Below are 144,179 nucleotides of genomic sequence, written 5' to 3'. Positions count from 1 at the left end.
AATAACATACAAGGTATCCCCATAAGGTTAAGAGCTAAATTTTCAGCAGAAATTCTGCAAGCCAGAAGTGGCAGGACATTTTTAAGGGATAAAAGGGAAAAACCTACAACCAAGATTACTCTACCGAGCAAGGATCTCATTCAGATTGGATGGAGAAATTAAAACCTTTACAGACAAGCAAAAGCTAAGATAATTCAGCACCACCAAATCACCTTTACAACAAATGCTAAAGGAACTTCTCTGGGCAGGAGACACAAGAAAAGGAAAAGACCTACAATAACAAACTCCAAACAGTTAGGAAAATGATAATAGGAACATATATATTGATAACTACCTTAAATGTAAATGGATTAAATGATCCAAACAAAAGACATAGACTGGCTGAATGGATAAAAAACAAGACCCATATATATGCTGTCTACAAGAGACCCACTTCACCCCTCAGGACACATACAGACAAAGTGAGGGGATGGAAAGAGATATTACATGCAAATGGAAATCAAAAGAAAGCTGGAGTACCAATTCTCATATTAGACAAAATAGACTTTAAAATGAAGACTATTACAAGAGACAAAGAAGGACACTACATAATGATCAAGGGATCACTCCAAGAAGAAGATATAACAATTGTAAATATTTATGCACTCAACAGAGGAACACCTCAATACATAAGGCAAATGCTAACAGCCATAAAAGGGGAAATAGACAGTAACACAATCATAGTAGGGGATTTTAACATCCCACTTTCACCAATGGACAGATGATCCAAAATGAAAATAAATAAGGAAAAACAAGATTTAAATGACACATTAAACAAAATGGACTTAATTTATATTTATAGGATATTCTTTCCAAACACAATAGAATACACTTTCTTCTCAAGTGCTCATGGAATATTTTCCAGGATAGACCATACCTTGGGTCACAAAACAAGCCTTGGTAAATTTAAGAAAATTGAAAACATATCAAGTATCTTTTCTGACCACAATGTTATGAGACTAGATATCAATTACAGGAAAAAAAAATCTGTAAAAAATACAAACACATGGAGGCTAAACAATACACTACTAAATAATCAAGAGATCACTGAAGAAATCAAAGAGGAAATCAAAAAATACTTAGAAACAAATGACGATGAAAACATGATGATCCAAAACCTACAGGATGCAGCAAAAGCAGTTCTAAGAGGGAAGTTTATAGCAATACAAGCCTACCTCAAGAAACAAGAAACAACTCAAATAAACAACATAACCTTACACCAAAAGCAATTACAGAAAGAAGAACAAAAAAACCAGTTAGCAGAAGGAAAGAAATCATAAAGAATACATCAGAAATAAATGAAATAGACATGAAGGAAACAATAACAAAGATCAATAAAACTAAAAGCTGGTTATTTGAGAAGATAAACAAAAGTGATAAACCATTAGCCAGACTCATCAAGAAAAAAAGGGAGAAAACTCAAGTCAAAAGAATTAGAAATGAAAAAGGAGAGATAACAACTGACACTGCAGAAATACAAAGGATCATGAGAGATTATGACAAGCAGCTATATGCCAATAAAATGGACAACCTGGAAGAAATGGACAAATTCTTAGGAAAGCACAACATCCCAAAACTGAACAAGGAAGAAATAGAAAATATAAACAGACCAATCACAGGCACTGAAACTGAAACTGTGATTAAAAATCTTCCAACAAACAAAAGTCCAGGACCAGATGGCTTCACAGGCAAATTCTATCAAACATTTACAGAAGAGCTAACACTTATCCTTCTCAAACTGGTCCAAAATATAGCAGAGGGACGAACACTCCCAAACTCACTCTACGAGGCCACCATCACCCTGATACCAAAACCAGACAAAGATGTCACAAAATAAGAAAACTACAGGCCAATATCACTGATGAACATACATGCAAAAATCCTCAATGTAATACTAGCAAACAGAATACAGTAGCACATTAAAAGGATCATACCCCATGATCAAGTGGGGTTTATCCCAGGAATGCAAGGATTCTTCAATATACGCAAATCAGTCAATGTGATACACCATATTAACAAAATGAAAGATAAAACAACACGATAATCTCAATAGATGCAGGAAAAGCTTTCGACAAAATTCAACACCCATTTATGACAAAAAAAAAAAACCCTCCAGAAAGTAGGCATAGAGGGAACTTACCTCAACATAATAAAGGTCATATATGACAAATCCATAGCCAATATCATTCTCAATCATGAAAAACTGAAACCATTTCCTCTAAGATCAGGAACAAGTCAAGTTTGCCCACTCTCACCACTATTATTCAACATAGTTTTGGAAGTTTTAGCCACAGCAATCAGAGAAGAAAAAGAAATAAAAGGAATCCAAATCGGAAAAGAAGAAGCAAAACTGTCACTATTTGCAGATGAAATGATACTATATTTACAGAATCCTAAAGATGCTACTAGAAAATGACTAGAGCTAATCAATGAATTCGGTAAAGTAGCAGGATACTACTTTAATGCACAGAAATCTTTTGCATTCCTATACACTAATGATGAAAAATCTGGAAGAGAAATTAAGGAAACACTCCCATTTACCATTGCAACAAAAAGAATAAAATACATAGGAATAAACCTACCTAAGGAGACAAAACACCTGTATGCAGAAAACTATAAGACACTGATGAAAGAAATTAAAGATGATACAAACAGATGGAGAGATTTACCATGTTCCTGGATTGGAAGAATCAACATTGTGAAAATAACTCTACTACCCAAAGCAATCTACAGATTCAATGCAATCACTATCAAACCACCAACGGCATTTTTCACAGAACAAGAATAAAAAATTTCACAATTTGTATGAAAACACAAAAGACCTTGAATAGACAAAGCAAACTTGAGAAAGAAAAATGGAGCTGGAGGAATCAGACTCCCTGACTTCAGATTATACTACAAAGTTACAGTAATCAATACAGTATAGTACTGGCACAAAAACAGAAATATAGATCAATGGAACAGGATAGAAAGCCCAGAGATAAACCCACGTACATATGGTCACCTTATCTTTGGTAAAGGAGGCAGGAATATACAGTGGAGAAAGGACAGCCTCTTCAATAAGCGGTGCTGGGAAAATTGGACAGCTACATGTAAAAGAATGAAATTAGAACACTCCCTAACACCATACACAAAAATAAACTCAAAATGGATTAAAGACCTAAATGTAAGGCCAGACACTGTAAAACTCTTGGAGGAAAACATAGGCAGAATACCCTATGACATAAATCACAGCAAGATCCTTTTTGACCCACCTCCTAGAGAAATGGAAATAAAAACAAAAGTAAACAAATGGGTCCTAATGAAACTTCAAAGCTTTTGCATAGCAAAGGAAACTATAAACAAGATGAAAAGACAACCGTCAGAATGCGAGAAAATATTTGCAAATGAAGCAGCTGACAAAGGATTAATCTCCAGAATTTACAAGGAGCTCAAAAAAACAAACAACCTAATCCAAAAATGGGCAGAAGACCTAAATAGACATTTCTCCAAAGAAGATATACAGATTGCCAACAAGCACATGAAAGGATGCTCAACATCACTGATCATCAGAGAAATGAAAATCAAAACTACAATGAGGCCTTACCTCACACGGGTCAGAATGGTCATCATCAAGAAATTTACAAACAATAAATCCTGGAGAGGGTGTGGAGAAAAGGGAGCCCTCTTGCACTGTTGGTGGGAATATAAATTGATACAGCCTCTATGGAGAACAGTATAGAGGGTCCTAAAACACTAAAATAGAACTACCATATGACCCAGCTATCCCACTACTGAGCATATACCCTGAGAAAACCATAATTCAAAAAGAGTCATGTACCACAATGTTCATTGCAGCTCTCTTTACAATAGCCAGGAAAAGGAAGCAACCTAAGTTTCCATCAACAGATGAATGGATAAAGAAGATGTGGCACATATATACCATGGAATATTACTCAGCCATAAAAAGAAATGAAATTGAGTTTTTTGTAGTGAGGTGGATGGACCTAGAGGCTGTCATACAGAGTGAAGTAAGTCAGAAAGTGAAAGATACCGCATGCTGACACATATATATGGAATAAAAAAAAAAAAGGTTCTAAAGAATCTAGGGACAGAACAGGAATAAAGACGCAGACGTAGAGAATGTAATTGAGGACACGGGGAGGGGGAAGGGTAAGCTGGGACGAAGTGAGAGAGAGGCATGGACATATATACACTACCAAATGTAAAACAGATAGCTAGTGGGAAGCAGCTGCATAGCCCAGGGAGATCAGCTCTGTGCTCTGTGACCATCTAGAAGGGTGGGATAGGGAGGGTGCGAGGGAGAGGCACGAGAGGGGGTATGGGGGTATACGTATACGTATAGCTGATTCACCCTGTTATACGGCAGAAACTAACACAACATTGTAACGCCATTATACTCCAATAAAGATGTTTAAAAAAAAAATAGTCTCATTCTGATGTTAAAGACTCATTCCTGTCCAGTTTAAAATCAAACTCATGTATATCAAAGGCTTTCTCTTCCCCCTAAATATAGGGCAAGTTTGTGCCTCCAAAAGCTTGGAGTAGAGAAAGAGGTGTGAGCATGGACTTCACACACACACACACACACACACACACACACATCCCTTTGTGAGATTAGTCTTTCATGTGGTGGCAGAGAGCTTGATGAAAAATGATATATCCTTATATGGCTGCCACGACTCTCTGCTGTTATAACTGCCTTTTTTTACATGAACTAACCCTGGCATGTCAAGGGTGCTTATTAATTTAAGGGATGCTTTCAGGGGAATTTAATCCGAAATAACATTAGCTTAAGGTAAAGTTTTGTTTCTCTATCTCACAAAATAAATGCGGGGGAAGGCAGTCTAGGGATGGTCTGGTGATTCTCTCATTTCAGATAGGACTGCTTCTCCTTCCTGCTTTCTGTTCTGCCACTCATTTTTTTAAAATCTAATATTCATAATTTATTTTTTATTGAAGTATAACTGATACTTTACTTATTTATTTATTTTTATCAAAGTACAGTTTTCTTTTCTGACATTCTTAAATTTATTTCATGATCCAAGACTTCCCTGCTGGAGTACAAAGGAAGGAAGACCAGAAATGGACACAGTCTCTCTTTTTAAGGAGAGTTCCTGGGAAAATTATCATGGCGTCCATCTCATTACTCTTCTCTTATTCACGTGGCCCGGTGGACCTGCAAGGGAGGCTATGAAATGCAGTTCTTTGGCTAGAAGCAAAAGCGTTTTTGAATAAAATTAGAGTTACATGACTGAGGGAGAGAATGAATAACGGAGTAGGAAGCCAACAGACTGTGCCCAGCTGTGATATTTCACTTTTTTTTACTTTGAAATATATATTTTAAACAATGCAGACTGTTCTAAGGCAATTTTCATCTTTAAAACTGTGTGTCCATAATTGTTACTTTTAAATTTTTCTTCTATTTCTTTGCACCAACTTTTTTTTTTCACTTTTAACACTGATTCGCTCCCACATTCCTCTGAGCTACAAGTGAACAAACACTTGTAGGGACACATTAATTTGTTTGTTTATTTATTTATGAGAACACTACAGGGTCTTTTTCTGTAACATTCCACTGATAGAATTCAACCCAAGGATGGCTCTATCTACCCTCCTCAGTATTAACCACAAGTGGTCCACTTTGTATGAGTTTCTTGCAGCTGGGGTCCCCTCACCCAGCAAATGGCCTTTTAAGGGAGTACTTAAAATGTTCCCATTGTCCATTTAACCCAGAGGAAACTTCTATCTTTATCTTTGCAATACCCAACCATGAGAATACAGACTGTCCTCTGGAACTGTCTGAATTTCAGCTCAGTCTTACCTCTCTAGTCCCTTTCTATACTCCTCAGTCCTCTTTTATATGGCATTGAGGATGTTTCTGAGAGTGACTGACCCCACAGCTTAAGTTCTCAGAGAGTGGCCTTTTGTTCTCAGCTATGGGCTTCAGTTCCTGGAAACAATTTTACATACTGGTGCACTGATTGTTAACTCTAAAGTTGACATTAGAGAAGAAACTCATATTTGGAGTAATCAAGGCGTTCTTGTCCTCTCAGCAAGAGAAGGACTATGGCTAACCTTTTGTTAGCAGGACCCATCCATTTACTTAGATTTAGCAAGTTACCCAGGGATTAATTGACTTAAAAGCTCATGTTCTTAACCACAATACAAACACACTTACAAAGCTATATAATTATATATATATATATATATATAAAATTATATATATATAAAATTATATATAAGACTCTTGTATTACAATTAATAAGTGTTAAAAAAGTGTTCAGAGGAGGTACAGGCTACCATCGGCTAGGTCGATCAGGATTAGCTTCAAAATGTAGCCAGGAATTGATCTGGATGCAGACAGGCAGAGAGGAGAGACAATACGACATTGATTGAGTAGGGCTTGGCATGGTAGCAAAGGAACAATAATCTTATTAGTTTAGAAAATTGTCAAATTTTCAGATGATAAAGAGGGATTAAGGAGGATGGAAAAATGATTCTAGAAAGAAAAGTTGATTGGGTCAAAATATGGAAGATTTTGATCATCAGAATTTAATAATTCAGACTTTAATTTGAAGGCAATTGGGAGTAGTACCATGCTTAAAGTGAAATTTTAGAAAGAGGAATCCCAATGCATGCCAGATAAAATGAGAGCCTGAAAGGAGAGAAATTGGGGGAAAGAATAGCTGGGTGGTAAGTTAACATATGAGTTGGCTGCACGCCATCTCTTCTTTTCTAGTCTTCATATATGCTTGCTTTCCTCTCTTGGACAGCCTTTATTCAGAAGATATCTGTGTGCTTGATACTCGCTCCAGTCATCACTTTACTTCAACCGCTTGTAAGTTTTTGGCCGAGAACTGTTTAAACAATCAGCAACTCCATTTTCTACATATTGGTTCATGCCAAGACGGTCCACAGCTAGAATGGGGTCTTGAAAGGACAAAACTTTCATCCAGTAGCACAAAGAAAGAATCCTGTGGCTATGACACCTGCTACGACTGGGAAAAATGTTCAGGTAAGCTCCAGCAGTGACCCATACTGGAAAAGCTCTCACTTAACCTTCATCTCAACTAGTATATCTTACTTGCATTTATACATTCTTTCTTTAAAATAACTTTCCTTAATCAAAAATAATTCTTTTCATTGTAAAAAAAATTTATGAATTGATTGAAATAGAAGGGAAAAGTAGAACCCAGCCCATCCATAATTTTGGTGTAAATCTCTCCAATCTTTTTCTGCACATACATAATCAGTCCCACCCTTAGACCCCAGTAAGAAGAACACCCATCCTGATCTATGCTTTAGGTACTCTTCTTCCCCATCCCCAGCTTTGGAGGGCCTTTATCAAAATTGTCTAAGTTTCTTCTGGCAGTTGGAACCAGCTGGGGCCAGCACAGGTACAGTGCCCTGAGCCTAGACATGGATACCAATTACCAGAAGCATCTGCCTCAAATTTTTTGAAGTCCTCTTGCAGTGCCTGGAATCACCCCAGGTTGGCAGGGTTATATAGGCAGGATGTCTTGAGCCCACACACAGACCCTCATGGGCCAAGGCCCTGTTTCTTCCTTGTGGGACATTCTCCTACCCTCTCCTGCTTTTCTCCCCCACCAGGCATGGGGTCAACCAGATGTTCCAAGGAGCTCTGGGACTCCACCTGTAGAGTCATCCCTCACTCACAGCTAGACCTCATTCCCAGAGAGAAGCCTGGTGAGCCACTGGCCAGCAAGGTAGTCTTTCTCCAAATTGCTTGAGATCAGACAGCTAGGATGGTGCTGACACTAATTTGAAGTGACTTTAATCATTTATATAAAGAGGCACCCCATTAAAAAAATGTCCCTGGGGCCTCACACACCTCAGAGGTGGCATTGATTATATTACAAATTTTTTAAAAAATAGGATCATCTACTACATCTTATTTTATATATTGCTGTTTTTCACTAAATATATCATGAAACTATTTCCATGTCATAATATGTTATTCTGCCACACAATTTTCTTTTTTAAATTTAATTTTAATTATTTTTTTATACAGCAGGTTCTTATTAGACATCCATTTCATACATATTAGTGTATATAAGTCAATCCCAATCTCCAAATTCATCACACCACCACCCCCAACACCGCTTTCCCCCCTTGGTGTCCATATGTTTGTTCTCTACATCTGTGTCTCAATTTCTGCCCTGCAAACCGGTTCATCTGTACCATTTTTCTAGGTTCCACATATATGCGTTAATATACGACATTTGTTTTTCTCTTTCTGACTTACTTCACTCTGTATGACAGTCTCTAGATTCATCCACATCTCTACAAATGACACAATTTCGTTCTTTTTTATGGCTGAGTAATATTCCATTGTATATATGTACCACTTGTCTTTATTGATTCATCTGTCAATGGGCATTTAGGTTGCTTCTATGACCTGGCTCTTGTAAATAGTGCTGCAATGAACATTGGGGTGCATGTGTCTTTTTGAATTATGGTTTTCTCTGGGTATATGCCCAGTAATGGGATTGCTGGGTCATGTGGTAATTCTGTTTTTAGTTTTTTAAGGAACCTCCATACTGTTCTCCATAGTGGCTGTATCAATTTACATTCCCACCAACAATGCAAGAGGGTTCCCTTTTCTCCACACCTTCTCCAGCATTTCTTGTTTGTAGATTTTCTGATGATGGTGTGAGGTGTGAGGTGACACCTCATTGTAGTTTTGATTTGCATTTCTCTACTAATTAGTGATGCTGAGCAGCTTTTCATGTGCTTCTTGGCCATCTGTATGTCTTCTTTGGAGAAATGTCTATTTAGGTCTTCTGCCCATTTTTGGATTGGGTTGTTTGTTGTTTGAATATTGAGCTGCATGAGCAGTTTATATATTTTAGAGATTAATCCTTTGTCCATTGATTCGATGGCAAATATTTTCTCCCATTCTGAGGGTTGTCTTTTCATCTTGTTTGTAGTTTGCTTTGCAAAAGCCTTTAAGTTTCATTACGTCCCATTTGCTTATTTTTGTTTTTATTTCCATTACTCTAGGAGGTGGATCACAAAAGATCGTGCTGTGATTTATGTCAAAGAGTGCTCTGCCTATGTTTTCCTCTAAGAGTTTTATACTGTCCGGTCTTACATACAGGTCTCTAATCCATTTAGTGTTTATTTTTGTGTATGGTGTTAGGGAGTGTTCTAATTTCATTCTTTTACATGTAGCTCTCCAGTCTTCCCAGCACAATTTATTGAAGAGGCTGTCTTTTCTGCATTGTATATCCTTTCCTCTTTTTCATAGATTAGTTGACCATAGGTGAGTGGGTTTATCTCTGGGCTTTCTATCCTGTTCCATTTATCTATATTTCTGTTTTTGTGCCAGTAGCATATTGGCTTGGTTACTTTAGCTTTGTAGTATAGTCTGAAGTCAGGGAGTCTGATTCCTCCAGCTCCATTTGTTTCCCTCAAGACTGCTTTGGTTATTTGGGGTCTTTTTTGTCTCCATACAAATTTTAAGATTTTTTGTTCTAGTTCTGTAAAAAATGCCATTGGTAATTTGATAGGGATTGCATTGAATCTGTAGATTGCTTTGGGTAGTATAGTCATTTTCATAATATTGATTATTCCAATCCAAGAACATGGTATATCTCTCCATCTGTTTGTATCATCTTTGATTTCTTTCATCAGTGTCTTATAGTTTTCTGCATACAGGTCTTTTGTCTCCTTAGGTAGGGTTATTCCTAGATATTTTATTCTTTTTGTTGCAATGGTAAATGGGAGTGTTTCCTTAATTTCTCTTTCAGATTTTTCATCATTAGTGTATAGGAATGCAAGAGATTTCTGTGCATTAATTTTGTATCCCGCTACTTTACCAAATGCATTGATTAGCTCTAGTAGTTTTCTGGTAGCATCTTTATGATTCTCTATGAATAGTATCATGTCATCACCAAACAGTGATAGTTTTATGTCTTTTTTCCAATTTGGATTCATTATATTTCTTTTTATTCTCTGACTGGCGTGGATAGGACTTCCAAAACTATGTTGAATAATAGTGGCAACAGTGGACATCCTTGTCTTGTTCCTGATTTCAGATGAAATGCTTTCAGTTTTTCACCATTGAGAATAACGTTTGTTGTGGGTTTTATTGTATATAGCCTTTAATATGTTGAGGTAGGTTCCCTCTATGCCCACTTTCTGGAGAGTTTTATCATAAATCGGTGTTGAATTTTGTCAAAAGCTTTTCCTGCATCTATTGAGATGATCATATGGTTTTTATTCTTCAATTTGTTAATATGGTGTATCACATTGATTGATTTGCATATATTGAAGAATCCTTACACCCCTGGGATAAATCCCACTTGATCATGGTGTATGATCCTTTTAATGTGTTGTTGTATTCTGTTTGCTAGTATTTTGTTGAGGATTTTTGCATCTATATTCATCAGTTATATTGGTCTGTAATTTTCTTTTTTTCTAGTATACTTGTCTGGTTCTGGTATCAGGGTGATGGTGGCCTCATAGAATGAGTTTGGGAGTGTTCCTTCCTCTGCAACTTTTTGAAAGAGTTTGAGAAGGATGGTGTTAGCTCTTCTCTAAATGGTTGATAGAATTCACCTGTGAAGCCATCTGGTCCTGGACTTTTGTTTGTTGGAAGATTTTTAATCAGAGTTTCAATTTCAGTGCTTGTGATTGGTCTGTTCATATTTTCTATTTCTTCCTGGTTAAGTCTTCGAAAGTATACCTTTCTAAGAATTTGTCCATTTCTGCCAGGTTGTCCATTTTATTGGCATGGAGTTGCTTATAGTAGTCTCTTAGGATGCTTTGTATTTCTGCGGTGTCTGTTAAGACTTCTTTTTCATTTTCTAATTTTATCGATTTCAGTCCTCTCCCTCTTTATCTTGATGACTCTGGCTAATGGTTTATCAATTTTGTTTATCTTCTCAAAGAACCAGCTTTTAGTTTTATTGATCTTTGCTATTGTTTTCTTTGTTTCTATTTCATTTATTTCTGCTCTGGTCTTTATGACTTCTTTCCTTCTGCTAACTTTGGTTTTGTTTGTTCTTCTTTCTCTAGGTATTTTAGGTGTAACGTTAGATTTTTTTATTTGAGATTTTCTTGTTTCTTGAGGTAGGCTTGTATAGCTATAAACTTCCCTCTTAGAACTGCTTTTGCTGCATCCCATAGGTTTTGGATCATCGTATTTTCATTGTCATTTGCCTCTAGGTATTTTTTGATTTCTTCAGTGAACTCTTGGTTATTTAGTAATGTATTGCTTAGACTCCATGTGTTTGTGTTTTTTACGTTCTGTTCTCTGTAATTGATTTCTAATCTCATAGCGTTGTGGTCAGAAAAGATGCCTGATATGATTTCATTTTTCTTAAATTTACTGAGGCTTGATTTGTGACCAAAGATGTGATCTATCCTGGAGAATGTTCCATGTGCACTTGAGAAGAAAGTGTAATCTGCTGTTTTTGGATGGAATTTCTTCTAAATGTCAATTAAATCTACCTGGTCTATTGTATCATTTAAAGCCCTTGCTTTCTTACTAATTTTCTGTTTGGATGATCTGTCCATTGGTGTAAGTGAGGTGTTAAAGTCCCCCACTATTATTGTGTTACTGTCGATTTCCTCTTTTACAGCTGTTAGCAGTTGCCATATGTATTGAGGTTCTCCTGTGTTGGTTGCATATATAATTGTTATATCTTCTTCTTGAATTGATCCCTTGATAATTATGTAGTGTCCTTCCTTGTCTCTTGTAACATTCTTTATTTTAAAGTCTATTTTATCTGATAGGAGTAGCACTACTCCAGCTTTCTTTTGATATCCATTTGCATGGAATATCTTTTTCCATCCCCTCAGTTTCAGTCTGTATGTATCCCTAGGTCTGAAGTGGGTCTGTTGTAGACAGCACATATATGGGTCTTGTGTTTGTATCCATTCAGTGAGCCTCTGTCTTTTGGTTGGAGCATTTAATCCATTCACGTTTAAGGTAATTATCAATACATATGTTGCTATTACCATTTTCTTAATTGTTTTGGGTTTGCTTTTGTAGGTCCTTTTCTTCTCTTTTGTTTCCCACTTAGAGAAGTTCCTTTAGCCTTTGTTCTAGAGCTGGTTTTGTGGTGCTGATTTCCCTTAGCTTTTGCTTGTCTGTAAAGCTTTTGATTTCTCCATCGAATCCTAATGGGATCCTTGCCGCGTAGAGTAATCTTGGTTGTAGGTTCTTCCCTTTCATCACTTTAAATATGTCATGCCACTCCCTTCCGGCTTGTAGAGTTTCTGCTGAGAAATTAGCTCTTAACCTTATGGGAGTTACCTTCTATGTTATTTGTCATTTTTCCCTTGCTGCTTTCAATAATTTTTCTTTGTCTTTAAGTTTTGCCAGTTTGATGAGTATGTGTCTCGGTGTGTTTCCCCTTGGGTTTATCCTGTGTGGGACTCACTGCACTTCCTGGACTTGGGTGGCTATTTCCTTTCCCATGTTAGGGAAGTTTTCAACTATAATCTCTTCAAATATTTTCTCGGGTCCTTTCTCTCTCTCTTCTCCTTCTGGGACCCTATGACGTGAATGTTGTTGTGTTTAATGTTGTCCCACAGGTCTCTTAGGCTGTCTTCATTTCTTTTCATTCTTTTTTTTTATTCTGCTCCACAACTGTGAATTCCACCTTTCTGTCTTCCAGGTCACTTATCCGTTCTTCTGCCTCAGTTATTCTGCTATTCTGATTCCTTCTAGTGTAGTTTTCATTTCAGTTATTGTATTCTTCATCTCTGTTTGTTTGTTCTTTAATTCTTCTAGGTCTTTGTTAAATATTTCTTGCATCTTCCCGTTCTTTGCCTCCATTCTTTTTTGGAGGTCCTGGATCATCTTCACTAACATTATTCTGAATTCTTTTTCTGGAAAGCTGCCTACCTCCACTTCATTTAGTTGTTTTTCTGGGGTGTTATCTTATTCCTTCATCTGGTACATAGCCTTTTCATCTTGTCTATCTTTCTGTGAATGTGGTTTTTGTTCCACAAGCTGCAGGATTGTAGTTCTTCTTGCTTCTGCTGTCTTCCCTCTGGTGGATGAGGCCATCTAAGAGGCTTGTGCAAGTTTCCTGATGGGAGGGACTGGTGGTGGGTAGAGCTGGCTGTTGGTCTGGTGGGCAGAGCTCAGTAAAGCTTTAATTCGCTTGTCTGCTGATGGGTGGGGCTGGATTCCCTCTGTGTTGGTTGTTTGGCCTGAGGCAACTCAACACTGGAGCCTACCCGGGCTCTTTGTTGGTGCCAATGGCGGACTCTGGTAGGGGTCATGCCAAGGAGTATTTCCCTGAATTTCTGCTGCCAGTGTCCTGTCCTTATGGTGAGACACAGCCACCCCCCACCTCTGCAGGAGACCCTCCAACACTAGCAGGTAGATCTGCTTCAGTTTCCTAAGGAGTCACTGCTCCTTCCCCTGGGTCCCGATGTGCACACTACTTTGTGTGTGCCCTCCAAGAGTGGAGTCTCTGTTTCCCCCAGTCCTGTCAAAGTCCTGAAATCAAATCCTGCTAGCCTTCAAAGTCTGATTCTCTAGGAATTTCTCCTCCTTTCCTAGGTTAGGAAGACTGACGTGGGGCTCAGAACCTTCACTCCAGTGGGTTGATTTCTGTGATATAAGTATTCTTCAGTTTGTGAGTCACCCACCCTGCAGTTATGGGATTTGATTTTATTGTGATTGCGCCCCTCCTACCATCTCACTGTGGCTTCTCCTTTTGTCTTTGGATGTGGGGTATCTTTTTTGGTGAGTTGCAGTGTCTTCCTGTTGAAGATTGTTCAGCAGTTAGTTGTGATTCCAGTGCTCTCACAAGAGGGAGTGAGAGCACGTCCTTCTACTTCGCCATCTTGAACAAACCTGTGACTGGCCTCTTTCCACATAATGTTCAATGTCTGCAAAAGCCTATATGGACATTCTGTGATTTACTTAATCAATCTCCTGTTAGTCCTTCAGATTTTTCCCAAGATTTTGCTATTATAAGCAGTGTTGTAATAGACAAATCTATCACAGATAGATCTATACTCTAAGACCATTTCTTTAGGCTATACCTTAGAAAATGGAATTTCTAGATAAATATTATTTTAAAATATAAAGTCTTTCTTGGTACAATGTATCAACTTGCTTTCTAGAAACGTTTTTATCATATTAAATTCATATTGACCATGTGTCATAAAGACTGCCTTCCATACCCTCACCAAAACTTGGAACTGTTACCCCTTTATAGCTCTGCCTATTTGATACTTAAGAGGTAGCATTACCTTTCCATTTTCTGTAAGTGTATTGCCTATAGGCATTTCATTTGTAATTGCTTAAAAACAGAAACTTCACAGCAGTACATCTGTCTAAGATGAAATTGGAACCTGAAATAGTACAATTAAGCTTCATATAATACATAAATATGGGTTGAAGATTAGGATTTAACAGAACTCAAATAAGCAGCTAGATTTCCCTTATGGCACACCTTCAAAAACTCATCTGAAATCAAGGCATAAATTAAGCAATGGAAAATTATTGAATTGCTAACATCCAACTTTTGCCGAAACCACGTTACTTTTCAAAAACAAAGACAAAAACCTTATTATTACCCTTAGCTTCTCTTTCACTTTTCAAACCAATATTCTTCAACTCAGTCCTTGAAAAGGGGAGAGACCTTATAACCCACATCTAGGTTCTTCCTGATCCACTTAAAACTGATTATCAAGACCCAGCTCCCTTGACGGGTGGTGGGATTGAATCCATGACAGAGGGTCACCATGGGTGGCACAGTCAGCAGGCCATCTGATGGTGGCAACTCAGCAGGTCAGTGTCTGGGGGTTCTGACCTTCAACCATATCGAAACAAGGCAATTTCATGTAAGAGACTGCAAACTAGGGCCAGACATGTACAGTGCCCAACTCTAATCATTATTAAATCATCACGTAGGTAAACATTACTACTCATTTTTTTGCTGCCTGACCCACACCATTATCCAACTGACATCTCTCTCAGAGAAAATAATTTGCAGTAGACAAGAGCTGAAAATACTATGCAACTATGTATTTATTTAAATAGTGTATTTAAAATATAACTTTTTCTCTAAAAATTATAATGTACAAACATTATTGTCAAATATACATACAGAAAATAAAAGGGATTTGGACAGCAGGGAGGATAAATGGTTCCTGTCTGTACCACAATAGGTAGTACAGGTATTTGGGGATGTGTTTAGTGTTAGCATCTGTTTTCCTTAATTATCATGGAGAAAGAACTTCATGGAACTCTTCTACTGCAAAGAGTTTCTTTTTTCTTTTTTTCCTTTTCCCACAAATAATTCTTTCCAAGCCTGTCTAACAATAGGTGGCTTATGATTTAGTCAAAATCTACCTTTACCATTAGCCCTTTGCAGGACGTATATCTAAATACCACAATTCCTAGGAGTCTAAGTTTGTCTTTAAAAAAGAACATAAAGAGAGAAACACCCAGCTCTACCCACCGCCAGTCCCTCCCATCAGGAAATTTGCACAAGCCTCTTAGATGGCCTCATCCACCAGAGGGCAGACAGCAGAAGCAAGAAGAACTACAATCCTGCAGCCTGTGAAACAAAAACCACATTCGCAGAAAGATAAGATGAAAAGGCAGAGGGCTATGTACCAGATGAAGGAAGAAAATAAAACCCCAGAAAAACAACTAAATGAAGTGGAGATACACAACCTTCCAGAAAAAGAATTCAGAATAATGATAGTGAAGATGATCCGGGACCTCGAAAAAACAATGGAGGCAAAGATCAAGAAGATGCAAGAAATGATTAACAAAGGCCTAGAAGAATTAAAGAACAAACAAACAGAGATGAACAATACCATAACTGAAATGAAAAATACACTAGAAGGAATCAATAGCAGAATAACTGAGGCAGAAGAAGATAAGTGACCTGAAAGACAGAATGGTGGAATTCACTGCTGTAGAACAGAATAAAGAAAAAAGAATGAAAAGAAATGAAGACAGCCTAAGAGACCTGTGGGACAACATTAAACACAACAACATTCACGTCATAGGGTCCCAGAAGGAGAAGAGAGAGAGAAAGGACTCGAGAAAATATTTGAAGAGATTATAGTTGAAAACTTCCCTAACATGGGAAAGGAAATAGCCACCCAAGTCCAGGAAGTGCAGTGAGTCCCACACAGGATAAACCCAAGGGGAAACACACCGAGACACATACTCATCAAACTGGCAAAACTTAAAGACAAAGAAAAATTATTGAAAGCAGCAAGGGAAAAATGACAAATAACATAGAAGGTAACTCCCATAAGGTTAAGAGCTGATTTCTCAGCAGAAACTCTACAAGCCGGAAGGGAGTGGCATGACATATTTAAAGTGATGAAAGGGAAGAACCTACAACCAAGATTACTCTACGCGGCAAGGATCCCATTAGGATTCGATGGAGAAATCAAAAGCTTTACAGACAAGCAAAAGCTAAGGGAAATCAGCACCACAAAACCAGCTCTAGAACAAAGGCTAAAGGAACTTCTCTAAGTGGGAAACAAAAGAGAAGAAAAGGAACTACAAAAGCAAACCCAAAACAATTAAGAAAATGGTCATAGGTACATACATATCAATAATTACCTTAAACGTGAATGGATTAAATGCTCCAACCAAAAGACACAGGCTTGCGGAATGGATGCAAAAAGAAGACCCATATATATGCTGTCTACAACAGACCCACTTCAGACCTAGGGACACATACAGACTGAAACTGAGGGGATGGAAAAAGATATTCCATGCAAATGGATATCAAAAAAAAAGCTGGAGTAGCACTACTCCTATCGGATAAAATAGACTATAAAATAAAGAATGTTACAAGAGACATGGTAGAGCACTACATAATGATCAAGGGATCAATTCAAGAAGAAGATATAACAATTATATATGCAACCAACACAGGAGCATCTCAATACATAAGGCAACTGCTAACAGCTGTAAAAGAGGAAATCGACAGTAACACATAATAGTGAGGGATTTTAACACCTCATTTTCACCAGTGGACAGATCATCCTAAATGAAAATAAAAAAGGAAACAGAAGCTTTAAATGACACAATAGACCAGATAGATTTAATTGATATTTATAGGACATTCCATCCAAAAACAGCAGATTACACTTTCTTCTCAAGTGCGCACGGAACGTTCTCCAGGATAGATGACATCTTGGGTCACAAATCAAGCCTCAGTAAATTTAAGAAAACTGAAATCATATCAGGCATCTTTTCTGACCCCGACGCTATGAGATTAGAAATTAATTTCAGGGGAAAAAACGTAAAAAAGACAAACACATGGAGAAGTTACCTAATAAACAAGAGATCACTGAAGAAATCAAAGAGGAAATCAAAAACTACCTAGAGGCAAATGACAATGAAAACACGATGATCCAAAACCTATGGGATGCAGCAAAAGCAGTTCTAAGAGGGAAGTTTATAGCTATACAAGCCTACCTCAAGAAACAAGAAAAATCTCAAATAAAAAATCTAACCTTACACCTAAAGGAACAAGAGAAGGAAGAACAAACAAAACCCAAAGTTAGCAGAAGGAAAGAAATCATAAACATCAGAGCAGAAATAAATGAAATAGAAACAAAGAAAACAATAGCAAAGATCAATAAAACTAAAAGCTGGTTCTTTGAGAAGATAAACAAAATTGATAAACCATTAGCCAGACTCATCAAGATAAAGAGGGAGAGGACTCAAATCAGTAAAATTAGAAATGACAAAGGAGAGTTACAAAAGACACCACAGAAATACAAAGCATCCTAAGAGACTACTAAAAGCAACTCTTTGCCAATAAAATGGACAACCTGGAAGAAATGGAAAAATTCTTAGAAAGCAATAACCTTCGAAGACTTAACCAGGAAGAAATAGAAAATATGAACAGACCAATCACAAGTAATGAAATTGAAACTGTGATTAAAAATCTTCCAACAAACAAAAGTCCAGGACCAGATGGCTTCACAGGTGAATTCTATCAAACATTTAGAGAAGAGGTAACACCCATCCTTCTCAAACTCTTCCAAAAAATTGAGGAGGAAGGAACACTCCCAAACTCATTCTATGAGGCCACCATCACCCTGATACCAAAACCAGACAAAGATACTACAAAAAAAGAAAATTACAGACCAATGTCACTGATGAATATAGATGCAAAAATCCTCAACAAAATACTAGCAAACAGAATACAACAACACATTAAAAGGATCATACACCATGATCAAGTAGGATGTATTGCAGGGATGCAAGGATTCTTCAATATATGCAAATCAATCAATGTGATACACCATATTAACAAACTGAAGAATAAAAACCATATGATCATCTCAATAGATGCAGAAAAAGCTTTTGACAAAATTCAACACCGGTTTATGATAAAAACTCTCCAGAAAGTGGGCATAGAGGGAACCTACCTCAACATAATAAAGGCCATATACGACAAACCCACAGCAAACATCATTCTCAATGGTAAAAAACTGAAAGCTTTTCCTCCAAGATCAGGAATAAGACAAGGATGTCCACTCTCACCACTATTATTCAACATATGTTTGGAAGTCCTAGCCTCGTCAGAGAAGAAAAAGAAATAAAAGGAATACAAATTGGAAAAGAAGAAGTAAAACTGTCACTGTTTGCAGATGACATGATACATAGAGAATGCTAAAGATGCCACCAGAAAACTACTAGAGCTAATCAATGAATTTGGTAAAGTAGCAGGATACAAAATTAATGGACAGAAATCTCTTGCATTCCTATACACTAATGATGAAAAATCTTAGAGAGAAATTAAGAAAACACTCCCATTTACCACTGCAACAAAAAGAATAAAATACCTAGGAATAAACCTAGCTAAGGAGACAAAAGACCTGTATGCAGAAAACTATAAGACACTGATGAAAGAAGTTAACAATGATACTAACAGATGGAGAGATATACCATGTTCTTGGATTGGAAGAATCAATATTGTGAAAATGAATCTACTACCCAAAGCAATCTACACATTCAGTTCAATCCCTATCAAATTACCAATGGCACTTTTTACGGAACTAGAACAAAAAATCCTAAAATTTGTATGGACACACAAAAGACCCCGAATAGCCAAAGCAATCTTGAGAACGAAAAACGGAGCTGGAGGAATCAGACTCACTGACTTCAGACTATACTACAAAGCTACAGAAATCAAGACAATATGGTACTGGCACAAAAACAAAAATATAGATCAATGGAAAAGGATAGAAAGCCCAGAGGTAAACCCATGCACCTACGGTCAACTAATCTATGACAAAGGACGCAAGGATATACAGTGGAGAAAAGACAGTCTCTTCCATAAGTGGTTCTGGGAAAACTGGATGGCTACATGTAAAAGAATGAAATTAGAACACTCCCTAACACCATACACAAAAATAAACTCACAATGGATTAGAGGCCTAAATGCAAGACCGAACACTATAAAACTCTTAAAGGAAAACATATGAAGAACACTCTTTGACATAAATCAAAGCAAGATCTTTTTTAATCCACCTTCTAGAGTGATGGAAATAGAAACAAAAATAAACAAATGGGACCTAATGAAACTTAAAAGCTTTTGCACAGCAAAGAAACCATAAACAAGACACAAGGACAATCCTCAGAATGGGAGAAAATATTTGCAAACGAATCAACGGACAAAGGATTAGTCTCCAAAATACATAAACAGCTCATGCAGCTCAATATTAAAAAAAACAAACAACCCAATCAAAAAATGGGCAGAAGACCTAAATAGACAGTTCTCCAAAGAAGACATACAGATGGTCAAGAAGCACATGAAAAGCTGCTCAACATCACTAATTATTAGAGAAATGCAAATCAAAACTACAAAGAGGTATCACATCACACCAGTTAGAATGGGCTTCATCAGAAAATCTACAAACAACAAATGCTGGAGAGGGTGTGGAGAAAAGGGAACCCTCTTGCACTGTTGGTGGGAATGTAAATTGATACATCCACTATGGAGAACAGTATGGAGGTTCCTTAAAAAACTAAAAATAGAATTACCATATGACCCTGCAATCTCACTACTGGGCATATACCCAGAGAAAACCATAATTCAAAAAGACACATGCACCCCAATGTTCATTGCAGCACTGTTTACAATAGCCCTGTCATGGAAACAACCTAAATGCCCATCGACAGACGAATGGATAAAGAAGATGTGGTACATATATACAATGGAATATTACACAGCCATAAAAAGGAAAGAAACTGGGTCATTTGTTGAGACATGGATGGATCTAGAGATTGTCATACAGAGTGAAGTAAGTCAGAACGAGAAAAACAAATATCGTATATTAACGCATATATGTGGAACCTAGAAAAATGGTACAGATGAACCAGTTTGCAGGGCAGAAATTGAGACTCAGATGTAGAGAACAAATGTATGGACACCAAGGGTGGAAAGCCGCGGGGGGGTGGGGGTGTGATGTGATGAGTTGGGTGATTGGGATTGACATGTATACACTGATGTGTATAAAATTGATGACTAATAAGAACCTACTATATAAAAAAAAATAGGGCTTCCCTGGTGGCACAGTGGTTGAGAGTCCGCCTGCCGATGCAGGGGACACGGGTTCGTGCCCCGGTCCGGGAAGATCCCACATGCCGTGAAGGAGCTAGGCCCGTGAGCCATGGCCGCTGAGCCTGCGCGTCCGGAGCCTGTGCTCCGCAATGGGAGAGGCCCCAACAGTGAGAGGCCCGCATACCGCAAAAAAAAAAAAAAAAAAAAAAAGATAAAACCTATTTATTAGGTTTATAGACATGTGTGCAATTAAAAAAAAAAAACTACTGTTACCTTCAGAAAAAAAAATAAAAGAACATAAAAAGTTTGAATACTTACCAATACTGGTCAAGTTAGCAGAATGTCTTGGGGTAATCATACTAAAACATGAACATTTCTTAATGAGAGATTTAAGTCATTTAAAATATCCTTTGGGGCTTCCCTGGTGGCACATTGGTTGAGAGTCCGCCTGCCGATGCAGGGGACACGGGTTCGTGCCCCGGTCCGGGAAGATCCCACATGCCATGGAGCAGCTAGGCCCGTGAGCCATGGCCGCTGAGCCTGCACGTCCGGAGCCTGTGCTCTGCAACGGGAGAGGCCACAACAGTGAGAGGCCCGTGTACCACAAAATAAATAAATGTATAAATAAATAAAATATCCTTTGATCCTACACACAGTTAGAAAACTGAAAGCCTTTTTCCCCCTAAAGTTATGGTCTGCCTGTGCCAGCCTTCTTAGTTGGTGAGCAAAAGTCAGTGTCACAGAGATTTCTGTTCCTGTAGCACTACAGAACAGAGTCAATGTACAAACCACAGCATTTATAAAGAGAGGAAACTAAAAATGTATTTTATACCCAACCCACTCATGGCAAATTGGGATATTACTAATTTGGGTTGAACTGAATGTCACCGTGACTATTTTGTGTTCTTGATTACATTTTGTACTACTTTGTTACTCTTTTCCTTCTCTATCAAGAATGAAATGATAAAAAGTTTAAAATGGAACTCCAAAGTGACATGAAGTTCACTTTGCAAAACTTAGAACACAGAAGCCTCCCCAAGGAGCCTACTTTTATAGCTATGAAATGTTTTATCTAAATTTCAAAAATATCCAGGATCAACCAACAGGAGGGGAAAATGTATTCAGTAAACATCCATTTAGTATCCAATACGCCCAAGTCACTGTACATAGTAAGGTGAGAGGTGTGACGATAAAGGAGCTTTGTACCCTCAAATTGTTCAGTTTGGGGAGTTAATTTTCACAGCTTTTCAAATGATTACATGAATAACTTTAATATAAGACAGTATGTGACAAGAGCGGTAAGAGAGGTAAATACCTTCTGGCCAGGAAGGGTTTCATAAGGATGGAAACAAGAATTAGTGGAGGTGACAGGAAGGGCCTTTTCAGGCTAATAATCTGAAAATCATCTTGCTAAGAGTATTTAAGCTATAACCATACTACAAGAGTGGTGACCATGGCCTTTCCACAAGCCAGGGGAACTGACATCCTCTCTAGAGGTAGAACCGTCTCCTGTCCTTCACCAAACCCTATAGTTTCCAACAACAAACAAGACTCTCCCCAACTAGAATTTCTCTAGCTGGTTGGCAAAGGTGTAAAAGGGAAATTCACGCCTGTTCATGAACTATTTCCTACTGAGGACAGGAAGCTTATACGCTTAATGATCATCTCCCCATTCCCTTTCCCTATTTTCTCCCATCAGTTGAGACACGTGGGAAAGAACTGATACCTGCCCCAAAGAGACTAGAGCCTGATTCTCAGGCTGACTCAGATATTTTGGCAACATAAATTATCACAGATCCACCAAATACATTTCTTTTTGAATACTTATACCTGCACCCTCAAATTCAGAATTGAAATCAATTGATAAAGCAGAATTAATTGAGCACCTTGTTAACAACTGAATGGGATAAACAGATGGAAGAACCACAGTTACTGCTCTCTAACAAAGCACTTATAACTGTCTTGGGAGAAAGACATATGAAAAGCTAACTAACAAGAAAGTATGAAAACATCAGAGGTAGTGCTGACAAATTTACACCATTAAAGTTTATTTAAAGGAAACATCCGTCGGGGTATGTGCCTATAAAATGCTTCATGAAAGAGGTGAGGCTTGTAGACATCAGACATGTGGGGAACTGGAAAGAGCACATCAGTCCGGCAAAGGAAGGGGCTAGTGTGGGCAAAGGACACAACCTGGAACACCTTCGGGGTCTTGTTTGGGAAAGAGAGAGGGAGTCACTCTACCTGGGACAGAGAAAGCAGAAAAGATAATGTTGTGCAGGGATGTTGAGACCATCTGTGGAGGACCTTGAACTTTGACTAAAACATGTGTATGTATAAATGAGCCTATATCCATTTACTTAAAACTGGTTTAATATGCTTGGCTTTGGTAACTTTACCCCTAAATGATCATTTTAAAACTCTTTCATGAACACAAGATTTATATGAATTATGAAGTGTTGGGGTGGTTTTGAAACCAGGCCTTATAAAAGTATCACCCAATTTAACTGCTTATTAAAAATCCAGATCCCTAGTCATAACCCAGGAATATTCTAGAAAGAAATTTAAAATGTGACACAGAGTTATGTTAAAAGAGTTCAGGCTTGAGAGTCATTCACGATTTAAAATATGCCTCTACCACTTACTAATTGTGGGACCATAGGCATATCACTTAGCCTCTCTGAGCTGAGTTTCTTCATCTGTAGAATTAGTATAATGCCATATAGTTCATATGTTTATTGTGAGAATTAAGTGAAATAAATCACACAAAGCACTTGGCCTAGTGTGTGGTTTCATGGTGCAGGCTCAATAAATGATACCTTATATAACTGTTCCCAGGTGGTGCCCATGAGAAAAGAACATGAAGGACAGACTGAAGACATTGTGTAAATGGATTGATTGGATATGGGCAGTGAGTGAGAGGGAGGGGTCAGAGGTAGCCCAGCTCTTGCACCTTACTGACTTACCAGTGCCCTCTCCTCTCTTATACCCAGATCACTCCATTCAGCCACAGTTGGGTCATTGCCTTTGTTCCAGCATTCTCACTCATTGCCACCAAAGTGCTCACTGCTCTGGGGACAAGTTAGGTAAATTCAAACCTTAAAGCACTGTGGTGAGTCACACTGTCTCTCTCATTGCAGCTGCCACCTCCAAGTGTGTCTGCCTATTGCCCTCCCAGTGCTTCAAGAGTAGAAACCAGCTCTTCTGCGTCAAAATGGGATCATCAATGAGCCAGAGAACAGTGAACATCTGTGAAGTAGGAGCTGTCAGGTGTGCCAACAGGAAAGTGGAAATACTGCATCCCGGGAGGTGTTAGACCTAACACAGTTACTGATAAACAGATTTACTGCCCCAAAATAATCCCTACAAAAGGACACTCTTGAACCAACAGCAGACTGTCATACCCAGGAGTTACCAACATAAATCCTTTTGTGTTCATTTCACATTATTGTTCTCCCTGCCTCCCGTGTCTTCTCCCCTGTCCAGTTCCCATCCATGATGCTCTGTAGCATACCCCTAGGTAATAACGTCCACATCAATCTAATAAATTCTTCTGTTCATGTTGCACTAAAATGATGGGACTTCTGAGGACCTTATGAAGCCTGTGGTATTAAGCATCCTGACAAGTAGAAATCAGAACAAAACTGTAATTTTCTTCAATGAATCAATAAGCATAGAAATCTACAACAACTTGTATAACACATTCTTGAAAACCAACCTTCATGCATTCACTCAACAAATAATTGTGAATGTCTACAATGTTCCCAGTACTGTTCAAGGTGCTGGGGAATCAGCAGTGACTAAAACATACAAAAGCCCTTGCCTTCATAAAGCTCACATTCATGTGGAGGAGGACATACAGAACATAAAATAAGCAAATAAAATATATGGTATGTTTGATGGTGATAATTGCCATGGAGAAGATAATGCAAGGAAAGGTGAGTCCCATCCTTAATCCTCGTCTTACACTATTCTATAGTTAATAAGCATCACAGTAAGGATGATTGGACTCAAGTGGAAGTTGCCTTGCTTGAAGTAGTTAATAAACTTCTGGAGTTTTCTCCTTAGGAGACTCTCTTTGCCTCAGCTAAAGTGCATCAGAAAGCTTTTAAGCTAAAGTGTGTGATGGATGGAAAATCATAAGAGAACTTCAAAGGAATAATTTTTAAGGTAAGGCATATCTTTCGTATTAGGCCATACCAAGTAGACACCCACTTCTTAGAGTATCATTTTGAATTGAGGAAGAGAAACATCTTTGGAACAGCAGTTCTCAAACACGAGTGCACATTGGAATCGCTTGGAGCACTTGCTAATATAGATGCCTGCGACCTAGCCCCAGTTTCTGGTTCAGCAGTTCTGGGGTGGGGCCTGAGAATCTGTATTTCTAACAACTTTCCATGTGGGACTGCTCATGATGATCAGGGGTGTCGCATTGTGAGAACACTTAGCCTAGAAATGGAGTCATCAAACAGCTAATACAACTACTGAAATAATGATCTCAAAACTTTAGCCAGCCAAGCTCCAAGCAGGTGAGTGGAAGCAGATTCCCTTCCTCTAAAACTCACTGGGATGCCCAGCTAATGGAAGGGGTCTATGAGTCACAGCCACCTGGCAGCACCCTCTTTAGACCTTATACTTTAAATCTCACTCCTCCATCTCATTAATCATAAGATCTTGGCAAAAATATAAAACATCTTGGAATATCAAAGGCTAAGTATGAGGAAGGGAAAAACCAAGAAAGAGAAAACACATTTTCCTGGTGTAACGGCAATTGAGTGGGAATTGATCTTTGCCCAGGAGTCAGTGACGCATCTTTTCCCCAGTCATGCCACCCTACACCCCTCTCACTACAAAAATGGTGCAGGCCACTCTTGTAAGCTTCGTGCCTTCAGCACTCCCAAGACGCCAAAGTGAGGGCAAAGTTTAGGCATGAAATATTCCCACATTCAAAGGAGAACCACCAACAACTGAGTCAAGACACTTTGCTCAGGACTGACGATTCTCACACCAGCTCCACACCTTTCCGGGCTGTACAGCAAGACTAGGGGTGGGAGGGGAGCCATAGGGAGCTGCAGGCGCAGGAAGGCAGTGCTCATAGTAAGAGTCCTGTTATCTCCCTCAAGTCCTTTTCTTCTCCTTGCTGAGGAGGAGGATGCTGTAAGTATCCACTGAAGCCAGGCAACCAAAGCCTTGAAAGAATCATTTGTTAGGGCACCGACATCCAGGATATACAGTGCTGCCCTCGACGGCTGGAGGCTGTGGAATCAGAGCTGCCACTGGTGAGCAGGTTGCTGGAGGAGTTTCTGGGAGGCATGGATTCACACCGGGAGAGTTCTCTCTTACAGGAGCACAAGACCACTTCCTGCCTAGGGCATGCTGAAGGCAGGATGATGACAGAGTGGTCTGCACTGTTTCCATAGTGACAAGGGAGTGCTGTGGCATGACTGGGAAAAAGATGGATGCAGCCCTTTCTCCATCTCAGTCCCAGGGTGTAAGGAAAGAATGGAGAACTTTGGTGGTTCCCATGGCTCCCTAGGAAGGAGCAGAGAGAAAAGGAAAAGCAGGCGCTCTGAGGCCACCCTGCATCTTGGACATGAACCTACGGGAAGCATCAAATGGAGACTTAGCTGTCTCTCTCACAGGAAGTTCTGGGGGACAGTGTTGGTAGGAGAAAAGCAAACACCACCCCAGGGAGACACAGGGGCCACCAATAACACAGGACCAGATTCATTGAGAACAAGACCAAAGGGGACACCCCATCACTGACTCCTGCCGTCTCTCTGAGTCCACTTCCTTCCAACACCAGATCCAGCAGATGCAGAGGACAAGGTGTCCTAGAATGAGACATGCCTCTCCATCACTTCTATGAGGGGTAGGAAATTTGCGAGAACAATCCTCATCAAGACCCCAAGTCCTCTGACCCAGAAGCCTGGCTGACACTGGAGGTGGGGAAAGAGATGAGATGTAAATTGGATATAAGATTAGAGACTTAAACTGGACTGACTTTTTAAAATAGTGACTGACCAGCAATCCATGTGATCTGTCTCAGACTTAATTGAGGCAAGAGAAGACAGGGATTTGGCAGAACCTAGAGAAAACCATGACTATTATTAGCTTGCTGGGGCTACCATAACAAAGTACCACAACCTGTGTGGCTTAAAATAACAGAAACATATTGTCTCATGGTTCTGGAGGCCAGAAATCTGAAATCAATCTGTCCACCAGGCCACGTTCCTTCTGAAGACTCTAGGAGAGGATTCTTCCCTGCCCCTCTGGCTTTTGGTGTTTGCCAGAAATCCTTGCCATTCCTTTGTTTGTAGATGCATCACTCCAGTCTTTGCCTCCATTACCTCATGGCCACCTTCACTGCCTTCCTTCTGTGCATGTCTGTCTGCCCAAATGTGCATCATCTTATGAGGAGAGCAGCCTTGTTGGATTAGCGTCCACTCTAATGACCTCATCGTAATTAGATTACATCTGCAAAGACCCTATTTCTAAATACGTTTACATTCGCAGGTACCAGGGGTTTGGACTTCAACTTATCTTTTACTGCAGACACAATTCAACTCACAGCACTGTGACTGGGAAAAAAATGTTTCCTGTTTATACCCCATAATATAATCGAAGGTTTATACCAGCTATTGCATTCATATTGTTTGATTAAAATCAGTCAAGCTTGCTTGTTTGCTTTAAAGTATTTTATTCTTTAACTTGTAGCAATCTTCCCTTTTAATGGTCATTGGTTGGTCTTTTTTACCACTTTAGTTACCTTTGTTTCAAAGGATTTTTTTAGTGCAGGAATCCATTAAAGTTTGCATTAGGCTAATTTGTATACCATTTACCCGTTGAATTTTTCACACTTTGACATTAATATTTTTTAACGTTTTTATTGGAGTATAATTGCTTTACAACCTTGTGTTAGTTTTTGTATAACAAAGTGAATCAGCTATATGACATTAATATTAATATAGCTATTTAGTACAGTGTTAAGAGCTAGTGATAAAATTGTCATCATGAAGCAGAGCGCAAAACTGAAACATATTAAATACCTGGAATTTGGACCTAGAATCTCCTGCACTGTCCTAGAAGATTAAACAAATTCTAGATCAAAGGTAAAATCTTCATCCTCTTAGGCTATTAGAGATGAATGCTAAGCTTTGGTGCCTGTAGCTTAAATAACTGGAAACCAACTCAGGTCTTTTTTTTAACATGGATTTTAATTTTTGTTGATTTTGCAAGATATTGACAAAATAAATGAGACCCCAGTTTAAAGAACTTTATAAATAGATGCGCTATATATCTCAGATGTCCTAGAAGCACAGAGTTCTAAGACTGTGCTTTTTTCCAGTCTTCTGGTGGGGTGATATTCAAGTTTAAATGATGATTTCCTCTTTTTGGCGGTCTTCAGTAAAGCTCACTAAATTTTAGACTAAATTGTTACTCTTTCTACAAAAGCCTGCAACTCCCACAACCAACATTCCTTAGAGTTAAAGACTGAGATCTTCTGTTGTTTCCAGAAGAGCACCCACAAGCTAAACAGAACCCACATCCCTTCCTAAATCCTGAGTAACAAGAATCTGACATATCATGATGGCTCTGGTTGGTGTTGGGAACCAAATACCCTGAGGCTTGATTAACTGGATTCTGAATGATTGGCTGTCTCCAAGGTCACCTTCATTCTTTTGGGATATATTGTGTGTGGAATCAATGAGGCATCCAGTTTTTAACCAAATAAATGGCCTGCAAAATTATACTTGTATCCATTTTATTTTATGAGCATGAGACAGGCCACTGCTACACTATTTGTCTTCTTAATAAGTTCTAGCTACACAGCTTCAGCCCCATGTGTCAAATATCAGTTAGCAGAGGTACGTGTCACCAGTCAAGGGACTCCAAAGGACGGATGGTACATTGAAAATCATGCTCACAAAGATTTATATAGAAGATGTTCATCACATTATTTATAATAGCAAAAAAATGACAGAGCCTAAACGTCCAATAATAAATTATGCCCCCTTTATATGATGGAACAGTATGAGACCACTGACAAGCATCTTTTAAAAAAGATTTTAAAGGACATAATAAAGTGAAAAGTCAGGCTGCAATACTATATATACTGAGAGTTGTGTAAACTGTGTGTATACACATGCCTTTAAAAACAATGACTGGGAGAACGAATCTCTGGAATTTGGAGTTATTTTTATTTTCTTATTTATGTTTTTCTGCATTTGCTAGATTTTCTACAGTCAGCATGCATTTTTTTAAAAATCTTTTTTGTTTTTATTCCAGTCATGAAGGTAACACAAGCTTATTGCAAAAACTTTAGAAAATACAGTACAAAATTTATTCTTTAATAAGTTATTTTCATTTTGATTTGTTCTCGCGCTCACACATTTGTTATTTGTTGTTGTTTGTTGTTAAATATATTATTCAGCATGCATTTTTTTAATATAATCAGTCATGAAAATCATTCTTAAATCTTCTCTTCTACTTAGGTAGAAAAAACACATAGCTAATTCTGCTTGTTTAGAAAATTGATAGCAAATAGGCCTTGGAGTTCAAGCCAGCTCAACTGGTCTGGATTGGCATGCGTAAAGCAGGTAGTAGCTTTCAGCCAGACATGTGAACCTCACACGGATGCATTCATTCATTCAAAGCATTGTCTGAATACCTGCTAAGTCACAGGGTTAGACCTATAATTGTGCAAAGATTTTGGACGTACTTACAGTACACTGGGAAGATTTTAAAGATATAATTAAATCAGTATTATACAAAATAGAAAGCTATTTAAAAATTACAGGTACAAATAACATCTTTAGGGAATTAAAAAAAACTGGACAGTTAATAAAATAAAATCAAGCCTAAATTCTCAAAGTTTTGTTACAGTTGGAGACACTGAGTAGCTGTTTGAACTTGGACAAACATCTGAGACTGTTTCCTCATATGAAAACCAGACGATACCAGCCAACTCACTCTATTTGTGCTGAGGATTGGCTAGAGTGTACTATATATTTGTATATATATATACACACACACATACATACACACAGCAACTACTAAAGAGCCTAGAATGAAATGTGCATTCAACTATTCAAATACTATTATTATTATTACTATTATTATTTAACACCAATGGAGAAGAGTGGCTGGACTTCTCCCTTTATTTCCTGTCACATGAGACACTTCCCCTATTGCCATTCTTGCCATTGAAGCTTGATTTATTAAAGAGTCCATGGACTGACTTAGATTGTTCAGGGGCGAGAAATGGCTGGAGTATTCAGACTAAATATTCAGACTAAGTTTTCAGACTAAGTTGATTAAATGTACTTGTTCACTGTGCTTGCACAGGCATGACCACAATTATCAAAATCAGCAATAAAGGTTTTAAGTTCTCTTTAGAATGAATCACCCTTTATACCAAATAAATGGAGATGGCCCAACATTTACAATCAAAAACCTAACAATCTATGATATCAAGCAATGTGGACAGAAGACCCATGATTAGAAAGTGAAGAGGAAATTAGACTGGGCAGCTGGAAATACACTCCAAGGATTACTTGCTTGATACCACCCTTCCAGTATGCAGTGACACACAGATTTGAAAAAGGCTACATTTTTACCTAACATGAGGGAAAAGCCATACCGCAGTTCAAGTCATGAGATGAGATTTTCTGTCCTTGCTGAAGCTGTATTTGTAGTCATACCAGGGTATAGAGCACCACCCTAACTGAAGCATTTCCATTTTGGTTATAACAACTGAGGACTAATTGTTCCTTAGGGCATGTCTCCTCTCCCGTTGAAAGACAGTGATACACACTGGTACATTGTTGCAGTTGTCAAAAATACTGCTCACCAGTGTTGCTGGCTCTCCATCTCCCAGGGACTTGGCAGGAACATACTTCTTGGCCCCCATGGGTTAGGGTGTCATGTAATTGGTTCTGACAAATAAAATGACTAGAAGTACATGTGTAGCTTCTGGACAAAACGTGTAATTGCTGGCGTGAAGTTTCCCCCAAGCCCCCTTTTCCCTGTGGCACATTTGAAATGCTGGCTCCCCCGACAACCTGAGTCCCTGAGTCAGTAGCATGAGCAGAGTCCTCTATACTCCATTCAACTTCTATGGGTATATGGCATGAACAAAATATAAACGTTTCTGAGATTGGGGTTGGGGGGGTATATTTGTTACACTGTTATCTAGCCTACTTGTCTCATATTAACTGTAACAGATGACATGATGACCTGGGAAGCTGATCTCTTTCACTTGTGCAAATTTCGGTTTTCCTATGGGCATTACTGAGTAAATAGGAATTGTACTGCTGTGAACATGGCCTATAATCACTAGTATGCTTGGGACAAAAATACAGAAGAAATTAAAATTAGGAAAAGGGAGTGATTATACTTAGTTCTTAAATACATTCTTTTTTTTTTTTTTTTTTTTTTTGCGGTACACGGGCCTCTCACTGTTGTGCCCTCTCCCGTTGCAGAGCACAGGCTCCAGACGCACAGGCTCAGCGGCCATGGCTCACGGGCCCAGCTGCTCCGCGGCATATGGGATCCTCCCGGACTGGGGCACGAACCCATGTCCCCTAGCATCGACAGGCGGACTCTCAACCACTGCGCCACCAGGGAAGCCCCTTAAATACATTCTTAATTGCATCCATCATTTTATAGAGAAATTGATTAGTGGAAAATTAAAATTGAAAGAAAATAAATCCTTACATAGAGAGTTTACCTGCTAAGACTATAAAGAAACATAAATGCAAAAATGGTGAACACACTTTTAACAAACTCCTTACTATACTTGGGAAGTTTTTTAGACTCTTAGAAACACTTATTATTTTAAAAAGCATTTCAAAGTTAATTATATCTACTTCATCTTTCTTGATTACCAAATCATTACTATTATGTTTCATGTCAATTGCTTATCAAAACTACATTCTAAAGAACTTCAGGCATTTGCTAATGATGCAGATATACAAAAATGGATTTTTCATTCTAATTTCTAATGCTTGGATATAACAAAATCTAACTAGTATACTGTAGCACAGGGGTCCCCAACCTGTCCGCAGCCTGTTAGGAACCAGGCCGCACAGCAGGAGGTAAGCGGCAGGCAAGGGAGCATAGGTAGCTTCATCTGCCGCTCCCCATGGCTCCCCATCGCTCACATTACTGCCTGAACTGTCACTCACATTACCACCTGAACCATTCCCTGCCCGCCAACCCCGTGGAAAAATTGTCTTCCATGAAACCAGTTCCTGGTGTCAAAAAGGTTGGGGACCGCTGCTGTAGCAGGTAGTATTTATTGCCCCTCCTCCCACATTTTTTCAGCTCCCGGCCAATGGCCAGTATTTCAGGAGAGGCTGGTGCCAGTCCCAACACCAGACCCAAGAAGTTAACCACAATTGGTTTAAGTCAGTTAATGGGGGTTCCATTTCCCTTCCACAGGTGGTTTGGACATGGGCAAGTGATGCAAATCTGATGAATGAGCGGTGAGGAGAATCTTCTGGAGGGCTTCTTAGAAGGAGTTCTCACTCTTCAAGAGTTCACAGGAAAAGATGGTCTCTTCTGAATGTTGCCATGTCTGAATGTGATGCTGGAAACTACTGCAGCCATCTTGCCACCATGAGAAGGTTTCCATTTGTGGTCTAGGCCAACCTATGGAAGAGGCTCCAATAGAGGTTTTTGTGGTCTCTTAGACCAAAACTTTTGTGGACCCTTGTGGGATCACTGAGCCATTGAATTACCCAACTCTGGAGCATCCATGCTGCTGGTCTTCCTCTTATAAAATAATACAATTTCTCTATAGCTTAAGCTATTTTTGAGTTGGGTGTTCTACTACTTGTAGCCAAAGGTATCCTGATTCAGAAATTAGGTTTGCTGTACCTTCATGATGCTGGTAGATTGATAATACGTTTTTCTTTTAAATGACTATAATTTGTTTTTAATAAATGGAGAATTCTCTCCTTGGTTGATGATGCTTAACCTGCATCTAACAAAAAGAAGATGAACCTTCAGAAATGGGAACTCATAAGGCAACAATTTAAGTGTATAATAAATTTCTTCATTATTTCTTAGAAAACCAAAGTCGCCTCTAAAGCTTCCCAGCCAACCAGTAATTAATTGTAGGCCTGTTGAGCGCTCAGTGACATGTTTAATTCTCTGAGGTGAAAGGGAGACCTAAAGCTTACTCAGCCACTACTGGGTGCCAGAATCATCGCGTAAGTATTTTATTAGGCCTCACAGCCACCCGAAGACATAGGTATTTAGAGATGAGGAGACTAAAGATCAGAGGCCAGAGCTACTTACCAAAAGTCTATACCTCATAAAAAGCAGAGACAGACTCCAAACTTGGCCAGTCTAACTCAAGAACCAGGGGCCAACGGTACTGTATCAGTGCTAAATGTATTGATTTTATAATTATACTGTGGTTATTGTAGTGGTTATAGAGATTGCTGCAAATCTTCGACACTCTTCCATTAAGATATGGGTTCTACAATTGTCCATCAGCAGATGAGTGGATGAACAAACTGTAGTATATACTACATACAATGGAATATTATTCAGCTTTTTTTTTTTTTTTTTTTTTTTTGCGGTATGCGGGCCTCTCACTGTTGTGGCCTCTCCCGTTGCGGAGCACAGGCTCCGGACGCGCAGGCTCAGCGGCCATGGCTCACGGGCCCAGCCGCTCCACGGCATGTGGGATCTTCCCGGACCGGGGCATGAACCCGTGTCCCCTGCATCGGCAGGCGGACTCTCAACCACTGCACCACCAGGGAAGCCCTTATTCAGCTTTTAAAAGGAAAGAAATTCTGACTATATGCTACAACTTGGATTAACCTTGAAGACATTATGCTAAGTGAAATAAAACAAACATTGTATGATTCTGCTTGTATGAGTTTCTTCTAATAGTCAAATTCATTGAGATAGAAAGTAAAATAGTGGTTGCCAAGGGCTGGGAAGAGGAAGGAATAAGGAGTTATTTGTTTTACAGGTACATAGTTTGAGATGGGAAGACGGAAAATTTCTGGAGATGGATGGTGGTGACGGTTGCACAAAAATGTGAATGTATTTAATGCCACTAAACCATACACTTAAAAATAGTTAAAATGGTAAATCGTATGTTTTGCATATCTTACCCCAAAAATTAATAAATAAACATAAATTAAAAAGATGTGGGTTCTAATCTCCCTACGCTTGAATTTTGGCAGACTTCTGACTACTTTCATTAAGGAAGTAGAGCAAAAGTGACGTTATGTGACTCTGAGGCTGTCCAAAAAAGGCCCTGACGCTTTCACATTGTTCACAGAAACACTCATTCTTAGTGCCCTGAACTGCCATAGCAGACGCCCAACAGCACTGAGGCAACCCAAGTAAGGAAACCCAGTGAGGAAACCAAGACACAAAGAGGCCACATGTAGGGTCCTGGTCAGCAGTCACAACTTAACCCAGATGTTGAGATAACCAGTCCAGACACCAGACATGTGAATGAAGAAAGTTCTAGGTAGTTCCAGATTCCAGTGTTTAAGACATCTCCAGAGGTTTGAGTCTTCCCCCTTGAGGCTCCAGACAGTGTAAAGCAGAGGCAAGCCATCTCCACTGTTCTCACTCCAAATTCCTGACCCACGGAATCCATAAGCAATACAAAATAGCTGTTGTTTTACACCATTAAGTTGGAACTGGTTTGTCATATAGCAGTAGATAACTAGAATAATTATGCACGAGAATGTCTCTGTCTCAGGAAATATACATTGAAGTACATAAGAATAAAGGATATGATGTCCACGTCTTACTTTCAAATGGTTCAGGGGTGCGAAATATATATATGAATATAGAATATATATATTCCCTCACATATATATTAAAGAATTATAAAAGTGGCAAAATGTTAACAATTGGTGAATCTGGTTGGTGAAATGTGTATCGAGTTCTTAGAGATGTTCTGTAAGTTTGAAACTGTTTAAAAATAAATGTAAAAAGAGAGAAGCCATGGGCTTCCCACCATTACACGTATGAGACATCATACCTTATAAAATCATAGTAAAAACCCAAAGCAATATCTAATTTTTTGTTGTCACATGATACAAACCACTTCATTCCATTTCTGCACATCAATCTCATTCTGGAAGGGAGATATTCAGAAGTAAAACAGAGCTTCTTTTTCACCTCAGAGTAAGAGACAACCACGTAAGCAGAACACAGCATTGTGGTCTGATCTGGAACAGAGGACGTATTTTAACATGTACCCATTTTCTATCCAAAATATGGCTTTGTAAAACTGTAACATGCAATTATGGTGTGCTCTCCAAAATGTTTGTTTGAATAAGTGTTTAAAAGATAACAGGCACCTAAGAAACTGAGTAGGGTCTCCCACTCTCCAAAGGAGAGTTGGGTGCTCTTATAAAGCCAAAAACCTAGGTGAAAGCAGATTAAAAAAGCAAACAAAAAGAGCTCGATTCTATTTAACTATAAACAAGAATCAGTTAGTACTCTTTGCCTGGCTGATGGCAGCTAATCATTCCACACTGAGCATTAGCGATCACAGCCCTGATTGCTCACAAGCCTCTCATTATGGGGCCTGAGTAGACAGAGGGAAAGAGCAGAGCTCTGGGGTTGAATTTCACTTTGTGGACGCTGTCTTCTTCATCCGATCAATATGCCCATTTTACTCAAGACCAGAGATCTCATTTTTCAGATTGTTGTGACTTTCTGCTCTTCTGTCTAAACAATGGCTGTAGTCTTTGGAGGACTTTACTGCTTGCCTCCCTTCCCAAAGAGAGTGGCTGGGCAGGAGCAAAGAAGGAGGATCGGGTCCAAGCCCAGTATCTTCTGTCTGTTAATGCAAGGGTACCAGAATCAATGACCATAAGACATGTTTTCGTGGAGCTATGGGCAACTGAACTGAGAGTAACTCAGGAGTGTGGCTTCTGGGTCCTCAGTCACTGGAAGCCATCCCCTTAGCACCACAGGATTGGCCAATAACACTAAGAAAGTCTCAATTGTGCCTTTGTTTTCACCGGGTGCTGCCTCTATAACAAATTAGCATAAACTTGGTGGCTTAAAATGACATACATTTATTATTTTATGGTCTGAGAGTCAGAAGACCAAAATGGATCTCAGCTAAGAGCAAGTCTGCATTCCTTCTTGTGGCTCTAGGGGCAAATCCCTTTCCTTGTCATTTACAGCTTCTAGAGATCATCTGCCTTCCTAGGCATGTGGTTCCCTTCCACCACCTTTAAACCCAGAAATCTCATCACTCCAACCTCTGCTTCTGTCATCACATTCTCCTCCTTATCTCTCTTTTCTCTTCTCACTTTCTCTTATCAGAGCCCTCGTAATTACATTAGTCCCACCCAGATAATCCAGGATCATCTCCCCATTTCAAGATACTTAACCTAATCACATCTGCAAAGTCCCTTTGTACATGTAAGGTAACACAGTCAGAGGTTCTGGAGATCGGGACAGACAGCTTTGGGGAGTCATAGTTCTGTCTGCCACATCTGGTATACCCCACATGTCATTAGCCATAACAGATCAGAGTTCTCCATGAACTTGGAAGTTGTTTTTTTTTTTTTTTAATTAAAAAAATCATTTTACAAAGCAGAAGACCAACATCATTCCTGCAAATAGTAAGGATACCCTGCCCTCTTTGCTCCTGACCCCATAACAAGGGACCACAGTTGCTAGAACCTTCCAAAATACTTGGATTTGAATATTATCAAGACTGTCTCCCTATCTCATATTTAAGTTTCTATAAGCATTCTGCTTTATTCTCTATCTCCACAGATGAGCTCTATCCCATAGTAGAAAACATGATAGCCAGATTTTAAGGAAATAATGAGTAGATAAAACTTGGCTCTCTGAGTCTCAAGTTAAAACCCCAAGAAAGACTCTCATTAATCCTGCTTCAGGGAACTTCCCTGGTAGCGCAGTGGTTAAGACTCCACCCTCCCAATGCAGGGGGCCCAGGTTCGATTACTGGTCAGGGAACTAAATCCCACATGCATGCCATAACTAAGGTGCCTGCCTGCCGTAACTAAGACCTGGCACAACCAAATAATAAATAAATAAATAAATCCTGCTTCAGTAAGATGGCTACCTCTAGACCAATCAACTGTGATCAAAGAGCAAGGTCATGTAGAGCAAAGCAGCTCTGGCACTAGCACTCTGGAAGAGAGAGAGAGAGAGAGAGGTGGGGGGGTAGGGGCGCAATCCCCTTGAGATTGGATACCATAACTAATACAGCAGTGCAATGTCACAACAAGCTTCGAAAACGATACCTCCCTCAGAAAGTGGAGACACTGTTACCACAATAAGAAATCTCCTAGCAGTGGTTCCCCAACCTGGTAATCATCAAAATCATTTGGAGAGCTTTTTAAAAATATTGACTCCCAGGACTTCCCTGGTGGCGCAATGGTTAAGAATCTGCCCGCCAATGCAGGGGCCACCAGTTCGATCCCTGGTCCGGGAAGATCTCACATGCCATGGAGCAACTAAGCCCATGCCCCACAACTACTGAGTCTGTGCTCTAGAGCCTGCAAGCCACAACTACTGAGCCCACGTGCCACAACTACTGACGTCCACGTGCCTAGAGCCCGTGCTCTGCAACAAGAGAAGCCACCGCAATGAGAAGCCCGTGCACTGCAACAAAGAGTAGTCCCCGCTCACCACAACTAGAGAAAGCCCACACACAGCAATGAAGACCCATCCCAACCAACAATAAATAAATTAATTAAAATATATATATATTGACTCCCAAGTCCCACCTCCATCTACTAAAATAGAATCTCCAGAACTTAAATAAAAGCACACATTCAATTAAAAGCCCAATCAGGAAAACTCTTTCAGATCTGGGCTGAGGCAGGCAATTTATAACAGGAATCATATTACCTACCTGTTCTGAGTCCTTGGACACTGGTGCTAATCCAAACTCTATCCCTCACCCACTTTCTTACACCCACTTTAAAGCCTCCACACCTTTCCCAGGTTTGTACCAGTGCAATAAGATCACTTGGCTACCTGAACCTTTCTCTGAAAGTTTGTTCCCTTACAGATTGTGCTCAAGTCCTCCACCTTGGCTGGATGCATTGGCTGACTCTAGCTTTAAGCTCAGGAATCACAGAAATCCACACCCACTGGTTAAGGGAACTATTTCATTCCTACCCATTACCTCTAGAATGTTTACTGCTCTAAAATAGCAAGGAATGGAGGAAAAATGAGGAGAGAAAAATGGTGGAGAGTAAAATGAAAGTACTATGACAGTCTGCGATGAAAGAGAAAAGAATGTGTCATTGTAGGCAATTTAGGCACAAAAACAGAGATACAGATCAACGGAACAGGACAGAAAGTCCTGAGATAAACCCATGCATATATGGTCACCTTATCTTTGGTAAAGGAGGCAAGAATATATAATGGAGAAAAGACAGCCTCTTCAATAAGTGGTGCTGGGAAAACTGGACAGTTACATGTAAAAGAATGAAGTTAGAACACTCCCTAACACCATACATAAAAATAAACTCAAAATGGATTAAAAACCTAAATGTAAGGCCAGACACTATAAAACTCTTAGAGAAAAACATAGGCAGAACACTCTATGACATAAATCACAGCAAGATCCTTTTTGACCTACCTCCTAGAGAAATGGAAATAAAAACAAAAATAAACAAATGGGACCTAATGAAACTTAAAAGCTTTTGCACAGCAAAGGAAACCATAAGTAAGATGAAAAGACGACCATCAGAATCGGAGAAAATATTTGCAAATGAAGAAACTGACGAAGGATTAATCTCCAAAATATATAAGCAGCTCATGTAGCTCAATATCAAAAAAACAAACAGGGTTTCCCTGGTGGCGCAGTGGTTGAGAGTTCGCCTGCCGATGCAAGGGACATGGGTTTGTGCCCCGGTCCGGGAAGATCCCACATGCCACGGAGCGGCCAGGCCCGTGAGCCATGGCCGCTGAGCCTGCGTGTCCAGAGCCTGTGCTCCGCAACGGGAGAGGCCACAACAGTGAGAGGCCCGCGTTCCGCAAAAAAACACAAACAGACAAACAAGCCAATCCAAAAGTGGGCAGAAGGCCTAAACAGACATTTCTCCAAAGAAGATATACAGATTGTCAACAAACACATGAAAGAATGTTCAACAACACTAATCATTAGAGAAATGCAAATCAAAACTACAATAAGGTATCACCTCACACCAGTCAGAATGGCCATAATCAAAAAATCTACAAACAATAAATGCTGGAGAGGGTGTGGAGAAAAGGGAACCCTCTTGCACTGTTGGTGGGAATGTAAATTGATATAGCCACTATGGAGAACAGTATGGAGGTTCCTTAAAAAACTAAAAATAGAGCTACCATATGATCCTGCAATCCCACTACTGGGCATATATGCTGAGAAAACCATAATTCAAAAAGAGTCATGTACCACAATGTTCATTGCAGCTCTATTTACCAATAGCCAAGACATGGAAGCAACCTAATTGTCCATCGACAGATGAATGGATAAAGAAGATGTGGCACATATATACAATGGAAGAAACGAAATTGAGTTATTTGTAGTGAGGTGGATGGACCTAGAGACTGTCATGCAGAGTGAAGTAAGTCAGAAAGAGAAAAACAAATACCATATGCTAACACATATATATGGGATCTTAAAAAAAAAAAAAAAAAAAAAACTGGTTCTGAAGAAGCTAGGGGCAGGACAGGAATAAAGACACAGATGTAGAGAATGGACTTGAGGGCACAGGGAGGGGGAAGGGTAAGCTGGGACGAAGTGAGAGAGTGGCATAGACATATATACACTACCAAATGTAAAATAAATCATGGGAAGAAGCCACATAGCACAGGGAGATCATCCTGGTGTTTTGTGACCACCTAGAGGGGTGGGATAGGGAGGGTGGGAGGGAGACGCAAGGGGGAAGGGATATGGGGATACGTGTATAGTATAGCTGATTCACTTTGTTATAAAGCAGAAACTAACACACCATTGTAAAGCAATTATACTCCAATAAAGATGTTAAATAAGAAAAAAGAGCAGCCACAAAAAAGGCATTGCTAACTTCCACACTATCAGTAATAAGAAAGACTAGTAACCAAGTGTGAAGACAGTTGTTTGTCTTTTTAAAATATATTATGGCAAGAAAAATCATAAGTATAATGTAAGTTCTCAAATTAAATAAAATGTTGATTCACGCTGCTACTAAAAAAAAAAAAAATTAATGGTTTTACAGTTAATGGAGATTTAGAATCAAGGAAATACTTTGATCCCCCAGGCCATTCATTCCTCAGCAACAGGAGTTTTAGAAGGCTTAAGGCCTATTCCTGGCCTCCCACTTGGATAGTAAAATTTAGTTTCCCTTAGATCCATTTTGTGAAGTCCTTGCGAAATCGCCAGTTTCTCTCTCTCCTTCCCCCGCTCTTTTGCTCTCTCCAGCCTGTAAAAATCTTTTTGAAAGTCAGGTGTGCTTGTCAGCGTCACTCTAGCTTCTGGCTTTGTAAAAAGATGAAATGTTCCTTTTTTTCACTATTCCCTGGAACTGTCTCAATAGTTTAGGAATATTTAAAACTTAAGATATGAAAAAAATGTACCTTTGAAAACTTTTTTTTTTCAGTGTCTCCTATGCTTACTGAGCTATTTAAACATTTCACTTCTTTCTGCATCATCTTTTTACAACTATGTAGTCCTAGAATTATTTCCTTTTTATCTAAATTTTAAAAGTTATTAACATGGAAGTCTGTAGAATATTTGTATAATTCTTTTCTGTTCCTCTGTATATATAATGCTCCTGGTGTATTCCTAATTTTGTTTGCTGAGTTTCACCTTTTTTTCTTAATTAGACCAGTTAATGGATCATCTATTCTTTCTCATTTTTTAGGAAAACACAATTTTTTTCTGCATTTTCATTTACTAATGTCTTTCTATACTTATGAATGAATTTCTTCTGCTTTCCTTTGGTTTATATTTCTTATTATTTGCTTCTTGAGTTGACTGCTGGATTCATTTATTTCATTTTTTCTTGTCTAGTAAATGGCTGGTAATCTGGGGGAAAAAAAAAAAAAGGTAGGCAATTTCTCCTCTAACTCAAAAGTTGGTGCCAAGATCACCTGTACTGAAATCATCCCAAGTAGTGCTACTCAAAATGCTTGTCTGTGAATTATTTATTGTGGTCTCCAAGAAGATAATGAGCTAGCACCAAATGTAAATCAACAAACTGCTTCCTTTATCCACAAAGTCTTGCTTAAAAAAAATAAAATAAAAAAGTAGGTTAAACTAAGCAGTGTAATTAGCAATAAAGTTCACATGCATTCTGTCGTAGACTCTTTGTCCCATGAAAACCAGCAAAAATCGGTTCTCAGAAGGCACTTCAAGTATACTTGACTTAGGGTACTTGTTTAAATAATAACAGCAACAACAACAATAATAATATACTGAATGTTTACTATATGTTTCAGTGTTATATATATTGTAAGTTTTATGAGTTGTCGACTAAAATTGATAGCACTATATATGAGGAAAGGAGCTATACTAAAATCCTTCGTAGTAAACCTCAAAATAACTGGCACAGAGCTACTGATACAGCAAGTGATCAAAATATACTTAATTGAATAAAGTAAAAGCATAAGAGAAATAAAGAAAATGTTGGACTAGAAATATAAATTTAGAAGTTATCTACCAGTGACACAAAAAAACCATATAAGTAAATAATTTCCCTAAGAGAATAAAGCCCAATTTTCTTTTTTGAATTATTCATCCACTAATTCTTTTTAGTATTTATTCATTCAATTGAGAGCTTACTAGAAGCATTATTAGGGACAAACATGACTCTTACTCATGGAGCATAAATTATTATGGAAAAAACAGAAAATAAATGATTAAGTATTAATAAGTAAGTTATTACAAACTGCAATGAGATCCAAAGAACTGGAAGAAGCCAGACAGCACGTGAAGTCTGAGGGCAAGTGGAGCAGACAATGAGAACAGCCCAGGTAAAGACCCTGAGACGAGAAAGGCACTGGGGCCTTTCCAAGAAGTGAGGCTAATTTAACTATTGCTTTCAAGTAGGTTGGAGGCCAATATGCTGTTGAAAACAAAAGAAAAGCCAGACAAATTTTAAATTATATATTAAGGCGTAAGAAAGCTGTAGAAGCAACAAGGACCAAACGGGATAACATTTCAGAGAAGGAACTTTCAAGAGGTGAGCTGAGGATTTGCTTCTGTCCCCGGGGACACATGCTGATCCTGACATTGGCTACATGCCAAAAATCAGGGCGAGGACAGGCAGGGGGCCAATGCTGGGAGACAGAGAAACCAGTGGGATCTTTTGGTTGTGCAGGATGGAGTGATAAAACTGGAGAAGTGAACGGCCTCAGGCACATGGCCACTTTCTCCCTCAAAACACTGACATTCCAAAGATACAGAACAGGAGGCTAAAACATTAAACTGAGACCTTAGAAAAGCAGAGGGATTTCTTGCAGTCTCCCAGTGCTTAGGAGCAAAAGACCTGGGAGGAAAAGAACAAGTAAGAGTCAGGAGCCCTTGAGGGAATGATGAGATGACCCTGGCAATATCTTACCACATTTTACATGAGGGCATGTGCCAATACGGAAACATCAGCACTTCTAGAAACTGAAAATCCAGGCTGGTTCCTGGCAGTGTCACAGGTGGGGTATGGAAAAGCCAGCAGAACTTTCAGCAGTCCTGTAGGCTAGGAGAGTGACAAAAATGGAGATTTACGGGCTTCAGCACAGAGTAAGTCTCTCCCTCAAGACATCTGTCAATTCTGAAGCTTCATGGGGTAGGAGGCTAAAGAGCTAAGCCCAAAACCTCTCAAAATAGCCTCAAATTAGATTGCAGTGATGGCTGCACAACTCTGTAAATATACTGAATTCCACTGTACACTTAATGTGGGTGAATTTTACAGCTCAAAAAAAGCTATTAAATAAAAAACTCTCAAAATCAGAGTAGAAATTCCACACCATATCTCTCCACTGAGAAGATGCAGTTCCACAAGACACTCATTAAGAAGCCCCAGAAGACCAAGTCCTAAGAACAGGGGTGACCTGGGATAAACTGTAATCCAACCTCAACCAAGCTCAGTCAATGAGTAGACTAAGGTCATCAGTGCTGCCCTCTATCTCCCTAGCAAAGAAAAGAGTGAAAGTTCCTTGATGAGTTATAGCATTAACTGGAGCCTCTACATTTTTTAAAATATATATATACTGGGCTTCCCTGGTGGCGCAGTGGTTGGGAGTCCACCTGCCAATGCAAGGAACACAGGTTCGTGCCCCGGTCCGGGAGGATCCCACATGCCATGGAGCGGCTGGGCCCGTGAGCCATGGCCACTGAGCCTGCGTGTCCGGAGCCTGTGCTCCGCGAGAGGCCACAACAGTGACAGGCCCGTGTACTGCCAAAAAAAAAAAAAAATATATATATATATATATATATATATATATATATATATATATATATAGTCTAATATTTAACTAAAAATTACTAGACAGGATCGTATAATGGTTATAAAACCAATAACCAAGAGAAAAAAGTAGACAATAAATACAGACTGTCATGTGACCCAGATATTGAAGTTAGGACATAGGACATTTAAATAAGTATGATCATTATAAGTATCATTATTATGATAAGATCATAATTTTATTTTATTATTATTTACATTATTATAAATAATGTATATATTATGTATATATAAATTATATATTATATATTATAAATAATGTATATATAAATTATATATTATTTACATTATTATTATAAGATCATTATAAGTATTATAATAAGTATCAACAAAATACTTTTAAAATAGAGAAATAAGGCCAATGTGGCTGGACCATACAAGAGAATGAAATATAAGATTGAAGATACAAGCAGGGGCTGATCATTCAGGGTCTTTTAAGCCATGGTAGAAAGTCTTAATTTTATTCTAAGTCATAGTTTTAAGTAAGAAAGCAAAACAACCCAATTTGCATTTAAAAAAGAAGAATCAAGGTAATCATCTAAAAAGCTATAGCTCTAACCCAGCTAAGAGATGATGGTAGCTTCGACTGGGATTGCTGTAGAAGATCTGGAGAGAAGGAGCGAGATTCAAGATATATTTTGGAGGTAGAAGCTACAGGACTTGCTCATGGTTTGAATGTAATGGATCAAAGAAAGAAAGATAGCAAAGATCTCTCAGGTTTCTGACTTGAGCAAGATGGAGTAGAATGATAGTAGAAAAGGTTAGGGAGCGGAGGGAAGTTCCATAGAAGCTGGGAGGCTTTCCTAAGACTACCAACTAGTCAGTAGCAAAACAAGGACTAGAATCCAAGTCTCTTGATTCTTACTCCAGTACTTTCTACCATAGTGAACTTACTTTCCTCTAGGAATTCTTTTCAGTACTATGATGTCTGTCTGTTTTACATAGACAGTGAAGAGTGTGTTTAGAAGTCTAGTGTCCAAGAGTAGTCAAATATTAATTTTGAAGCTTTAAACATGGGTGGAAAATGCCAGTGCTTTCAGAGCCAGGACATAAGATGGGTAAAGACTGCGTTTTGTGCTAATAGAGAATGGGGGGAGGGCTCTTTTGATGAACCTGCAGCATATACACCACCTACAGCCATTCAAATTCAATTTTTAAAACATTTTTAATTACTCTCATGCCAATGAAACATATTTATATGCAGTTTACCAACTCCCGCTAATTAGATGCAAATATTTTTGGTAACACCTTATTTTGCCTTTGAACATGAGCAAAAGATAGGAGAGTTCCGTTCAAGGACTTTACTCTTGTCTAGCCACTTATTGGAAATGACAACGTGTTTCTAATTGCATGAATATTTATATGTAAAATAGAAGTCTAAGGTTTATTCCATAAACAAACAAAGAACTAAAAGAAGGCCATGCCTAAACCAGTGATGATAATGTATTGTGATCCAGCGACCATGATTAATCCAACCTTTTACAACCAAAATCCAAAAATCAGTTAACTGGATTATCTTGCCTGATGCACTTATTGTTCTCCTGAGATATGATACCGGGAACCCTCAACCTCATCACTTAGGAACAGACAACAGAAAGAGGAAGAAAAGCATGATTACAAAACGGAAGCTGCCAGTGATGTACTAACATACGGGTATTCAATAAGAAAGCAATGGGAAAAAATTGTGACATAAAAAAACCTAGTTTGCACCTATTTCATGAAATTGTTTAATGCCTCAAGAAAATGTTTAATTTTTGTATGTTTCAATTGGGAAGACATTCAGCTTAAATGTTTCTAGCCAGTTTTATAATTTCTAAACTCATTCATATAGAACCAAATTTGGCAGGATATCAGTGTAGTGTGTTTTTCACAAAATTCCTGAATGTCTTTTATATGTTTAATTTTTGAAAATGTATTTAATGAAAGGACAAAAATTCAATTCATTATATAATCCACAAAGCAAAATAATTAAATAAAAATGAAACATCTTGAAAGCATATGACCCACAGGATTGTCATTATCAAGTTAATATTTTAGAATTTTTATTATCACTTTTGCATCTGTTTTTTCATAACATTTTATCTTTTGGGGGGGAGCTCTCAATATATCTGTTGTGACTTGATGAATTTATTTCCTTCCACTCATTAATAAAAGTGAGCAATTTGATTGATCTATTTCTTCTGCTGTTTTGTTATAAACAGTAACTTTAGTGTGATTATATAAACATGACTGTTTCCCTTCATCTGCTTCCAAAAATATACGAATGAACATCAAAAGTATGGTTGTGCATGTAGAAAATCAAAAGCTGTCTTGCCGACAGTTTGTATGAAAATAATCTAAGAATTTTAGGTGATGACAATCTTAATGGGAGCCTACACAGCACTAATTACTAGTATTATTTCTACTGTTACTATTACTACCACTGATAATAACAGCAATACTTTACCCTAGTCAAGGTAGTATATAAGATTTTCCATTAAATAAACAACTTTAAAATAAACACATAACAATGATAAATAAAATATTTGCATATGTTTTAAAAGTTGTATTTGTGCTTAAAATGATATTAACCAGGTATTCATGAACCAGAAAGAGAATTACACTGGGTTAGGACCCCAGACCTACTAAACTTGAGGATGGAACCAAACCAAACATCTACATCAATTTCTGGCTGATTAGAAATTATAACGTCACATACATTTTAGACAACCAGGGTTAGTTTTGTGGCATGAATTCAAAGACCAGCAGAGGCTTCTTGTCTCAACAAAGTCTTTTTTTTTTTTTTTTTTTTAAAGCCCATCCTATCTGGAGAGAGTAGTAGCATTTGAGACCCCAAACTTGGGTCAAGCTAGCCTGTTGGCTTACAAAATGGGTCTTTGATATTCTCCCAGCATAGTGGATCCATGTTACCAAAGTAAGGTCTGGTTCCACAATGAGGATCCAGCATACGGGGTAAAGCCAACTGGGAAATATTAATATAGAGACATGCGTGAGGCAAGGAAGAAAGAAAACACATACAAGTGCACACACACATACACATACATCCTATACAAGTTAAACTTGCAAGTAAAAATGTCAAAGCACATGAGAATAATAAACATCATAAAGCTCAACAAAACAAGAAATTACTCTAAAATAATAGCAAATACTAAAACATTCTTCTAAGGACTTTAAAATCTCCATAAAGAGGAGGGGAGTGGGGAGAGGAGAATAATAATAAAGTCAACAACAAAATAATAGCAGCTAAAATGAACTGAGTACCTCTGCCACAATTCTCAAGTGGACTGATTCATTTACTGTAACAAATCAATGAGGAGAATAAAGGAAAAAATACAATTTTTACCTGGACCCCATTCTTCCACTAAAAGTAATGCTTAACTTCTCAACTTCTTGACTTTGGAATCAGCAAACACCTCAAGGAAAACAAAAATGTTGCCAAATACTGAACACTCCTTTGTGAACTTTCTCCCCTGAATCTCACTCTCACCTCTATAAGACAAAATCAGTCATCATGAAACAATGACCAGAAGACAGGAATCAAGATTTAGTAGAGCAAGAGGAAAACAAATCACAAAAATGAAAAATACAATCACTGAAATAAGAAAAGACAGAATAAGGATCTAACTGACGGGATAACTGGGGAATTGGAGGATAACAGTCAAGAATTTTCCTGGAATGAAATGTAGAGCATAAATAAAGATAAAAACTTAGAAGATGTGAGAGAAGGAGAATAGATGAGAAGCTCCAACATATACCTGACCATTTTCCAAAATTAAAGACTAGAGAATATGGCTAATAATTTTCCTGAATTAAAGGAAGACAGAAATTATCAGAAAGAAAACTCTTGGTGCACAACAGAACAAATCATAACAAGCCTATGCCTATGAGTTTGATTATAATAAGAGTGACATTTCTATAGCACTGCACTGTCTGACATAGGAGTTCTGCTTCTAGCAATGGCAATGAGGACAGCTGGGAAATCTGGATAGTTTGTTAACAAGATTTATATGAAAGCATCAGAGAGCTACCAAGGGGATGAGGATCTGTGGTATCAAGATCCATGCAAAGAGCAGAGGCACAGAAGCCAGCGCCTCCCGTTAAGATAACTGCCAACTCTGAAAATGGCAGCTGAGGGGTTGAGAAGCTGAGCAAAACTTTGGAGCAATTTGTGATGTTACTGCAGTTGAGTTCAGGGATCACAAAAAAAGAGAGCACTGCTAAATATGCCAGGCTTTTGATTGAGCCTGTGAAGAGCTACACCCTAAGAACAATGCTGAATTAGACCACATGTAGTTCCTCATGGTCCAACTGCTAAAAACTAAAGACAGAAAAAATCTTTAATGTCATTATGAAAGAAAAAAAGACCCTCCAAGTAGTAACAATTAACCTTACGGCTTAATTCTAAACAGAAATAATGGAAGTCAAAGACAAGAGAATTATGAAAGGACAGAAAGAAAACATCTATTAATATAGAATTCTACATACAAAAAATACCTTTTGAAAATAAAATGATGTAATTATATTTTCTAAGAAACAAACTGAGATAATTCATCATTAGCAGACTACACTAAAAGAAATAACAAAAGCTGTTCTTTAGATAGAAGGAAAATGATTGAGGTGGAAAAGCTAATATGTGGGTAAGTGAATATAGACTACATAACATGTGTGAGGATTGAATAAAACATGAAGAAAAATAAAGAGAAAATATATGAAAACAACACTACATAATTGGAGAAAAGGGTAAATAAGGTTAAAATGTTCTAAGGTCCTTGTACTGTCTAGAAAGTGGTAAAAGTATTCATTTATAATATAATTTAATAACTTGAAGATGCAGATTGTAATCTCTAAATCCATATTTACTAAATAATAGTAAAAACATATATAACTAACAAGGTAATAAGTGGTATCATGATTAAAACTACAATTTTAAAAAAGTCAAAAGGAGCAAAAGGAATTAAGAATAGTTAAGACAAGGAGAAAGATAATAACACAATAAATTTAAAAGTATATCAGTAATTACATTAAATTTCAAACAACTATATTGTGTCAGTTTGAGTCTTCCTGGAAGCAGGCACCAAGATGGAATGAGAGGTACAAAGATTCATTGACAAAAATAAAAGAGGAGAGGAAACAGTATGCAGAGAGAATCTCAGATCACAATGCAGATCTGACACCTGTGAAAATAGTAGGGGGAAGGACGGATTGCAGAAGAAGCTCCTCAGACTGCAGTGCAGCTCGGCGAGAGTCTCAGCCAGGCTGACGTGGAGCCCACAGCAAAGACTGCCCGTTATATGGACAGAAAGTGTTGGCTCCTTTACCCTTGCCATGCTTACTCATTGCTGGGAGCCGCCCAAGTAAGGATGACTTTGGGCTGAAGGCAGGGAATTGGATCTACCCAAAGTAGCTGGAGGCTGTCAGCTAATTACACTCCTTGTGGCAGCTTCTCTTTTAAAGACAGATCCGACAACAGTCCCCCATCTGTCCTGTGCAGATCCACTTCCACACTTATTCAAAGACCACCTTCTCGTGGGCCTTTCGTCCTGAGGTAAACGCGGAAGAAGACGAACGACAGCCCCTGTCATTACTTTTGATCTGGGGGTGACAACTTGCACTCATTTTCTCTCTGCTCTGCTTTGCATTTTCAATTCCCCTCACCCTCAGCCATCACCTGCAGGTTTTAGTGCTATGTGGTAATATTACCCAAAGCCTCATTCTGGAAAGGTCTGAGACCCTGGTAATCATCACCTTTCCTGTTCAGGATTGCTGCTTTTGTCAATTCACAATTACAGTTGGGTAAGGGAGTAACAAAATGGACCCAATTGGATCACTTGGATTCTATACATACCCTTTCCTGCCCCCACTGTGTATAAGCAGCCCTACCTAATGGATCCCAGCTGTATCATTTTGATCCCTACAGTCTCGATCCTGGATGTATCATTCCCATCTTATGATGGACTGCTTCTGGGTCTCTCTGGCTTTAGATCTGACAGAACCTAGATCATAACAGCAAATAAGGGATGGTCACCCGGTACCCATGGTCAAGTGTTCTACCAGGACTCATTAACACTCCAGGAGCTGTTTCTCAAAAAGTGTAATTCTCCACCACACATGACTTTGTCTTTCTCTAGAACACCAGAGTCCTGGATTGTAATTCTTCCAGTGGGGCTTGTCATAAACTCCATAATGAATCGTTTTTACCTTAGACTCTTCAATACCATAGTGTTGACCAGATCATATGGCCCAATGGACAAAGGTGTTTGTGTCAAGGCTGTCAGCCTTCCATGTTACTGTATGTGAGCTAGAGCACAATTCCTAGGTACTGAATGTGCACCTCCAGAGCCTAAAAATGACCATCAGGTAGTGTCCAGCAACTTGTCTTTTACTTTGGATATTCTGACACATCTCTGACTACATCCTCTAAAAACGTCACTGAAGTGTCAAGTCCCTGAATCTCTATAAGATTTATCTCTCATCCTCTGAAGTACCAAGGCTTCAAGCATGCTAGTTACCTCTTGCTCATCTTGCTCAATCAGCGTGGCATCATCAGTGTGGTGTTCTGTGGGATATTCAGATGATACAGGTGGTCCAGATCTCTTTGAAGGATGTTGTGACAGAAGATGAGAGAATTACATAGCCCTGAGGCAAAACTTTAAATGAATTGTCTACATGGATGCAAATTGTTTCTATTCCATTGAAAATGGAAAAGAACACATTCACCCAATAAAAGGCCACATAGTATGTACCTGAGACTTTATTATTCTGGTCTACAAATGATGTCATGTCTGGCATGGCAGATGCAATTGGGACTCCTACAAGGATAAGAGTGCAGGAGTCTATACTCACCAGCATCCGTCAGATTTCTTCAGGGGCTGGACTGGCTAATTAGAGGGATAGGTTAGGTACAACCACCCAGGCATCTTTTAGATCTTTATGTCCAACATGAATATCCATCCCCCCTTCCAGGATTTTATATTTAACATCTTGTTCAAGGTTTAACACAATTCAGAGTCTTAAACTTGCCCTTCCCCATCATAGTAGCTGTCAACCCACAGGCCAAAAACACAATGTGAGGATTACTCTAACTGCCAAGTGTGTCGATTCCAATCAGTGACAAGGAATGGACCTGTTGTAAGGCAGGCTTTGGCCAAGACTCCATTTATTACTTAGCTCCCGCGTGTCTCCACTCTAACAAGAAAGATTCAATGATGCTTTGAGTCTCTGTATCAACTCAGACCCTGTGTCCTACGGTCCTCAAAATATTTGACATCCCTATTTTCACAGTGTATAGTGACCTGAATAAATGGCTGTAAGTCCTTTGGAGAAGGACTAGAGGTACTTTTATAGTATGCATTTGCCATGGCTTTGTAAGTTCCTTCCTTTTGACCTGACCACCCCTTGATTCATTGAGTTCCAGATCTGAAAATGGGCTCATCAAGGAAAAGTTGGCTGAGCAAGGGATCATGACATTTTATTGGGCAACTGTCCCCACCCTCTTGCTCCTCTATTGTTTTTTAGTTTTTTATGTGCATCTCAAACTTCTTTAAACATAGGATTACTTCATGAAGGAATAAAGCAAACTCAAAACCCATTGATAAAACCTGAAGTAAATAAAGAAGGGAGGATTTTTTTTTTCTCTTGAGACAACAGATTACAGGTCAAAAAAAGTTCATGCTCCAGAAGATTCAGAGAAAGAAGAGAGGTGAGGACACATATCAGCTTTTACTTGCTGCATGAGAAGCCATTCCAAAACTTAGTGACTTCAAACAATAATCACTTGTATTTTTCCCACAAAGATATAGTTTGGCTTGATGGTTTCTACATTGGTCTTGCCTGGGCTCACACATGTGGCTACATTCATCATGTGAGCATATTCCACATCGATCAAATTTCCCCTCCTTTGCTAGAAGTACTCCTCTGTTCTTGCCTTCTTCTGATAGTAGAATGAAGCAGCACCCTCACTGGCTGCCCCTCTTGGGCAGATGGTCTTAATGAGTGGAGTGTTCTCTGGGTCCACCTATGCAATGCAGTCTTCTGGTGGATCTGCTGACCTCACATAATACATCTCCTCCAGCAGGCATAACTCCCTCAGCCTTTTTGCTTCCTCTACAATCTGCCTCAGCAACTCAAGCATTTCAGTTTCACTCAGCGTGAGCTACTACTTTCTCCAGGCTTTTAATAACCAATCCAGCAGTTAACTTGCCCCCATTTTCTGGGGTCCTTGGCGGGGTGTTAAATCCCATGTTTGAGAAAGTGCTCCTAAAACACTGAATTCTTGCTTATGTTGTCTTACATTCCAACAACTAGTTCAAAAACCCTAAGGGATAACACTTTAAAACCTTTAAAAATATATCAGCTACAAAATAAAGTACTTACAACTGAAATGGTTTGACACCTGTGAATTTTTTTAAAACACTCAATAGAAAAGTAACGGAAATAAAATGCGCGTGTGGAAAGTGATAGATGAAATTAGAATACCAAAATGTTGATAAGTACTGAAGCTGGTTGATAGACTTATGAAGGCCTATGTGTGGTCCTTATTACATGTTTTCTTTTTTTGTGAGTATGTTTGAAATTTTCCAAAATAAAAAGATAAACAGCAACAAGGAATTTGAGAGCTTCAGATTTTTTATTTTCCTATGGAGTTTCAAGATGAAAACATTTTTGGATATTTTTATAGAAGGCAGGAAGGAAGGTTTAAATATAATGGAAGTGGGCAACATGAGAGAGAAGGAGAAAGCCAAGGAAGAGAAGGGGAGAAGGAAGAGACAGAGAGGGAGGAAGGGAAATCTGACATATAATAGGGGATGGAGATCCAAAACTTAAATGTAACTTAAACACTGCCCATTGGACATTCCTTTTTCACAGAGCTGCGGTCTCTGGGAATTATATGCCTTGAGAAGATGCTGTGTGTGAGGGCTCTTCTCAGTCTCATAGGTGACCACACGGCCTTTGGAAGATGAGAAACTGGTGTTCTGAAATCTCCAAGAGCCTCAGACATGCTACCTTGAGGTACTATGTCTATGTTTAACGTGTGAAATAACTCGCTTTGCATAAGGGATTCTAATTTGGAGTCAGGTTGAGAACCACTGGATTAAGGGATAAAGGTGTAGGCACTGCCCTTCACTGGGAGGCTATGTCGAATTATGATTAGGAGCATTATTTTGGAGTCAGACAGGCTTGTGTTTGGATATAATCTTGCTATTCTTAGCAAGTCATGTAACTTCTCTGGGCCTCACTTTTCTTGGTTGTCAGGTATAAATAGCGATACCTACTTCATAAAGTTGTGAGCAGTGAATATAATACGATGTGCTATTGTTTGAAAAACATCTAACTCTACTTCCTAGATAAGTGTTCAATGAAGGGTAGCATTGCTACTTTACAAAAGGTTCGTGAAGCCAGAAAAGCCTTCAAATTTCCAGAGGAAAATGTCTCTAATTATGAAAGAGCATTACAGATGAGTAGGGGAGATTTGGGTTGTTGTTTTTTTTTTTAAATAAATCTATTTATTTATTTATTTTTGGCTGAGTTGGGTCTTCGTTGCTGCACGCGGGTTTTCTCTAGTTGTGGCGAGCGGGGGTTACTCCTCGATGCTGTGCAAGGGCTTCTCATTGCAGTGGCTTCTCTTGTTGTGGATCATGAGCTCTAGGTTCGTGGGCTTCAGTATTTGTGGCTCACAGGCTCTAGAGCGCAGGCTCAGTAGTTGTGGCGCACCGGCTTAGTTGCTCCGTGGCATCTGGGATCTTCTCAGACCAGGGCTCGAATCCATTGGCAGGCAGATTCTTAACCACTGCGCCAGCAGGGAAGTCCTTTGAGGGGTTTTCATAGGAACCCTCAAATTACACAGGAGGCGGCATTAATCCCCATGGTTCTAAGTCTGACATCCTCCTCTTTCCACACATGCCTATATAAGGTTACAGAAAGGGGCATTTCAAAAATGTATGAGAGGGACTTCCCTGGTGGTGCAGTGGTTAAGAATCCGCCTGTCAATCCTGGGGACATGGGTTCAAGCCCTAGTCCGGGAAGATCCCACATGCCTTGGGGCAACTATGCCTTGGGGCAACTAAGCCCTGCGCGCCACAACTACTGAGCCTGCGCTCTAGAGCCCGCGAGCCAAAACTACTGAGCCCGCATGCCACAACTACTGAAGCCTGCGCGCCTAGAGCCCGTGCTCCGCAACAAGAGAAGCCACCGTAATGAGAAGCCCGTGCACCACAACGAAGAGTAGCCCCCGCTCGCCGCAACTAGAGAAAGCCTGCATGCAGCAACGAAGACCCAACGCAGCCAAAAATAATTTTTTTTAAAAAAAATGTATGAGAAAATGCAAATCAAGAGCACAATGATAAACAAATGTACCTCATATTGTTAGGAAAAATTACTCTGACAATACTGAATGTGAAAGAATAGCTATATCATTGGGATTGTTTATCTACTGCTGATGCGGTATAATTGTGACACTTGGGAAAATACATTGGTATTATATTGGGTAGCTGAGCAGCCATATACCTTACTATCTAGCAATTCCACTCCTAGGGTTGTAACCAGGAGAAATTCCTGCACGTTTTACCTAAAGACATGAAAAAAGTTCATATCATTTCTAGGTTGTAATTAAAAACAACAACAACAAAAAACCTGGAAATAGCCAGGGTGCTAAAAAAAAAATTGTAAAAGATTTAGAAAATATGGGCAAAAATAAAGAAAAATCATAATTACATTGTCTTCAGTATTTTTCCTATGTATAAATACAATTTAATGGGATAATACTACACATAGTTTTAGGTCCTGTCCTTCTGAGTTCACATATGAGTTGATATTAAGCTGGAATGCACAGTACAAACATTTCAGTTACTAAAATATTGAAATATTTCCATAGTGGTTGGAAATAGTTGCTACCCCGAGGCTTCCATATGCCCCTCTTGAATTTGGTGTGGCTCCACCCGAGAACTTACTCAGACTCCCTCACATTTCAGAAACTAGAGGAATGTGTCTGACACTGCCAGAGGGTTCCAGAACTCTACTGCAGCACAAATACATTAGTACTTGTGCCGTACCAGTAGCATTTGTGCCACACTATACTTCTACCATGCCATGTAGGATTTTAAAATTTTAAAAATGTTTATAATGTCCATGCTGTGGTCATGCCATAATTTATTCAATTTTTCCCTTATTTTTTAACAATTTTTAAATATTTTTATTTTGTAAATATTACCGTGATAAACATCTTTGTTTCATTGCTTCTTTGGGAGATTGTGACTAGGTCACACAAGGACGAACAATGCTGAAGCCCTTGGTATATGCTTTCTAACCTTGGTGATGCTATTTGAATATGGCACTGGGTTGACTTGAAAAGAAACTTATATAACAAAGGAACCTCAAAGGCTAAAAGATCCTGAAAATGTGAGACTCCCGAATGAGGGTTTTCCTGACATAGATACAGCACTTTAACCTTTAAAAAGAACTTTCTCATTATATATTGTTTCATTTCATACTCAAAACAATTCTGTAGAAGATATTACCATTGGTAATGTGTTCCAAACGTATCAGTTAATAATCTATATAGCTGAGATCAAAACAGGCCTTGTGAATGAATGCATGTGCACTCTCCTTATTCCACAGCTTTCAACTTGATATAATATTGTATATATATGTGGATCAATACTAACCCTTTTTAAATGAATGTTGCTGAAGTTTTACTCTCATACTTGTGCTTAAGTTTGATATTACCGAAAAAAGCCACTAAGAACAAGTTCTGACTTTAACCAGATAATGGCCTTACCATCCTTAAAGTCAGATGACTTTTCTTCCATACACATAAATAATTTCCAAGTGCTGATGAGTTTAGACAAAATGTCATGGATAATTTTCACCTCTAATATAATAAAAGTGATTGTATTACTCCTGCTCAGCACTGGAATAAAAATTGCAGTGCTCCAGGAAAGGAAAGTATGATAACAGATCTAACGATTCTAGTAGAGAGGATGTATGTCCCCAGAGTTATTTTTTCACTTTGAGCAGAACTTTCATTTGGGCTCATCCTTCTATTCTGCCTCAACTGTACAAACTGGCATCCTTTCATAGCCAAAGCCCATTTTCCTAGCACTGAAAATATTCCTGCTAGAAACTAATATATTTTTTTGTTTGTTTCTTTGATGGGAATTTGATACGGCCCGTGACAATTCTGCCATGACAACAAATTTGATTCCATCTTGTTCTGTAATGTCAGTTTGGTTGCAAGCATACCACCTCATGCACTCCCAGCATGCAGCATCTCTCTGTTATTTCAGTCTGCTGCAGGATCAGAGAACACTGTGGTGTGTCTGTAATTCATGTTTATTTTTAGAGTTATATGGTTTTCATTAGAAATCACAAATCTATCTTAACCCAGTTTAGACTTGTGTTCTGACAAAAAAATCTTCTTTGTCAGGAGAGTTTTCAGTGAGCAGGCTTTGAAAAATAATTGAAGGAATTATTCTTGGGGAGATATGATGATGGTAGAATATGTTCATCTGCATCCCTCTTGTAAGATTATTAAGAGTCCTTCTAGGTAGTTAATTCATGCCACCAAACAATATCAGGTGAGGGTTTCATTAAAGATAGAGATTATAAAATGAATCTGATAAATAAACCACAGTTCCATAAAGCAAGATGAAGAGATATTTGAAAGAAAGCATGTTTGAAGAGGGAGGAACTAGCACTTATTAAGTGCCTACCAGGTTCCAAGCACTTTCTACAGCATAAGTAGATATTGTTACCATCCCCATTTTAAAGTTAACAAAACTGAGCAAATAAAGAGCAGAGCCAATGTGTGAATCCAAGTCCGTTTAAATTCCAAAACCATTTATTTTTTCAGCCTTGAGAACTGTAGTGCACCTGTTGAATGAGAGTGTGATCTATCTCTTAGTGACAGATTGCCTTAATGCTCCCAAATTTTCACCGCTTCCTGTACAACCACCCTTTGCCATGTAGCTCCCAGTTTCCTGCATATACACCCTCTGCCAGGTAACTTTATAGGGCCCTCTCACTATAGATGGAGAGTAAACTCTACATCTCAAGTCTGGTCTCAGCCATGTGACTTGCTTTGGCCCATGGGATATTACTAGACATAATGCAAGCAGGCACTTTAAAGCATTTGCAAGATTGGGTTTGCCTTCTTGTACCTCTGCTAGAACCATGAGAAAGACTCACTGGTCCAGAGGGAGGATGAGAAAAACATGAAACAAATCCACCCAGCCTGGATCAGCTGAACCCAGCAAACTGCAGACACATGAGTAAATGTAGCCAAGACAAGCAGAACCATCCAGTCATACTCTGCGCCTAACTCAGCCACCCTCAGCCAACCTATAGACCTGTGAAAATAAATCCCGTTGTTTTAAACCACTGAGCTTTGGGATGATTTGTTACACAGCAGTTTTGTGGCAATAGCTGACTAATCTACCCCCAAAACCTGTCCCAACATAGCACAGGAATTGGGTTGTATTTTTCTTTTTAATCCTGCAGGTTGCAAAACCTACAAAACAGTGAATGTTGCTTCTATGCACAATGAAGGAAAATCCTTCAGTCAAACAATTATTCCTAGAAATATTCCCTAAGAGTTCTTAAAATATTAAAATGTTAGCCACACTACACAGTTAAGCAATTATGAAATAATAAGTATCAAGATCAGCAGTCGTTTGACTTCACAGAATATAATCAACATTCCAGGGATAAGGGTGATGTGTTTCTAAGAGACACTGGCCAGCTATGACTCTGAAAGCAGGGGTTATGTAAAAATTTCAACCTATGAAAATCACACTTTAAATACAATAACTGTAGGGAAAGTTTAACTAGTTTTTATCTTTTATTCCTACAGTTTCATAGTCTCTCTTCCTCCAAAGAACTTACTTAATGTAAGTAAGAGAAAAATGACTTTATGTAAGAGAAAAATGACTTTATGTAAGAGAAAAATGACTATGTGAAGATAAACAGATTAGTTATATTTTCTCTTTTTGCTTATTATTGCCCCTTATACTAACATCCAGGGCATGCTTTTATTTTGCATATTCTTTAGTGTCTGAAGGCCACTTATTAGGATAAGACTTTTTACCCATGATTTGAGACTCAACTCCAATTTTTGCTCTTTAATAAAGAGTTCCATAGATTGTTCTCTTTCTAGCCTAATGACTTGCCAACTAGCCAAAAATAATCTCTGTCCCAGAGTTCTCCCCTGGAAATTTATTTGCACTTTTTTTAGTAGTTTTTTGATACTTTCCAGTTGGACTTTGAGGTATTTTTGTGCATTTTGACCCATCTGCAATACAACAGGTCATAAATTGAATTGCCTCCAAACACCAGAAGGGTAATGATGAGTAAAGAGAGTTGACAAATGGCAATTCTGGGTGATGGAGTTCCTGGCTATCTGAAAGAGCACATCTCTTCTGAGGGGTGGAAGCTATACTCGGGTCCACTTAATTTTTGCCAGTAGGGAAATATAGGCTCAGAAGAAAAATCTATCAAATTTAAGATTTGAGAATCCAGATTTTTCTATAAATGTGTCCACTTTTATGTGAAAATCACCGACTTTAAATGTTGTGGTAGAGATTTCATTATGGTTCTGAATTACACACCCACTGCCTTGTGGTGTACTGTAATTCCTATCCCCACTGAGGAAGGGCTTGGCCATGTGGCTTGCTCCAATTAGTGATCATTGTATTCCATGTCTAACCAGAGCTGTAAACATGCCACTGTAGCCCCTGATCTTAAAATGAAAGACACATGGAAGAAACCCCTGACCTGCCACCTAAAGCAGAACCACCCCAGCTGACCTGCAGACTCAGGAGCAGGAAACATAGATGTTTGTGGTTGCACGTCCATGAGATTTCCAGGTTGTATTCTATCCAACATTACTGTACCTGAAATATCACTGAAACATTTGGCCATAAATTTAAAGAAGACAAAAAGCTTCTCCTTTAATACTCAAGCACCAACCCTAGCTCTCTTTGTGTATCTTTTGTTTTGAGGGAAACACTAAGGGATTTCCAAAGAATATGCCACTCGGAAATGTAGCTTATTAGCTTCCTGGCACCACAGTTATGACTTTCAGGCCTGCTCTATTAATATACCAATTAATCTTTACACCAGTCTAGCTCTCTACCAAAAAAGCTGTGTAGTCCATATGAATAGAAAATAGCTCAGGGATGTGTTTGTCCCAAGTCTCTGCTTCTTTCATGGAAGTCTTGTTGAGCTGCCAAAATGATAATAGACCTCCTCAAGAGCATCCCAACAGTCAGTGCTCAGCAGAAATTGAACAGGAGGATGCTGGGAAATTACCACTGCTGTGCCAAGATGCTGGGTGTAAATTAAAAGCAGCAGGTTTTTCCTGAAGGAGAGTAAGGTCCAAAATAAAGTAGCACTTCTGGATTATACATGAGCCAGGATATTTTAGTGAACTATGGTTTCTATTTTTAGGGTTTCCATTCTGAACCCTAATTTTTTTCTTATTTTCTTATTAATACTATTAATATCTTATGGCTATTGCTCTCACAAAACCTCACTCAGTCCCCTGCCTCCTGGGCTAATTGCTCCCTTTCTACACTGCTGCCTCCTCCATGACACCCATAAACATCAATAAGTCCATCTTGTTTAATGTATCATTTAAAGCTTGTGTTTCCTTATTTATTTTCATTTTGGATGATCTCTCCATTGGTGAAAGTGGGATGTTAAAGTCCCCTACTATTATTGTGCTACTGTCAATTTCCCCTTTTATGGCTGTTAGCATTTGCCTTATATATTGAGGTGCTCCTCATGCTGTGTGCATTAATATTTACAATTGTTATATCTTCTTCTTGGATTGATCCCTTGATCATTATGTAGTGTCCTTCTTTGTCTTTTGCAATAGTCTTTATTTTAAAGTCTATTTTTTTCTGATATGAGAATTGCTCCTCCACATTTCTTTTTTTCTTTTTTTTTTAAGCAGAGGTCTTCTTAGAAGCCCATATGATTTAAATTTATTTATTTATTTATTTATGGCTGTGTTGGGTCTTCATTTCTGTGCGAGGGCTTTCACTAGTTGTGGCAAGCAGGGGCCACTCTTCATCGCGGTGTGCGGGCCTCTCACTATCGCGGCCTCTGTTGTTGCAGAGCACAGGCTCCAGACGCGCAGGCTCAGTAATTGTGGCTTACGGGCCCAGCTGCTCCACGGCATGTGGGATCTTCCCAGACCAGGGCTCGAACCCGTGTCCCCTGCATTAGCAGGTAGATTCTCAACAACTGCGCCGCCAGTGAATCCCTCCACCTTTCTTCTGATTTCCATTTGCATGGAGTATCTTTTTCCATCCCCTCACTTTCAATCTGTATGTGTCTCTAGGTCTGAAGTGGGTCTCTTGTAGACAGCAAATATATGGGTCTTGTTTTTGTGTCCATTCAGCCAGTCTATGTCTTTTGGTGGGAACATTTAATCCATTTACATTTAAGGTAATTATCAATATCTATGTTCCTATTACCATTTTCTTAATTGCTTTATGTTTGTTATTGTAAGTCTTCCCTTCTCTTATGTTTCCTGCCTAGAGAAATTCCTTTAGCATTTGTTGTAGAGCTGGTTTGGTGATGCTGAATTCTCTTAACTCTTGTTTCTCTGTAAAGTTTTTAATTTCTCCATCGAATCTGAATGAGATCCTTTCTGGGTAGAGTAATCTTCTTTGTAGGTTTTTCCCTTCCATCACTTTAAATATGTCCTGCCACTCCCTCCTGGCTTGCAAAGTTTCTGCTGAAAGGTCAGTTGTTAACCTTATGGGGATTCCCTTGTATGTTATCTGTTGCTTTTCCCTTGCTGCTTTTAATATTTTTTCTTTGTGCTTACTTTTTGATAGTTTGATTAATGTGTGTCTTGGCATGTTTCTCCTTGAATTTATCCTGTATGGGACTCTCTGTGCTTCCTAGACTTGATTGACTATTTCCTTACCCATATTAGGGAAGTTTTCAACTATAATCTCTTCAAATATTTTCTCAGTCCCCTTTTTTTCTCTTCTTCTTCTGGGACCCCTATAATTCAGATGTTGGTGCGTTTAATGTTGTCCCAGAGGTCTCTGAGATTCTCCTCAGTTCTATTCATTCTTTTCTTTATTCTGCTCTGTGGTAGTTATTTCCACTAGTTTATCTTCCAGGTCATTTATCTGTTCTTCTGTCTCAGTTATTCTGCTATTGATTCCTTCTAGAGAATTTTTAATTTCACTTATTGTGTTGCTCATCATTGTTTGTTTTCTCTTTAGTTCTTCTAGGTCTCTGTTATATGTTTCTTGTATTTTCTCCATTCTATATCCAAAATTTTGGATCATCTCTACTATCATTACTCTGAATTCTTTTTCAGGTAGACTGCCTATTTCCTCTTCATTTGTTTGGTCTGGTGGGGTTTTACCTTGCTCCTTCATCTGCTGCATATTTCTCTGTCTTCTCATTTTGCTTAACTTACTGTGTTTGGGGTCTCCTTTTCACAGGCTGCAGTTTCATAGTTCCCGTTGTTTTTGGTGTCTGCTCCTAGTGGGTAAGATTGGTTCAGTGGATTGTGTAGGCTTCCTTTTGGAGGGGACTGGTGCCTGTTTTTCCTGTAGATGAGGCTGGATCTTGTCTTTCTCGTGTGCAGAACTATGTCTGGTGATGTGTTTTGGGGTGTCTGTAAACTTATTATGATTTTAGGCAGCCTCTCTGCTAATGGGTGGGATTGTGTTCCTGTCTTGCTAGTTATTTGGCATGGGGGTCCAGCACTGTAGCTTGCTGGTCATTGAGTGGAGCTGGGTCTTAGCATTAAGATGAGATCTCTGGGAGAGCTTCACCATTTGATAGTACATGGGGCTGTGTGGTCTCTGGTGGACCAATGTCCCAAACTCCACTCTCCCACCTCAGAGGCTCAGGCCTGACACCTGGCCGGAGCACCAAGACCCTGTCAGCCACACAGCTCAGAAGAAAGGGGAGAAAAAAGAAAGAAAGAAAGAAAGAAAGAAAGAATAAAATAAAGTTATTAAAATGGAAAAAAATTATAAAATTTTTAAAAAGTAATTAAAAAAAGAAAGAGAGAAAGAAAGAAGAGAGCAACCAAACCAAAAAACAAATCCACCAATGATAACAGGCACTAAAAACTATACTAAAAAAAAAAAAAAGGACAGGGCCCTAGGACGAATGGCAAAAGCAAAGCTATACACACAAAATCACACAAAGAAGCATACACATACACACTCACAAAAAGAGAAAAAGGAAAAATATATATAAAAAGGAAGAGAGCAACCAAATCAATAAACAAATCTACCAATGATAATAAGCTCTAAATTCTAAACTCAGATAAACATAAAACCAGAAACAAATTAGATGCAGAAAGCAAACCCCAAGTCTACAGTTGCTCCCAAAGTCCGCCACCTCAGTTTTGGGATGATTCGTTGTCTAGTCATGTATTCCAGAGATGCAGGGTACATCAAGTCGATTGCAGAGATTTAATCCTCTGCTCCTGAGACAGCTGGGAGAAATTTCCCTTTCTCTTCTTTGTTCGCACAGCTCCTGGGGTTCAGCTTTAGATTTTGCCCCGCCTCTGTGTGTAGCTCGCCTGAGGGTGTCTGTTCTTCATTGAGATGGGACAGGGTTAAAGTAGCAGCTGACTGGGGGCTCTGGCTCACTCAGGCCGGGGGGAGGGAGAGGTATGGAATGCAGGACGAGCCGGCAGAGTCCAGCGTGACGTTGCAATAGCCTGAGGCGCATCATGTTTTCTCCTAGGGAAGTTGTCCCTGGATTATGGGACACGGGCAGTGGCAGGCTGCAAAGGTTCTCGGGAGGGGAGGTGTGGACAGTGACCTGTGCTCGCACACAGGCTTCTTGGTGGCTGCAGCCGCAGCCTTAGCATCTCATGCAGTCTCTGGGGTCTGCACTGATAGCCGCAGCTTGCATTCGTCTCTGGAGCTCGTTTAGGCAGTGCTCTGAATCCCCTCTCCTTGCACACCCCAAAACAATGGTCTCTTGCCTCTTAGGCATTTCCAGGCTTTTTCCCGGACTCCCTCCCGGCTAGCTGTGGCGCATTAGCCCCCTTCAAGCTGTGTTCACGCAGCCAACCCCAGTCCTCTCCCTGGGATCTGACCTCCAAAGCTGGAGCCTCAGCTCCCAGCCCCCACCTGCACCAGCAGATGAGCATACAAGCCTCTCAGGCTGGTGAGTGCTGGTCAGCACCCATCCTCTCTGAGGGAATCTGTTTTGCCCTGTGCATCCCTGTTGCAGTGCTCTCCTCCGCGGCTCCGAAGCTTTCCCCCCTCCACCACCTGCAGTTTCCGCCCGCGAAGGGGATTCCTAGTGTGTGGAAACTCTTCCTCCTTCAAAGCTCCCTCCCAGAGGTGCAGGTCCCATCTATATTCTTTTGTCTCTGTTTTTCCTTTTTTCTTTTACCCTACCCAGGTACTTGGGAAGTTTCTTGCCTTTTGGGAAGTCTGAGGTCTTCTGCCAGCATTCAATAGGTGTTCTGTAGGAGTTGTTCCACATGTAGATGTAGTTTTGATGTATTTGTTTGGAGGAAGGTGATCTCCACATCTTACTCCCTGGCCATCTTGAAGGCGCCCAGTCAACAAAATTTTTAAACACTCAATCAATCCATTTTCCAACTCATGTTGAGCACCTGCTGGTTTCACTAAAGAAATTAAGGAAGGGAATTTTTCCTGAAGTCAGGAGATGTGAGCAAGTTGCCATGTCAGTGGAAGCCTTGGCCTCCTCAACAGTAAAATGTAGTTAAAAATAGATGCCCTTCTTTGGGGCTTTGATGAGATGAGGTATGTGTAAGCATTGGAAAGATGACAACGTACACTATATAAGCCAAAGACATGAGAAGCAAGGTATCCCCTGAACACACTGGGCATGGGATGTTTTAAAGACTCTGAAAGTCTTGCTGTCTTCATGACTTTACTCCTGCCTCAAATCTCAGAATAATCCAGCTTATCATGATACCTGAAATTTGCACACTTGTCATTTTCAGGGGTCTCAAGAAGTCCCCCTGAAAATACACAGATCTACCCTGTATCGGTAACATCTGAACCTCGAGGGCAGATGCAGAGAGACATTTATTGGATTATTCCATTCTGATCTTGCCAAGTGGAAGGCATACCTTAGAGAATGGGATATGACATAAGTAAATTTGGACTGAATTCAAGCTTGAACTATTTATGTGCTTGGGTAGGACACAAGGAGGATAGACATTAGAATCGGTCCCAAAAGGAAAATGTGAAGGCAGTACTATAGAGAAACTTCCTGTACTTAACCACTTGACTCAATTCTAGATCATAAAGACCAAGTTTGCCTTTGAAATTTAATTATCTTTCTTTCCAAGTCCCTTTCATTGTATCTTCTGTCAGCCTTGGTTTCCTCATTCGTGAAATAAGAATAGTAATGCCCACTTTATAGTTCTGTTGGAGGATTAGACATTAAAATAATTAAATACACCAAGATATTGTATCTAGCATCTAGTATGTGCTCAATAAACCTACTTTCCTCCCCTTGTACACTCTGTGAAATTTTACTGTCTGATGTTTTGATTAGGGGTGCAGAAGGAAGAATGAGCATAAAGGGGAAAAGAAAAAGTGAAAATGAGAACTAGGCTCATAGAGAATTACTTTGATAGATACGGACAGTCATAAATAAACGTACAATCTTTATAAAACAAAACAAAAGCATTAGGAGTGCCTTAAAGAGCATAGTTTTATTTCAACTGAGCAATTAACAAAAACTCTCACAACCATATAGTCAAGAGAGAAAACTATGTAATGGATACATACAGGGAGAAAAATTCATAGAATTATTGAGAATCAATCCTCAAATAGGTGGTTCATCAATGTCAATAAAGACAGAATAATCTAGGGTCCAGCCTCAAATTTCAATTCCTGCGTGATTTTCCTTGCTCCATCTGTCCCATTTCTAGAAAGTGACTCTCCAAATTCTCCCTATAGGCAGTCCAGAACCAGACCCCTTTCCCGAGCCAATCTTGACAGCAGAACATACACCAGCTTCTTGTTGTAACCTCATGTGGCAGAAAGAGGGCTAGAGACCTCTCTGGGGTCTCTTTTATAAGGGCCCTTATACCATTTATGAGGGCTCCACCCTCATAACCTAATTACCTCCCAAAGGCTCCACTACCTAATACTACCACATTAGGGGTTAGAATTTCAACATATGAATTTTTTTAATTTATTTTACTGAAGTATAGTTGATTTACAATGTTGTGTTAATTTCTGCTGTACAGCAAAGTGATTCAGATATATATATGTATATATATATATATTCTTTTTCATATTCTTTTCTATTATGGTTTACCACAAGATATTGAATATAGTTCCCTGTGCTATATAGTAAGACCTTGTTGTTTATCCATTCTATATATAATAGTTTGCATCTTAATCCCAAACTCCCAATCCATCTTCCTCCCATCCCCCTCCCCCTTGGCAACCACAAGTCTGTTTTCTATTTCTGCTTTGTAAATAAGTTCATTTGTGCCATATTCTAGATTCCACATATAAGTGATATCATACAGTATTTTTCTTTCCCTTCCTGACTTATTTCACTTAGTAAGATAATCTCTAGGTCCATCCTCAACATATGAATTTTGAAGGAACACAAATATTCAGTCCATAACACTGACACTCTTATCCCTCAAGGTCTTCTTCCAATTAGATCCAGATCTCAAGAACTAGGAGTAAATCTTGGGCACCAGGGTAGCAGTCCTCAAAATGCAGTGCTAGACCCACTCCCTTCCCCATGCAGTCCATCTGTAAACCTATATGACCCTGTTTTCCATTAATTATTATTCTGCTCTCTTCCTTCTAGTAGCTGAGTTTTGTCCATTGGGTTGGGGTTGTTGAGGCCTTCAGGCTCCTGCTGTGCTCCTCTCTGGGACAGTCCCTGGTCCTCACAAACTCAATTCTCCTTCCTGCTGACAAGTATGTCTCTCCTCGTGTCATATGTAGCTATGATTTGTTCTATATTTGTATGTCACCTGAAATCCCAGGATCCAGAAGTCGGCTCACCTACCTGGGTAAGTGTAAGCTTATTTTCTTAGTTCTCTAAAAATATTTATCCTTCATCTCAACAAATATGTCTCTGGTCCCTTAATATTCTCTCCCTAGTGGCTGGCCAGTGTTATCAATTCCTAAATATTCCTGTGGGGGAGATACCCAAGTTATAGGCTCTAAAATATTTTTAAATGTTTATTTTAATTTATTCATTCAACAAATATTTATTGAGCACTTATTATATGCCTAGCACTATTTTAGGAACTAGAAACAGAGAAATGAATAAGCAAGTAGAATTCCTTGCCCTCATTTAAGGTAGATATATTTAATTTTTTTCTAAAAACTAGGAGGTATATTCAGTAAGTTAGGAGACAAAATGATCAAAGTAAATTATAATGATAAACCAAAATAAATAAGACTATATTTAACAAAGTAATACATTTGGGGATTGGCTTTTAAAACTCCTTTGCACAAATGTAAGTTGGGGGAGATCTGGTATGCTGGCAGTTCAAGTGAAAAAGCATCTGTGAGTTAATTACAGCATAGAAACCCAATGTAATGGAGCTGCTAACAACTACCAAAAAACAAAACAAAACAAAAAATCCTTAAATCTTATGCTGAAGTAAGAGAAATTCAATGTCCACATCAATATGAAATATTGTTATCAGTTACAGACAGTAAAGAGGGGCTTTTAAACACTAGAAAGTATTCAGAAGAAAATGAGAAGGATGGTAAGAAAGGTGGAAACCATGTTATTGGAAGAACTATTTAAGAGAACATTTAGAGAATTTCCTAGAAAACAGAAAATCTGTGAGGTGTAGAATGGTTCTGCAAACCTTTCCAAATATTTGATGTACTATCATATGGAAGCAAGAACAGAATTTTCCTACTACAAAGGACAGATCTGCAGCAAACATAGGCTTTCCAAAACCAAAGAAATGCACTCATCAGATGGGTTTTCTAATGATTTGGAGTTGTGTCAAAATGGTATAGTCTAGCTGTGTGGAAGCAGTAAAGTTCCTGTCCCTGGACGTTTCCCAGCAGAGGCCAAGTTGCCACCTGGTAAGAACTGAAAGAGTGAGGAGGAGAGTAGGAGTCCTGCAGTAGACGTAGGTGAGCCTGTACAACCACCTAACATCCCTTCCAATTATAAGGTTCTCTCATACATACATGCTATTCCACCATATGCCAAAGGAAGGAGAGATATTCCCAGACAATAGCAAAATACGCAGCGAAGCCTGATGATCCTCCTGCCGTGGAGAAGCTAAATCTAACAACAATGCAGTCAGCACAAATTGAGGCAAAATGGCCCTTGTGAGAATTTCTAGTTCAGTCGCTTAAATAAAACTGTCTAAATTTAGATGTGCATATGGTACTCATTTAATAAATCTTATAAGTGACATTTCTTGACAAGCAAGGGAAATATTTAAGTTCCAACTTCAGAGCTACAAATATGTCTAAATACTGTAACTTGTGAATGAGATACTTTGCCAATTTTTAATGCAAATAAGGTATATACATACACACACAGACACAGACACAAACATGTAGACATACACACATGCTTTTAAAAGTATGCCTTCTTATGTTGTATAGTTTATCTTTATAAAGCAAATGTTTATAGTTTAAATTGTACAGTTTACAGTTGCTGTCTTTAAGCTTATTTTCTCTTCTTTTCCTTAGTATTGTCTTTTCTACTGCACTAATGTTTTGTAAATTGGGAAAAACAATTATTCTGATATAGCCCACATGTTGTTAAGTTACAGTAGGCAGTAGCAGATTTTGATTCATGTTGGCCTTAAAATCATATGCAATATTGTTATATATAAAAATATATATTTTTATCGTTCAGATAACCAAAACATATTTGTCATATATATCTGTTTTCCACCCAGGTTCCTGGCTCAGGGCTTCTAAAACCCTTGGAATTTCCTAAGTATTAAGAGTGATAAAGAAGTTTTTGTTATGTTAATAAGGTGACTTTTGGAAAGCATCAAAGGATGGGACTAGTTGCCAATAGAGCCAGCTTAAGATCGGAACTTTCAGGCCATGACCTCTGCAGATGGGAGAGGGGTTGGAGATTGAATTCAATCACCATTGGTCAACAATTTAATCAATGAAGCGTAAGCAATAAAGCCTCCATAAAAACCCAAGAGGGCAGGGTTCAGTAAGTTTCCGGGTGGGTGAACACTGGGAGATGTGGGCAGAATGATGCACTTGGGGAGGGCATGGAAGTTCCGTGCCCTTTCCCCATACCTTGCCCTATGCATCTGTTTCATATGGCTGTTCCTGAGTTATAGCTTTTTGTAATAAACTGGTGATCCAGTAATAAAATGTTTCACTAAGTTTCCGTGAGCTGCTCTAGTAAATTAGCGGAACCCAAGGAGGGGTTCATGGGAACCTCCCATCTATAGCTCGTAGGTCAGAAGCACAGGTGATAAACTGGGCTTGTGACTGGCATGTAAAGTGGGGAGTGGGGTGTGAGGCAGTCTTTTGGGACTGAACCCTTTACCTGTGGAATCTGATGCTATCTTTGGGTAGGTATTGTTAGAGGTGGATTGAACTCTTGAACAGAGAATCCAGCCAAAGGGGAAAACTTCATAATTCATGGGACTCAGTACTCAGAAAGGCATCACCTCAGTAATGGGGCCAAATTAAACATATATTAAGGTTGCCTGGTCCCCACACCTTATAAAACTTAAAAGCAAGCTCAGAAAGGATCAAATTGTTTCCAAGTGACTTAGCTGTGTCACAGGACAAAGTTCAAAAATATTCAACACTTGACAAGAAAAAAATTAAAAATGCCCATCATCTAATGGGAAAAAAAACACATTCAAAGAAACAGGAAAATATGACCGATAAGAGAAATAAAAATAATCAATAAAGAGAAACAGACTTAGAAATCACATAGTTTAGGTTGTAAAATGATGTGTGTATTTGCTTTTGTTGAATTAATATCCTATCAGGAAGCAGTGAGGATTTAAGGAATATTATTTGACAAAATATAATATAAATGAGAAATGCTTAAGAAGTAACTACTATTGAGTAACAATTAGATTGATTATATCATGAGTGTGATTATTTCATAAAGAGTCCTGGAAAAACACATTTTCTTAAAATCAGAAACCATACTCTTAAAACTTCAATAAGCATAATGCTGCTGGAATAATGTGGCCTGATTAGTCTATTTTCTGTTTACGTTATAAATTCAACAAGAACAAGAACAACACAAACAAAATAACAATAACTTAATGAAAACTTGGTGCCATGCCTTTCCCTTGCATTACCCATTTAATCTTCTCACTTAACCATTTTATAGAAGATAAAAGTGAACCTTGGGTAGATCAAGTAACTTTATTGCTAAACATCTCCCATATTTATTAATGAATATATCTACTTTTCTATTTTAGTCAGCACAAAATGCTGTCATGGGCTCCAGTTTCCTCTACTTAAACTGTGTGTTCATCTCTGTGCACTACAGAAGCAGAGGAAGAATTACATACATCAACACAAGGACCAGCCATGAAAGTTAGGTTTGTTTCTCAATCCTGGATCCAGAGTATGGTCTTGTGATTTGCCTTCTTTCCAGCAAAAATTCCTACTCATATTTGAGTGTGACTTGTAACCAGAAATTTTATTATTTGAAATTTTACCTAACAGTTTACTATCACTTGATTAAAATGTTTTGAACAGTTTTATTTAATAAGTTGTTTTTAAAAAATTAATTGAACAACTGTAGATTTTTTTTTTTTTTTTTTTTTTTAGCGGTACGCGGGCCTCTCACTGTTGTGGCCTCTCCCATTGCAGAGCACAGGCTCCGGACGCACAGGCTCAGCGGCCATGGCTCACGGGCCTAGTCACTCCGAGGCATGTGGGATCCTCCTGCACTGGGGCACGAACCCACATCCCCTGCATCGGCAGGCGGACTCTCAACCACTGCGCCACCAGGGAAGCCCAACTGTAGAATTTTAAAAGTTTCTTAGTCTAATGTGAAGATATCCACATTTTTGAGAGAGTATCATTGACATATATACGCTACCAAATGTAAAATGGATGGCTAGTGGGAAGCTGCTGCATAGAACAGGGAGATCAGCTCGATGCTTTGTGACGACCTAGAGGGGTGGGATAGGGAGGGTGGGAGGGAGGCTCAAGAGGGAGGGGATATGGGGATATATGTATACGTATAGCTGATTCACTTTGTTGTACAGCAGAAGCTAATACAACATTGTAAAGCAATTATACTCCAATAGAGATATTAAAAAAAAAGATATCCACATTTTTCCAGCATACCTAGAAGCCACTGAAACCATCAAAATCATGAATTAGAAATGTTTTTAATCTTATAAAAATAATAAAATTACTTATTACAAAAAACAACAGAAACGTGATTGTTTCTTCAAAAACAAGAGTTTTCTTTCTAAATACAAGATAATCACCCATAGGCAATGGAATTGTCTTTTTTTTTTTTTTTTTTTTTGGGGGGTGGGTACACGGGCCTCTCACTGTTGTGGCCTCTCCTGTTGCGGAGCACAGGCTCCAGACGCGCAGGCTCAGCGGCCATGGCTCACAGGCCTAGCCGCTCCGCGGCATGTGGGATCTTCCCAGACTGGGGCACGAACCCGTGTCCCCTGCATCGGCAGGCAGACTCTCAACCACTGCGCCACCAGGGAAGCCCGAACTGTCTCTTTTTTATAGTATTTTTAATTTATTTTCTCTGAAGTAAAAAATAATCATTACAAAAATTAATAAAGCAAAACTTAGAAATATTTGTTGAAGATATAAGAGCACAATGAATGAAAGAGCTGAAAAGAATATTGTATTTCTAGAACTATTTTTCTACTCCTTAAAAATATACTGATGATTGTTTCTTCTAAGATTTGTATACTTATGCAGTTACAGGACCCAAGTAATTCATTCTGAAATGTTGTGGTAATGAAAGAATCTTATTTTGAATTATCTAGAAACCATTAAAGGTGAACTCCTCAGCCAAAAAGATGATGTTTCATTTCTCACTAATGCAACCTGAGGGTCCAAGAGGTCACTGAGACAGTTAAGACCTAGTCCTTCTAAAATCTCTGACTAGGGTTGAATAAGCTTCAGAAAGCAGAAAACCAACTCTCATGATGCCAGGCCACCAGGCATGGTGTTCAGAGGTACAAAGGTCTCCTGTCTCTTCTCTCACTACTCCAAATTACAAAGTCAGGCTGTGTTCTTCTCCTGACACCTGTTAGTAATGAAGCTAGAAATGCCTAATATGAGAGGCTTTGGGGAAACAATTTGCTAGAAAATTACTTACTCATCTGCAGAGGCTTGAATTATTTATCACTTGAGAGTGAAACCACTTTATAAATCCATCAGCAAGTTCCCTTGTCAAGACTAAATTCTTAAGCTTCTTCTGAATTCCTGAGGGATGACTTTAAAACCATAGCCTCAATTTTAAAATGCAGCATGCTTAATAATATACAGGAGAGTAACTGCTGTTTATACATGTTTCAGATTAGCAATTCATAGCTCATGTCTCTTGAGGATTATTAATCAAGAATCATTAACTGAGGCTCAAGTCATTTTATGAGGCTTTGTGAAAGTACATTCATGTGTCTTCCTTTGCTGTCCACAGTGCTGGTTGCCTTGTATTCAATCCCTAGATGCTCCTCCAACTTCCTCTCCCTACATCACTGTCTGCTGCTATCAGTGCAAGGAAGAAGGAAGTCTCCATGCTGGGTTTATGTGGGGAAGAGTATCAGAAATTCCCTATCCACAAAAGGGCATAGTCCATACAATTCATTTATAAGTTTGTTGTTTAGGGATTAAAAACAACAGTATACCTGGTTTTGGTATCACTGAGAAAGTGAAAACAAAGTTGCTTCATGCAGGGAATGATTTTTATGTTAACTAACCTGATCATTTCATCTTTGCAACTGAAAACTCAAACTCCGTCCAGAGAGACTGATTTTTCCCAGAGTAATACAACTAGTTTGTAGCAGAATTTAGACACAATCCAAGTTTCTGAACTCCAAATCTCATACTGTTTCTTCATTTTATTTGTTTCCTATATGAATTCTGCTCTGAAGAAAAACAAGTATTTTGAATATATATTTTATCATAGTATCATGGCTGAACACTGTACATTTGCTTTGAATAGCAGTCTAAATTTTGGTAAATAAATAGAAAAAAATCAAAATGTTATTATTTATGTTCACTATTCATATTGATGAAGAAATAGGTTAATTAGAGGTTAATAGGTTAATTAGAGGGTCTGCTGTCTTCTACTTAGAGAAAGAAGATGAGTTTCTCTGTATGTTGTCCAGAGGCCTCATCTCTACTTTCAAAGACCATCTCAAGCACTACCCTTGTGCTCTGTGGACAGAATTCACAATTCGTTATGCTCTTTGTTTATGCCTTAGCATAATTATCACTACTCTGTATCATTTCTCAGTTAGTTGTGTCAGTGGACTGGCTTCTCCCCATAGATTGCAAATTCCTTCAGGTTAGGACGTGACCTCTCAGGATGGTACATCCATGCACCTCCATCACAGGGCTTCTTGCCCAACAAGTAGTCAGTAAATGTGTGTTGAATTGAACCACGCTTAACTATACTGGACATCATTCTTTTGTTGTTATTGTTTACTACAAGAAGAAAAAGCAAAGAAAGAGGAAGAGAAACAGGAAGAGAGGAAGAGAGACCAGAGAGGAGGAGAGAAGCAAAGAGAAGACAGGAGAGAGAGGAGAGGGAGGAGGGAGGAAGGAAAGAGGAAGGGAAAATAAAAAGAGGAAAATGGGAGCCCACTTACAACAGAGACATATTTAATCTACTTCTGTATGAAACTGCTATCTCATATTTACTGCCTGTTTATGTACTAGAGTACAAGGAAGTAGGCTTATATCATGAAACAAACCCAAAAAATCAGAGCCTAATTTCATTTTTAATACCTTTTATAAAATCCAGCACTTCTTCTAAAGAATAAAAAGATTCATGTTAAGGTTTAAGTGAATTGTACTCTATGATGAAACCATTAAAACCGCTAAAATTTAAAATTTTATTTTCACAAAATTTAAATTTCTATATTTTGATAATATTTTCATATATCTATTCTCCCATAGTTTTATATTTTTCCTTTACTGCCTTATTAATATTCTTGTCCGATAACACTGCATTTGGGAACATAGTACTCCTAGGGTTGGGTAGTATCGTTTGACAAGTCACACTGAAAGCAAGTGGTTACACTATACCCAGGGAGACACCTCAGTTCTTTAGCAAGTTGAATATCAGCTCCCCTGCAATCATATAACTAGAAACAATACTTCATTAGTTAGCACCTGCCATCCTATTAGCTTTGAGAATTAGGGTTTAGCACGCTTCTAGGGCTTCAGAGAAATCAAACCCATATTGTGCTAGCTTAGCATAAAGAGTAGGAAATAATGGGAAAATGACTTTTAAAAAATCTATCTGCAATATTACCTTATGAAAAGAGAGGTTGATGCATAAATTGCTTTATCTGAAAGAATATTTAGCAAAAAAGATGTTTTGATTGCCCTGATGAATAAATTACAAAGTCAGTATAAATCAATCATCTCCTAGCTTCCCAAATCTCTATGAAATTGAGAAAATCTTTATGTACAGACACTCGAAAAAATCATTTGTCACAATTCACGAAAAGAGTAAGAAATTGATTATAACAATCACCTAAATGGCTGGCTTTCTTAGTATTGATTCTGTACATTGTTCTTTAAGATTCTAAGGGTACATCATTTCCGACATTTTTATTTCCCTATAAGACATTAAGAGATTCGGGTTACCTCTCTGACCCACTAATTCGTGGTCTATTCTCCAGCGGGTGAGTGAGTCACGGTTCTGGAGATGAGCAGCTGCTGTTCTTGCGCAAACACAATGAACACCCTTCAAGTAAGTGTTAAATTCTCAATTATCGACTAGTGGGTGACTGCACAAGGATCTTGGCCAGTGCCTCTCAGACTTTAGTGAACCTAAGGTTCACTAGGGGTACTCATTAAAAACACAAATTCCAAACCCCGCTGTAATTTACCAGGTGTGAGGTATCCCTGGGAATGGATATTTTAAATACGGACACCAGATTAAATAAGGACAACTGTTACAAGACACTTGTGGGCCACACTCTGAGAAACAGTGATGCTGACTTGGGAAGCTGAAAATGTTTTTAACCACCAGCCTATTGAAGACCTCTGTAATAGATCCAGAGCAAAGTATCTATGAAAAGGAAGATGAGTCCAAAGGTTTAGTTGGAAGCAGTTAACCTTTGAATCGGAAATATCCTTAATGAAGGGAAGATGACAGCTGGAGAAGAAGCAGCAGCTGAGAACAGTCATGAGCCCCTCTCCTTGGCACCTTTCACACCCAGACCTATAGATTGCTGGTACCCAGTTCCTACTCTCTCTGACATCTGCCACCTTAACATACAATCTGGACATACATTGGAAATTGTACATAGATTTAGGATTGGGGTGGGGGGGAGTTGAGAACAGATTGAAGTACTAGTAAAGTTGAAAGCATTATAGCCAAGAGGTCTAGATAAAGAATGATTTGAAAACAAGAAGAGAGAATGGAGTCAGAGAAAAAAGCCTGAGCCTGGAGTGAGGGCAGCATCCAGATCAAATCAGGGATAGGGGACATAGCGAGGGAGGCTGAGAAAGCGAGGGAGGCTGAGAAGGCGGGGGAGGCTGAGAAGGCGGGGAGGCTGAGAAGGCGGGGGAGGCTGAGAAGGCGGGGAGGCTGAGAAGGCCGGGGAGGCTGAGAAGGCGAGGGGGGCTGAGAAGGCGAGGGGGGCTGAGAAGGTGAGGGAGGCTGAGAAGGCGAGGGGGGCTGAGAAGGCAGGGGAGGCTGAGAAGGCGGGGGAGGCCGAGAAGGCAGGGGAGGCTGAGAAGGCGAGGGAGGCTGAGAAGGTCTTGCTTTGCTGCTGTCAGTTGGAGGTTCCATTCAACTGCCCCTGACGGGCATTCCGGTCCACTGAGCATGCCCAGTTTGTGGACTGACTTTCACCAAGTAGAACAATCAACAAGATCACCATAAAGGCTTGACCAACACCAGCCCAGTAAAGTGACCACTGAAAGCCATTCCCAAATCTGTGATCAATGGACCCAGGCTTAGGGAGAAGAACTCCTTTGGTCTACCAAAATTGTTTGAGTTTCAGTCTCTAATTTCTTCCTTCTCAGATACTCTGGTCTCCACCAAAGGGACACTATTCAGTGAGATGAAGCCATTTTGTTGGTCAGCAGGAGCTCAGAAGCAAGAAAATGTCCTCGTGGTAGAATACAGCATCATCTTTCTCAGCAGCAGCCCATCACTGGAAGCTTCCAGATCATTGTGCCAATCAAGTGGTGGAGGGACTTTCATTTAAAGACCCTTATGTGAACCTTATGTGAGAAACTTGCCAACCTGCTTCTTCGATTTGTTAGCCTTATTATTTCTGATACTTAGGTGCTGTCTCTTAGAGAGCCTGAAACAGCCAAGACATGGCCAAGGACACAGAGGAATCTGCAGGTGAGCATCGTCGGATCCTGAGGAATTAGGTGTTTTGTGTCTGTGTGACGATATGCATATGTGAGGTGAGGAATGGTGTACATCACTGAGGGAGATCTGTACACCTTAAAAGGTTTTATGAAAAGCTATGCTAAAGCAAGATTGTTTCTCTCTACTCTCCCTTTATTCCAAAATAATAAAATCACATGGATTGTAAAGGACCAATGATTATGTCCTACCTTCTTTAAAAATGTATAGTCTACTCGAGAAGAAAGTGGGGCTACAACACAAAGAAAGGCAGTTGCTTATTTAATCTTCAATACTGGCAGAGTCCTTTGGAAATATTCTGCTTTGCCAAAAAAGACTGTTCTAAAGGGTTATGTTGTTTGATTTGGAGGCTTGTGGAAAATCACTACGTCGAGAAATATGTCTTCTACCAAGTTGCCATGTGGTGTGAAATTGCTCAATTCCCTGGACTCAAATATGTGTTTTCAGTTTTCCAACAAGCTTTATTCAAATAATTCCTGGAAGGTACAAGTCAAAAATATTTAGATCATTATCAGAAAAGAACAAGGTTGCATGAGCATGATACCAGAAGAGGGACCTGAGAGGGCCAGAAGGGAAGTCAGAGAGAAAGAGGATGTGAGTAAATAAGTTGGGGGGTGGGGGCAATGAGGAAGGAGGTGGAAAATAACAAGCTCTATTACACTCTTGCCCTCCCCTACTCAAGTCAGGTGTAAGGAATTCAGTTCATGGAATCTGAGAGCTGAGCCTGTCTCAAGAGGATATAGGGTGATGCCTACATGACTGGAGAGATAAACAGGGATCTAGCATCTTTTATCTTCCCCTCCACATTTAATTCAGGTTTTGAAACATACTAAGCGTCTTCTATTTTCAAGTATGTCAATTATAAGAAGTATGAATAAGACACAGTTTCTGCCATCAAAGAGGTGGCAGTCAAGAGGAAGAGAAGAGTAGGAGAAAGGGAGAAGGGGAGAGAGGAAAGAAGGAGAGAGAAGGAAAGAAGAGAGGAGAGAGAGAGAAGGAGAAAGAGAAGGACAGAATGAGAAGGAGAGAGAGGTAACCATAGCATAGTAATTCACAGGAGGGCATTTCAGCATGTTCTTAATTCTTCTTTTCCTGCCCATTTTAGAGATTTTTGGAGAGATTAACCTCACTCTCGGCATGCTGAACAAGGAAGATAATATTAGCAAGGTAAGGAAAATAGAGAAAAGTCTCTTCCCCATTCACTTTTTCTAATCCAGTTAATGCAACATTTCATCTACATCGTTCTTTGCTTCAACTTCCCCTTTTCTCTCCCGCTTCTTAAGTGGCATTCAGTTTTTCAGAAAATGCAGTTTTAATGGAAGTCATTGTAATGTTTAAACAATGATATTTGGCATTTGAGGATTCAGAGTATCCAACTGTAGAAGCTAGCAAAAGAATGCCCCCTTACGTAACCTTACACAGATAGATGTGGAAAAAGGGAGATGTCAGACTTACAACCATGTGGATTAGAGCCTCCTCCTGTGGAATTTGAGGGTTAGCAGACATTTGGTCCTGTCCAAAATATGTCAAGGACTTTTTGGTGTGGACCAAATGTCTTATGAACGTTTTGGACAGGACCAAATGTCCTGTAAGGAATTTGAGGGCTCCTATGAAAATCCCCAAATATCTCCCCCTACTCATCTATAATGCTGTTTCATAATTAGAGATTTATTTCTCTGAATTTGAAGGCTTTTCTGGCTTCAGCAACCTTTTGTAAAATAACAACAGTTACTGTTCATTGAACACTTACCTAAGGCTGGAGAGAGCTAGATGCTTCCTAAACAATAGTGCATTGTATTATGTTCACTCCTCACAACATTATGATGTAGGTATTGTTATTTCCATTTGACAACTAAGAAAAGTGAGGCCCAGAGAAGTTACAAGCCTAAGACCAGCAGGATTAAATCCAAACACAAGCCTGTCTGACTCCAAAATAATGCTCCTAATCATTATTCAACATAGCTTCCCTGTGAAGGGCAATGCCTACACCTTTATCCCTTAATCCAGTGGTTCTCAACCCTGACTCCATATTAGAATCCCTTATGCAAAGCGAGTTATTTCACATGTTAAACATAGGCATAGTACCTCAAGGTAGCATGCCTGAGGCTCTTGGAGATTTCAGGACACCAGTCTCTCATCTTCCAAAGGCCATGTGGCCACCTAAGAGACTGAGAAGAGCCCTCACACGCCAGCACCTGCCAAGCCATATAATTGCCAGAGGCTGCAGCTCTGTGGAAAAGGATTTACAACTTCTTCTCCACAAAGGCATGAACAAAGGAAGGGCCTATAAATCCCCTTTAGGAACAAGTTTCATAACTTAGCAGCCTCTTTGGGAATCGCATTGCATTCCTTAATGCCATAGTCACTCTCTGGTAGTAAGAGCAACAATTGGGTTTTCCATTGCCCTGAGTGCCCTACAACAGTGAATTTCAAGAGACTTTAGTATGTTGGGTAGCCCACCCCTACCTTCAGTTAGATTTTGCCATAGAAATGTAGTCAAATTAAAATAGGTTTTAGAATGAACTTTGCTTTGCCTATAAGCCTTTGATTCCTAAAGATAAATATTATGTTAAGGAAGTCCCACTTAGGATATATAAAATCCATTGTGTAGTAGAGATATGTTGCTTAGTTTAACCGTGTTATTCATTTGGATTTTATCTGACTCCTTTAGTTTTGCAACTCAAATTTCTGTGTGTAACCTTGTATGTTCACAGGAAGACATTTATGGTCATCTCACTTCCGTTATTCAGAATACTGACATCCTGGATGATGCAATTGTCCAAAGGCTGATTTATTATGCTTCTAAGGACATGAGAGACGACAATGTAAGTTTGATCCTTGATGATGAGTCAGTGTCAGGACCAGCAACAGGTCTTTACCTAACCCAACTACACCCATGCAGACACCCATAAACTTTTCTACATCACTGCCAGGACCACAGGTCACTTTTATTAGTTCTTCATGGTAACCTGGATACAGTTACAGCACATATTATTTACCCCAACACAGATGAGGAAACCGAGGTAGAGTTAAGAAAGTCTTTAGGAGTAATATTCCATCCACTTGTAGATGAGGAAGTTGGTGCTTAGAGAGATTGTTTGCAAAGTAATACAGCTATCTATTGACAGAACCAATAACTAGAACCAAAGTTTGTTGGCTCCCTATGAATTCTTATCTCTTCTCATGCCTACTTGTCTATATCTACTAGACATTGTATCTGAAAAATTATTTGTAGAAATAATTTGAGTCTTAAAATAATGTTATTTCCTTCCAGAAAGAATTTTTACTTGTTTACCTGCCAAGGGCACAATCTATGATTAATTTCAGGGCTTGAGATTTTTCCGGGCAACTTCTGTGACTCAACGTTGTACTACAGTCTACGGAGAGCCTATTTAACCTTTCATATCAATGCAGCCCTTTGAGGTCTTAGCCAAAAAGATAAGAGGTGAGATGACCAGGATCTCACCATTGGTTGGCTACAAAGCAGCCTCAAAAGCAGGGCTTATCTCTCTGGATTTCCAGTCTTGTCCAGCTCTCAACTGAGTAATTCATTCCACCTTATATTGTGATCTCTTTGATGTTTCTATGAGTATATTTTTTAATATCTTGCCCAGCACTTTTTATTTTCCTGAGCAGGAAAGTTGATCAAATTGACCTTGTTCACTATTACCAAAAGCAGAAGTCCCTCCAAATATCTCCAACATCAAGGATAATTAGATCAGGACAATACCAAAACCCAAATCTCTAGCTAGCTTTGGGTTTTTCTAGCCCAAATCCTAGCCCATTTTTCGTTCTCCATTCCCTTCAGTAATTCATATCACTTCAACATAAAACGTAAATCTTATGTTCACGGTACCTGATTAATTAACAAGAAAACATGTATTGCCCCAAGTTTACAAGAATCCTATTAAAACCTGGCTTTGAGGTGCTTTTGAATTACCTCTGCTTTCCCAGCTACTGACACCTACCCTAGGGTCTTACACGCTGGGTTTGTAACAGCCTGTTCTCCCTCTATTGAAAAGGCAAGGAACTTATAAATATTATGTAAACTATCAATATTTCCCCTCTGCTGGCTCGTTCCGCTCTTCCTAGCTGTTATTGTTATTTTCCTTTTCTTCCTCAGATCCTCAGAGAAATAAGAATGCTAACTGGGGAGGTGTTGGTGTCTCTCGCTGCACGTGATTTCAACTCTGTGATGTATGAGGTACAAAGTACCTTCAGGATCCTGGAGCTACCAAATGAATTCGTTGTGCTTGTCCTGGCTGAACTGGCAACGAGCTACGGTACGGAGGGAATAGTGTCCACATTTTCCCTGGGAAACAATCATTCTAATTGTGTAAACCCAAATAGGAGCAAACAGCAGAAGGGAGAGGATCTCTCCCTTCTTTTATACTGAAGAATACTGATAGCGGCATTTGGACTGTTGTTTATGAGCATAGATGAGCCTGTTGGCCAGTCACGGGTCCACACTGCTCTGAATTTGTCTGGACTCTCTCCCACCCTCATGTTTCCTTTCGTCTGGCTTTGTGTTTGCAGAAGCACATTTTCCACAAGCCGTATTCTGCAAACCACTCAACTCCTACATGAAGTAAGGGTTTCCTAGGATGTTCTTTTCTAAACCACTTTATTTAACAGATATTTATTGAGCACCTATCACCTATGCTGGGCCCTGGGGATACAGGCAAGTTCTGGTGGGAGGGACGAACATAAATAAAATAATTATTCAAGTAAGTAATTGCTACTAAGCAACAGGTACAGATGGCCGTATAGCCAGTACCTTATGTTAAGGTACTCTAACTACAGATTGATTCTCTAACTACAGCCTGGCATTACAGTGGGGGAGGGATAGAGAACAACTTCCCGCTGCACCTCATCTGCCTCCCCTATGAAGCCTTGAAATGCTTATCGATTCCTCACTGCAGTGTCCCAAAGCATTCCCTTCATGATGATGACCCTGCTCACCATGCAAACCATGCTCAGGCTGGCCGAGGAGGAAAGGATGAAGGGAGCCTTCTGTATCGGTGGGTATCCCCGTGGTTTCCTCTTTGTTAAGACCAGACTATGAATGTAGCAAATGTCTTATTTTTCCCTTTACTTCAGTCTTGTCCTTTCTAGTAATAGTAGCTACCATTTACTGAGTGCCTACCATATGGAAGGCCTTCTTCAGGAGTTATCTCTGTCAATCCTCACAGCAGTTCTGCAAAGTACTATTAGCCCATTTTACAGATGAGAAACTGAGGGTCACGGAGGTTAAGCGATTTTCTCAGGGTGGTGACAGTCAGTGAGATGGAGAGATGGCATCCAAGTCTACATGACCACCCAGTCCATATTCTTCCCACTGTCTTACACCAGGTCCATTTATACTGGCCTCCTTCTTCAATGGGATCACACTTTTCAAAAACGATTATGAGAGCTTATGAGCTCTTAGCCATAGGCTAAATTCTGGCATCTCTTTGTAATGCAATATTGTGAAAGTGATAAGTAAACAATCTAATCAAAATACAAGCAACTATACAATCAAGGAAAATGGGTAAACAAGCTATGGTCACAAATCCCTCAACCCCAAAACTGAAACACATCTACGGTAATCGACAATCTACAGAGAAAAACATGCCCTTGAGCTCCTGGAAAAAGCATTTTCAGCACAGTGAGAGACTTCCTGGATGAGTCTGAAGACCAGGACTCTTTTCTCTGATCAGTCACTGAGCCATCAGGTGATTCTGCCCCTCTCTCAACCTCAATTTCACCTCTAAAAACAACAAATGAAGTGATTGCTAAGACCCCTTCCACCTCTGACATCCCCAGCACTACTCTTTTATAATGTTTTAAAGCCTATACTGTTAGGAATATCTTCTTTATCTATCAACCAAGTCTTTTCTATTCTGTTTTACCCATTTCCTCTTGTCTGTCCTCAATAAAGGTAATATTTGTATCTGATAAATATTGAGAATTTACCATGTGCCTGGGTACTGCCTTGGGTATTTTAAGATTATTATTTCATTTAACCCTCATAGCGACCCCATTAGGTGGCTAACATTTTCTGTTCATTTTACAGATGAGAAATTGAGGCTTAGAAAGGTTAAACAGCTTGCCTGCAATCACACAGCTGGTACGTGGCAGAGACACGTACAGTCAGACTCAAGGACTCCAACTACTATACTAGATTAGCCCACTTTTCAATATTTTTATTTTCCCTACTCACTATCACAGCAAACATTGTGTCCCAGCAAAAAAATATTGGTGCCACTAAGTGCACTTCTACCTCCAATATCAATAACCAAGAAGGTAAAAGAAAATAAAATCAGAAATCATCGTGGCAATGAATAAGGGAATTCTCATCTGTGTGTTATAAATTTATCTAAGTGCGCTTTAGTCTTAAAGCAACTTTGCCCAACTGCCAGTAAAGAAAAGGTATAAAATTTAATAGCCATCCATCTAGCTATGTGTTCAATCAATCAGCAAATAAACAGACATTGTGCTTGTTGTTTCAGATACCATCAACGAATCAGGCACCATCCCTTCTCATTATAGGGCAGTGCAACACACACACACATACACACACACACACACACACGCAAAATGGATTTGACAAAATGGAACATGAGCTTATCAGAGAGAGTTTGGAGGGGATAGGAATAAACCAAAACTGACCAGCTCTAAAGCTAAGATGCTTGGGATCTTTTCCATAGAGTTATTTGTAGATGAGGTATTCTTGAGAGAGTAAACTACAGTTTTTTTACTATCTAATGAAAGGGATAGCATGAGGGGCTGAAGGAAAAAATATTATTTAATGCACTTGATGCAAATATATATGTGATATATATGATATTTTTGCAGGCCCAAGATTTTTTAATTTTATTAAAGTAAAACATACATGGAGAAAAACATAAAAATCAAAAATATACAGGTTGATGAATTGTCACGAAGTAGCTCATCCATTTGACCAAAACTCAGGAAAAAATTTGGACATTACTAACTCCCTAGAAGTCCCCATCTTTTCTCCCAGTCATCACCTCTCCACCCTTTCCAAGGGTAACCACAATCCTGAATTCTAACACCGTAGATTAGCTTTGCCTATTTGTGAGATTCATACATGTTTTGTGTACCTGTAGTCCATTTTCATTTCTGTACACTATTACATGTCTATACTACAATTTTTCCATTCTACCTGTTGATAGAATGGAAATTCTACCAAATATTTGGATCATTTTTTTTGTCTGAGGCTATTACAAAAATAATTGAATGGAACATTCTTGTACAAGATTTTTAGTGCCCTTATGTATGCATATCTAGTGCCCATATATATACCTTGGAGTGGAATTTCTGGGTCATAGACAAAGCATATTCAACTTTGGTTGATAATGCCAAACAGTTTTCTAAAGTGTTTGTAATCAATTCACACTCTCACCAGCAGAATGTAAAAACATCAGCTGCCCCTTAGTCCTGTCAACACTTGACATTGACTATCTGAAATTTTAGCAATTCCATATGGTATGTTGTAGTATTTCATTATGGTTTTAATTTACAGTTCACTAAAGTGGCTTGAACACTTTTTATATATTTACTTGGTGCAGTCAAAAGATTTTATGGAAACTATTACACATTTGCTAATCATCAGTACATTTTTTTCAAATTACATTATGGTCCTACCTACCTTGATATTTTTCTCAGTCTGTGGTTGTTTTTTAAATGCAGCCCTTGAGAAGTTCAGCAGAGCCATTTACAAGTATGTCAGCCACTGGAGAGACTTCCCCTACCCCAGATTGGATGCCAGTCGCCTGACAAAATCTTCATGCTGTTCCGGTATATCATGGACAAGTGGGCCACCACGACCTTGCCCACACAAGTGAGTGAGGTTCAGCATGCCTCCAGCTAGCTCTCCTGGCATACTGGTTGAACTTCCTCTTCTCTTTTTGACATGATAATTCATCTTAGTTCTGTTGGAAAGCTGTGGGTTGTATCTTATCATGTTTATAAAATCTTTTGTTTTTCCTGTTTCAAATCACTATTTACTCATTATTTCAACTAATATTTATTGAGTCCCCATGACATGCCAGACATCATTCCCATACTGGGGATACAGCAGAGATTAAACAGACCCAAATCCCCACTCTCATGGAACGGACATGCCAAAGTGTGCAGAGAACAATAACTAACTAAAATGAGCAAAATATATGGAATTTTAGCTATATCATAACCCATATTTGGGCTGTCACTGATTAGGGAAAACACCAGTCCAGAGAAATTTCCTGTGTCTGTGAATATCACAATGCATTAAAATGATATCTAAAGAAGGAGCGTGTCTGCTTCAAAATACTGTAATGACTTATAAAGAATAGATTACAAAGTGCATTCACATATATAATCCCATCCTTATTTTGCTTAATTGCTATGATTTTTTTTTTTTTTTTTTGCATACACGGGCCTCTCACCATTGTGGCCTCTCCCGTCGCGGAGCACAGGCTCCGGACGCGCAGGCCCAGCGGCCATGGCTCACGGGGGGCCCAGCCACTCTGCGGCATGTGGGATCTTCCAGGACCGGGGCACGAACCCGTGTCCCCTGCATCGGCAGGCGGACTCTCAACCACGGCGCCACCAGGGAAGCTCCAGCTATGATTTTTTAATGTAGGTGAAATTATATTCTATTTCAATCTCTTTATTGCTATATTATAAAAGATTTAACACTTAGCTACCTTCTCTAGTTCAGTTTCTTTTCTATATTTTGAGCTTTTAAAGCATTCATTTTTTAACATGCTGGGATAGTTAAATCATTAGCAAACATGAAATTTTTAAAATATTCTGAGGAAGTCTTTTCTTCAAGCCACTTGAAAAACAAAATTCAATGCAAATTTGCTGACTACTTTCCTAGCCTCCCACAGGAAGTTAGGCAAGTAACAAGAAGGTGCACAAAGTAATAAGGGAGCACAGGGAGAGAAGCACTTAACCCCTGGCGAGCACTGGAAAGGCCATGGCATTGGAACTGAGCTTGCAACCCATGAAGTCATCACTACAGGAGACATGCAGTCCCTAAAGAGGGGATAAAACCCACTGGAGCATAGGTTAGGGATGGGATAACGTGATACTTGAGTGAGTCCAGTGGGAGAAGGGGAAGTGTGGAGAGGAAAGGGGATGATATAAAGAGGCAGAAATAAAAGAAACTCAGAAGGTGGTCTTGGCCACATAATAAAGAATGCTACACAGTACCTTTTTTTTAAGAAATAAGAAACCTTGGGGGACTTCCCTGGTGGTCCAGTGATTAAGACTTCACTTTCCAATGCAGGGGTGCGAGTTCGATCCCTGGTCGGGGAGCTAAGATCCCACATGCCTCGCGGCCAAAAAACCAAAACATAAAACAGAAGTAATATTGTAACAAATTCCATAAAGACTTTAAAAATGATCCACATCAAAAAAATCTTTAAAAAACCAAAAGAAAAGAAACCTCAGAAAGGCTTAAGCAAGAAGAATGAGATCTTAGAAACTAAGAAAGGAGTGATTTTCAAGAAGCAGAGACAGATCTACAGAGGACATTGCTATGGTGCTCAAGAAAGAAAAATCTTGAAACGTGTCTACTGCATAGAAATGTGGTAGAAGAATTCTTCCAGCTGACACACAGTGTTGAGTGAAATAAATGGTTATTGTTATTAGCCACTAAGTTTTGACATGGTTTGCTGTAGAGCAAAATTTAGCTAATAGGAAAAAAAGCATTTATTAGGTAGAAAAAGCAGAATATAGAACTATAGATTAAATGGTATCAATTTTTAAGAAATTAAAATACATAAGAAAAAGATAGGAAAGAATAGGTCAAATAAAGAAATAACTTTTTAAAAATACACCAGACAGTGCTTATCTATGAGTACTGTGGGTACTGTGTTTTCTGCTTCCTCCTAATTTTTGTGATTTCTACATTTTTTTAAATAAATTTATTTATTTAATTTATTTATTTATTTTCGGCTGCGTTGGGTCTTCACTGCCGCGCACGGGCTGGTTGCGACAAGTGGGGGCTTCTCTTGTTGCGGTGCACGGGCTTCTCATTGCAGTGGCTTCTCTTGTTGCAGAGCACGGGCTCTAGGCACGCGGGCTTCAGTAGTTGTGGCATGTGGGCTCAGCAGTTGTGGCTCGCGGGCTCTAGAGCACAGGCTCAGTAGTTGTGGCGCACAGGCTTTGTTGCTCCGCAGCATGTGGGATCTTCCCGGTCCAGGGATCAAACCCGTGTCCCCTGCATTGACAGGCGGATTCTTAACCACTGTGCTACCAGGGAAGCCCATGATTTCTACATTTTATCATCAATATATTGCATTTATATTTTGTACTGGTTCATTTTTCATGTCGTGTGGAAGCCAGATGACAGTGGATTGAGAAATAAAGGGGAGGTGGGGAGTGGAGGTAAAAACGGTAGACCACTCCTTCCAAAAGCTTTGCTCTGCGAGAAAGGAAAGAGAAACAGAATTGGATGAGGATAACAGTGGGGCTAAAATGATACGGAATCAAAGAATTTTTTTTAATATAAGGGAAATTTTAAATTTGTTAATATAGTAAAAGAAAGTGACCATTAGAGAGAGGTTAAAGAAATAGAAGAGCGGGACAAATATTGAAATGAGCATCAATATAGATAGAGATGTAGATACAAATAGAACTCTCCTTCATACAATGATCTTAACCTAAACATTGTTTGAAGAAACCTTGCTCGGTTGAAAGCAGTGAGGAAAGTTTCTTGGGGGGTATCTAAAGCTTCTGGTATACTGAGAAATGTACAAAAAGCATAGTGAAGTGTGAGAAACGGTATTTGTTTGCTGCCTCTGCAGATTTTGGCCATCATTAAGGCTCACGGCCCCACAGTGAGCCTGCTGCTGCATCGGGAAGACCTCTGTGAATACGCCCTGGGCCAGGTCCCTTGGCTCCTGAAGCAGTATAAAGACAAAGAGATTGATTTCCATGTCACTCAGGTGAGAGCCACACCCGCAAGAAACCGGTTCTGATAGCTGACCAGCAATCATCCTGGAGGATGTTAATTTTCAAGAGGGGGGGGGGGGTCAAGGAACTCAAACACGTGTTTGGGCAGCCGAACTTAAATACCTCTTGGGAAATATGAGGTAGAGAAGCGGTCGGTGGCATAGCTGGATGGTGGAAACTCCAGAAGGAATTTCTGTTCAAGCCGCTGGGGAACTAAACAAGGTAGAGGAGCAGAATCACTAAAGACAACTGGTAACCACAGAAAGGTGATGGGTTTGTTCTCCTCACAAAAGGTAGTGAGTAATGATTTGCTTTCCACATCCTGTGCTGTTGCTCCGTAGGCAGCCTCCAGCTAACCTTAGAGAGCTTCCATTCCAGAGTCTAAGACAGATAGTGACCGCGGCAGTCCTTTATGATGTTAGCCTTCCAAAGGCCTTGAGGAAGACCATCTTTATCAATTTACTCCACCAGGTAAGAAGACCATGTTGTCAGATCTGATTGTTTCATTTTCAACAGCTTTCTCTTTTTAACATCTACCACCTGAGTTTTTTCTTCTCATTCAGGTGTGCAGAGTTCTAGATCCTCCAGTAAAGGAAAATGAAATCAAAGCTTCAGACTGTTTCCTCATTCTAGGTAGGACCCAGCATCCAGAGGGTTTTTAATTAAAATGTCTCCAAGTGATGATGACGACAAGGATGAAGTGCGTGCAAACTGTCACATCTGTTACTTTCACACCTACACACAAAATGTTTCTTCAACTCAAAGTATTCTGTGCCTTTCCCTATCTTCCCTGCAGCTGGTAGAGTGACCAGTCATCCTGATCTGTCCGGGACTAAAGGACTTCCAGGAAAATAGAACTTTCAGTTCTAAAACCAGAAAAGTCTCAGACATATTTTGGATATTAACTCCTTACTGGATATAAGGTTGGCAAATATTTTTGCCCATTCCATATGTTTTCTTTTCATTTTGTTGGTGGTTTCCTTGTCTGAGAAGAAGCCTTTTGGCTTCTTTGATGTAATCCCACTTGTTTATTTTTGCTTTTGTTGCCTCTGCTTTGGGTATCAAATTCAAAAAAATTCACTGCCAAGACCAATGTCAAAGAGCTTCTTCCTATGTTTTGTTCTAGGAGTTTTACAGTTTCAGGTCTCATGTTCAAGTCTTAAATCCATTTTGCTTTAATTTGCATGTTTGGTGTAAGGTAGGAATTCGATTTCATTCTTTGGCAAGCAGCTGTCCAGTTTTCCCAGCACCGTTTATTGAAGAGACTATTCTTTCCCCATTGTTTATTCTTGGCTCCTTTGTTGCAAATTAATTGACTATATATGCATGGGTTTATTTCCAGGCAAACCTGTAAGAGTTGGCAACCCTAAGGCTAGGAAATGCTTTTTTCTTGGCATTTGAGATTATTTGAAACTCTATCAAACCCCAGTCATCTTTTTTCCTCCTTGTCATTTCTTAGTATCTATCCCTTGTCTCTCTCTCCCTCCTTCACTCTCTCCCTTTTGTTCTTGCTTTCACATCACAATCCCACCCATCACCTGGTTAGAATACCGGACACAGGTTGTCGAGGAAGCACCAAGTTCCCAGGGTCAGGATACCAAACTATACTCTAATATAGTCCCTCAGGGCAAGAGACAAGAGCAATCCTAGACCTCCCACACCTGCACCCTCCCAAAATATGTCATTTCCTCTACTTCACTGCATACCTTTCTAGTATGGTCTAGTTCTCTCCTAACTGACCACCTCTGTTTCTATAGTTTCCACTTCTCTATGCCCCAGCCTAATTAAGTTCTTCACTTTATCTCTAACATTTCCAACCCAAACCTCTCTACTCCATCCAGGTCTCTCTTCACTCTTCCCTGCTTCCTTCTTACCCTTGCGAGTCTCCAGCTGCACAGCTGGTGAAGCATCACTTTGATCTCTGCCTCCATGTTCACAAGGCTTCCCTCTGTGTCTGTCTGTATCCTCTATCCATTTATTATAAAGACACCAGTCATATTGATTTAAGACACCTCATCTTAACTTGATTTCATCTACAAAGAACCTAATTTCCAAATAAGGTTACATTCACAGGTATGAACAGAAGTGGGTATAGCTCTCTTAGTGACCAAACTGTTTAATTAATTCTGTGATACTAAAGAAGTATGGACATAATAAAATCTGGTTACCAACCAAAGAGTGACTTTGACAATCCTCATGGAACGATCCTCTTCCCATTCACAAGTATTTTACCTAAGGTGAAAATGAGTTCTTATGACTCCAGTATTTCTTTTTTTTTTTTTTTTTTTGCAGTACGCGGGCCTCTCACTGTTGTGACCTCTCCCGTTGCAGAGCACAGGCTCTGGACGCACAGGCTCAGCGGCCATGGCTCACGGGCCCAGCCGCTCCGCGGCATGTGGGATCTTCCCAGACCGGGGCACAAACCCGTGTCCCCTGCATCGGCAGGCGGACTCTCAACCACTGCACCACCAGGGAAGCCCTGACTCCAGTATTTCTTAAACCCACAGCCCATTCCAGCCCTGCAGACCTGACAGAATTTTTTGATGAACAAATGAGAGGTAATAATGAAGCCACTCGAATGGGAATCTTGACTTTGTTAAGATCGGCTATCAGTGCTGAAGGTAAGCAGTAAAGATGACAGCAGACTTGTTTATTTTGTACCAAAAAGCAAACTGAAACTTGTGCATTGTCTCTAATTCTATCCCATGTCTTTGGGAAATTTATAGAGCATCATATTCAGGTGAAGCTTGGTTTTCTCAGTTGTCTACAACCTACTACTTCTAAACAGGCATTTCTAGTTACCTCTCTTCTTCCATGATATTTACGGATGCACCCACTAAATGAGTAGAATATTTGAGAATTGAATCTAGAACTTAAAAGAGCTAGTAAACTGGTTAAGTAGCCTGATAAACAGGGAGTGGGTGGGAAGAATGTACAATATTCTAAAAATTAGTACATTTAGAAAAGAGGAGAATTTAATAAATTTTCATATTTCATTAATTCCAAAAGGCACATATTTTCACAGTATCAGAATGCACCTTATAATTGATAGCATCTTTAATTATCATCAGCCACTAGAGTTTTTCACTTGGCACAATATGAGATAATGATGCCTCATAAAATATATCTTGGATTCAATAAAATATGACAATTCATTTTTCCACAGCATTGTAATAGTTTTTTAACACCTTTATTACAGTATAACTGCTTTACAATGGTGTGTTAGTTTCCACTTTATAACAAAGTGAATCATTATAATAGTTTTTTTAAAATTCAGTTTACTCTGGGATTTACTGAAGACTTGGCAGAAGAAACATGAAGTTGTCTATGAAATTTAAAGCCAATCCATTAGGCATGATGTATTGAATCCACTTAAGAATCTAACATTTTAAACAAGGTGAAACAAAATGTAACAGAGAACAAAAAAAAGCAATAAACATGTGTAAAGAGTTGGAAAAGGAGAATGTAGGAGGGAACTGAATAACATAAAATGTTAAGGACCAGAGACTTTGCAACTATGTACCATAACTCTAATGGGTTTTCATCAATTCTAGAACATACTGTAGTCCTTCTGAAGCGGGTCTCTCAATTTCTCCCTCTATCTTTCAGAGCCCAAGTTGAGGGATCACATCACTTGAATAGAAAAAAACAGTAAAAGTCGTCATGGGCGACCTCAGTATTAAAGTAAGAGAATTAATGGGGACTTTTATTTGGATAATGATAGTTTTAGGAGTAAATGAAATGGTTTTGACTGTTTAAGAATCTGCTTATGAGATTGCTTTATAAAGAATTCAGTTATCAATTCTACTTTTAAAAGAACTCCATCTTTCCCCAAAAGATAAACTCTATCGAAGTAAAGTTCTAAAGCACATTCAGTTCAAGGGCTTCTCAGTAGAAAAAAAAAGATTTTTGCCCAGAGCATCACTCTGCCATGCTCTTCAAAAAGTTTTAAATTTAATTAGTTGAAAACTTAATTGTTAATTATAAAGATAATACTTCTTACTCCAAAAAATAATAACCCCTGAACCCTGTTCTGAGCAGAGACATCCTATTTTCCAATCAGGGAGCACCTAGAGCAAGTCTTGCACACAATAGATTTGTCATTTTTTCCTGATTATTTGATTAAAGTATTCCACGTTGGAAAAGACATAGAACTTAAATGGGAACAATTTTTAAAATTAGCAGTTGTAGTATTATTTGTATGAAAACCATATTTTGTTTGGATCAAAGCCCTACACAGAAGCCAATGAAGAGGAAAAAATTCCCCTAAGAGGCTTTGGTCACCAATAACTATGTTTAAAATAACCAAAGCTATGCAATAAATAACAATGGAGTGATTATATATAAAAACCTGACCCAGTAACTGACCAAGCCAATCAAAGAATTGCTAGGATTTAGGGTAGAATAAAAGAGCACAGAAACTTTAAGGAAGGTCAGTTAATCAGGCAAAAATAAAGAGAAAATATACCTCTTTCTCCTTAATTAGGGAGATTACTGAGTCCCTGTATGCTAATTGTTAATTGCCACCTTGTGGCCCTTCCTCCCTGTGCAAAATTATTTTCTTCTCACCCTCCATTAAAAGACCCGTTCACTAAGGAATTAGATCTGAGATTTCTATCCTCCAGGGAAGCAATCCAATAAATTAATTGAAGCCAAATTATTAAAAACCTGTGACACACGTTCATAATTCTTTATTCGAATCCGTAGAGCCAGACTTATTTCAGAATTCACAACTTTCCAGATTTCAGAAAAACATTACTGTGACAGTAGCCCACAGTCAAACCTATTAATATTTTTTCAAGAACATGTATGCATATCACACTACATAAAAGAGGCAGGGCTTCCCTGGTGGTGGCAGTGGTCGAGAGTCCGCCTGCCGATGCAGGGGACAGGGATCCGGGAAGATCCCACATGCCGCGGAGCGGCTGGGCCCGTGAGCCATGGCCGCTGAGCCTGCGCGTCCGGAGCCTGTGCTCCGCAACGGGAGAGGCCACAACAGTGAGAGGCCCGCGTACCGCAAATAATAATAATAATAAATTTTAAAAATAAATAAATAAGAGGTAAAGACTACAAATAGCTTTAAAACAGTTCAGTTTAGGTTTTGCTACCAATGAGTTGGCACCAAATTTAAGAAACAAAATTCCAGTTTTCAGAGTCATTTAGTTTGAATTTGTGGATAAGGAATTGTGGAACTTTATTTCAGTGTGGTATCTTTCCCTGAGGATTTTTAAAGCGAGGCCATGTTTTAGCCCAAAGTTACTAATGTTTCATAATATATAGTAATAGAGAATATGTCTTGGGAACTAGGAAGAAAGATTTTGGTTAAAGAGAGCTTTGCCAGTGACACTTAAATCATAACCTGTAGATTACTTCCTGCTCCATATATTACAGTAAGATCATTCAATTTATACTCTTTTTTGGAAAGATTCCACTGAATGATCCATGAAGGTTACAGAATAGGAGAATCTAAATTTCTATTCAGAGTAAAATGTTGTGAATGCGTTTTCCTTACTCTAGGTGAGGAATTCCACCCTTCTCCTCAACCAAACCATGTGTGAAAAACGCTACATTGAAGCCCAGGAAGGCTGGCCACTGATTGACTACATCTTCTCGCAGTTTGCAACGTCCAACAAGAATCTGGTACGAAGAGGGCGCCATTTTGAGTGCTGCCCTGTAGCAAGTTCAGTTGACTCAACTGGATTTTAAAAAAATATCTGTGGTCCAAGTTAGAAACTGACTTAGAGGTTACATTTCAGCCTTATCACTTTCACTAATAAATTTTTCAGCTTCTAGTGTGCTCGGTTTTCTTTCAGTGATATCCTTTTTAACTTATAATAAACCCAAGGTAGGTTAAATCAGTTTTTCCTAAAAAGGAGGAAACCTGGCCTCAAAAGCTTGGGGGTGGTTTGGAGACAGGCAGAGAAAGTGAATTGTTTCTAGAAAACAAGAAACATCCATACTTGTTACACCGGTTCCTTTGGATGAAGAGCCTGAAAAACATGTGCTTAAGATCTCAGTAATCTTAGCAAATTCATTGTAGCTGAAATTACAGTCCACTCCACTAGGAAGCAGTGTCATTGGAAATTTTTGCCCCAGAGATAAAAAGGGGAAAGGCCTGAGGGAGGAAAGGAGTAACTGCAGTCCAAGGATCCTCACAATGTTTGTTTTTCTGCTTCAGCCAGGGGTGTTTTTTTCTAACCCATTCCTCCAAAGAGCACCTTATAACAGGATTAGATACTGGAGACCAAGATTGCTGGATTCCACAAGCCCTTTAAGTTGAGTGACTGCATCCTCCACCCCAGAGGCTAAGAACACCTCCAAGTAAGGTCAGAGGCGACCGACAGCAAGGATTATGAACAAGTCACCTATTTCATCTTTCTTAAAGAGAAACCAATAAAACCTAACTCCCAGGAGACCGAAAAGGGAGAGAAAGGTATCCAAGAAACAAGCCTGGAGGTCTTAAAAACCCTGGACCCACTGATCATTGGAATGCCTCAGGTAAGGGGTCTTTTGTCACCACTCATAGTTAATTTGATCACCTTTCTAAAGCTCTGAACATTGGGGAGTAAAGATACGAGTTGGTACTCCATGTGTCATCAGCTTTTTGATGCTCTGACTAGAGGAAGTATGTTGGGACGCTCAGTGCCAGCACATAATAGTTCCTCAAAAACAGGTGTAAAATTAGCTAAATAATCTTTTATATCTGGATGGCAAATGGCAGTTTATAAGCATCTTAATATATTATTTTTCTTCTTCCCCTGACATACTTAGACACATACTGTAAGTGGTGATTCTAACACAGTGAATGCTAAACTTTCCCCATTTATCTGGGAAGGTGTTAAAAGCACACATTCTCAGACCTCACTTGAGGCCTAATATAACCTGAACCTCAAGGGGAGGAGCCTTAGAATCTGCATCTTGCTTAAGCAAAACAACCTGGAAAAGGATTTAATGGCCAGAAATACATGGCACAGCCAGGAGACAATCAGAAGGCCAGTTTAAGGGGATCACAGGCTTTATCCAGGATGGTTTTTTAAGGTGTGGGTTTTGGATTACCGGGGCTATTTATTTAAAATGCACATTTTCAGGCCCCCTGCCAGACCTAAATGAATCAGTGTATCTGGGCATGGGGCCCATAAATCTGCATGCAAATAAATTCCAACATTTCTGATGCACAGTAAAGTTTGGGGAATTCTGATCTAGTAGTGAATGATGAAAGAGTAGTATAAGGCCAGACTCTGAAGGGTCTGAAATGCCAAATTCCTTCCTTGTCCTTGAGGAGCCAATGAAAATTTTAAGCAAAGGCTAAACATTTTAAATGATAACTGCAGGAAATCAGTGTGTTGACACTGATTTAAGAGTAGACACTGATTTTAGAGTAGACTAAGCACAAAGAGTCTATATATGAGATGAGATGAGATTCATAGGGACGGGAACTGGGTCATAATAGTAGGAAGGGCGTGAGAAATCTTACAATTTAAGAAAGACTAGGGGGCTTCCCTGGTGGCGCAGTGGTTGAGAGTCCGCCTGCCGATGCAGAGGACATGGGTTCATGTCCCGGTCCGGGAAGATCTCACATGCCGCGGAGCGGCTGGGCCCGTGAGCCATGGCCGCTGAGCCTGCGCGTCCAGAGCCTGTGCTCCGCAACGGGAGAGGCCACAACAGTGAAAGGCCCGCGTACCGCAAAAAAAAAGAAAGACTAGGCTTGGGACTTCCCTGGTGGCACAGTGGTTGAGAATCTGCCTGCCAATCAGGAGACACGGGTTCGAGCCTTGGTCTGGGAAGATCCCACATGCCTCAGAGCAACTAAGCCCATGCGCCACAACTACTGAGCCTGCGCTCTAGAACCCATGCTCCGCAACAAGAGAAGCCATTGCAGTGAGAAGCCCGCGCACCACAACGAAGACCCAACACAGCCAAAAAATAAATAAGTAAAAAAATAAAATTGTTTTTTTAAAAAAAGAAAAGGATTAGGCTTAGGCTTGGTGATTAAATACAGATGCCAAGACAGAGGGAGGAGTCCAAGTGGACACCTAAGTTTCCATTAGGTGATCAGCAGATCAGCACCTGGGGACTTCCCTGGTGATCCAGTGGTTAGGACTTGGCGCTTTCACTGCGGGGGCCCTGTGTTCAATTCCTGGTAAAGGAACTAAGATTCCGCAAGCCATGTGGTATGGCCAAAAATAAATTAATTAATTAATTGAAAAAGAAGAAGGAGAAGATCAGCACCTGGAGCACAGCCAGCAGCAGCAACGCAGTCGCCATCCATTCCCCGTCATTCTCACTCTGGACAGTTCCACTCGAGTCTTGGAGTTTGGAGAAATATTTGGGGGCATTTTTGGTTGTCACATTGACAAGGGGTTTAACGGCACTTGGTGAGTGGAGCCCAGCCCTCCCTGCAGTGACCCACAATGACGACTTGTCCTGTCCCAAAATCCAGCAGCAACCTCACGGAGAAACACTGACCAACACTCACTGCAAGTGGCACCTGAAAGTGACTGTGCTGTGCAGAAACTGTGTTTCATGATTTCATTTTGATTTGGCCTGAAGAGCAAAATAATAACACGTGAGAGAAAGTTTTCTAAATTAGAGGGAAACACACGGAGAGGACCAAAGAGGAATAATGAAAAAGAATAAGCAATCCTTGCATCTTGCCTTATGTTTTCCATAGGTGCTATGGCCAAGAATCCTGACTCTTGTGGTACCTGCAGAATATACGGGAATGCTGAAATACCTGTTTAATATCATCAGAATTCTGTTTATGGCAGAGGAGAGGAAGAAGAAGAATGCCAAGGAGTCAACAGCACTTGTCATCTCTACAGGAGCTGGTGTGTACATTCAAAAACAAAGCAAAACATTTCTCTTATGAGAGACTAGTTTCCGGAAAGGCTACGGGGCTTTGCTTGTAAACCCAAGCCCCATCTGATTTTTTCTAGGCCCCATAGCAGTAATGAAAATTGCTTTCTCTTTCTAGTGAAACTCCTTCACCACAACAGCTACTGGCCAGACTTCTGGTGAGTGAGTTATGAAAAACCAATGTGGTATGAATTTAAACCAATATAGACAATTCAGCTCCAAATAAATGATAATAAAAATTACATAGATATTCCAAAACAAAAGAAACACTAAAATGGCATAATAAATGTTCTGCTATACTAATGACTCTGATGAAGATTTATTATTCGCAAGATTATCTTCTCACTCTGAAATGTTTGTTAAACTTCATTTATGATTTTTTAAATAAACATAGACTGGATCTGAGCCATAAGAACCATTCAAACAAATTCCACATCTGTTGTTTAGATTTCTCTCTCTCTCTTTTTGGCCACATATGTGCTTGAGCACTATTTCCACATGCCCTTATTTAATTAATAGATATATCTAAGTGTTGGTATGTTTCATTTATTTTTGGTTGATGGTTTCCATATATTTTTACACCTTTATCCTCAGAAGAAAATTGGGCAGATGGATTGTCTAAGTATTAGCTTTGATCTAGAATAAGTAAGAACAGACTGTGATGGTTTGTTAAAAGATTATCTAATGAAGGATTCAAGAGAATCCAGAACAGTGATAAAAAGGAAAAGGTAGGTGAGCCTTCTAAGTATCCCTGAGTTGATTAACAATTTTTCTTCCTTCCTCCAGGTAATATCTATGCTCGCCAGTTTAGGGAAATTACATGGGGTCGGTGCAATAGGACTTTTGAAGATATTGCCTGAGATAATTCACCCAAATTTGGTAGAGCTATGCAAAACACGCATACCTGAGCTCCTGCAGCCTCTGGAAGGTACAAAGGAGTGGGGTCAGGTCTTTATCCAAGGAGGCAAGAACACAAGGAAATGAGGCACCACTTCTATGTCTTAAGCCATTAATGTTCACATTAGGCAATAAAAACAATGAACTTGACATGCAAGGTAGACAGCTCTATTTTGTCCTGGACTCCTTATGTTCTATTTCTCTACCAAATACTTATATTGACATTTTAAGAGGACCAGGTGTGTTACATATTTAGCAGGAACTTTTACTTTTGCTCTGGTCTTTTTTTTGTATTTAGAGAAGTTCTCTTTTGGTATTGTTCTAAAAAGTTATTATTCATCCATGCTAGAATATTAAGATATGGTAATTCAGTAGTTACTGTTGAAATTGGCAAAAAGCCTGGATTTTTATCATGGATTGAAGACCCTCTGTCCAGCTGACTAGCAATTTAGGATTGCCAACATAGTAAATTTAATCTGAAATAACCATCCTGCATAGGGAGAAAGCTTGAAATGGAACAGTAGCAGTCAGTGCTGACCTGGATACTGGGCTGGGGTTTGTTTTTTTTGGCACTTATTGCATCAATTTCTATTTCTAGGAAAGAACACTAGTATCGTGCTGTGGGAGACCATGCTGCTTCAGGTAAAGCTGGCTCCTAGACTAATTGTTGATGATGGGGTGATGAAATCACCGAAAGTTACCCATCTTTACGAAAAAGAATTAGATTCCAAAGGACAGGAAACAACATTTCCTTTTCTTGAGAAAATCACTAGACTGTTAGACATGATCACATAAGAATTTTATGCTCTTTAAATCACAATTTGAACAATAATCTTTAGTCTTCAATTTGATTCAGAATTTAAGACAGTTTTGAAGATATCACTTACTAATATTTTTCTTACTAATATTTTTTTCCGTCTTTCTTAAATCTTCTCTAATTTTCAGTTTTTTTCCTCTCCTTGCAATTGCATTATTTCACCATTCATAAAAAGAAACAGAGATTAACATAATTTCCACTTCTTTGCTCCTGAATACAACTCCATTTCCTCCTCTATCTGCTTCTCACTATCTTTTTCCTGATGTCTAAACAGCAAAAGGCCATGTTGTACCCCTTCTCCAGAAAAGAATCTTTCTCTCATCCATAACTTTTTGGACCTTGACAACCAAACAGTGCCACAGACAATGTCAAATCCCCAAAAGAGTAAATTGCAGACAGGAGTTGGACATTGGCTTTACAGAGAGCATTTTGATTTCAGGAGCCCACAGGAGATCAAGGAACCCATGGGCAGGGAGCTTTTAATCCAGCAGAGTTTTGGTTCATAAGCCACCTATATAGGAATTAACTATGGCTTCTTTATTTTTTTTTAATTGAAGTATAGTTGATTTACAATGTTATGTTAATTACTGCTGCACAGCAAAGTGATTCAGTTATACATATATATACATTCTTTTTCTTAACATTCTTTTCTGTTACAGTTTATCATAGGATATTGAATATAGTTCCCTGTGCTGTACAGTAGGGCCTCGTTGTTCATCCATTCTGTATATAAAAGCTTCCATCTGCTCACCCCGACCTCCCACTCCATCCCTCCCCCAAGCGCCACCTGCTTGGCAACAGCCAGTCTGTCCTCTATGTCTGTGATTCTGTTTGTTTCATAGATAGGTTCACTTGTGTCCTATTTTAGATTCCATACATAAGTGATATCATATGATATTTGTCTTTCTCTTTCTGACTTACTTCACTTAGTATGATCATCTCTAGTTGCATCCATGTTGCTGCAAATGGCATTATTTTGTTCCTTTTTATGGCTGAGTAATATTCCATTGTATATATGTACCGCATCTTCTTTATCCATTCCTCTGTCGATGGACGTTTAGGTCGCTTCCATGACCTCCCTATTGTAAATGGTGCTGCTATGAACATAGGGGTGCATGTATTTTTTTGAATTATAGTTTTGTCTGGATATATGCCCAGGAGTGGGATTGCTGGATCATATAGTAACTCTATTTTTTGTTTTCTGAGGAACCTCCGTACTGTTTTCCATAGGGGCTGCACCAACTTACATTCCCACCAACAGTGTAGGAAGGGTCCCTTTTCTCCACACACTCTCTGGCATTTGTTATTTGTAGACTTTTGAATGATGGCCATTCTGACCAGCGTGAGGTGGTACCTCATTGTAGTTTGTTTCTGTTTTTTTGTGGGGTTTTTCTGTATTTATTACTATTTATTATAGAATAGGTAACTCTTTTATTTAGAGAAAGCTCAGGGTATTTTTAATGGTTTTTAAATTTATATTTAAAAAAATACCTGTCAAATGTTTTTGAAGAATTTGATTATAAAGTTTACTAGATTTTTAAAATATTTTAATTTTATTGGATTATAGCTGATTTACAATGTTGTGTTAGTTTCAGGTGTACAGCAAAGTGATTCAATTATATGTATACATATATTCATTCTTTTTTTAGATTCTTTTCTCATATAGGTTATCACAGAATATTGGGAAGAGTTCCCTGTGCTATACAGTAGGTCCGTGTTGGTCATCTATCTTAAATATAGTAGTGTGCGTGTGTTCATCCCAAGCTCCTGATTTATCCCTCCCCCTCCCCCCCAAATCCTTTGGTAACCATAAGTTTGTTTTTGATATCTTTAAGTCTGCTTCTGTTTTGTAAATAAGTTCATTTGTACCTTTTTTTTAAATTAGATTCCACATATGAGTGATATCGTATGATATTTGTCTTTCTCTGTCTGACTTACTTCACTTAGTTTGATCATCTCTAGGTCCATCCATGTTGCTGCCAATGGCATTATTTCATCCTTTTGTATGGCTGAGTAATATTCCATTGTATATATGTACCACATCTTCTTTATCCATTTCTCTGTTGATGGGCATTTAGGGTTGATTTGTATTTCTCTAATAATTAGCAGTGTTGAGCACCTTTTTATGTGAACTATGGCTTCTTTAAAATGTCAGATTTCAGTGACCTCTCCACAGCACCCCACCCCCAACACCCGCCTTCCAGAATCAGAATTTCTAGGTGGGGTACCTGCGAGCTCACAGGTCTTAGTGATACCCACAGTGAATCTTATCCCATATGAGGTTTGAAAGCAATGGCTCTATGCTTCCTGGTCCTTAACTCTGGGATCCACCTCTCCTCCTATATTCTGGCTTCTTTTATCTTCCCCTCCCTCTCTCAAAATTTTCTTCTTATTTTCCCCTGCTACCATTTTTTTTTCTTTTCTTTTTAAATTTTTTTTATTTTTAGCTGCATTGGGTCTTTGTTGCTGGGCGTGGGCTTTCTCTCGTTGCGGTAAGCGGGGGCTACTCTTTGTTGTGGTGCGTGGGCTTTTCTCATTGCAGTGGCTTCTCTTGTTACAGAGCACCGGCTCTAGGCACGCGGGTTTCAGTAACTGCGGCACACGGCCTCAGTAGTTGTGGCCCACAGGCTCTAGAGCACAGGCTCAGTAGTTGTGGCGCATGGGTTTAGTTGCTCCGTGGCATGTGGGATCTTCCCTGACCAGGGCTTGAACCCGTGTCCCCTGCATTGGCAGGCAGATTCTTAACCACTGAGCCACCAGGGAAGCCCCCCTGCTACCATTTTAAAATAACTGTTCTTACTAGGAAGGAAGGTTCTTTCTTGAGAAGCCTTGAGAACAGTTCTTTTCCTTCCTCCAATCTTGAGTATACTTCTTGGCTTCTTTTTCCAAACTGTCTGCATTTGCTTTCTTCCCTTATACTGCCAAGGTTGTACAATTTTTTTCTCTTCAAAGGATCCACTCAATGAGTTTCTATTAAGAAAATGAATACAGATCTTTTCATTGGTTTTAACATTGTGTTCTTTCCAAGCTTAAGGTAGAGAAAACACAGGAGAAATTGTAGATTTTAGAAATTGCAAATGGATTTTGTCCTCCAGAAAGACAAAAACACCTTTTTATGTATTGTTCAATGAAGAGGGACATGGGTTCAGACAACTGATTGTGGCCCTGGCTCAAAATAATTGATGAAATGAGGAATATTTCACTACTCGAGTTGAAGTTGGCAACTTGTGCTTGTATATCTAATTGGTTCTTCAAGGCATTTAATTCACTATTCCAAAAATGTCCCTTTTTCTTAGTATGGTGTAAAGCAAACTAACTTTGACAAATGGAGTTTTTTTCCAAATCTACCCAAACCTTGAAAGATGTTAACTTCAATTTTAAGTTTCAGACTGGATGAGTTTCTATTTTACGTTTTTTGGCAATTTTTATTTAAAAGGAAAAAGGAAGGCACTTACACGGAGTTACTTGCCCTTCCTGTGCATCTAATTCTTAATGGGAATTTGGAACAGGTTGTTATGAGAAAAGGAATAATCCCATGTAATATATACTTTATGCTTTTAGAATACATTGTAACAAAAAAAGCACCAAGAAAGCACATTAAACCGTCACATTAGTATCTGACTTTCACCTCCTACAACAGTTGCTCAAAGAGTCGTTATGGAAGATCAATGACGTAGCCTGGACCATTCAACTGAGTCGGGATTTCAACCAGCAAATGGACAGTTACGGCAACACCTCTGTTGAGAAGGTTGGTTTTTTAGCTCAGAGACCTTAGCTTCTACTTTATGACCAAAAGGAGGGAGAAATGGTTAGAAAAATGCTCCCTTCCCTTCACCTTACATTTGATCAAAAGTTACAGGGCCACACCTATCTGCAAGGAAAACTGCCGAGTATAGTGCCTTCAAGATAAATACATGCCTAACTAAAATTCAGGGGTTCTGTTCTAGAGAAGGAAGAAAAATGGATACTGGAAGGCAAATAGCAGCCCCTACCATAGCACTAGTTTAATGCAGCTTATGCCTTGGTTTACATTGGGCCAGTCTTGTGAGGCTGGCTACGAGAAATAATCTACTACAATTTTTTAAAAACTTGAAAAAAAAGAATGCTCAAAGGCCACTTCTTTCATTCCTCTCTCTCCACATGACCTCTACCAAACCCTCCACATTGTAACCATCCATTCCAAATAGGGTTTGAATCCAGTTTCTGCTACTTACTGCTTATGTAGCTTTAGGTAAATTTTTTAACCTCTCTGGAGCCTCAGTATACTCACCAACAAAATGGAAATTTTATCTACCTCTGAGGATTGTAGTGTTACGAGGGTTCAATGAGATAAAGTATATAAAGTCCCAAGTGAAGTGCCTGGCACATGGCATGTGTTTAATAAAAAGCAGATGGTGGTTATCATTGTGGTTATAGTATTCCTATTTTTTTTTTCTGAAAAAACATTTCCTAAGTCATTAAGTTCCCAGTATTAAGTGTCTCTTCCCCCAAATTCTTTATTAGCAACCTCTAACTCTTCTATGTAATTTTCAAAATTCCTCTCACTGATTGACTCTAATTTGGTACACAGTACTGATTCTCCAAATTGGTCTATCCAGCCTGCAGACCCACCCATCAGAAAAAATTTGGTGAGCAATGACTCATCTTCTTATACACGAACTAGCCTTGTGCATCTCAGGTAGTACCATTCATCCAACAGCTTCCAAACCCACAAGATTAGTCCAAGATAATGGTTGTATGAGTAGGCAGAGCAATTCAAGCAATGAGCTGCTTAGATGGCTCTAAACCTTTACACTTAACACCAGAAAAGTAAGTGTACCAACTAGCTTTAGAAGCATAACAAACTACCCCTGGTGGCTTAAAATAACAGGCACCTAGTTAGCTTACAATTTTGCAAGTTGACAGTTTGAGTTGGGCTCAACTGGGCAGTCTTCTGATCTCAACCAGCCTCACTGCAGTGCACTGGGGATTGGCTGGTCTGGGATGATCTTAACTAGGACAGCTTTTTTCTGCTACTTGCAGTCCCTCATCCTCCAGCAGGCTAGCCCAGGCTTGCTCTCATGGTGGGGGCAATGAAGTATGCAATGTCTCCTGAGGTCTAAGCTCAGAAGGGGCATACTATTGCTTCTACCAATTCCATTGACAAAAGCAAGTCACAAGATCAGTCCAGATGCAAGGAATGGAGAAAAAGAGTCGTCTTGATAGGAGCTGCAAACTCCCATAGCAGGGAGGCGTGGATAGAGGTGGGATAGAAAGGTTATGGCTATTTTTGCAATCAATGACATTTTTTTCCCCAATTCTGGGTTTCTGATTTCTGGGATTCCTAGCCAAGTCCCCAAGTAAGAATGCACTATACATTGAACCTGACCAAATTCAGCAGAGAAGCAACAAATCAGCAGTACTGGGGGCCACAGAGGCTAGCTAGCCCTTCACACGTTAAGTCATATTCCCCCCTGATCAAATCAATTTTTTCTCAGCACAAGACTTTTCCAGACTCTTTCCTGTCCTTCTCCCAAGATGGAGTTGAATAGACTCTAGCAGCTTTGACCCCAATTAATATTTACTCCAGTTCTGTAAACACTTTTCCTCATTATGATTCCATGATCATGGGGGTCTTTTGCCTGGACAACCGAGAGTGAAGTGGCTGCTACCTTGTCAGATTCTTACTCTGGTTTTACTCTTACTCTGGTAGTTCTTCCACCTGTTTTATCACCTTAGGTCCCCCCTCATCCCAAGTCAGACTAATGCGTACAATTTCTCCTGAATGTACTAATTTAACTTCATTTGTTACTACTAGATTTTCCTTTCCTCCTGTGCCATACATCCTTTCTGATCAATAATGACCACTCCATAGCTACAATCCTCGGAGCTCTGCAGGGTCCTTAGAGTGGACTTCCAACTGGCCACTTTACTCTCCTGTGTGTAACAAGATGGACAGTCTAAATAAAGAGATGCCAATCTGGTATTACATAGCTATATATACACACATGTTCATATACCTATTTACATCCAGGAGTGTGCTATACTGTTCAAACACAAGCCACTGAGGGGCTGCCCCACACCTCCAGGTATAGCTCTACATCATACATGGCCTCTAACAAAAGATGACAGGAAGACACGACTTTCCTACTTGCCTTTTCTCCATCCTGACACTGCAGAAGTAACCAGGGTAGGGCTGGCATAATGAATCCAACATTCTCACCACCTGTAAGGGAGATGGAAGCCACAGAATGATTCCCCACATGCTCCGCCTCCAGTGTTCCTCCATGGGGTGCTTTCCCTCCCCAGTTTAGAGTTCCGTACTAAAGACACAACGTGTGTGCAAAAGTTCCTATGTGAATTTTCTTTTTCACTCCTAATACCATTCTGGCAGCACTTCTGGACAACTCACTCTACTCCTGGGAGAGAGATAATAGTAGAGCATACAAAGTATTATTTTCAAAATTACTATACTCTAAATCTCCTAAACGATAAACTAAGTCAATATACTGTGGAGTTTGAGAATATCTGATGGCATTATCTTCAAAATTACACAATTTTATTGAGCATGTTAATGCAATGAGCACTTATTAGCTACCAGTGACTGTCCACTGGAAATAATCAATAAGACCCTCTGCAACCAAGAACTGAAATTCTGAGCATAGAGACAAATAAGAAAATTAAAAATTACAGTAGAGAGTGAAAGGTATTATGATGGTGGAGCACATGGCATAGAGGAGAGCAGAAGAACACAGGTAGAGGACAGAGCCTTGGCGGGGGGGGGGGGGGGGGGGCGGGGGGAACGCTTTGAAGAGACAGTATAGGAAAGTACATGGTTAGTAAGCAGTCATAAGTTACCTCAATGTCTTTTCTTCAAATGACTGTTTTAACTCTTTCCATTTTTCATCAGTCTTGCTTTCCAACCTTTAACTGTGTTGCTTGTCCTTTGTTTTCCAGAAATTTCTTTGGAAAGCCTTGGGAACCACCTTAGCAACCTGCCAAGACACAGACTTTGTAAGCTCACAGATTAAGGAAGCTCTGGCTGCTCCCAACCACCTGGGGGATCAACGCCAGGTGGGACCCCTTTCTTTCAATTTCCTCTCATGATAATGATAATGAATTCCTTCTGGAAAACCTCTGACAGTTCTTATGTTAATGTCTTACTCATTCAGAATTATCCATGCATTCAAGAGAGTCCAACAGAATTTTTCAGAAAAATGAAACTTCCTTATTTAAATATCAGTGCTTCATTATCTAACCAGGTTTGTGAAGATATTGAAAAATGAATTTTAATCACTCACTTAACAAGAGTATTTTAAATATATTTTGACCTTGGCTTTATAATTTAAGAGTATGATTGTAAGTATCAAAATCATTAAACTTGTAAGCTGAAAGTAAGCTTATATACGATTGGTTTTCCACCTAGAGAAAATATAAGTATAACCTGAAGAGCTTTTGCAAAGTGTTTTTGCCTCTTCCCTACCCTAGCCTAAGCTGGAGAGCATATGTGAATGTGGAAGAAAAAGGAGAATGTCTGTTAAAAAAAAAAAACAAAAACAAAACTCTGCAAGGCTAATAAAGACCAGCTAGTAAAAAATATATTTTCATAGTCTGTCTTGTTATATACTCTTCTCAGAAATTCTCAGATGTTTAGGGTCCTTTCCCCATCGTAAATGGCTAGAAACCACTAGACTTACTGAACTTTTGAAACTGTTCCTTCTCAGATATTCAGTCATCACATTGCTCATTGGCATTATTCCTAGCACCATTTTTCCCATCCTAATTGCCCTTTTAGTTCTGCTCTGGGCTAGGAAAAAATGTCAGTTTATTTCAGATATAAGCATACAATATGGCCGTCATTCAACGTCTGAGGGGTTCACAAACTTGAAAAGATGAACGTTGTGACATCCATTTGAGCTTCTCAAATTCCTCTTTTACTTAACTTTACTTCAAGTTCTTGAGTGTGTCCCACACACTCAAGTCACTTAGTGAATGACCTCTGGATGGGTAAGGTGTTAACGCGTAACTTTCTTAGTCTCACTGAGCCTGCTGGCCTTCCATCTCCCGAGCGTGACTCTCTCCCTCAGGTGACACCGGAGCTCTGATTCTGATGTCAGACTAGCTGGATTCAAATCTTGCCTCTACAACATGCTACCTACATCCCTCAGGTTCTTCCAAGTAAAATAAGGGAAAATAGAACCCTTCTCAAAGTTCTTATTCATGGAGAATGCTTAGTGAACATTTTCAGGAGAAGAGAGCTGAGGTTGCAACTGTGAGGAACTGGAGAGAGAAAATGGACTCAGGGAAAGATGTAGGACATCTGTGCAGATTTGAGGGCCCCATTGGGGGTTGAAATCACCTTCTACTGGCACCTATTTTCTCCGTGGGGTCACTTTTTTTTCCAGTAGCCTCCTGCAGATGAGGTGTAGGGATAGGTGATCGGCAAATGGGGAGTCAGATTTATCCAGGGCTTTGCCAGACTTACATGATAGAAGGACAGTGGGACATAGGTGGAAAAGTAGGGGAAGGAGTTAAGACATTAGGAAGATGGGTTGGGAGAGGAGAAACACAGAGCACTGTGGAGTGACAGGACCCAGAGGCTGAAAGACACAGGTTTATATCTTAGGCCATGACCAAGGAACACAGAGACATCAGGCCACAAGCCTTTAAAGATCTCTTCCAAGCATCTTCTGACAATGGAGAGTATGTGGCCTGGTATCTGAGGACTAAGAACAGTGCTGGTTGAGACCTTGGTGACAGTGGTCATGGTGGTTCTAGCCGGGTTATACAATCAGATGAAATGTAACAGGACTCATAAACAAACTGCCATGAAGGTACAGTGGTGACGTGAGCCTCGAGCAAGAGAGGTGGGAAGAATGTGGGCAAGGGGGGAATATGACCACAGAGCATGAGACAGGAGCTACCAGATTTCAACATTTTAGCCACTTGAGATACAGTAAGCGTTCAGCAGGAGAGGGATCCTATAGAAATGACAGTCAACTCTAGCTCAAAAAAACCTCCACTGGCTTCCCACTAGTCTAAGATTAGAAATCCAAATGACTGGCTGTGGCCTGAAAGGCCCTACTCAGACCAACCCCCACTTCCTCTCTCACCTCATCCTGCACTTCCCTTGATTGTTCCTTCTGCCCTCCTCGACGGACCTCAGGGCCTTTGCACTTACTCCATCTGTTTAGAATTCTGCTTCCCAGGTAGTCCAATGGCTCAGTCTCTTGCTTATTCCATGTCATCCTTGTACTGAGGCCTTCTCTGGGCACCCTATTTATATTGCCAACTCCCCCCAGTGTGCAGCTTCTACTCTTTTTTTTTTTTTGCTTTTCTTATCTCCATAGCACTTATCACCTTCGGACATACTATACATTTACATTTACATGCTTACCAAATTTGTGTTCACTTTATGTCACTTCTCAGTCACTTCCCCATCACTTCCCCTCGCTGCACACTCAAAAGGTTGGGGAGTTTGATGTGTTTTGTTCAATCCTGTATCCCCTGCACCTAGAAGAGTTCCTGACACATAATGGGTGCTCAGTATATATTTGTTGAATAGATGAATAAACTCAAAATGTCCTATCTCTTCTGATTTTAGGGAATAACATCTATCTTAGGATACTGTGCCAAGAACCACTTTGAAATTGTTTTAAAAGTTCTTAAAACATTCCAAGATCGGGAAAAGTTTTTCATGAATCGATGCAAGGTAAAAAGAATTTGCTCCTCCAAAGCCCTTGGTCATTGCAAAGGCAAATGACACTGACTGCTTCAGTGAATATCCTTTCTCCGTATTATACTTGCTCCCGTCCCCAGGTCTTTATTCCAGGTCAGAACTGTCCGAACCCAGGCCCTGAAGAATGACCAGCTAGGTAACAAGTCTCCTCCACTTTCTGTCACTAATGCTGACCTGGGAGGCCCTAAGGAGCTCTGTGTGTGCCTAGGTTTGTCCCAGCTGCTCAGGCCTCATGGAGAGTTTCCATTGTGTACACTCTGCTTCCCCTAAAGGAGAAGAATTTACTGAGTAAAAATTAATGCAAGCCTTCTCACAGGTACCTCTCTTAACGCCTGATAGATCCACAACACCGTCCTGTGTGTTTAAATTTATATAGGCAAGAGTGTCAGCTTCAGACTAATTGTAATAATCTCAGTCCCATTTCTTAACTCCCTAGCGGCCCATAGAATTAAGAAAAAACATGAGAGAAAAAGAAACTCCTTCAGTCATATTTTTTATGTCTCTCTTTCCTCCTCTTCAGGGTATTTTCTCTGGGAAAAAGAGCCTGACCAAGACTGACGTCATGGTAATCTATGGAGCCGTGGCCCTCCATGCTCCCAAGAGGCAGCTCCTCCCCAGGCTTGATCAAGACATTGTATCCCAAGTCGTTTCTTTATGGCCAGTGCTCTCAGGTAACAACCAACACAGGGCCACCTCGATTTCCAAGGCTGGGGTTCCCAAAACTTGGAGGGACTCAGCTCTTGGAAATCTTCATGCTCAAAGGACACAGACCAAAGGAAAGATAGGGTATGGTATAGTATGTTTGGAGGATGAGAACTTACGGAAAGAGAACATTTTATTATGAAACAGAGTTGAGTGATTTGTTTCTTTCTTAAGACCTTGGGCAGTTCACATCCCACCACTCCCGCACTGCCTTCCTAGACCAGTCGTACCCACCATGATCTCACCCTCATTTAAACTTAAAGCAATGACTCCTGTACTACATTAGAGCAGCTGGCTTATTACTTCCCTGTAATAGTCTCTGATGAGCTGCTAATGGTAGCTGTTTAACCTTTTATAGGGTAATACTTATAAGCCATCTAAAAGAGTGTCTCACAAATAGAGCCATTTATGTATTTTTAAGTGAATAAAATGCATCACTTGTCAATCTACTCAGTCCACCTCAAGTTGTACTAATTTCCCCTCCACCATCATCCCAGCCACGCTGACCATCCTTGACACTCCTCAACATGCCAAGGATGCTTCTGCCTCGGAACCACAAAACCGAGTTGGAATTCATCCAATCATTTCTGTCCCCCATAGCACTTTTTGTATCTTTAATAAAATGCTTTCTACAGGTTGTCAGTTCAGCCACTTTGCTGATTAGTACCAAGTTAGCCACCTAAGACCCACCTAGCAATCAGGTTTAAAATATGGCTTCCCAGAGTCATTATCCAGGGAGGCTGCCTCAGTAAGTCTGGGGTGGGGTCTGCCATTTGTATTTTTTAAAGGTTTATGAATGATTCTTATTCACAGCCAGGTTTAGGGGTTTTCGTTGATTACCTGCACATCTGCTTCTCCCATTAGATTGACAGCACCTTGATGTTAGGGATTGTACACTATGTTCCTTTATCTCCTCTTCTGTGTCCTCCACAAACCACCTATTTGATAAATCTGTGCTCTTGACATTTATTCATGTGTGTAGGTGAGAAGAATGGACTCATAGGGAGCTCACGGTATTGTAGATATAGGTACATGCTAGTGGAAGGATGTAGGGCAGTGATCCTCACACCTCAGCTGCATGAGAATTACCTGGAAAGCCTGTTAAAAATGGAGATCCCTAATGAATCAGTCTTCAGGGATGGATCACTGAATTTGTAATTTTAACACCTTCCTCAAAAAGTGATTCTGACATACCCAAAATTTGATAAGCAATGATGAGAACTGAAAACAAAATTTTCAAAGACGTTTTATGTTACATTAATATTTAGTCCATCATTGAGGAAAATCATTATAAAAATAAAAAAGGAAAGAGACAAAGATGTTTCAGATAAAGAGCACTGGGGCTTCCCTGGTGGCGCAGTGGTTGAGAGTCCGCCTGCTGATGCAGGGGACATGGGTTCGTGCCCCAGTCTGGCAAGATCCCATATGCCGTGGAGCAGCTAGGCCCGTGAGCCATGGCCGCTGAACCTGCCCGTCTGGAGCCTGTGCTCCGCAACGGGAGAGGCCACAACAGTGAGAGGCCCGCATACCGCAAAAAAAAAAAAAAAAAAAAGATCACTGGACACTTTGAGGTCAGTTCTGCTATAAGGTAACATTTGCACAAGATAGTACCAGAAAAACCACAGGGATTATGGGAGAAATGGGGTGAGGGGAACAACATTCAAAAAAACCCCATCAATGACACATTAAAAAAAAAACGGAATTAAATTTTCAAAAGTAATTTAAAAAACATTTAGGAAATATATAAATACTACCAAGAAATGACGGCACGTTTCCTTGCAAAACACCTGAAGTCAGCTGTGCAATTTATGAGCTACTATGAAATGGTGGTGGGAAAGAGGGTTATCTGAAATCTGACAAACAGCTGTAATGCCAGACTTGAATGAGAGCAGCTCATCACACACAGTAAACTGACGGATATTCGAGGTATGTGCACAAGTCTTCCTATGCGGCTCAGTTCAACTGTTGTACCTTTTTGCTCTCACGGACAAAACTGTTCATAAGCAAACTCAAAATTCAGAATATGCTAAAAGTATTCCCTCATGTATCAATTTCGTTGAAACAAATTTGCCATTTTCAACACAGGCGTTGTCGCAGAACTAACTATATCTCAATTCCAAAGTCAGCTGCCCTATTAACTTTCATTTTATAACTTTTCACCGCTTTTTCTGCCAAGAGCTTTAATACCGTTTTTCTTACCAAAGTCTGATAGAGCCTCTTTAAAATGAGAAGGCTGAAGCCCAAAGGCTTGACATCTTTATGCTGCTTTCTGTAGTTTAGTCATGATTCACCCAGGGCAAAGAATCTACCAGTGTACAGGGTCTCCCTTTGAAACTGGGGGAGGGAGGCAACAGCTCCCACCAGTTGGAAGGACTCGGCATCCTACTTCACTGTTGTCCTTCAGGTTGATGGGTCGGTCTTTTTGTTGGGATGAGGGAACTCTAACTGCTGCTCTAGTGTCTGCTTCTGCCTTTGATTTTTTTCAGGTTCTGGGCATGGCTGTGATGAACAAGGTATGCAGCATATGTGATATATTTGAATACCTGTGTTTGAGTATAAATATATTTGAATACAAATTATGCTCCCTGGAAGTACAGTAAGCATAAATGTTCTCTTGATTTGATTCCACAGGAAAAGATCCCAAAATATAACTAATTAATCCAGTTCTGAAGCCAGGAACCCTGAACCTAATTTAAGACAGAACAAGGAGCTGTATTTGGTTCTAGGTGGTTTGGAAGTTAGACTGTAAACTAGAACAGTGTTCTTAGAACTGTGGGTTGTAAACCACCAGTAGATCATGAAATCAATTTAATATAGCTAATAGATCAAAACCAGCAAAATGTTTGTAATGAAATAAAAGAGAAATAGAAGAGTACATTGCACATAGCAATAATAAATATCATAAAACTTTTATTTCAGTTATGTATTTTATATATATATATTCACTATATTGTGCATGTAAGTACTGGGTAGAATCGTAAACTGTTTCCTATTTTGATTTCTGATCAAAAATGTTTGAAAGCCACTGCTCTAGAGAAACCTCAGTTTATGATGGGAGCTGGAGGGGCTGGAGATTGACCTTACTTTCTCAACTTCCCTGCAACTTGGATCCGAGACTAAGGTGGAGATGGCAAAAGGAGCAGAGTGTCACTCCTGTCTGGGCACATATTTCAACCCTATTTGTAGAGCCGGGTGTGGTGTCTAAGACCCTGGCTTGCACTGTGAGTCATTTTGCTTTAGGACATGGATCTGCAGATGAGTTTTATAAGAAGTATCACGGAAACTGGCATTGCTGTCCAAGATGCTGAGGATGAGAAGTTCAAGTCTTCCTACAAGGAGGTGCTGCTGAGTTACACGCTGGTGAGTGTGCAGGGAGGATATGGGCAAAACCCTGAGAAGTTCATTACCAAGAGTGCAGGTAATGGGTAAAACTCACCAGTCCCGAAGAACAAACCTTGGGCGTATTTCCGCCTGAGGGTGCCCAACGGTCCGATGAGGTTTCCACCTCTTTGTGTCTAGAAACTCCCCTGGTCCTTCCTGAGACAGTTTACCTCCTTGTCTGTGTTGCAGGACTTCATCAGGGATGAGCCCCTGGATTCCTTGGCTAGCCCTGTTCGGTGGAAAGTCTTAATCGCCATCAGATACCTCAGGTAGAGAATTTTTTGTTTGTTCTCATTGAAAAAATATTTCCTCCCCCATATCCTCATTCTGATCAACTGACTTATCGATCGGTGCAGACTCTAGTGCACCGATCAAACATGAACACAGTTCATCAATAGGTTATTTCAAATGGGGGCTTTTTCTCTTTCCAGAGTGACAGAATTGACTGAGAGCCTGATCATTTGTTGACTCACAGGGACTAGCGGAGCTGCTTACAAGAGTCAGACTTACTGATATATGAGGACTGAAACTTCTGTGCAAAAATAATTTATCTTGGCCTGTAGGCAAATTTTAATCGTCCCATTAGAAATATATGAAACCCTTAATCACACCCTAGTTTGGTTAGCAGCAATAAACCTGAAGATAATAATTTTAAGCACGTTTTTAAAATAATATTTTTCCCCTGCAGTAAAAGAAATAGAAGTTCACTGTTAAAACCTGGAAACTATAGAAAGTTTTTAAAAATGATAAAAATCATCCCAATCCTCCCCCCCTTATTATCAACATTTTGGTATATTTCCAGGTCTTTATTTCTAGTCTTCCATGTTGGTTACAGAGTTGAGATTCTACTCTGCATATGATTTTTTATCCTGTTTTTTTTTTCTCACCTCATCTTACATATTCCAATGTTATTACCAACTCTTCACAGACATCAGTCGTTTTTTATTAATTTTTTAAATTTTTGATTGTGGTAAAGTATACATGTTTATCATCTGAGCCATTTTTAAGTGTACAGTTCAGTGTGTTAAGTACTTTTACATTGTTGTGCAAAGCAATCTCCAGAACTCTTTTCATCTTGCAAAACTGAAGCTCTGTACCCGTTAAACAACTCTTCATTCCCTCCTTCCACCAGCCCTGGCAGCTACCATTCTACTTTCTGTCTCTGTGAATTTTATACTTTAGGTAACTCATGTAAGTGGCATCATACAGTATTTATCTTTTGACACCTGGCTTATTTCCCTTAGAACAATGTCTTCAGGGTCCATCCATGTTGTAGCATGAATCAGAATATCATTCCTTTTTTAAGGCTGAACAATATTCCATTCTATGTGTATACCATATTTTGTTAATCCATTCATCTGTTGGACGTTCATCTGATGGGTGTTTTTCACATTTTGGCTATTGTAAATAACACTGCTATGAACATGGGTGCACAGATATTTCTTCCAGACCCTGCTTTTAATTATTTGGGGTATATACCCATAAGTAGGCCTGTTGGATCATATGTCAAGCCTATTTTTATCTTTAGAGTAACCACCATACTGTTTTCTCTGGCAGTGACACTACTTTACCTTCCCACCATCAGTGCACAAGGGTTCTAATTTTTCTGTATCCTTGCCATCACTTTGTTATTTTCTGTTTGTTTGTTTTTACAGTAGCCATCCTAATGGGTGTGAGATGGTATCTCATTGTGGCTTTGAGTTGCCGTTCCCTAATGATTAATGACTTCGAGCCTCTTTTCATAGCCTTATTGCCTATTTGTATATCTTCTTTGGAAAAATGTCTGTTCAATCCTTTGTCCCTTTTTTTTGGTTCTTTCTTTTTGTTGTTGCTGAGTTGTAGGAGTTATTTATATATTTTATATTCTTTCTATTCTCTATAAGGTTATTAACCCCTTATTAGATATATGATTTGCAAATATCTTCTCTCATTCCATAGGTTGTCTTTTACTCTAAATTGTGTTCTTGATGCACAGAAGTTTTTAATTTTGATGTAGGCCCATTTGTCTATTTGTACTTTCATCATCTGTGCTTTTAGTGTCATACCCAAGAAATCATTTCCAAATCCAATATCATTCCCCTCTGAATGGTCTTGGAACCCTTGTTGGAAATCATCTGACCATATATACTAGAGTTTATTTCTGGGATCTCCATTGTATTCCATTGGTCTGTATGTCTGTTTATTTATGCCAATACTATACTGGTTTGATTGCTGTGGTCGTGTAATAAGTTTTCAAACCAGGAAGTGTGAGATCTCCAACTTTGTTCTTTTTCAAGATTGTTTTGGCTACTTGGGGTCACTTGAGATTCCACATGAGTTTTAGGATGGATTATTCTATGTCTTCAAAAAGTGTCATTGGGATTCTGATAGGAACTCCATTAAATATGTAGACTGCTTTGTATGGACATCTTAACAATAATAAATACTCAAATCCAAGGACATGGAATGTCTTTCTCTTTATTTGTGTCTCTTTAATTTCCTTCAGCAACATTTTGTGGTTTTCAGTGTACAAGTCTTTCACCTTCTTGGTTATTCCTAAGTATTTTATTCTTTCTGATGCTATTGTAAATGGAACTGTTAATTTCTTTTTTTGATGATTCATTGTTTAAGTGTATAAAAATGCAACTGAGTTTTGTGTGTTGATTTTGTATTCCCCAACTTTTTTTTTTGAGGCTGCGTTGGGTCTTTGTTGCTGTGCATAGGCTTTCTCTAGTTGCGTCAAGCAGCGGCTATTCTTTGTTGTGGTATACGGGTTTCTCACTGCGGTGGCTTCTCTTGTTGTGGAGAACGGGCTCTAGGCACGTAGGCTTCCATAGTTGCAGCACGTGGGCTCAGTAGTTGTGGCACTCAGGCCCTAAAGCACAGGCTCAGTAGTTGTGGCACACAGGCTTAGTTGCTCCATGGCATGTGGGATCTTCCCGGACCAGGGCTTGAACCCTTGTCCCCTGCATTGGCAGGAGGATTCTTAACCACTGAGCCACCAGGGAAGTCCCTGTATTCTGCAACTTTGATGAATTTGCTTATTAGTTTTAATATTTTTTGTAGATTCTTTAGGATTCTCTATGTATAAGATCATGTCATCTGCAGACAGAGATAATTTACTTCACCTTTCCAATCTGGATGCCTTTTATTTATTTTTCTTATCTAATTGCTCTGGCTGGAACTTCCAGTATTATGTTAAATAGAAGTGGCATCTTTGTCTTGTTCCTGATCTTAGAGGGAAAGTTTTCAGTCTTTCACCATTGTGCATGATGTTAGCTGTAGGCTTTTCATATGTGGCATTTATTATGTTGAGGTAACAAACATCATTTTTAATGGCTGCCTAATATCTTGGTACATAGATATGCCTCATATTGTTACATTTAATTATTAATCAACCTCCTATTGCTACATTTAATTATTTCTTGTTTTTAAAAACTATAAGTAATACTTTGGTGAACACCCTTGTGCAAAAAGTGTTCTCTGAACTTCTAATTATAAAAGTTGACAATTCGTTTCAATAAATATTATTGAGTTGCATCCATGTATCAGACACTGAGCTAGGTTCTAAAAGGACAATGTTGAACAAAATACGGCCTTGCTCTGAAGGAGTTTTAGTCAACTAGGGGAAATAAATGCAAAACACATTCACATAATTTCTCTAAAACTCGATAAGAAGCAAAATAAGGGAAGGCACAAGTTGCCATGTTTACAAAGATGAGGGAGGTTTAAAGAAAGTGCAAATAAATCTTGAAGATCAATTAAGAATTAACCAGGCTCCAGAACAGTATTGTCAAGTAGAAATAAAGTATAATACAAGTTACATATGTCAGTTAAAATTTTCTAGTAGCCACTTTTAAACGTGTAAAAAGAAACAAGTTAAATTAATTTTAATAATTAATTTTAATCTAATATATTCAGTATATTATTTCAAGTATTTAAAATAAAGACGTAATAAGATAATTTACATGATTTTCATACTAAATCTTCAAAATCCAGTGTGTTTTACAATTACAGCCTATTTTAAATCAAACCAGCCACAACTCAAGTGTTCAATAGCCACATGTTGCTAATGGCTATCCTCACATGGACAAGACACCTGTAGAACTTGCAAACTAATCTCTAATGGCAGAAAGCAAATCAGTGGTTGCCTTGGGCCAGGGTAGAGGAAGAGACGAGCTGCAAAGAAGCATGAGGAAAAACTGGGGGATGATAGCAATGTTCTATATTGATTATAGTGGTGGTTCCATGAGTATGAAACTCATTTGATTGCACACTTTAATGGATGCAGCTGGTTGTGCATAAATTATAGCTCAATAAGTTGAGTTTTTTAAACAGCCAGCCAGACGGTAAGGATGAGAAGATTATTCAGCATCTATCAACACATTTAACACTTTCAATAGAGTTGTCCCAGCTGTTACTGACTTTTACTCTCCAGTGAGAGAACCAATTTCACCTTTCTCTGACAGTGTCATCATTTTTAACTTCTTTGTTAATTTGGTTGCTGACAAGTGGTATTGTATTGTCTTAATTTACACTTATTTAATAACAAATGGAGTTTCTCATGTTTATTGAACATTTACATTTTTCCAAGTTATGTCCAGGTTTGTTTATATCCTCGTAATGTCTATAGTATATGTCAGAAAGAAAGAAAGAGGGAGAGGAAGGAAAGAAAGGAACAAAAGAAGGAAGATTCCATTATCATTTATTCACTTGTGCATTTATAAGAACCTATAGTATGTGTGACATTACATATAACATGAGAGGACATATGAAATTTATAAAACTCACTGCTCCAAACTTAGAATCAATCTCTCTCTCTCTCTCTCTCTCTCTCTCTCTCTCTCTATCACACACACACACACGCACACATAGTCAAGTGCTGAAGAAAACAAGTAGATTAATGTTAGATCATATAGTAAAGGGTAAAGTAATGCAAACCAAGTGATGGTTTGCTTATCACTCTAATAAATTAGACCTGAAGCGTGTGGACTATGCCCACCGCTACAGTCTGGTTCTATGTCCCCAATCTCTCTCTACTTCCATCACCACCTCCCTCAACATCCCAGCCCATCAGAAATGTACCTGACCCCTTCAGCCCCTTCAGACTGGCAGTTCTTGGGAATTCTACTGGGTTATGTTTTGTTTGTCAACATAATATCCACTCCTCCCCGTGGTTCTCGTTTCAGTAAACTGAAACCTCAGCTCTCACTGAATGACCATCTTAATATTCTTGAGAATATCCGGAAGCTGCTGCCCCTTCCACCTCTGGAAAAACTCAAAAATGAGGGCAAGACAGACACAGACACGGAGCACATTCATGTATGAGGGGGCGAGGCCCGAGGGGAGTGCAGAGTGGAGTAGAATGAATGAACTTGCTCCCCTCGGCCTGACCCTCACACTCACTTTGATTTCAGTTTCTCTACGAACGATCCATGGATGCTCTGGGGAAGCTGCTGAGGACCATGATGTGGCATAACGTGAAAGCAGAGGACTGTCAAGAAATGGTCAACGTGAGTAGGGCCACTGCTCAAACTGACTCCCATAGTCCCTAATCGGTGCTCCAAGGCACCCTCCAAACTCTGCCTCATCCTCGTCACAGGGACTCGTCCAGCCCGACCCACGTGGCCCACCACGTAGGGCCAGCCCACTTAAAAAGGGTTTGTGGGGAGGCCAGCACCCTGTTCCAGAGGAGGCAGAGCGAGAGCGAGAGAACGAGAGCGAATGAATACGAGGATACTAAGGAAAGACTTTTACTTTTTGACCAACAGCTTCTCCGAATGTGGCTTGTTTCACAAAAAGAGTGGGAAAGGGAAAGAGCCTTCCAGATCACCGCGAAAGTGCTGACAAACGATAGTGAGGTAAGAAAGCCCCTAAAATGGATGGATGGCATTGCTTGCTAACAGCAGGGACCCCTGAGGCCGCTGGAATCCAAAACTTGTGCGTGACGGATCTCCAGTCCCGGGTGGGGTCTTTCCGGAGAACCACCAGCCAGGTCTGTCCTAACCCAGAGCGTCTTTGCTCGCTTGCTCGCTTACTTGACCACTGCCCTTAAAGTCCAAGAGTCCATTCTATTCTAAGGGCCTGCACGGAAGGAACAAGGGACTTAATATCCAGCGTTGGGACTATCCTGGGACATCGTCAAGCCACCCCGTCACCTTGGGGTCCCCCTTAGTCCCGCAGGCACCAGAGAACTTTAAAATCGGCTCACTCCTCGGCCTCCTGGTTCCTCACTCCTGTGACACCTCACTCCTGTGACACCTCCATCCGCCAGGCGGCTGCTAGCTCGGCTATTAGTCTGTTCTGCATAAAAGGTGAGGGAAGGATGTGAAACTCACAGATGCAGAGAAGATACCTGTTTTCTTTTGTTCTCAGCTTTTCTCCTCGTCCATCTATCTCTCTCCTTCCTCCTCTCTTTCTCCTCCCCCAGTTCAGCCATTTCTGAATTCTGATACCTTAATTATGTCACACAATTTGTCTCTCTTGTAGATCCTTTTTCCTCAGTGGCTCTGCTTTCTGGTTTTTTAAAATAAAGATAACACCACCAGAGCATGATAAAGAGTCATTAAAGCAGGTAAAATGTTTTGAGAGAGTCTGATTTAAATCACACAGCAATTGGGCATATTAGCAAAGCTTTCTCTATCACACGGCTTTCTTCCAGAGGAAATTGCACTATTATTATGGTGCTAAAGTGCCTTTCAGAGTTTCCTAAGAGAGATAACTTTGTGGAGGTTTTTCCAGCTTGCATAGCAGGACCTCTGTCTGCTCTGCCAGGACACGTGAGTAACTGTCAATGTCAGGAAATATAAGGAATTTTAAAACATCAGTCTCAGGCTGAAACCAACACTCAGGGCTTCCTGATTAAATCCAGGTTAAATAAGCAGGTGTTTGGCCGAGCTGGGCCCTGCATCGTATGCACAGTTCTCTGCAGACCAGGTGCAGCCAGGAACACTCAGCCAGGTTGACTGCAGCTCATGCCCACCCTCGGCTCTTCATTCTCTTAGGTACTTGGCAAACATTTCTTGAGTGACTTTTCATGTGTCAGGCACTGTTCTGATGCTGGAAGCACAGAGATATTATAATTCTAAGATTCGCATAAGAAAAGTCTGTTAGGTTTGCTGTGCAAAAGCTTTTGAGCCAAAAGGTGGAATTTGGTTGGGGGCAGAGGGTAGAGTCAGTCAAAAAGGCCAAACTACTCAACAGAGCCCGAATAGGTCTCTTGGGCTATAGGACAGTCAAGGGACAGTCCCTTGGGATATGGGAAGATAATTCATGAAGGGTATATGCTTTTACCAAAGCCAGGAAAAAAAAATGAATTAAGGAAGTGAGAACTAAAGGACCATTTTAATAAGAGAAGAAATGTGCCAGAGAGGGACCTCACAGGAAGAAAGGAATTAGAATTCTATTATTGTTCTACCCATTCTCCCTTTAGTGTCCTTTATTTTCCTGAAACATGCAAAGTTCAGGTCCTTAAATATTCTTTGTTAACAAGAAATCTCACACTTCATTATTCACGATAACTTTTTTTCTTGGTTGACCAAATAAATATGGTAGAGAGAGAGAAAAACGATGATTATTTTTTTTTTACTAGATACAAGTAACTAGTGTGATACTAAATTAAATACCCAATTAATACTCATGGGTGTTGTTCAGTCAGTTGTTAAAGCAGATGAGGGATCTGAGGTTAAGAAATTTACCAGTTGCTTGGACAATTGAAAGCAGTGGAGCTGGACTTTGAGCCCAGGTCGTCTGCCCATTGGCTAGGCTGCCTTCCAGAGTGGTTCAGGTGTGCGTTTCCACAATTACTATACTCCATTCAAACAACAAACAGAATATCATTACCGTTTAGGTCTGCATTTACAAATTGATATCAACAGTCACTTAACACAGTTGCTGATGTTCCTATTACAATGGTTGCCTTACCATTTCCTCCAGAGTGGCTCAGTGCAGAATGGAGCTCCAACAGAGACAGCAGTATAGCAGAGGAGTAAGAGCCTTGGCATTGGTGTCAGACCAGGGTTCAGGTTCCAGCTCTCCTATCTTTACTAACTGCGTGATCCAGCCAAATGGCTTTACACCTCTCTGCCTCAGCTTTCTCAACTGCAAATAACCTCAGATCATCTTTAGGAGCAATGAGATCATTACATGCAGAGTATTTAGCATGCTGCTGGCATGCAGAAACTACTCAATCAGTGTTTGATCTTATGCTCACCATCTAATCAGACAGGCTTCAGTGGGTTTGTTAAAGGCATCCAGCAGCTGAATTAGTGTCACATCAAAATACAGACAGCTTCTTCAACCCCTATCAGCTCTTTGAACTCCTATGTCACGCTTTGTTGATTGTAGGCATTCGCCTGGAAGTGGAAAGACTACAGGATTTGCAGGAAGGGCTGCAATGTGATGATGTGCAGGTCCAGATCAAGATTTCCTCCAAAATAGCAAAGGTGAAAGATATGGAGGACTGGCCAAGGGATGTAAGGATGATTCTGGGTTGATTTCCAAATGAGTCAGCTGTGTACACCCCGCTACCCAGGAGGGCAACAGCCTAGCCATTCTAGCTGAATGAAAGACCTTTGTCCACTCATTTATTAACTCTGGGTCCATGTGCACAGGCAACACCTGCTACTGATCATTTCATACTCTGGGAAACCTGGGGAACCAAGTGGCCCTCTCCAGGGTGAGGGAGGCAGTGGGGTGGAATGGAAGGAACAGGACTTTGGGGTCGATCAGACGCACTCCGTGTGCACTGCTTGAAGTGTGTGCACTGGGTGATCAGTCTCATCTTAAAAAAAAAAATGCATAACCTCCCTCTCAGAGCTGTTGTGAGGACTGGTCTATCAAGTCATTCATTTATTCATTCGCCTAATATGCCCTGTGCACCTACCACATGCCACACTTTCTTCTAGGCTCTAAGGATAGGAACGCCTGCCCTCTTTGAGCTTGCATCCTAGTAGATGGAGTGCCAGATAAATATGATGTCAGGTAGTGACAACTGAGAAAAATAAAATCAAGGAAGGGAATAAAGAGTACGGGAGGGGTTATCCCCTAGGAAGGCCTCTCTGAAAGGGAGAACCACGAAGACATCTAGAAAAGAACATTCCAGGCAGATGGAAACAGCATGTGCAAAGGCCCTGAGGTGGAGAAAGAAGTGGGTCATGAGATCCAAGAGACAGCCCAGAGCTGACTGAAGTGCCTTCCAGGACTTGTTAAGGATCTTGGCTTTGATTCCAATTGGAATCAAAAGCCAGCAGAGGGTTTTGAACAGAAGAGTCAAGACCACTAGGTACACTGTGGCAGCTGTGAAATGTACAAGGGCACCCTTGTGTGAGGCAGCATCATTCCTAACGTGGACATTATAGGTTCATATGTGTATTATGGCAGTTATCCACAGAAGGCAGTAAAGGGTCCAACAAACTCAGTCACTGTGACAATAACAGAGAACTCTCTTGAGAACAGGGCACTTTTCCTAATTTGCAAAAGCTCCTTATGGGCTAGTGGTGGTTCTGCGAGGAGGAATGTGACTGGACTTGTATTTTCTGAAGGGTCATCGGGCTGCCATGTTGAGACTAAACTATAGGCTGGCAAGACTGAAACTAGTGAGGTTAGTTTGCAGGAAACTGTAAGAATCTACATATGAGATTAGGTGGCCTGGACTAAGGAGGCAGCAGCGGGGATGAGAAGGTGATGAGGACATAGGAGACAAGCCCGTGGGGGACAGGGAGGGAACATATGTCAAATGCCTAAGAAAGTGTCTGATGCATGAGAGGTGCTCGAAAACATGAATTCCCTTTCTTCCTTTCTTCCTAAGCCAATATCCATCCCAATATGAAAAAAAAAAAACATAACTGTTGAGCTTGGACACAGGCAGGCATTTCGTGTTATACAGAACAGAGGCACGAGTCTAGGCCTTGATCTTGGAGCCATGGTAACTCAGAAACCGGCTGGGATATGCAACTACTCGTGAAAAGGAACTCATTTCCGCTCAAAGATGGTGCTACCAAACATCATCGGGCCATTTAATACTGGAGGAAGTCGGTTGTGAATAGGAATGTTTTCATACCCACAAACTCATAATCATGACCATCTTGCTTGGCTAAAGCCCCAGATAATGCTCCTGGACTTTACTCAAACTTCTAACTTTTCACCTCCCCTGCCTGTGTTTTCATTCATACACACGGAGAGACATATACAACCAAACATTGTGTATAGTTCTTGTTTAGAGACCAAAATTGCAAAGTTTTTCTTTTCTTCACTTTTTATTGACTACGCTTGATCTTGAAACATGCAAAAGCAAAAGACAGCGTTCATAATAATTCACCCTCTGTGTGAAGTAAGTCAGAAAGAGACAAACAAATACCATATGCTGACACATATATATGGAATCTAAAAAAAAAAAAAGGTTCTGAAGAACCTGGGGGCAGGACAGGAATAAAGACACAGACGTAGAGAATGGACTTAAGGACACGGGGAGGGGGAAGGGTAAGCTGGGATGAAGTGAGAGAGTGGCATGGACATATATACACTACCAAACGTAAAATAGCTAGTGGGAAGCAGCCGCATAGCACAGGGAGATCAGCTCGGTGCTTTGTGACCACCTAGAGGGGTGGGATAGGGAGGGTGGGAGGGAGGTAGACACAAGAGGGAAGAGATATGGGAACATATGTATATGTATAGCTGATTCACTTTGTTATACAGCAGAAACTAACACACCATTGTAAAGCAGTTATACTCCAATAAAGATGTTAAAAATAATAATAATAATTCACCCTCTGTGTGGATGCTGTGAGGCACCGGGTATTTAGCACAGCACTTAGTACACAGTGATAGATTTCCTGAATTTTCAAGCCTAGCTATTCTTTGGCAGACACAAGACTTATTTCTATGATATATGAAATGTATGTGAAAGTACTTTATAACATATAAAATGGCATATAAACATTATGCATTATTTTTCCTTTATGGGGTATGATGTAACTTCAGGTTTGGAGAGGAAATTGCCTTGGCAGGCCTGAAATTTAATAAATAATGAAATGATCAAGAGATAACTTCAAGGGAAGTTTACTTAAAGTTGAAAGGTGTTGTCTATGTCCTATTTTAGTATTGTCTCTGGTCTCTATGGCCCCAGTCACATGCTAACTTTGTGGAAATCCCAGTGGTTTCTATTATCCTAAAACCAAGAATAGGCGTCCAGATATGAAGTGAGGTGGCTGATGACATGAGTCTTTCTGGTTCGTTCTCAGATTGTCAGGAGACTCATTCCAAGTGAAGAAATGCTCATGTTCCTGGGGGAAACCCTGGACGGTCTGGAGAGCCTCAACCCCACGTGTACAAAGGCATGTGGCATCTGGATGATCGCTGCCCTGAAGGAGCAGGGAGCTGCTTTAGAAGATCAGGTGAACCAAGAGCCAATCTGACAACTGAGCAGAATTCTAACACTTCTGAGATGCCAATACCAGAAGTAGGTCGCCACTTCTCAGTTGGTCCTCTGATGGGCCACAGGCGGGAGTGCGCACGGCCTCAAGAGGCCTCAACAGAGACCCAAGTTGCGTGTGAACAGCCAGGCTCACACTGAGTGCCTGTCTAGGCACTCAATTGCTTCTCTAGTCTGTGATGATAAGAACTTTACAGACTGCCACGCTCTGGTCAGAGGCATGTGGATCATGGAAAACTGGGTTGTGAGGTCTGCAAGGATGAGCGTGACCTTGTGAACGAATGCCTTTAAGATGGCCACTGAGGGCCAAGAGAATTTTCTAATCCCACTGCCACTCTGCGAGCTGCTCTTGAACACCCCTTAGGTATTTTCTGGTAAAGAAGGCTGTCATTGGGGAATTGACTAAAAGAAAAGTCTCAGTCCCTCCTACCAACTGGAAAGCAGAGAGAACAGGATTTAAATTCAGGAAGCCTGGTTAAGAGCTCCAAATGGAGATACTCTGTTCTCTCTCTTAAAGTCAGAAACAGAACACCAGCAATTCAGAGATTGAGGAGGAAAAGAATCTTTAACTCAATAAAGGCTTTCCAAGGGGAACAGGAGGAGGAAGTTATGGTCCCCATAGCCCAGAATCAACCACCCTAAATTTAAAATTTTTCCAAAGCATGGCTTTTAGAAATGACCTCTGTGCTAATTACTGTCCAATCAGCTTTTTTCAAAATCATTCATTGAGTACATACTATGTGGCAGGCCCTGGGCCAGTCATGAGAGAATCAAATGTTAATAGATTTGGAATGTCCATGTATTTGTGTGTTTAGCATAAAAGGGGAAGTTGTTCACACACTAAGTAAAGGCTTACAAGAGGGACCTAAATCCTCTCCAAGAATCATTGAAATGGGACTGTGTGGTATTCATGTTTGCAGGATATTTATGATTAAGGAATTATAATTCTGAGAAAATATTATATTTACCTAAAAGTGTCTATCCAAAGTAAGCGGGAAAAATTTCCACTAGAAGCAAACGTTCTTTAGCATGGAGACATGCCCTTGCCCACGTCAAAAGCCAGATGTGTAATATCATTCCCCACTGCACACAGATTAACACCCAAACTCAGAAAGGTGGCCCTCAATGCCCTTTATCACCTGGCTTCATCTTTCCTATCAAGTTATCTTCCTTTTATCACCTTCGTTCTTTCTTTGCTCCAAACTGGACCATTCTCCTATTCCATAAACCTTTTCCACATTTGCCTCTACCATGCTCTCATATATAGATTTTATGTTTTTACAGCCATCACATTCACAGCAAAATGGAGCTGAAGGTACAGAGTTCCCGTATACCTCCCGTCTCCACACTACCCACATCCCACATCACAGTGGTACATTTGCTACAATCGATGAACGCACATTGACACATCATATAATCACCCAAAAGTCTCAGTTTACGTTAGGGTTTAGTCTTGGTGTTGACAAATGTATAATGACACGTGTTCACCACTGTAGTATCATAAAGATTAGTTTCACTGCTCTCTAAACCCTCTGTGCTCTATTCTCATGGTGTCTGATTTTACATCTTTACCTGTGCTCTTCCTTCTGATGAGGATGACCTTCCCCACCATCTCCACCTTGCCTTTTGGAATTGCTATATATCCTTTGAGACCCAGACCAGATGTCCCTCCACAGTAACCTCAGTTACTTGTGGATTCCCCTATCAGTCCTGTACCTCTTGTACACCATTTGCCATACAGAGCCTTCTGCACAGCCCTTGGGTATATGGCTGATGTCCTTTATGAGACCACCCATTCCTTTTGAGAAAGGGCTACATCTTATTCATCCCTGGTAAATGCCCCACAGTGCCCAACACAGCACCTGGCATAATGCAGCCTTTCGCTAAATGTTTGCTAAATTGATTTAAGAATAAATGCCCAATTTATCGATAATCGTCCTGAGCAAGAGATAGGCCATGTGTAGAATCAATTGCTTTTTTAACATTATTTCTAATTCATCAACCACTGCCTACAATATGCTGACCGTACGTGACCTAAGCCATCCATGTAGAGGAAAACTGGCAACTCAGTGTCTGATTTGGCTTTTTCTTTTTAGCTGTTGGAGATCTTGGGCATAATTTACCATCACATGCCGGTCCTCAGACAAAAGGAGGAAAGTTTTCAGTTTATGCTGGAAGCCATCTCCCAAATAGCCAGCTTTCACATGGATGCAGTTGTTGCCAACCTTTTACAGAAGCCTCTGCCCTTTGACAGGTTGATTCTAACTGAGTTGGTCCCTTTTCCTAGGGAAGGCCACTCTGTAAGGTACTGGGGAAGAATCTGTGGTTTGAGAGAAAGATAGCAAACAAAAGTTGAAAACACCTCACCTGAATAATTTCAGAAATGGTGTTTGAATCACAGGTAATGGTTTTCCAAGTATTTTTCAAATATATGTCCTCATTAGATGATGAGAGTTTTAGGAGTGTGTGTGTGTGTGTGTGTGTGTGTGTGTGTGTGTGTGTGTGTGTGTGTGTGTGTGTGTGTGTGTGTGTGTTTATTTAATAGGAATAAGTGAGTATTAGAAAGTGAATATTTCTTCCCTTTCTGGTTGCCTAACATGAATCTATATGAGAGGTTTCTGTCTTGATGGACATTAACAAACCTCAGCAACCCAAGGCCAGAATGCTAGATTGTTAAATAAAACATCCTTATTATCCCAGGCATGCTGGCATGTCCATCCGTCCTTGCAACTGTGATTAGTCATAATGTGGTTTTAGAGGGGATCAGATGAAAAAGCTCACATCCCAAGGAGTAGAGCCTTATCGGCTTCCTGCCGTGCTTCCCTAGTGACACAAAGACACTGTGGAAGGCTCTGGCTGAGAACCCAGCCTCCAGTGGCAAACTCTTGCGAGCCTTCATAGACAAACTGGAGAATGAGTTAGAAGATGACCTCCCGGGGACAGAGGCGATCTCCGTGAGTTGGACAACCTGCCACCCGCCCGGGATGCCACCCCACTCCATCCCACCTGGCATTGGGTGATGTAGCATTAATCGTACTTCTTCCCCTCTCATACCCCGGTTTTAAATCAATTCCAGTTTATATTGGACAAATATGGCAGTGATTTTGTCTGCAGCTGATCATGTTCAGAAGGAAATTTCTCATCAGCCCAAAGAAAATCTGTGTCTCTGTATTTCCAAATTAGTCTTCAAGATATCCACTTGTTATTGAAAGACCCCAATACTGGTGCCCCCTGGAGTTTGGAGTCACCCCACATGGTAGCCCTGAGAGAGAAACACAGCAGGAGTTAAGAAGTTTCCAGACAAATAAACCCTCCCTTTTCTATGTGCTTTTACCGCAAGTGTGGTCAACCTGGAAAGCAATCCTTTGTAGAGAAAACAAACTGGAAGATCAGCCCTGCCTGACCACAGGGTCCTTTCTCCCCTCAGGTGGCCTGTGCAATTTGTGAAGTGGTGTCGACAGGCACCCCTGTCGCAGGCCTGTACCCAAAGCTGTTCGCCCTTTTCCTGAAGCTGGTCAGCTGCACACTGGGCCAGAAGATGCCCACGTCGACCCTAAACCGCCGCCAGCAGGTGGTGCAGCAAGGGGAGCGGCAGCAGACCGCAGACCCCTGCAGGTAAACAGCCAGGCGGAGAGGGACTTCCAGAGCAGTCCTGACCCGACTCCAGAAGGGGCTGGCATGGCCTCAACTACCCGTGAAGGAACAAGGCCCCTCCATCCTCGAGCCTCATAGCTCTTCTTCCCTGGGTACCCAGCATAGTTGCCCAGAACGGTCATACAACGAATAAGCAGTTAGGTCCTCTTCCCTAGAGGGCCCAATCCACTTCCTTTGTTTTCTTTCATTGAGACCTTTCAAGGAAAGTTGGAATTCTGTGATTTTCAAGGCCACCAAGGAAAGAATATAAAATAAAAATAAATACCACATTTCCTCAAATCTAAGACTTCTCCAGTTGAAGGAAGCAACATTATTTCGTGTAACCTTATTTCGTGTAACATTGAGAAAGGAAAAAAAAAAGAGTCCCAATTAAGTCAGGAATCAGTGCTTTCTTATAAATTTGCATTTTATATTGATCCAAAAAGCTCTTTGAGGATTAGTAGGTATAGTTATCCTTTATCACACTGCTCTGCTTTCCTGTTTTTTTGCATTAACTTTTTGTTCCGATGTCAAATCAACCTTTTTTTTTTTTTTTTTGCGGTACACGGGCCCCTCACTGTTGTGGCCTCTCCCATAGCGGAGCACAGGCTCCGGACGCGCAGGCTCAGCGGCCATGGCTCACGGGCCCAGCCGCTCCACGGCATGTGGGATCTTCCCGGACCGGGGCACGAACCCGTGTCCCCTGCGTCGGCAAGCAGACTCTGAACCACTGAGCCACCAGGGAAGCCCCCAAATCAACCTTTTTAAAGACATTTTAAATAGCAGTTAGGCTCAGCGCACGTAGTTCCAATAGTACATGTAACTTTACTAAAATGCCCACAGCTCAAAGAGCCATACCTAAATCCATGCATGTACACGCACTGTATACACAGGCAATAGCAACTGCATCACAACTACTGTCTGGCCAACAATTGCAACGCACTATCCATCGCGAGATGCATCCTGATTTCCAAGGTGCTGTTTTGTTTTAGAATCAGTGAAACAACCTCCATTCATCCAGGAGTGAGCGAGCATTGCAGGGAACATTTTTTAAAAAAAGAAACACAATGTGCTGTATTTATTCTGTAGAATACAGTGTTTACGAGTGACCAGATCCACACATATCAATATAGAGCCCCAAGACATAATAAGTGAAAATACAGAATACTGACAGCTTGATGATATTTATTAAGGACTTGGGGATTCACAATTCCTTGCATGGTACTGACTGACTTTTGTGGTGCCAACTGTCTCCTTCAGGCTCTCGACTACAACTCTGAAGTGTGTGCAGGCCCAGGCCACGAAAGAAGGGCTGGCCAGAGAATCTGACGACGGGGACAACATGTGGACCCTCCTCAGCAGTCCCAGCAGGCACCACATAGGAGTCTGTGCACTGGCCAGGTAATGTGCAGATACTCCAGAACTGGATACGAAGGAAAACACTGAAGACAAAGTAAAAATGCAACGCAGGCAACTTTACTGACAGCAATTGATTCAGTAAGGACTTATAGAGTCCAGGAGAAAAAAAACAGGGAAGAAAGAGCAAAGGGGTTGGGAAGAGACAGCAGGATCAGCCCCAAACTCACCAACCCCGCAGAAAATAGTGATACAATGAACACTTTTAGGCAAACTACACTTCAGTCGGGCACTTGGATAGGCTATTATAAAGTTAAGCCTTGGTGCTCTTTCCTTTTTAACATTCCTTTTTGGATCATTTAGTTTCCTGATAGAGAAACAGAACTAAAGTGTCTTCCACTGTTTAGAAAGAAAAAAGCCTCTGCTACAGTGGGAGCCTTGGTTTTCTAGGAGCATGGCAGCGTGGCAACACAGACTCATTCCGGACATCACGGAACAACTCTTCCCATCCCTGACCTCCTCCTCGGAGAACTACCGGATAACGGGCGCAGCTTCCTTCTCTGAGGCAAGGGAGCACAGCCATCCCAGCAGGCTCGTTGGGACTCAGTGGGGTATTTCTCTCAGGAGTTCAGTGGGAATTTGAGCCACGGAAGAGGGACCGTCTCTGGGATCTTTGGCAATGGAGAGATCCAGCTATTGCCGGAGACACAGTACCTGAGCAGAGAGAGGGAGAAAGAGAGGAAAAAGAACTCAGCCTCATCCTCTTCCTGCCCTGTGGTCTGCAGACATCAACTCCCAAGACAGAGAAGGGTAGAGAATCAACCTGGAAGGGACAAAACAAAATGCAACCAACAAATATATTATGGTCCTTTCAAACTCTGGGATAAAGGCTGACCCAGCCAATGCAGAGAAGGAAATTGTCAGTAACTCCTGTTTTCCCTGCTCCATGTTTCCATTTAGATTAGAAATACCTTCTTAACTAGGTATTTTGGTTCTCATCACCACATAACCTTGACCTGTGGGGTGCTCACTTCTAGAGCTTAGTTCCTGCCAGACATTTGAATTCACCCGAGGGCTCCCTCCTCTGCCCCACAAGCAGCTGGGGCCCTACTCTTTAATCATAGCTATAATGCCTTTGGAACTCTCCTGAAGGGCGGCCCTTACCTGAACTAAAGGGGAGGAGTGTGTCACTTTCAGCTCATGAAGGAGCCAATCCTTTGGAAGCACGGGAACATACGGGATGTGCTGATCTTGATGGTTCAGAGTGCCTGGGGCTCCAACGCCATTCTGAGGCAAATGGCCATCCGAGGGCTCGGTAATAGCGCTTCTGGAGCCCCTCACAAGGTAAAAGGAGTTTGGGGGGGCTCGCAAAATAGTTCATCTAAGTAGAGTTTTAAAATAATTATTTACTAACCCACACCCTGTGGTTGCATAGAAATTAAGTGAAAATCCAAATAAGTCGCTGAAGTGGTGGCTCTTGGGTTGAAGGACATGTGACCCTAAAAGAACGTCAATCCCCTTATCTGGGGTCTCCTACCCTATTCCAGATACACACAGAACAATTTTCGAGATTAAGAGACCTTATTTCAAAATAGTAAAGAAGCACAAGCAGATAAAGTTAGAATCTATCGTCAGAGGCCTCTATCACCTGGCCCGCACCGAGGTCGTCTGTGAAAGCTTGAAGGCTCTAAAAAAGATCCTGGAGCTGCTCACAGACCGAGATGTAAGCTTCTACTTCAAAGAAATAGTGCTGCAAACAAGAACCTTTTCTGAAGACGTAAGTGAGCCTGTTCAGGAATCTTCCCTCCCCAGAAGTGAGTGCAGGTAGTGCTTATAGCAGAAAAAGGTTCAGGTAGTGCTTGTAGCAGACCAGTTTGGTGTCCATTTGCATGCCTTGGCCTGCCCTAGAAATCACCTGCCCCAGAGGTCACCTGCCCCAGAGATCACCTGCCCCAGAAGTCACCTGTTCAATTCCTGTGCAGCCTGTTGGCTTCCTGTGTGTCTGCCTGAGGGTATTCTCTGGCCCAGGAATCATGATTGGTTTGAGCAAGGTGGGCCGGATGTGTTGGGAAAGGACCCTCAAACAACAAGAAAAGAGAGTTTGTAGATAAACTCCCTGGTTTCCTCACCCCTCAGAAGGATGGTGCTCCACTTGCCCATAGGGGTACCACACTCACTAATGTTCCCTTTCGTAGCTCTCCTCTCTTGCCTATCATGCTTCCTGGGCCCACCTCCCAGATAAGTGACTTACACCTAAATCCCCATCTCAAAGTCTGCTGTTGGGATGAACCGGTTTGCAGGGTACAAATGGAGACACAGGTGTAGAGAACAAACGTATGGACACCAAGGCGGGAAACAGGGGGTCGGGGGGATGAACTGGGAGATTGGGATGGACATATATACACTAATATGTATAAAATAGAGAACTAATAAGCTGCTGTATAAAAAATAAATAAAGTTCAAAAATTCAAAAAAAGGAAAAAGAAAGTCTGCTGTTGGGGGTACACAGCTTATGACAGTACTCCCTACAGGGCTAGATGTTATTGCCTCCAACACTACCTTTTCCATGTGCAAGATTTCAAAGACTCAAAATGCTCGCGCAGTTGATTTCATCCAGGAGTCAGTATACTGCCCCATGGCTCACTGGCCAAATTCGACCTGGAGCATCTTTTTGTAAATGAAGTGTTATTGGAACACAGCCATGCTCATTGGTTACATATTATCTATGGCAGCTTTCACACTTCGTCCCGCAGAGCTGATTAGTTGTTACAGAAACCGTGTGGCCCGCAAAGTCTAAATTATTCACTGTTTGGCCTTTTACGGAAAAAATTTGTCAACCCCTGACGTGGTTTATAGCCCTCATTTAAAAAAAAGATCAGTCGGGCTTCCCTGGTGGCGCAGTGGTTGAGAGTCCGCCTGCCGATGCAGAGGACACGGGTTCGTGCCCCGGTCCGGGAAGATCCCACATGCCGTGGAGCGGCTGGGCCTGTGAGCCATGGCCACTGAGCCTGCGTGTCCGGAGCCTGTGCTCCACAACGGGAGAGGCCACAACAGTGAGAGGCCCATGTACCACAAAAAAAGATCAGTCAACAACAATCCTAGGCAAAGGAAGGTCATTTTTCTTTACACCTTCTGGGAAACCAGATTTTATTATTTCGTTTTGGTTTATTCACTGACATCAATGTAAAAAATCTATTTCATATCTAACTTAAATCTATTTTTTGTGATCTAAACCTGCCTGCTCCTGTTATGTGGTCAGAGGAGATGGAAATTTCTGGCTGCCTCCTCCAATGCATCCTTCTTAAACATTAAGGCTTTATTAAATTACCTATTCATCTGATAGTCTCCAGACTGAAAAGTCCTTATTTCCTTCATTATTTACCATAAACCTAATTTTTCAGCTCCTTAAATATTTTATAAGCCAGTGACTGTGTTGTATCCCTAAATGAGACCTGAGAAGTATTAAATAGAATCTAAAGAAAAATTGCCTCTCAAATCCAATCTTTTCCTATTTATTCACTCCAAATTTTTTTAATCTTGCCCTTTCTTCCTGACTCTTTAGCAATTTATTAACTACACCAACCTCCAGACTGCAGTCTGCAACACTCGCCCTCAGTCAAACGTCCTCCAGCATTGTATTTTTCAGTTTCTCTTGTTTGTGTACTAGCCTAAACCTGGCCTTTGAGAGCAGCGTTCTGCTGGTTTCCAACTATTTTCTCCAGTGTACCAATATTTACCTTTTTTTTTTTTCGCGGTACGCGGGCCTGTCACTGTTGTGGCCTCTCCCATTGCGGAGCAATGGCTCCGGACGCGCAGGCTCAGCGGCCATGGCTCACAGGGCGCAGCCGCTCTGCGGCATGTGGGATCTTCCCGGACCGGGGCACGAACCCGTGTCCCCTGCATCGGCAGGCGGACTCTCAACCACTGCGCCACCAGGGAAGCCCCAATATTTACTTTTAATTCTCATCTTGTCCCCAAAAATACTTACTGGGCTCTCACTCAATTTAGTATCTTCTGTAAAATAATGAAGATGTTCTTTTTTTCATTACACAAATAATTGATGACCATCTTTAACAACAAAGGGTTAAAGTCAGCCCTACAGAGCCCCATCTGTTAGGTTTCCCTGGACTGTTGCTGATCCAATGATAGTAACTCTCTTGGATCTGAGCCTCCAATAATCACAAGTCAATCTACAAGTTTTGTGGTCAAGAGAATATTTCTCAGTCGTAATGCATAAGAAAAAAAAGAACAACTAAAGTCTATCTGGCTGTTAGGTTAGACCTTTCGCATTCCTAATAGGTATCAATTTCATCACATTTGCATAAACGTAAAGTTTGACAAAAATTGAGTCTTAGTCATGACATGCTATTTACAGTCCTATAACGCTCTCTTTCTGCAAATATATTCAACTGTGATACTTTGCCCCTATATTTTTCTGTAGATTAAGCATACAATTCTGTAATCTCTAAATTTTCTCTTTCTTCTCTTCAATATTTAAGTACTTTGTTGAAAATCTAAAAATATGGCTACACTTTGAAAAAGTGGTAGAACAGAAAATATTGGCTGCTGTCCCATGCTCTAGGACCTGTTCACTGCTATTTCCCATGCTGGCACCTGAGTAAAACTTTAATATCTCTCCCAGCACCCAAAACACTTTACCCCTTCTCTTTTCTGTTTTTTCATCATCCCAATTGGTTGATTCTCCCTTGACCTATCATTAGGTCTTTGATTTTAGAAAATTCAGAGGACTCTTTTTAAGTAAATACCTCTCTACCTTTTAGATACTTTGTTACTGGTTTGCTTTCTTTTTCTAAAAAGAGATCTTTAAAATATATACCTTGACCTTACTCCTAGTACATTTAAAGAACAGTTCTACTTACACTTCCCTTCTATGAGGTCACATCTCATGTTATTCAATTAACTTTTCTAGCCTTTTCCTAACAAGCCATCTTTATTCTTTTATGGAAGATCTTTGTTAACTTCCTTTTTCATGGCATTTTTGTGTATGTGCCCACTTCTCACACATTTTATTTTGCCATCGAAATAAACTCCTCTATCTTCTCCCCCTCATATTCATAGGAGTGCTTTTTTATTGGCCCTTGTTTGTTGCTAATCTGAATAATATTCTGGGGAATTCCCTGGTGGTCCAGTGGTTAGGGCTCTGCGCTTCCACTGCAGTGGGCATGGGTTCGATCCCTGGTCAGAGAACTAAGATCCTGCATGCCGCGAGGCGCAGCCAAAAAAATTTTTTTTAATTTTTTAAATAAATAAATAATATTCTGCTACTCAGAATGGCTTTTCCTCTCATCCCTCTGCCTTTCTACGGGTATTTGAAACTAGTTTTCTAGATACCCCCCAAAAAAAAGAATACTTCCAGAAAATTCACCAGAACTCTGAACCATATCAACAAAGTGTCTGAGATAATAGAAGGCCATCTTTCTCCACCACCTTACCCTTTGGCTCTAAAAAGCATCGCCATACTCTGGTTCCTCTTCAGATCACATACATCCTTCATCTTTTACTAAAAAGCACTGCCCACCCTCCTGGACAACAAGCAAGGCAGTTCCATGACTTCACATCCAAGAGTAGGGCTAAGCACTTGTTTGTTTATCTGCTCTCTCTCTCTCAGACACAAGGCCCACATTTCTGAGCTTCCTGGAATCCCTTTGGAAAGTATTTGGGATCTTGGAGAAGAGTCCTAGGCCTTGGGCAATTTAGATCAGAGGCCCCATAACTCCAGGCTAATGACGCAATCAGGCTAATTTGTACAAAGCACAGAACAAACAAGCGCCCTCCCCGGCCTTGTGCTGCCAGCACTCCCTGTTTATTACTCCTGTGGTCACATTTCCCCACTAGCTCGTCAGAGTCAGAAACCAAGTCTCCAGCTCTAAATTCATGTCGTGTGGGAAGAGAGCTGCTGGGAAATGAAAGGCATTCTTGGGACACCCAGGGGCTATGCCAAAGGTGCGCCAGGGCTCCAGCCTGCCTCTACGGAAGTGGGAAAGGGCGGGTAAGGTAGGGGTACCAGCTGGGAATGGCCTGTGTGGAGGACTCACCCACAACACGTATCTGTCAGCACAGGAGCAGGATGATGTGAGGCTGACTGCCGTCCTCTTATTTGAGAATCTGGCATCCCTAACAGGAAGAAGGTGGAAGATTTTTTTTGCTGAAGAAATAAAAAAGAGCATGATTTCGTTCCTTCTCCACCTCTGGGATTCCAATCCCAGGATTAGAACTGTAAGCGGCCCTTGTACAGACACCTGCACCTCCTCCTCTCCCCATGGCCGAGAGGGTGCCGGGAAGCCCGGTCTAGCTGGACCGGAAGCCAGGTCTGAAGGCACCACTCACAAATGAACCTGAAAACCAATTTTCCCATCCCGGGTGCTTTTTTGCCATCACTTCCTGAGTTTGCGCTTCCATCTCTGAAACTGGGAAGGTGGCAGCACTGACTGTAAAGCCCTCACATCACTGACTTTTACTGCTCCTTTCCCAACACACAACCAGTCAGTGTGTCTTCCCATCTGGAAGGGGAGCCAACATTATGGACTGTGTTGCAGGAAACTGTTCTTCAGGCTTGCCGTGATGTCCTGATCATCTGCATTCCTTTTCTGGGCCTCCAGGAACTCTATGGGGTATCAGACCATCTCCTTGATGGTCAGGATCTACCAAGGGCCAGGGATTTCTACAGGCAATTCTGTGTGAAGCTGGTGAGTGTGCAGTAGGTGCTGCTTCCAAAAAAATGCAGGCCAAGAGTCCAGGCAAGTCCCAGAAGGCAAAGAGCATAGCAAGGAATCCCAGCCAGAGCCAGAACCATCTGGGAAGGACAGCAGTGATTCTGGGTATCCTGTCACATCACCTTCTGCTCTGTCCCCAAGTCCCAACTGGGATCTGTTCTCGATTCCTGAAACTCATCTGTTGATTAGCCCTATAAGCCCCAGTGCCACCCTGATTAAATTTAGAATGAACTAGCCATAACACACCTTCCAACAGAACAATTAATGGCTGTATGCGTGCTCACTCCTTTAGATGTGAGCACACATCTAAAGGGCCTATAGGATGCTGAATTTCGTAAAGTGTCGCTTCTCAGTTGCCCTCTTTTCTTTTTTAATTTTATTGAAGTATACAGCTATACTTTACACTATTGTGTTAATTTCTGCTGTACAGCAAAGTGACTCAATTTTACATGTATATATTCTCTTCATATTCTTTTCTATTATGGTTTATCACAGGATATTGAATACAGTTCCCTGTGCTATACAGTAGGACCTCGTTGTTTATCCATCCTATATTTAAGAGTTTGCATCAGCTACCCCAAATTTCCAGTCCTTCCCTCCCCTCCCCCCTTCCGCTTTCAGTGGCCCTCTTTGTAACACACATCTCTTCCAGGCAAAGAAAAACCAAGAAATCCTGTGGATCCTCCACACACAGTCATTCACCTTCTTCAGCAGCAGCTGGGAGCTGATCAGGAGCGTGGCCACCAAACTCACAGGTGAGGGCACGTCCACACTCTCCACTCACACAGGTCTGCTCTCTGCCATCCAGTTTTGCTTTGCCTGGAAGCTACCCCAGCGTGAATGCCGATATGACTGGGAAGACCAAAAAAAAAAAAAAAAAAAAGAAAAACAGGAAAGCCAGAAAGAATTCATTTTACATCTTACAACATCTTCCCTCAAAAGAACCTGTTCTCTTTGCAGACTTGCAGTAACAGCTTCTGAATTGCCAACACTCACTTTCTTTCCATCAGACCATTCTCCCTACTGGGTCCTTCGTGCTTCTTCTGGTTCCAAGTCATTGCTCCTTCTTTTCCCCAAGTCTTTGATCCAAGCCTGCTGCCCCTGCCTAAGTGTTTTCCTTTGCATCATCCCTTAATATAAACCACAGTCAACCTTCTAAGCTCAGTTCGAGCTGAGAGCTTTAGCAGCAATGTGATACTAGTGGAAAGTGTGTGGGCGTGGAGACCAGCGGACCTTGGCTCTGCTGTGTGATTCTGGACAAGTCACTTAATTTCTCTGTGCTGCCTCTCTGTCTGATCTATAAAATAAAAGAGGAAAGTAAGTGAATCTCTGAGGATCCTTCTATTAGGAAATTCTAAGTCTTATCATGAAACCCATTCCAACTAATCCAGCCCCCAGCAAATAGGCCCACTTGGTTGGCCACATTTAAGATTGAGTTAAAACCTAAGGACTCTTACTGGATCATGTAGAGGATCCCCCTAACTACACTGTAACTTTTTGGAAGACAGGGACCATAGCTTATTCACGTTTGAAACCCTGACAACTGGCGCCCCCTGGAGGACACGGTGTGAGTTTTCCCAAATACATGGTGGGTGAGTGACCACTTCCAGACATGGCACTCAAGACCCCATAGACATCACCCTCACATCATCCTGGGGGTGCAAAGGGAGTCTATAGCTTGTGCATTCACTAGCTAGATCACTTAACTTCTTACCAGGTGCAGTGTGCCCCGACCTGCTTTCCGTGGCCTGTTCCTCTACAGTGAAATCAGTAACTTTCTCTCCTGTTGATTTTAGATGCCATTGTTCTCAATTTGACCTACCAATATGTGGAGTGAATAGACAGAGAACAGCTGACCACACGCGAGTACCAGCCCTAGCTTCTGCCCAGAGCACTGCTACATTCTTAGAGAAAGAGAAACTATGCTGCTCCAAGTCCCATGCCAGCCGTAAAATCGTAGTGTAAAATCGCAGTGCACCCCATTATCAAGCGTCTCTGACGCTCCCTAGATACTGGAATTTCTCCAGAGTATAAGGTGACCCCCAGCTCCATCCCACTGCAGGCATCATTCCCAACAGACTTCGATTTTCCAATTGTTTATAAACCTACTGCTCACAAGGTCAGGATCTTCTCTTCCCTTATCTCAGTGTTAAAATAAATGCTCAATTTGTGGATCCAAATCCTACCTCTTAGGGTAAAACGTGAGCATGGGGGCCTGAGCCCCACCCAGCACTGACCCTAAGCGGGAGCCTTCCTGTGCTGCACAGCTTGGGCCTTGGCTTTCTTCATTCACTGGACATTGCTATTCTCTCCATTTCAGGGCTCCAAGCACTTCGAAAAGACCCCTGCATGAGTGTCCAGAGAGCAGCCGAAGCTGCCTTGCAGACCCTCCTGAGAAGGTGCAGAGAGATGAGCAACCATCCGTAAACCATCAGGAAATAAACCGCTAGGCCTTTTCTATAACTGACTCTTGTCTTCATCCTCATAACTCCCAAACTTGCAACATCTTGAGGAAAGAGACGGCACCTAGTGTGGGGATGTTGAAGTGGTGGTATCTTCCTTACCCTCCAGGCTCTCCCTGGTGGCTTCTGTTAGCAAAAACCACGCCCACCAATTCACTTGAGGAATAACTTGTGATTTGAGCGGTGACAGCCCCATGGCTTTGTATAGGACAGCCCTCTATCTTGGGAAGCTTACATCCCAGCAGATAATGACAGAACATGAAACAATTCTGCCGCCATTAAGAGGAGAACCACTGCCATTTCCCACACGGAGCCCTTTTGTCTCATATCTTTGCCAGCTTTGGCTTATTACTCACACTCTTTTCTCTCTAAAGAACAGTCTTACGACAAACTTTAACCTGTCTGTTCTTAAGTTGTAATTTACGTGTCGAGACTGTGCCAGGTACTTTTCTACAAAAGCCCCTTTCTGACATTCTATTAAATCTCATAGTTTCCTTTCCATTTTTATCCTAGAACATTGATCCCTTTGAACTGTGTGTATGCGGGTGCGCATGTGTTAACCTTCGTAGCATCTGAATAATAACTCTTCACTCTTTTTTCACAATGCACACCTGAAAGGTTACATACAGGCAATCATGTACAGACAAAGAAGTTTCTAACACAGAGCCTGGGACTCATTTAACATCACCGCTTTCAGGATCATACATGAGCAACATTATTTTTTTGCTATTATTTTTATCTTATTGACATTTAAATTTCAAACACTGAACTCAAGTATATGCTGGCCCTTTGTTCAGATTTTTCAAATAAAGATAAATGGACAGACAGCTTTAAGGGTGCAATGTATTTAACATTGCATGTTAAATAATTAGAGAAAATCTAAGGGGTGGCATAACTATATACCTTTATACATTTAGTAGCACAAGTATAGGGACAAGCCATGCAATTGGAGGAAAAGACCTGTTCAGGACTGAACAGAGAGGTCCTTGGCTGCTGACAGAATCCCCCCTTAACTTCAGACTTGAGAAAAACCAGGAGTCTGTCAGTATACAAAAACCACTGAATTCAGGACAAACAGTAACAGGATATTAAGGAATTGGCTCTAGCCAGTTGGGAGTGGAGGCCAGTCTGAAGTAAGCAGGGTTGGCTGGAGGCTGGAAATGTTGCAGCTCAAGTCGAGGATCTGTAGATTAGAACAGCAGTCTAGAGACAGAATGGTTAGTGCATTCTTCAAAGATCCCCAGTTTTCCAAACAAGTTCTAGGATGCTTTACTCAAACAGCGGCAACTTATTAAACTGATGTTCCTCTGTATAAATCCCTATTACCTATATTCTAACCCCTTCATCCCCAAGCTCTTTGGAAAAGCATCTTTTCTTTCTACAAAACATTTTAAGAACCAAAGGAATCTTTTAGGTCAGAGATTTTAGGCCAGAGTCCCATTTATTCATTCACTTAACAAATATTTGTTGACTGCCTATAATCTACAAAGCACTGTTATAGCCACTGGGGCTACAATCGTTGAGGAGAAAAATTCTACCCTCATGGAGCTTATACTCTATGACATCTGTGTAGAAATTCCTCCTGATGGTTACGTACCCCCCTCCCACAGTGAACAGAAATGCCTTGTGCAATCAATACAACAGTTCGGAAGTAACAGTGTAACTTCCAAGCCAAGGTCATAAATCGTATTGCACAATCTTGAATCACTCACTCTTGGGGAAGCCAGCTGCCAACATAAGGACACTCAAGTGGCCCAAAAAGAGGTCCATGTGGCCAAGAATTGATGCCTCCTGCAAACAAGCAGAGCTAACTTACTAGGCTCATTAATGAGCCATCTTGGAAATGGATCCATGAGCCCCAGGGAAAGCCTTCAGATGACTGAAGCCTCAGTTGACACACTGACTGGACTATGGGATAAAAGACAGACTGCCCAGTTAAATTTGAATTTCAGGTGAACGATGAGTAATTTTTTTAGTAAAAGTATGCCCTGATTATTGCATGGGGCACACTTCTACTAAAGAATTATTTATCATTTTTCTAAAATTCAATTTTAACTGAGCATTTTATATTTTTATTTGCTAAATCAAGCAACCCCAGTGCAGTCTAACGGGAGTCCTGGGCCGGAATCACTAAGCTAACCACTCCTGAATTCCTGAACCACAAAACTGTATGAGATAATAAATCCATGTTGTCTTAAGGCACTAAGCTTTAAGGTAATTTGCTACGCACCAGTGGATAACTATTACACAGAAAGTCTGTGATTCCACTCAAAGTTGTATGCAAATTTCTGTGCAGAATTGCATAGGTGTATTTTCTGGGTAATGGCTTTGATTAAATTCTTAATGGAGTCAGAAGCTATTCCCAAGCATAACATACATGAAACAGAGCAAGAAAAAGAAGGCAAGAGACGCAGGTTTAGTTGACCTCTTTGGTGGGTTAAGTCAAATGACATTTCCAATAGAACTTTCTGCAATGACGGAAATGTTCTATATCTGCCCTGGCCAATATGGTGGCCACTAGCCACGTGTGGCAACTGAACACTTGAAATGTGGCTAGTCCATCGGAGGAATTAAGCTTTTAATTTTAAGTTTAAGTAGCCATATGTAGCTACAAGACGATATCAGAACGTGGGGCAAAGAGTCGTAACAGAATTTGGGCTGAGCCACGCAGAACTACAGGACGTTCTCAAAAAGTATAAATTCACTGACACAAGACCTTGTCTGATGCTTCTTTATATATCCATCCCCACTATTACTCTCCACCCATCCTAGCAACCAGCAGAGCCTTCCTTATCATTGCTTTGTGGAAATTAGGTAGAATGGCCCCACGAAACACGCATCAGCTAAATCGTTGTCTAAACCCTAATCTTGGAAGGATTCACCCTGACAAGAATTTCCGAGTCTCTTTTCATCATATTCCAGCTTCACCCATTACGAGCTGTGTGACTTGGTAAAATCATTTTACCTCTCTGTACTTCAATTTCCACATCTGTAAATTGAGATCATAATTATCTACCTCAAGGTGCTATTGTGAAGATTAAATGTATTAATGTACATGTAAAGCACTTAGAAACCCCGCACAGAATCATTTTTAAGCAAATGTTAACTATACAATGTATATAGTAACTGTAAGGCGAGGCAGGGGAACGCAATCAGACTCACAGCTTGCATCAGACCGAAACTTTCCGGACCACCCAGTTCCAGAAACTGACCTGGAGACTTTCCAGACCACCCAGTTCCAGGAACTCACCTGGGGACTTTCCACCCGGCCCAGCCTTCCCGCCTTTCGAGGGGCGGGACTAGTGGTCCCGAGACTGATGCAACCGGCACCAGATATTGCCACGATACCCGAAAAGACCACCAAATAAGGAATACCCTGCGCCCTCCCGGATTCGCCACACCCCTTTCCCTTCTTCCCCTATAAATTCTGCCCAAACCCTCGCCCGGGCGCGACTTCTCTGGCCCCTTTCTCTCGGACCAGTGAACCTCGCCCGGGAACGTTCCCAAATAAAGCTTGTTTAAGCTCTCCTCCGTTTCTTGGTGCCGTTCCTTACAGTAACAAATGTATTCTTAGAATCACAAATTTTAACATAAACTCAGCGACTTGCATATAAAGCCAGCTGATTATCCTTACCCCACGTGGCCACGTTCCTGGCTCGGCGAACGTTGCTGCGCTTCTTGAGAGGATGTAGACAAGGCGGCCCCTCTAGTCAGAGGATCCCAGCTCAGCTGCTCTGGCGGCCTCTTACTGACTGCAATTCCCCATCGCAGCCTTCTTACTTGCTGTCTTATCATACAGAATAAGCCACAGTCAGACTGTGTGACAGGGGAAATTTAGACCTATTTGCTCTCCCCAGCAATTATTTCTCGTAATGCCGCCCAACCACTACCTTCCGCTCTCAAAGAGTTGCCCCCCGCCCCCCCCTTGATGCCTCTCTTTCCATCAGTCCTCCACTGGCCTCCATGGTTCATCTCTATGGTTCAAACACAGCCATGTTACTTGGGGCAGAGAGACCTACTGAGGGTTTTAGGGAAAAAGAGTTCCAGAGAAAAATTATGTTAAAGAACTCGTGAAGAAATTACAGATTTGTTTATCATTGTTACTCCTGCTGTTTGCCTCACTATTATTTGCACATGTAATTGGTTTTCAACTTGTGTTTACTTTAGGATAGAGATTCAACGATGTTCACAGACTGCTTAATGGGCCAGCGCTACTTTGAAGCGCTCTGAATCACATTATTTTGCAATTCAGCGCTCTGCCCTTTAACCCAACAATGAGAGCCAGTGTTCTGCTGGTAAATCAGGGATGTTTAGCTTGGCTGACCTTGCTAAGAAGGCAGTTTTACCAGAAAAGAGGAAAATAAAAAATCACAGATGGGAAGAAAGAAATAGGCTTCCAAAGAAAGAAGCCAGGGGGATTGCTTCTTGGAATTGTCCCCTTGCCGCCATAGTTTTAAAAGTTAAAATCAAGACCAGACACTTCTTCTGGAAACCTCAAGAGACTCCAAGATTGCAGCAATTTATTTTCTAAAAGTGTTTTATTATCACTTGATTTAGTCCCCAACTCTGCCACTCTCCTTCAGATTACCTAAGTATAAAACTAGAGAATGCATGTCAGTCACACATGGTAGCATCCTGTGAGCTAATCAGGAGATTTGATCTACACCCCTGACAGAAAGCAGCTCTCTGACAAGAAATCTTCTATAGCTGCAGTCTGGGAATTATCATTTCTTGGAATTTCTCTTTCTTTCTAATTTACTGCAGGTATCCCTAAGACTGGGACAGTAGAAAACATGGGTAGAGTCAGGAGCAACATGAGGGAAAGACAGTGGGGTTCATTACAAAAATGTACATGTGTTTGCGTACATATGAAAATCACCAAGTCATGACCTGAGAAATGGCGTTTACTTCTTAACTCTACTTTGTCAAACTTTATTTATCCAAAAAAAACAATCTTACTTATTTGTATTCCTTCTGGACACACCATCCTGGATTTTATTTATTGAATTGTGTGGTTATCCTGAAAGCAAGATAAATTTGGAGAGCACGATTTTCTACATATATGTGACTCATAGTTTCTTTTTCAATTTGGGAGCCACCGAAAAACACAAGATAAGAAATCCTTCTTTCTACCCTACCTACCACTTCCTCCAAATATTCTGAGGTAAATCTTGAGGATTAAATTGACCAATGCCCTAATACTTCAATTGAACATTGGTCAAAAAGAAGCTCAATCTTAAAAATGGGAAACCTAGAGAATTGCTTATTAGTCTGCAGGACAGTTTAACCAGGACTTTAAAAATTTTTCTGGGAAAGATGGGGGAGTTGAAATTTATCTTTACCTTGAGTCCAGTGGAATTATAAGAAAGTCATTAATTATCCCACATCCAGCCCTCAGTGACTCTGCTTAGGGCTGGGATGGTAAGAATGTGCCAGACCTGTGGATGGAGGTAGACAGGCCTGTGGGGCCATTATCCAGTCTGTAACTTCCATAGAAGATGGAATGGAGCCCCGTGACAATAGCAGAAATGTGTTACTAAGAGATGAAGACGGCTAAATAGCAAAGGGCCAAATATTGAATGACAAATCAGGTTACACTATATCTGGAAGACACTGGGTAGCCAGAAGAAGTTCTTGAACAAGGTAATAAAATAATAACTTAGTATTTTAGCATGTAATTACCAGATTAGGTAAACTGGTAAGTCAGACAGTAGGTGATAGACTTTTGGACTCAGGAGCTATTATAAAAAGAAATGACAGGGTGGTAAATTACTAGTAAAGAGATTGAATCAGTAATCAGAAACCTCCCAACAAACAAAAGTCTAGGGCCAGATGTCTTCTCCGGTGAATGCTACCAAACATTTAAAGGAGAGTCAATACCAATCTTTCTCAAAAGCTTCCAAAAACTAGAACACTTCCAAACTCATTTTATGAGGCCTGCATTACCCCGATACCAAAAGCAGACAAGGATGCTACAAGACAGGAAAGTTACAGACCAATATCCCTGATGAATATAGATGCAAAAGTCCTCAGCAAAATATTAGCAAATCAAGTTCAACATTATATTAAAAGGATCATACACCATGATATGCTTGAGTGAGATTTATGGCATAACTTAGTTCATAGGAATCTAGATCAACTTTCTCTTCTATGAAATATTATGTCAACCAACTGCATTGATGACATGCGGATTGGACCTAGTGAACAAGAAATAGCAACTACTCTAGACTTATTGGTAAGATATTTGTATGTTAGAGGTTGGGAAATAAATCTGACTAAACTGAGAGTATCTCAGTGAAATTTCTAGGGGTCCAATGGTGTGGGGCCATGTGGAGACATCCCATCTACGGTGAAGGATAAGTTGTTGCATCCTGCCACTCCTACAACCAAGAAAAGCACAACGTCTAGTGGGCCTCTCACTTCACAGCAAAAAAAAAAAAAAAAAAAAAAAAAATAGTGCTGCAACAGGCCTTAGTATTTTGGAGCCAAGCCCTGCCATCCTCTGCAAATAATTACTCTTCTTTCAAGAAACAACTCTTGGCTTGCTACTAGGCCTTAGTAGAGACTGAACACTTAATTGTGGGCCACCAAGTTACCATGTGAGCTGAGCTGCCCATCATGAACAGGGTGTTATCTGACCCACCATGCCAGAAATTTGGACATGCACAGTGGCACTCCATCATCGAATAGAAGTGATGTATATGTGATTGGCCTGAGCAGGCCAAAGCGCATAAGTAAGTTATGTGAAGAAGTGATGCAAATGCCTATAATCCTTACTCCTGCTACACTGCCTTCTCTCACCCATGTTCACCTATGGCCCCATGGTACACGATGAGTGCCATGATCAGCCGACAAAGGAAGAGAGAACTCATGCCTGGTTTACAGATGGGTCTGCACAATATGCAACCACCACCCACGAGCAGACAGCGGTGACACTACAGCCCCTTCTCTGAAAACAGCAGTGAAAGGAAATCCTCCCAGTGGACAGAACTTTGAGCAGGGCACCTCATTGTCCACTTTGCTTGGAAGGAGCAGTGGTCAGACGTGCAATTATATACAGATTCCTGGGCTGTGTCCCATGATTTGGCTGGATGGTCAGAGACTTGGAAAGACATGATTGGAAAATTGGTACCAAGAAAATATAGGGAAGAGGAACATGGATAGACCTCTCTGAATTTTCAAAAAATATGAAGATATTTGTGTCCCATGTAAATATTCACCAAAATGTGACCCCAGCAGCAGAGAGCTTTCCTAGTCAAGTAGAGAGAATGACTTGTTCTGTGGAACCAGTCAGCCTCTTTCCCCAGCCATTCCCATCATAACCCCATGGGCTCATGAACAAAGTGGCCATCATGGCAGGGATAGAGGTCATGCTTAGACTCAGCAACATGGAGTTCCACTCACTAAGGCTGACCTGGCCGCAGCCACCACTGAGTGATCAGTCTGCCAGCAGCAGAGACTAACACTGAGTCCTCAGTACAGCACCATTCTCCAGGGTGATCAGCTAGCTACCTGATGGCACATTGATTACATTGAACAAAACATCTATTATGGAAGGGGTAGTGTTTTGTTCTCACTGAAATTGACACTAAGCGTGCATATGGATTTGCCTTCTCTGCATCCAATGCTTCTGCTAAGACTACCATCTGTGGACTTACAGAATGTCTTATCCACACATCATTGCTTCCAATCTAGGAACTCACTTCACAGCAAGTGCTGCAATGGGCACATGCTCATGGAATCCACTGGTGTTACCATGTTCCTCACCATCCTGAGACAGCTGGTTTGACAGCATAGTGGACTGGCCTTTTGAAGATTTAGTTACAGTGCCAGCTAGGTGGCAATACCTTGCAGGGCTGGGGCAAGAATCTGCAGAAGATTGTATGTGCTCTGAATCAGCATCCAATGTATAGTGCTCTTTCTCCCATCCACTGTTCAGAAATCCAAGAACCAAGGGATGGAAATGCGAGTGGCATCACTCACCCACTGGCGTCACTCACTGTTATTATTCCTAGTAATCCATTAGCAAAACTTTTGCTTTCTGCTCCCATGATCTTATGCTCTGCTGGCCTAGAAGTCTTAGTTCCAGAGGGTGAATGCTTCCACCAGGAGACACAAAAATGATTCCATTGAATGGGAAGTTAAGACTGCCACCTGGCCGCATTGGGCTCTTCAGGCCTCTGAATCAACAGGCAAGGAAGGAAGTAACTGGGCTGACTGGAGTGACTGATCCTGACTACCGAGGAGAAATTGGACTACTGCTCCATAGTGGAGGGAAGGAAGAGCATGTCTGGGATACAGGAGATCCTTTAGGGCCTCTCTTAGTGATACCACGCCCTGTGATTAAGGTCAATGGAAAACAACAACATCCCAATCCAGGCAGGACTACTAATGGCCCAGACCTTTCAGGAATGAAGGTGTGGGTCACTGCATCATGTAAAGAACCACAAGTAGCTGAGGTGCTTGCCGAAGGCAAAGGGAATACAGATTTTGTAGCTGAAGAAGAGAGTTAAAATACCAGCTACAACCACGTGACCAGTTGTAGGAACGAGGACTGTAATTGTCCTGAATATTTCCTCTTTATTTTGTTATGAATGTGTGTGTATATTAAGCAAATATCATTGTTTTCTTTCCTCTTATTTCCTTATCATGCAACATAAGATT

General features: G+C 40.3%; 2 protein-coding genes across 3 annotated transcripts in view; both read left to right on the top strand.

Moving 5' to 3' along the window:
• C6 (complement C6) overlaps positions 1–24,455 on the top strand; it is a 90,023-nt gene extending 65,568 nt beyond the window's left edge. For both annotated transcript variants that reach the window (XM_082650269.1, XM_082650268.1), the window contains exons 17-18: positions 6,816–7,057; positions 23,732–24,455. In XM_082650269.1, coding sequence (XP_082506395.1) covers positions 6,816–7,057; positions 23,732–23,907 — 418 coding nt within the window. In that variant the 3' untranslated portion in view covers positions 23,908–24,455. The remainder of the gene's footprint in view (positions 1–6,815; positions 7,058–23,731) is intronic.
• Positions 24,456–74,544: 50,089 nt separating this feature from the next.
• Positions 74,545–135,480, top strand: MROH2B (maestro heat like repeat family member 2B; the record flags this gene model as incomplete). The annotated part of the gene is given in 48 exon segments (XM_082650286.1): positions 74,545–74,572; positions 75,705–75,766; positions 77,314–77,424; positions 78,723–78,882; positions 79,522–79,620; positions 82,295–82,375; positions 82,378–82,445; positions 85,402–85,542; positions 85,928–86,020; positions 86,113–86,182; positions 88,057–88,170; positions 89,159–89,184; positions 89,188–89,193; positions 89,195–89,233; positions 91,067–91,189; positions 91,937–92,047; positions 94,221–94,381; positions 94,524–94,563; positions 95,192–95,333; positions 95,901–95,944; positions 99,760–99,867; positions 103,056–103,172; positions 105,703–105,810; positions 106,358–106,485; positions 106,487–106,508; positions 109,026–109,052; positions 109,780–109,899; positions 110,110–110,189; positions 115,089–115,221; positions 115,317–115,412; positions 115,671–115,760; positions 116,083–116,144; positions 116,146–116,213; positions 118,246–118,343; positions 121,140–121,292; positions 123,427–123,584; positions 124,158–124,284; positions 124,758–124,945; positions 126,224–126,364; positions 126,770–126,884; positions 127,517–127,672; positions 127,923–128,096; positions 132,401–132,556; positions 132,892–133,026; positions 133,706–133,808; positions 134,850–134,887; positions 134,891–134,915; positions 135,374–135,480. Coding segments are annotated over 48 exon segments (4,752 nt in total).
• Positions 135,481–144,179: the final 8,699 nt, after the last annotated feature.

Source organism: Grampus griseus (assembly GCF_964374135.1).
Source record: "Grampus griseus genome assembly, chromosome: 3".
Lineage (NCBI taxonomy): Eukaryota > Metazoa > Chordata > Mammalia > Artiodactyla > Delphinidae > Grampus > Grampus griseus.
Note: the sequence above shows the minus strand (reverse complement) of the source record. Positions and strands in the feature narration are given on the sequence as shown.